The 144179-nt window shown below is 40.4% G+C and overlaps 10 protein-coding genes across 17 annotated transcripts in view; 7 read left to right on the forward strand and 3 right to left on the reverse strand.

Annotated features, from left to right (window-relative positions):
* The first annotated feature begins 4053 nt into the window (after positions 1-4053).
* LOC135101203 (cytochrome P450 2L1-like) lies at positions 4054-11017 on the forward strand. 2 transcript variants are annotated; one of them, XM_064004810.1, is made up of 11 exons: positions 4054-4190; positions 5560-5650; positions 5879-5969; positions 6483-6616; positions 6915-7133; positions 7244-7440; positions 8832-8943; positions 9140-9320; positions 9601-9718; positions 10229-10373; positions 10731-11017. In XM_064004810.1, the coding sequence occupies exons 2-11, from the start codon at positions 5569-5571 to the stop codon at positions 10922-10924; spliced, it is 1473 nt and encodes a 490-aa protein (XP_063860880.1). In that variant the 5' UTR covers positions 4054-4190; positions 5560-5568; the 3' UTR covers positions 10925-11017. The 2 variants fall into 2 exon arrangements, with proteins under 2 accessions (XP_063860880.1, XP_063860881.1); XM_064004811.1 differs by lacking the exons at positions 4054-4190; positions 6483-6616.
* Positions 11018-16291: 5274 nt separating this feature from the next.
* On the forward strand, positions 16292-25514 carry LOC135101202 (cytochrome P450 2L1-like). Its single transcript, XM_064004809.1, has 11 exons — positions 16292-16435; positions 17793-17883; positions 18112-18202; positions 18639-18772; positions 19068-19286; positions 19397-19593; positions 21033-21144; positions 22370-22550; positions 22843-22960; positions 23394-23538; positions 23896-25514. The coding sequence occupies exons 2-11, from the start codon at positions 17802-17804 to the stop codon at positions 24087-24089; spliced, it is 1473 nt and encodes a 490-aa protein (XP_063860879.1). The 5' UTR covers positions 16292-16435; positions 17793-17801; the 3' UTR covers positions 24090-25514.
* Positions 25515-27031: 1517 nt separating this feature from the next.
* Positions 27032-36324, forward strand: LOC135101204 (cytochrome P450 2L1-like). The gene is made up of 11 exons (XM_064004813.1): positions 27032-27157; positions 28582-28672; positions 28911-29001; positions 29555-29688; positions 31491-31709; positions 31820-32016; positions 33254-33365; positions 34163-34343; positions 34624-34741; positions 35017-35161; positions 35519-36324. Exons 2-11 carry the CDS (start codon positions 28591-28593, stop codon positions 35710-35712), a joined length of 1473 nt encoding a protein of 490 aa, XP_063860883.1. The 5' UTR covers positions 27032-27157; positions 28582-28590; the 3' UTR covers positions 35713-36324.
* A 3895-nt stretch (positions 36325-40219) lies between these two features.
* On the forward strand, positions 40220-49175 carry LOC135101205 (cytochrome P450 2L1-like). 2 transcript variants are annotated; one of them, XM_064004814.1, is made up of 11 exons: positions 40220-40355; positions 41652-41742; positions 41981-42071; positions 42619-42752; positions 43907-44125; positions 44236-44432; positions 45287-45398; positions 46702-46882; positions 47152-47269; positions 48154-48298; positions 48656-49175. In XM_064004814.1, the coding sequence occupies exons 2-11, from the start codon at positions 41661-41663 to the stop codon at positions 48847-48849; spliced, it is 1473 nt and encodes a 490-aa protein (XP_063860884.1). In that variant the 5' UTR covers positions 40220-40355; positions 41652-41660; the 3' UTR covers positions 48850-49175. The 2 variants fall into 2 exon arrangements, with proteins under 2 accessions (XP_063860884.1, XP_063860885.1); XM_064004815.1 differs by lacking the exons at positions 40220-40355; positions 42619-42752.
* A 4068-nt stretch (positions 49176-53243) lies between these two features.
* LOC135101207 (uncharacterized) lies at positions 53244-75690 on the reverse strand. 2 transcript variants are annotated; one of them, XM_064004818.1, is made up of 5 exons: positions 75553-75690; positions 55484-55598; positions 54251-54376; positions 53862-54018; positions 53244-53474 (listed from the first exon to the last, which is right to left on the reverse strand). In XM_064004818.1, exons 2-5 carry the CDS (start codon positions 55595-55597, stop codon positions 53422-53424), a joined length of 450 nt encoding a protein of 149 aa, XP_063860888.1. In that variant the 5' UTR covers position 55598; positions 75553-75690; the 3' UTR covers positions 53244-53421. The 2 variants fall into 2 exon arrangements, with proteins under 2 accessions (XP_063860888.1, XP_063860887.1); XM_064004817.1 differs by lacking the exon at positions 75553-75690 and adding an exon at positions 57072-57124.
* Positions 75691-78431: 2741 nt separating this feature from the next.
* Positions 78432-81781, forward strand: LOC135101206 (uncharacterized). The gene is made up of 5 exons (XM_064004816.1): positions 78432-78573; positions 79405-79537; positions 79868-80272; positions 81248-81368; positions 81592-81781. Exons 1-5 carry the CDS (start codon positions 78566-78568, stop codon positions 81630-81632), a joined length of 708 nt encoding a protein of 235 aa, XP_063860886.1. The 5' UTR covers positions 78432-78565; the 3' UTR covers positions 81633-81781.
* A 3983-nt stretch (positions 81782-85764) lies between these two features.
* Positions 85765-104824, forward strand: LOC135101209 (serine beta-lactamase-like protein LACTB, mitochondrial). The gene is made up of 10 exons (XM_064004822.1): positions 85765-85868; positions 86149-86272; positions 86343-86423; positions 86704-87236; positions 88023-88213; positions 89535-90036; positions 91856-92021; positions 96470-96630; positions 98436-98794; positions 102896-104824. The coding sequence occupies exons 2-9, from the start codon at positions 86190-86192 to the stop codon at positions 98774-98776; spliced, it is 2058 nt and encodes a 685-aa protein (XP_063860892.1). The 5' UTR covers positions 85765-85868; positions 86149-86189; the 3' UTR covers positions 98777-98794; positions 102896-104824.
* On the reverse strand, positions 100747-121087 carry LOC135101208 (solute carrier family 28 member 3-like). 2 transcript variants are annotated; one of them, XM_064004820.1, is made up of 15 exons: positions 120745-121087; positions 118609-118770; positions 114839-114943; positions 113470-113574; positions 113004-113084; positions 111705-111790; positions 110958-111111; positions 109481-109675; positions 107987-108148; positions 106736-106989; positions 105989-106163; positions 104502-104660; positions 103650-103830; positions 101584-101617; positions 100747-101391 (listed from the first exon to the last, which is right to left on the reverse strand). In XM_064004820.1, the coding sequence occupies exons 2-15, from the start codon at positions 118741-118743 to the stop codon at positions 101388-101390; spliced, it is 1830 nt and encodes a 609-aa protein (XP_063860890.1). In that variant the 5' UTR covers positions 118744-118770; positions 120745-121087; the 3' UTR covers positions 100747-101387. The 2 variants fall into 2 exon arrangements, with proteins under 2 accessions (XP_063860890.1, XP_063860889.1); XM_064004819.1 differs by having other exon boundaries at positions 101385-101617; positions 105989-106159; positions 106732-106989.
* A 5761-nt stretch (positions 121088-126848) lies between these two features.
* The window catches only part of LOC135101211 (uncharacterized), a 158859-nt gene continuing 141528 nt past the window's right edge, over positions 126849-144179 (forward strand). For 3 of the 4 annotated variants that reach the window (XR_010269151.1, XR_010269156.1, XM_064004824.1), the window contains exons 1-2: positions 126849-127123; positions 128352-128412. Coding sequence is in view for 1 of the 4 variants with exons in the window: in XM_064004824.1 (XP_063860894.1) it covers positions 127121-127123; positions 128352-128412 (64 nt within the window). In the remaining 3 variants the exon portion in view is untranslated. The remainder of the gene's footprint in view (positions 127124-128351; positions 128413-144179) is intronic. The other variant, XR_010269150.1, reaches the window with a different exon arrangement.
* On the reverse strand, positions 130649-133382 carry LOC135101210 (uncharacterized). Its single transcript, XM_064004823.1, has 2 exons — positions 132031-133382; positions 130649-131871 (listed from the first exon to the last, which is right to left on the reverse strand). Exons 1-2 carry the CDS (start codon positions 133207-133209, stop codon positions 130972-130974), a joined length of 2079 nt encoding a protein of 692 aa, XP_063860893.1. The 5' UTR covers positions 133210-133382; the 3' UTR covers positions 130649-130971.

Below are 144179 nucleotides of genomic sequence, written 5' to 3' on the forward strand. Positions count from 1 at the left end.
AGCGACCCAGTGTTCATGGACGGGCTGGTGGTGGAGCGTTGTACTCGCTATATTTACCTGTGGTTTACTGCCGACGGATCAGTTTCGTCATCGGTCAGGACTCACGCCGATGGCAGGGTGGCTCACGTGTTGAAATTTATGTCTTTCTTAAGAAAGGATAATGATATTCATTTTCGAATTAAAAAAAAAAAAAAGTGTCTTTGATGTTTACCTTATGTCAGCTATTTTGTTATTTTGTATGGGTGTGAGTTCTGGCTGAATGCGGACTTGACCGATTATAAAATTATACAGCTGGTCATTAAAGTGTCTCCTATTGACGTATAGATGTAACATTAACTACCTATAATGATGTACGCTATATAGAGACTGGATACCCATCTTTGTACTCTTTAGTTAAGCGCGGGCAGAGACGCTTTTTCTCTAAGATGTGGAGAATAATTATCAAACCGTGACTATATAGATGATTTGTTGCACATTTAAAGTGATAATTTATCTGAAGATTTAAATGAGTTAAAGGCTAACATTTATACATCAGAGTCTTCAAAACGCAAAACGTATAAAGAGATAAACTCAGATGTTTCTGTTCATTCTGTGTACGAGGCCAAGACTCATGTGAAGAAATACAGAGTTGCGTTCCCGAGATTCCGAGTGTCTGCACCCCCCCCCCCAGCAGTGAAGGCGGGGAGATGGAACAGAAGACGACGGGGGAGACTGTTTATAGAAGAAAGACTGTGCCAGTGGCCAAATACAGACAGATTCTCACGTAACCCAACACAGTACTTTCACTCAACATTTAAGAGAGACATACAACTTTTATGAAATTCCAAACCTAGTCTCCGATATGTACAATGGTGCTAAAGGATGTTCTTTAATATATATAAGAAATTGTAATCGTATGAAATTTAGATTGAGTATTTAGTTTGATCAGTGTAGTAACAACAATAAATAATGTAAATTGTTTAATCACACTTGTTGAAAGTGTCAGCTGATGATGTCCAACAACAGGGCACATGAAGGTCCAAGGTCATCATTGCTGCAGAGCTGCATTTCCCATTGGCTGAATAACACTGTAATTATTACCTTAATTACTAGCATCAGTGTCAGCGTCAGTCGGACTTGTCCTGAATTTAAGACCTAGACTAAGCACAACTTGGGAAGTTAAGCACAACTCTAAGCATAAGAGCTGGGCTGAATCAAACCTCTATAGTTAAGAATCATTCTTAATAAAGTTAATAAAATAAGAAACATTAAGTGACGAATATAGCAACGAGGATTTTCCTTGTCGATGTAGACTACATACGTAATTCAATCAGCAGGGAGATAAGATTACATTCCATGAGTGAATGTCAGTGGGACTCGAAATCCTCATTTACTTTCTCTCTCTCTCTCTCTCTCTCTCTCTCTCTCTCTCTCTCTCTCTCTCTCTCTCTCTCTCTCTCTCTCTCTCTCTCTCTCTCTCTCTCTCTCTCCTTGTGTTGCTTCCCTCAAGGGTCCCCACAGCTTAATTTTCCCCAACACGCTCATTCTCCTGGGACTTCCGCATCTACAGAAAACCATGTCTTCTTTCTTCCGATAGGTGATCCTCTCCTACTCTTGCTACAGAACATGGAAAAAGTTGAAATAAAGATATAAATAAGAAAAATCAACTTTCCAATTCAGTGAAATACATTTCTGAAGAATCATATACATCAGAAAAGAAATAATAAGGATGTCCACAGTTTGCAGGAAACTATCAAGAAACATTACTGAAAGATCCAATTCTTTAAAATTAGTTCAGTAAAAACATACACACAATCATATATATATATATATATATATATATATATATATATATATATATATATATATATATATATATATATATATATATATATATATATATATATATATATATATATATATATATATATATATATATATATATATATATATATATATATATATATATATGTTACGGCCATTTTGGAAAATTGGTCGTTTTACAAAATTGCCGGTCATTATGCAAAAAGACCAAATTCGTGGTCACATTGCAAAATGACCTAAATTTCTCAACATTTTGCAAAACGACCAAGATTTTGGTCAGTTTACAAAATTATCGTTGGTCAGTTTGCAAAACGATCAAGATTTTGGTCAGTTTACAAAATTATCGTTGGTCAGTTTACAAAATGTCCATACAGCAAGCAGGCAGATGAAAAAAAAAGCGAGGGAATGATAAAACGTAGTGAACATAACTAATTTTATTGTGTGTCGACCTTGTTGGAGCAAGAGGCACTGCATTTGCATCTGCTGTTGCATAATACAGAGTTTTTTAAACACTTGCAGCGTCTGGTCATACATGACTTAGTGCAAGAGCATTTAGCGAATCCCTGACCTTGTCCCATTGATTCTGCAATTGCTACTTCCCGCAGACTTACTTCCCGCTCCTGTACAACATCATCAAGAGAAAGGAATTTTTCTAGACATGGAGTAAATTGGTTGCGAGTGTACACTTGTTTAAGCAGGCCGTGTTTTGTACCAAGCTTATATGTTCCATTGTCCAATGCCTGAAAAACAACTGCCTTCACATTAGGAAACTCTGCACGTCCGCGGTCAACTAATGGAACAGGAACCATCACAGTTTCCCCTACCTTGGCTGGTTGAAATCTCTTCACAGAATTATCGATCATTTTTTGGGCTTGTTTCTGTTGTTCTATGTTGGACTTCATTTGTTCAGTATGAATACTCTGACTCCGACTGCAGATGGAACAAAGCACAGACTCATCAGCATCGTTATTCCTCATAGAACACGGAGTATTAGAGTGACATGGGTTCTCACACACATTGCACACATTTAAACCAAAATATCTTTTGCCACAGGAGATGCAGTTAATAACAAACAAAAATATTGTTTATTTTGTAAACTGACCAAAATCTTGGTCGTTTTGCAAAATGTTGAGAAATTTAGGTCATTTTGCAATGTGACCACGAATTTGGTCTTTTTGCATAATGACCGGCAATTTTGTAAAACGACCAATTTTCCAAAATGGCCGTAACATATATATATATAATAGATAGATAGACACATGATGCTTTTACTAACAACATATATGAAAGTTCCATAAAATGCCTCCACGAACAATTCCTTACTTCATTACATTCTACGCCATTAATTAAATTTATTACCCAAAAACAATATACTACACATCACTATATATATGACACCAGACACACATTGCTCAAACAAAACTCCCGAGAAACTTGTAATTATGTGTAATCTTTTGGGGTACTCGATTTTGGGATTGGCATCTCTCAGTTGATCTTATTCTCTCTCTCTCTCTCTCTCTCTCTCTCTCTCTCTCTCTCTCTCTCTCTCTCTCTCTCTCTCTCTCTCTCTCTCTCCATCGTTTTATTATTACCATTGTAAAATAAACAGGTTACACAAAACAGAAAATAAAAATAAAAAATAGTTGGTATGGAAGTAAATTTTATAAGTAAAACTACACACACACACACACACACACACACACACACACACACACACACACACACACACACACACACACACACACACACACACACACACACACACACACACACACACACACACACACACACAATGCCACGTCACTATGATTCAGCAATTACCGAGCGAGTGACAGTGCCGACGCTCAAAGGTCAGTAACTGGGTCCTCACTCCTCGCAAAGCTACATTCGAGGAAAGAAACGGACAGTTGAGTACGAAGAGTGTATGTATTTTCACCTCAGACAGATTCAGCAGCACACGTCACGCATACTTATTTTTTTCCCATTCGAGACGACAGTTTTCACACACGGCAAGATCTCATCTCGTGATTTTAGGAATGCTAAGGAAGTGTAACATTTAAACTCCTTGGTTGTCGTAGCGTTGTCAGTCAATGTTGACATTTTATTCACTATAGGCGCCCATCATTAGAAATACGAGCATAGTAGCAGTAATTTCTGCCTTCCATAACCTGCATCAAACAAATTGACGTGGTGGTGGGATGCGGCATCTGCCCCGAGGAGTGTCTCATCATCAAAACACTAGCGGCAGTCACTGCGTCGCAGTGTCAGTGATGGAATAACACGTCAGTCAGGAATAACACGACAGTCAGGAATAACACGAACGCTCCTGTGGTTCTTGAGTCCCTGGCAGCACTCCCCCACCTTCCCTGATCGACTGTCATATTAGCGTAGGTGGTGTGCATTCCCTAATCCCCATTTTGTGAGATTGCCTATGAGAGTGGCATCTGTTTTTCATCCTTGCTGTGAAATGTATAGGGGTAGGAGAGTGGGAATGTGTTGTGGGTGGAGTCAAGGTTATCTTAATTGGAAGTAGCAATGATTATCCTTCCTTCCGTGGGAGTCGCATGTGATCTCTTATCAAAACATGATTTATAATTTTGTTTGTTTATATCACACCGCTTCTGTGTCTGACACGATGTGGTTCACAGCATTACTACAACCTGGTTCCTTAACACAAGGAACTTATATTGCCTTTGAAAAGGATCACATAAAACGGTCATCAGTTGGTCACGAGACACAGCCAGACACTTCCCTATACAAAAAGAAAAAAAAAATTGAGCTTATAGTGACTGATCTTTGAGAACTGAGACCACTCACACGCCACACACCGGTGCTGTGTTCGTAGCGGACCCATTGTTCGTAGCCGTCCAGTCTTTGTTTACAAACAAAAGGTTCATTGCTGCGCTGTTAGTTTCATCATTATATTTTTTCTTGTCTTTTAACCAAATCTTCAGCCATGCTAATAACAGAATGTTGTGTTCCTTGCCGCCCCTTGTATGCAACTGACCTGTTTACAAAAACGTGTTGATAAACATACGGGTATCTGTCCGCTACTGTCCACAACATGCCTGAAGAATTGATTTAAAGATTATGTATATAAAGGGATGAAATACATCCTGTAATGTATTCACAACAGCCAGGTTTTTGTTTGGAAAACAAAGAACAGACAACTACGAACAAAGAGACCGCTACGACCACGACACCAGGGTAGCGAAGTCAAAACTGGGGCTGCACATTTGGGCCTTCCCATCTTCTTGTTGTCTCTCGAGACTCGAACTCAGACCTTCTCGGTTATAAGCGAAGCCTGCAAACCAATGTACTAAGCGATGTGTGTTTGTGTGTGTGTGTGTGTGTGTGTGTGTGTGTGTGTGTGTGTGTGTGTGTGTGTGTGTGATGGAAATGGGTACGTATGAATAGAATATCCAAAATTAAGGGAAGAGTCTTAAGACCTTCCTCTTCAAACCACTTGATTTGCTATTAGTTAGGTGCAAAGTTGCGAACAACGAGGGCCACTGAAAACATATCCTGCAACACTCTTGCGCCGCACCCCAGTCCATTCAAAAGGCTCTAGTTGAAGTTACACTGGTTTTCAAGGGTGTTTTTTACAGTTATAGTAATATATTAGCACGATTTTTACATTACTGACAGAAGAAACAATCTTGGGAACTTGTCTAAACATCTCTGTACCTTTGGAAAATAGTCGTGGTGAGATAGTAAAGCGTTCCAGAATACGGGACTGAGACTTCTTCCTTACAGATAGTCGCCATGTGGCTGGAGCTGTTCATTTTCGCCCTTCTGGTGCTGCTTCTGCGGTACTACTTCACCAGGCCCTCGGGCATGCCTCCAGGTGAGGGAGTGCAGTGCTTTAATTGACTATTAATTCAGACAAGGATACATTTTTACCATTTTTCTCTTTGGAACAATATCATGTGCTATTTATATGTAAAACCCTGAATGAGTAAATATGAGGAGATACAACATCAGATAGTCACGAGTGTATTCACTAGTATCAAGTTAAGATGCACGTGCATAGTGTCTACCCACCAAGGTAGGTGATCGTTACCATCCTTTGCAGGTCCGATGGTGATCCCTTACATCGGGAACTTTTTACGCATGGATATTCCCATAGTCAAGAAGTATAGGAAGAAATATGGCGACATATTCATGTAAGTAGTGTACGCACTCACTGGAGGACTATAGACGTGAACGACCTGTGCGAAGGAAGTCTGCTGTCAGAAAAACTTAAACTCATGAATGTTTATCTTTATTGGTTTGTGGGTAAAATACAACACTTCATTCATGGCAGTGGGCCTCTGCTATCTCCATCCACGATTAAAGTATACTTCAATAGATAGAGAAACTGATCCAGCGACCACTCTATTCTGGGAGAGAGATGCAAAAACCGGGCTTAACTTGCTGTGCTCTAACTGTCTGACTCTAGTGGCTTCTCCTTAATATTAGTGAAATGCTGTGGTGCAAGTTCAGAAAAAAAAAGATTAATCAGGAAATCCAAACTAGGGATGTCTGTGAGTGTTTTATTTTTTTGCACAAGTGTCGCACGACCATTTCCAGTCAGTGTTGGAAATGTTAAGTTCAGGGTTCTGTTCCTCTTTGCTGTGACTCGCGCGTTAAGTCGCTACTCATACCTTACTTGTCTTAATGACGGTTTTCCTCCTCAGGGTTGAATTGGGGCCCAACAAATTCATCTTCCTGTGCAACTATAAGCTCATTAAGGAAAGCATGTCAAGGCTTGAGCTATCGGATCGTCCCCAATTTGATTTGAATTTTATATTATCAGAAGGAGTTCCAGCAGGTCGGTGTCACACTACAGTTTTATGGTTAATTTATTAACATCTGAACGAATTTTTTTTTTTTTTCCGGAGTAAGCCTTTCTTTATATGCTCTGCTAAGCAGTTGAAGGCTCTTGGTATTTCAGTGCAGGTAAAAGAGGATAACATGTTGAATCATAACTATATTTACAAAAAGAATTCAAATTACGGCCCCTATATTACATCTGCAGACAATGACATCTTGCCTTTCTCCTGTATACCACGGATGCCAGTGACCCTCTCTGCTCCATTATAGTTACATGCTCGTGTTCCTCCCCACAGGTGTCATCATGACTAATGGCAAACACTGGCAAAATGCTCGAAGGTTTCTGCTGCGTAACCTGCGTGATCTCGGGATGGGCAAGACCTACCTAGAGGACGCCATTCAGCGAGAGGCACAGTTGCTGGTGGAGGATTTCAAGAAACACTCCGGGTCTCCCACGCTCTTTCCCAAATCCCTCAATGTCGCTGTCCTTAATGTTGTGTGGCAGATGGTTGCAAGTGAGTACTGGTGATGACTGTGGTAGTCTTTATCATTCTTAGGTCTGGTTGTTCTGTCAGGCTTGAGAACACTGCTCCTCACTGGAGACCCTTCATCTTCTCATCCTCAGGCACGAGATATGACATGGACGACGAAAGGGTTTTGTCAATCATCAAGATAATAAGGTCTTTCGAAACTACGACGGCAATGATGATTCTGGAGTTCATTCCATTCATCAAGAAGATCATTCCAGACTTCATCAAGAACAGAATATCGGTCTACGCGCAAATGGCGAACTTGAGAAAAGAAGCGAAGGCACTCATACAGGTATGATGCTGACTGCACTTGCATTGCGTATAATAGAGAGAGAGAGAGAGAGAGAGAGAGAGAGAGAGAGAGAGAGAGAGAGAGAGAGAGAGAGAGAGAGAGAGAGAGAGAGAGAGAGAGAGAGAGAGAGAGAGAGATTGAGTGTGTGTGTGTGTGTGTGTGTGTGTGTGTGTGTGTGTGTGTGTGTGTGTGTGTATAGAGATATGTACACACACACACACATACACACACACACACACACACACACACACCCACGCTATTGATAAATGGGTGCGCATCAGAGGTCTGGAAGGACGGCCAGCTTCATCCCCTACCTGCATTGCACCTGCAGTATTAATGCTCGCACAAGGATCGCATCCATAAGAATAACTTCAAGTGGCCCACAGACGTACCCAAGCCACAGCACGTGTGCGCAACGCTAGTTTTTTTTTTTTTTTGCACAAAACTCATTCTCGCCGCAAGTACAGTCTGTCCTCATCTAAAATACACGATACGCTTTTAATAAATTGTTCAGTGTCATTAACAATCATCTAGTGATAAGCTTTTAAGTTTTATACGTAAGCCAATCACATGGTGACCTCTCCACGAAAGACAGAAACCGCCACTCGTGAGGCTGTCACTCGACACAGACCATGTTGCGAGCCGATTATTCGCCTTCTTTCTTGCACGCACTGGACACTCATGAAGATTTCGGAGAAATATTTACCTTGTTTACATTTTTTACAATAGGTACCACCTTCATATGGCTTTCAAACTCCTGTAGCGACTACATAACTCTCTGGCTCTGTCTGTTTAGTGAATTATTTTACTTTCAATATGTGAGCCAAGCTTAAGACCAAAACTTCCTTTTCCATCCAGTACAAAGCACTCCTTGGTCAATCGAGCCTTTACTCATAATTCACATCTTAATCTTCCTAACTGCGTGCCGTGCCTCTCGAGATCAGGAAGGCTGCTATGACTTATCCAGCTCTAACCACACCGTTCACAAATAACTCTCAAACGTTTAATCTGGATTCCTTAAGCCAAAATCCTCTCAAAGTTCGCCTTACACACGTGCCTCCACCCCACCTCTCTTATTTTATCTAAACCGACCTTCCAGTCTCTCGCCACCTTAGGACTGGGGCTGTCTTGTCTTTCCCGCCCTCACTAGTGTGATCAACCACGACCACTCTCCACCTTCTGCAAGTACGTACACCTCCATACGCCCCACACCCACAAGTGCATTTAAAATGTTCATCCACTCTTCACCCACAATATTTTTACACAGTACACTTGACCCCATCGCGCATCTCAGGCACCAGAGGGACCTACACCAGCCAACCACATCCGGCAGACCTCTGGTGCACATCTTCCCTTCCACTTTTCACCTTAATTATACATAACGTGCACAGGAATTGAAGGCAGCACACCGCGCCCAGCTGGACCCTGACAACCCAAGAGACGTGATCGACGAGTACCTCATCGCCATGGACAATAAGAGTGACATTGCTGAATACTTTAGTGGTGAGTTGCTTCATGTATTCTTACAGTCTTATTCTAACTCGTCGTCGTGACAGTGCGAGTCCACGTGTAGCAAAGTTCCTATACTATTCTGAATTCCTACACCAAGTACTACATATCCCCATCACCCGCCACGCCACTACTAAAGAAGAATCACTTTGATGTGAAAATTCTAACATAATTATTTCGTGTTTGACAGAATTGGACTTAGTATGTGTGACTTTCGACCTGTTTAATGCCGGGTTCGACACCACCTCCAATATGCTACGTTGGATCATCCTCTACATGATCAAATACCCCGAGGTGCAGCGGCGCGTCCAGGAGCAGATTGACGCGGTGGTGCCCCGAGACACCTTGCCCTCCTATCAACACAAACCCAAGTACGTACATCGCCGGTCATAAAGAATTATTGCAGTTTATCCTCGTTCATTCTACTTGGTGTTTCCTGCATCTCTGTGCATCACATCAATCATCCCTCATGATAGAACATCAATAATCTGTATATTTATTTTCTACGTAGCTGTTAGTTTGGTTTTGATGTCACACCAGCTTGTATGGTATCTGTTGCTAAGGTGTAGCTTAACTATGCGTATAGTTGATGTGCTTACTGGTCATTCGAGTGCACCTGAATGAGTAAAGATGTGTCGTGTGTTGATCCAGCCTGCCCCTGGTGGAGGCCATGATACAGGAAGCTCTGCGCTTCTCCTCCTTGATATCCTTTGGCGTGCAGCGCTCCCCAGACAGAGACATTCAAGTAGGGGGCTACCTCATCCCCAAGGTGAGACCCTCGCTCTCCTTGTCCCTAACATGTTGTTCGTGTCATGCACTGAAAATATTACTTTCTGCATCACCTTTGGTCAGGTCGCAATGGATACTGTTTTTTAAAGAGAAATGTAACCTTGGTATAAGTATAAATAAAACTCAGATATAAGAAAAGAGAAATCATGGAAATATTATTTTATTTATTTATTTATTTTATTTATTTATTCATTTTATTTTATTTTATTTTATTTTTTATTTATTATTTATTTATTATTTACTATTTTATTGAATTTTAATTTATTTAATTTTATTTAATTTAATTTATTGTTATGTATTTATTTATTTATTTATTTATTGATTGATTGATTTCATTCTTTGTTTATTTATTTATTTCATTTTTGTTTATTCATTTATTTTTTATTAGTTTTTTTATTTATTTATTTTTTATGTTTTTATTTATTTATTTATTTTATTTGTTTATTTTTATTTTTTGTCTCACATATATGCTTTGGAAAAACCAACGCAGGGAAGCTTTGTGTTCCCCGCTACCGTCTGTTGTCACTACGACCCTCAGTACTGGGAACACCCCGACCAGTTCAGGCTGGAGCACTTCCTGGACGACCAGGGCAACTTTGCGTCCCAAAAGGAAGGTTTTCTTCCCTTCGGCACAGGTGTGTATATACTTCCAGGTGTGTGCTGCAATACGTGTAGCTCTGGGTAAGTGTTGCCGGTCACGTCATGACGGACAAGTGTACCTTTAGCCAGGCTGCATGGCACTGGATGCAGGATGGGAAGGTGACTGTCTTCCTCACTCTCCTTACAATCTTCCTCATCCATCACATACATGTGTGTGACTGGGCAGACAAACAACAACGTTAATTTATATCAAACTAAGACAGGGACATACAGCCAGACTTTACCACAATCGCCCTGGATCATTGTATATGTACGACAAAAAATCAATATTATAAAAGCGACCATAAGTCCAATACCAAAAGCTGTGTGTGACACCACGCCTCTTTCCTCAGGACGCAGGAGCTGCTTGGGCGAATCTCTGGCCAGGATGGAGCTGTTCCTCTTCTCCTCCGCCCTGCTCCAGAACTTCACCTTTTCTGCCTCCGAGGGTTGCGAGGTGAACCTCGAAGGAGATCCCAGATTGCCATCAGTACGAATGGCCCTCGACCAAAACATTGTCATCACTCCAAGGACGAAAGAGGACTAACTGAGGTCACTCCTGTGGACTCCCTTAGAGGCTCGAGGAGCAGGCGCCTCCGTCCTCTGTTCCCATCACTGATTTCGTAATGGTAGCTTTATCGCTTGATGGTCTAACTTTACTTTACCTCATGATTCTGGCACTATTAGAGTAACTCTACTGAGAAAGCATTCCATGAACTGTATTACAGTACATTACGTGACGTCAGAGAGTCCCCAGGGGTAAATATTTTTTTTCTTAGTAAGGAACAGGTACATGCTGAAAATGATAGACAATAGGCAAGATGAGCAGTATTATGTGGGATGTGGTCACAGTTTTGCTTCTGACCAGCCTTATTCACCATGTATCTATTCTTCCCATACAGACGCCAGATTATTTATCTCCAATGAACAATAGAGAGTTTTCATTTAAGAGTAGCTACATGATGAAAACAAATGAGAGGGAGGAAAGGAAACTGAATAACTGAATGGGAAGGTCATTTAGACGAACTATTCAGCGCGTTCCCAGTGGCATGGCTGTGAGTAGACGTCAGTTCTCAGCGTTACGACGCAGAGGGAGGAGTACATAGACGGGCAGTTACTTCAGGATACTATTACAGTGTCTTGTGTCTTGAGATGCAGCGCGGCGAGGAAGGCAGGGAGGCATAAAGACTCGCTGTACCATTTGAGAGTGATTTCTCCATGACAATCGCTACGTAATGTAATGTTTTTCTGAGTGATTTTAACTAGAGAAAACTTATTCACGTTACCCAGGCCGTGAACAGTACTTTCAGAAAGCTGACGTGTTCGGCAGTGTCAGTTCCCGAATTCAGGTAGCGTCAATTTTTTTTTTTTTTTTTTTTTTTTTTTTAACGTCTAGTTTTCCCTAGTCTGTTAGGGCTGAGACGGTGCCTCCTGATGAAGGACTTTTGGATTTGGCATTTGGGAACCGTTACCCCGAGTGGATGCCCTTCCTACCCTCGGACCGTAGCCAGGATTCGAACCCGTGCGCCTGATGACCACTTGGCCCCCAAAGCGCACGCGGGACCACTGTACCACTGTACCACGGCGGCGTCAGATTAAGTTGATGAAAAAGCGCCTATTTGAATCGGCATCTCTCCACCACTGCCAAAACTCACTATCTTTCTTGGGCACCACTGCTATGAGCTTCCCTGAGCCACCACCATCACCACCACCGTTATCACCATCATCACCACCGCCACCTTCGTATTGTAAACAACCTCTACTGAGTCAGAACGAGGTAGGGCAGCTAAGTCTAACCAGTTGCCTTTGCTTTCTCTTCGTCTCTTACATTCTACCTCCCGATAGGAAATACATTCACAGTTATTACATACAAGACATTAATGTAGGTAATAGAAACTGGCCCTGTGTAATTCATTTCGTATATTTGGCTGGGAGAAGTTATAAAAGTCTTGATCTAGTGGTGGTTGTGGGATTTGGCTCTGTATCAGCTCCCATTTGCTGTTTTTTTTTTTTTTTTCATGTAGTTTTTTTGTTGATGTTCCTTGTGTGCAGTCAGTGTAAGCTATCCATCGCTACTTTATTTTTCTGCTTTATATTAACTGTATTTATTCTCTCTGCTTTTCCATTCTCTCACCTGTTCATAGAAAACGGATACGTTTTATGGATGCAAAATTGAATTAATAAAACACTTTTCTCTACCTTATTTTATCCATTTTATCCATAAGCATAGACATAAGAGAGAGAGAGAGAGAACATAAGGAGAGCTGCAAGAAGCCATCAGGCCTACACGTGGCACTTCCTGTATAAAATATACCTACCTATTTCCACTAACATCCCCATCCATAAATCAGTCTAATACTCCCTTAAAGCTTCCCAATGACTTAGCACTAACAGCTTGATTACTGAGTCTGTTTCATTCATCCACCACTCTATTTCAGAACCAACTCCTGTCTATCTCTTTTTTAAACTTAAATTTTTCAAGCTTGAACCCGTTATTTCTTATTCTGTTCTGGTTAGTGATCCTAAGAATTTTGTTTACGTCTACTTTAAGTTGTATGACCCTTATACCACTCAAAGACTTTTATCAGGTTCCCTTTTACCCTACGTATCTCTAAAGAACGTAAATTTAACAGCTTCAGTCTCCGTTCGTAAGGAATACTCTTCATCTCCTGTATCCTTTTAGTCATTTTCCTTTGTACTGATTCTAATAGACCTATATCTTTCCTGTAATATGGGGACCAGAACTGCACAGCGTAGTCTAGATGAGGTCTGACCAGCGCCAAATATAACTTTAATATTACCTCGGGCCTTCTATTTTTAACACTCCTAAAAATAAATCCTAATACCCTATTTGTCCTGTTTCTGGCGTCTGTGCATTGCTTTCTTAGACAGAGATCAGAGCTAACTATAACTCATAGATCTTTTTCGTATCCTGAACCTACAAGGTTTGCTTGTTTATTATGTACATACTGTGTTGGTTTCTTCTACCTACGCTAAGTACTTTGCATTTGTTGATATTAAGCTACATTTGCCATCTGTCTGTCCATTCGTTCATCCTATCCAAATCTGCCTGCAAGGCGATGGTATCCAATTCTGGCCTGATTAATCTACCTATCTTCGTGTCATCCGCAAATTTACTAACATCACTACTAATTCCATTATCCAAGTCATTGATATATATTGAAAACAACAATGGCCCTAATACTGACCCTTGAGTCACCCCACTAATTACATGATCCCACTCCGATTCAGAGCCGTTTATTACAACTTTCTGTCGCCCGTCGCTTAGCCATGACCTTATCCAGCCTAACACCTTCCCATCTATCCCGTGCGCTCTGACCATTTTCAGGAGCCTCTGACCTTGGCAAACGCTTTACTGAAGTCCAGATATTGGATGTTATAACTATCACCATTATCTGCCACCTCATAAACTTTACTGTAAAAACTTATCAAGTTCGTCAGGCAAGACTTCTCCCTCGTGAAGCCATGCTGCGACTGATTTTTCAAGTTATGTTTGTTTAAATACTCCCTGATATTCTTCGCTATTACTGACTCCATTATTTTACATACAACAGAAGTTAAGCTGACAGGTTTATAATTAGACGTTAAAATCTTATCTCCTTCCTTAAACATAGGTACTACATTCGCCTGTCTCCACATTACAGGTACCTTACATGACTCAAGTGATTTTCTAAAAACAGATATTACAGAGTTTAGTCTCCTTATTTAGAGTTACATTTTAAGACGTGAACTTTAGATCATGCTCATTCAGGACTACAGTATCTCTTTTACAAAAACTAGACAATCCTACAGCGACGCCATACAGTTATCCAAACTGCCACACACAAATGACGCACAAGTGAGGAAAGATGTAGCCTAAGGGCCTTCACTCATTCAGCAGCACAAAAAAAGCTGCATGGGGCTCTTTCACTAAGAAGGTAAATGAGACACGCCAACAACAGGACACATGAAGGTCTAAGGTCATCATTGCTGCAGAGCTGCATTTCCCATTGGCTAAATAACACTGTAATTATTACATTAATTACTAGCGTCAGTGCATCACTCCTTCATGCGGGGCTCTCCAAGGCATCTCGGCTAAATATGCCACATATAACACTCCTGCAGGTCTATATATATCCAACACTTCAGAGTCACTCAGGTCATCGGGAACATCTTTAAAGGGCTGATAATTCTTGAGGTAGCGGGCTCAGGCTCGACGGGCGGCCATCTTTATTTGGTTAACTTAGTCTTAGCGTAACTCTTACAGTTAAGCAGACTCCGGACTTGTCCTAAATCTAAGATCAAGACTAAGCACAACTTGGGAAGTTAAGCACAACTCTAAGCATAAGAGCTGCGCTGAATCAAACCTCTATAGTTAAGAATCATTCTTAACAAAGTTAATATAATAAGAAACATTAAGTGAAGAACATAGCAACGAGGATTTTCCTTGTTGATGTAGACTACATATGTAATTCAATCAGCAGGGAGATAAGATTACATTCCATGAGTGAATGTCAGTGGGACTCTCGAAATCCTCATTTATTTATTTATTTATTTATTTACTTTTTTTTATCTCTCTCCTTGTGTTGCTTCCCTCAAGGGTCGCCACAGCTCAATTTTCTCCAACACGCTCATTCTCCTGGGACTTCCGCATCTACAGGAAACCATGTCTTCTTTCTTCCGATAGGTGATCCTCTCTTACTCTTCCTACAGATCACATGGAAAAAGTTGAAATAAAGATATAAATAAGAAAAATAAACTTTCCAATTCAGTGAAATACATTTCTGAAGAATCATATACATCAGAAAAAAAATAATAAGGATGTCCACAGTTTGCAGGAAACTATCAAGAAACATTACTGAAAGATCCAATCCTTTGAAATTAGTTCAGTAAAAACATACACACAATCATATATATATATATATATATATATATATATATATATATATATATATATATATATATATATATATATATATATATATATATATATATATATATATATATATATATATATATAGATAGATAGATACATGATGCTTTTACTAACAACATATATGAAAGTTCCATAAAATGCCTCCACGAACAATTCCTTACTTCATTACATTCTACGCCATTAATTAAATCTATGACCCAAAAACAATATACTACACATCACTATATATATGACACCAGACACACATTGCTCAAACAAAACTCCCGAGAAACTTGTAATTATGTGTAATCTTTTTTGGCAACTCGATTTTGGGATTGGCATCTCTCAGTTGATCTTATTCTCTCTCTCTCTCTCTCTCTCTCTCTCTCTCTCTCTCTCTCTCTCTCTCTCTCTCTCTCTCTCTCTCTCTCTCCATCGTTTTATTATTACCATTGTAAATTAAACAGGTTACACAAAACAGAAAATAAAAAAATAAAATAGATGGTATGGAAGTAAATTTCATAAGTAAAACTACACACACACACACAATGCCACGTCACAATGATTCAGCAATAACCGAGCGAGTGACAGTGCCGACGCTCAAAGGTCAGTAACTGGGTCCTCACTCCTCGCAAAGCTACATTCGAGGAAAGAAACGGACAGTTGAGTACGAAGAGTGTATGTATTTTCACCTCAGACAGATTCAGCAGCACACGTCACGCATACTTATTTTTTTCCCATTCGAGACGACAGTTTTCACACACGGCAAGATCTCATCTCGTGATTTTAGGAATGCTAAGGAAGTGTAACATTTAAACTCCTTGGTTGTTGTAGCGTTGTCAGTCCAGGTCCATACATGTTGACATTTTATTCACTATAGGTGCCCATCATTAGAAATACGAGCATAGTAGCAGTAATTTCTGCCTTCCATAACCTGCATCAAACAAATTGACGTGGTGGTGGGATGCGGCATCTGGCCCCGAGGGGTGTCTCATCATCAAAACACTAGCGGCAGTCACTGCGTCGCAGTGTCAGTGATGGAACACTATCTTGAGTAGCCGTTCAGGAATAACACGAGCGCTGCTGTGGTTCTTGAGTCCGTGGCAGCACTTCCCACCTTCCCTGATCGACTGTCATATTAACGTAGGTGGTGTGCATTCCCTATTCCCCATTTTGTGAGGTGGCCTATCAGAGTGGCAAATGTTTTTCATCCTTGCTGTGAAATGTGTATGGGTAGGAGAGTGGGAATGTGTTGTGGGTGGAGTCAAGGTTATCTTAATTGGAAGCAGCAATGATTATCCTTCCTTCCGTGGGAGTCGCATGTCAGCTCTCATCAAAACATGATTTATAATTTTATTTGTTTATATCACACCGCTTCTGTGTGTCTGATACGAAGTGGTTCACAGCATTACTACAACCTGGTTCCTTAACACAATGAACTTATATTGCCTTTGAAAAGAATCACATAAAACGGTCATCAATTGGTCACGAGACACAGCCAGACACTTCCCTATGCAGAAAGAAAAAAAAAAGAAGAAAAAATAGAGCTTATAGTGACTGATCTTTGAGAACTGAGACCACTCACACGCCACACACCGGTGTTGTGTTCGTAGCGGACCCCTTGTTCGTAGCCGTCCAGTCTTTGTTTACAAACAAAAGGTTTATTGCTGCGCTGTTAGTTTCATCATTATATTCTTTCTTATCTTTTAACCAAATCTTCAGCCATGCTAATAACAGAATGTTGTGTTCCTAGCCGCCCTTTGTATGCAACTGACCTGTTTACAAAAACGTGTTGATAAACATACGGGTATCTGTCCGCTACTGTCCACAATATGCCTGAAGAATTGATTTAAAGATTATGTATATAAAGGGATGAAATACATCCTGTAATGTATTCACAACAGCCAGGTTTTTGTTTGGAAAACAAAGAACAGACAACTACGAACAAAGAGACAGCTACGAGCACGACACCAGGGTAGCGAAGTCAAAACTGGGGCTGCACATTTGCGCCTGCCCATCTTCCTCGTCGTCTCTCGGGACTCAAACGCAGACCTCGGTTATAAGCGAAGCCTGCAAACCAATGTACTAAGCGATGTGTGTGTGTGTGTGTGTGTGTGTGTGTGTGTGTGTGTGTGTGTGTGTGTGTGATGGAAATGAATAGAAATATCCAAAATCAAGAGAAGAGTCTTAAGACCTTCCTCTTCAAATCACTCGATTTGCTATTAGTTAGGTGCAAAGTTACGAACAACGAGGGCCACTGAAAACATATCCTGCAACACTCTTGCGCCGCACCCCAGTCCATTCAAAAGGCTCTAGTTGAAGTTACACTAGTTTTCAAGGGTGTTTTTACAGTTATAGTAATATATTAGCACGATTTTTACATTACTGACAGAAGAAACAATCTTAGGAACTTGTCTAAACATCTCTGTACCTTTGGAAAATAGTCGTGGTGAGATAGTAAAGCGTTCCAGAATACGGGACTGAGACTTCTTCCTTACAGATAGTCGCCATGTGGCTGGAGCTGTTCATTTTCGCCCTTCTGGTGCTGCTTCTGCGGTACTACTTCACCAGGCCCTCGGGCATGCCTCCAGGTGAGGGAGTGCAGTGCTTTAATTGACTATTAATTCAGACAAGGATACATTTTTACCATTTTTCTCTTTGGAACAATATCATGTGCTATTTATATGTAAAACCCTGAATGAGTAAATATGAGGAGATACAACATCAGATAGTCACGAGTGTACTCACTAGTATCAAGTTAAGAGGCACGTGCATAGTGTCTCCCCACCAAGGTAGGTGATCGTTACCATCCTTTGCAGGTCCGATGGTGATCCCTTACATCGGGAACTTTTTACGCCTGGATATTCCCATGGTCAAGAAGTATAGGAAGAAATATGGCGACATATTCATGTAAGTAGTGTACGCACTCACTGGAGGACTATAGACGTGAACGACCTGTGCGAAGGAAGTCTGCTGTCAGAAAAACTTAAACTCATGAATATTTATCTTTATTGGTTTGTGGGTAAAATACAACACTTCATTCATGGCAAAGATGCAAAAACCGGGCTTAACTTGCTGTGCTCTATCTCTCTGACTCTAGTGGCTTCTCCTTAAGATTAGTGAAATACTGTGGTGCAAGTTCAGAAAAAAAAAAAAAAAAAAGATTAATCAGGAAATCCAAACTAGGGATGTCTGTGAGTGTTTTATTTTTTGCACAAGTGTCGCACGACCATTTCCAGTCAGTGTTGGAAATGTTAAGTTCAGTGTTCTGTTCCTCTTTGCTGTGACTCGCGCGTTAAGTCGCTACTCATACCTTACTTGTCTTAATGACGGTTTTCCTCCTCAGGGTTGAATTGGGGCCCAACAAATTCATCTTCCTGTGCAACTATAAGCTCATTAAGGAAAGCATGTCAAGGCTTGAGCTATCGGATCGTCCCCAATTTGATTTGGGTTTTATATTATCTGAAGGAGTTCCAGCAGGTCGGTGTCACACTACAGTTTTACGGTTAATTTATTAACATCTGAACGAATTTTTTTTTTTTTCGGAGTAAGCTTTTCTTTATATGCTCTGCTAAGCAGTTGAAGGCTCTTGGTATTTCAGTGCAGGTAAAAGAGGATAACATGTTGAATCATAACTATATTTACAAAAACAATTCAAATTACGGCCCCTATATTACATCTGCAGACAATGACATCTTGCCTTTCTCCTGTATACCACGGATGCCAGTGACCCTCTCTGCTCCATTATAGTTACATGCTCGTGTTCCTCCCACAGGTGTCATCATGACTAATGGCAAACACTGGCAAAATGCTCGAAGGTTTCTGCTGCGTAACCTGCGTGATCTCGGAATGGGCAAGACCTACCTAGAGGACGCCATTCAGCGAGAGGCACAGTTGCTGGTGGAGGATTTCAAGAAACACTCAGGGTCTCCCACGCTCTTTCCCAAATCCCTCAATGTTGCTGTCCTTAATGTTGTGTGGCAGATGGTTGCAAGTGAGTACTGGTGATGACTGTGGTAGTCTTTATCATTCTTAGGTCTGGTTGTTCTGTCAGGCTTGAGAACACTGCTCCTCACTGGAGACCCTTCATCTTCTCATCCTCAGGCACGAGATATGACATGGACGACGAAAGGGTTTTGTCAATCATCAAGATAATAAGGTCTTTCGAAACTACGTCAGTAATGTTAATTCTGGAGTTCATTCCATTCATCAAAAAGATCATTCCAGACTTCATCAAGAACAGAATATCGCTCTACACGCAAATGGCGAACTTGAGAAAAGAAGCGAAGACACTCATACAGGTATGATGCTGACTGCACTTGCATTGCGTATAAGAGAGAGAGAGAGAGAGAGAGAGAGAGAGAGAGAGAGAGAGAGAGAGAGAGAGAGAGAGAGAGAGAGAGAGAGAGAGATTGAGTGCGTGTGTGTGTGTGTGTGTGTGTGTGTATAGAGATACACACACACACACACACACACACACACACACACACACACACACACACACACACACACACACACACACACACACACACACACACACACACACACACACACACACACACACACACACACACACACATACACACACACACACACACTATTGATATATGGGTGCGCATCAGAGGTGTGGAAGGACGACCAGCTTCATCCCCTACCTGCATTTCACCTGCAGTATTAATGCTCGCACAAGGATCGCATCCATAAGAGTAACTTCAAGTGGCCCACAGACGTACCCGAGCCACAGCACGTGTGCCGCAACGCTAGTTTTTTTTTTTTTTTTTTTTGCACAAAACCCTCATTCTCGCCACAAGTACAGTCTGTTCTCATCTAAAATACACGATACGCTTTTAATAAATTGTTCAGTGTCATTAACAATCATCTAGTGATATGCTTTTAAGTTTTATACGTAAGCCAATCACATGGTGACCTCTCCACGAAAGACAGAAACCGCCACTCGTGAGGCTGTCACTCGACACAGACCATGTTGCGAGCCGATTATTCGCCTTCTTTCTTGCACGCACTGGACACTCATGAAGATTTCGGAGAAATATTTACCTTGTTTACATTTTTTACAATAGGTACCACCTTCATATGGCTTTCAAACTCCTGTAGCGACTACATAACTCTCTGGCTCTGTCTGTTTAGTGAATTTTTTTACTTTCAATATGCGAGCCAAGCTTAAGACCAAAACTTCCTTTTCCATCCAGTACAAAGCACTCCTTGGTCAATCGAGCCTTTACTCATAATTCACATCTTAATCTTCCTAATTGCGTGCCGTGCCTCTTAAGATCAGGAAGGCCGCTATGACTTATCCAGCTCTAACCACACCGTTCACAAATAACTCTCAAACGTTTAATCTGGATTCCTTAAGCCAGAATCCTCTCAAAGTTCGTCTTACACACGTGCCTCCACCCCACCTCTCTTATTTTATCTAAACCGACCTTCCAGTCTCTCGCCACCTTAGGACTGGGGCTGTCTTGTCTTTCCCGCCCTCACTAGTGTGATCAACCACAACCACCCTCCACCTTCTGCAAGTACGTACACCTCCATACGCCCCACACACGCAACTGCATTTAAAATGCTCATCCACTCTTCACCCACAATATTTTTACACAGTACACTTGACCCCATCGCGCATCTCAGGCACCAGAGGGACCTACACCAGCCAACCACATCTGGCAGACCTCTGGTGCACATCTTCCCTTCCACTTTTCACCTTAATTATACATAACGTGCACAGGAATTGAAGGCAACACACCGCGCCCAGCTGGACCCTGACAACCCAAGAGACGTGATCGACGAGTACCTCATCGCCATGGACAATAAGAGTGACATTGCTGAATACTTTAGTGGTGAGTTGCTTCATGTATTCTTACAGTCTTATTCTAACTCGTCGTCGTGACAGTGCGAGTCCACGTGTAGCGAAGTTCCTATACTATTCTGAATTCCTACACCAAGTACTACATATCCCCATCACCCGCCACGCCACGCGCATCTTCACATCTCAGGCTGGGATGTAAGGATTGACAGCGCAATGCATGTGTGTGCACCACATGTTGTTCATGGAATCGCCAAGGCTGCACCTGGACTTTTGACTTTTGGCTTCCTTGGACATCCTCAGAGAGCGAGGCACTATACCTCAGACAGGAGATGCGCCGCTCCCAAAGCCACAGATAGGGCAGACGCCTCCCTAACCAGAGAAGATCTTTACCACGTCCTTTTTACTCTTCAAGTCCATCTGCCTGCTATGTTTTCTTCTTTTCCCATTCCCCAAGCGTCAGTGGTTGGCGCCATATGCGACCTTTTGCCAGTTATTCTTATATATATATATATATATATATATATATATATATATATATATATATATATATATATATATATATATATATATATATATATATATATATATATATATATATATATATATATATATATATATATATATATATATATAATAAAAATAATAATAATAATAATAATAATAATATCAGGTTTATTTATCAAGAGGCAGCAGATAATACAGTGATAGTCGCTGAAGGGGTCTTGATTTACATGGTATACATATTTACATATATATATGGTATATATATTTACATGGCAGCAGCTTCACTTCTTTTACAGTGTGGACATGATTGAACTGCATACGATATACTTTTTTTGGCAGAAGCTGCACCATTTACATAGCTTCACCACTTTCATAGTGTGGACAAGATTGAACTGCATACGATATACATCTATGGCAGGAGCTTCGCCACAGAATAATAAACACCTACTGGTGTTATTGGCTTTTCTGTTGTTGCTTCCATTTTTTGAAGCTCCATTGCAAGTCCATGTCATCATCTCATTTTCTGTCTACCCGTCGATCTTCCTTCAACAAGTGTTGTTCAGACTCTTGATAGGTTCCTCATCTCCCTTCTTCCCGCATGGCCAACACGCCTCATCTTCATGCGGCTTCCACTCATTCTGTAGTCTGAGAGCAGGCTATATTATGTCTGCAAGTCACACAGATGGAGTGTGCAACTAAAGAAGAATCACTTTGATGTGAAAATTCTAACATAACTATTTCGTGTTTGACAGAATTGGACTTAGTATGTGTGACTTTCGACCTGTTTAATGCCGGGTTCGACACCACCTCCAATATGCTGCGCTGGATCATCCTCTACATGATCAAATACCCCGAGGTGCAGCGGCGCGTCCAGGAGCAGATTGACGCGGTAGTGCCACGAGACACCTTGCCCTCCTATCAACACAAACCCAAGTACGTACATCGCCGGTCATGAAGAACTATTACAGTTTATCCTCGTTCATTCTACTTGGTGTTTCCTGCACTGTGTATCACATCTCTGTGCATCACATCAATCATCCCTCATGATAGAACATCAATAATCTGTATATTTATTTTCTACGTAGCTGTTAGTTTGGTTTTGATGTCACACCAGCTTGTATGGTATCTGTTCCTAAGGTGTAGCTTAAGTATGCGTATAGTTGATGTGTTTACTGGTCATTCGAGTGCACCTGAATGAGTAAAGATGTGTCGTGTGTTGATCCAGCCTGCCCCTGGTGGAGGCCATGATACAGGAAGCTCTACGCTTCTCCTCCTTGATATCCTTTGGCGTGCAGCGCTCCCCAGACAGAGACATTCAAGTAGGGGGCTACCTCATCCCCAAGGTGAGACCCTCGCTCTCCTTGTCCCTAACATGTTATTCGTGTCATGCACTGAAAATATTACTTTCTGCATCACCTTTGGTCAGGTCGCAATGGATACTATTTTTTTTAAAGAGAAATGTAACCTTGGTATAAGTATAAATAAAACTCAGATATAAGAAAAGAGAAATCATGGAAATATTATTTTATTTATTTATTTATTTTATTTATTTATTCATTTTATTTATTTATTCATTTTATTTTATTTATCAATTTATTGTTATGTATTTATTTATTGATTGATTCATTGATTGATTGATTTCATTCTTTGTTTAGCTATTTATTTCATTCTTGTTTATTCATTTATTTTTTTATTATTTTTTTTTTTTATTTATATATTTATTTTATTTTATTTATTTTTTTGTCTCACATATATGCTTTGGAAAAACCAACGCAGGGAAGCTTTGTGTTCCCCGCGACCGTCTGTTGTCACTACGACCCTCAGTACTGGGAACACCCCGACCAGTTCAGGCTGGAGCACTTCCTGGACGACCAAGGCAACTTTGCGTCCCAAAAGGAAGGTTTTCTTCCCTTCGGCACAGGTGTGTATATACTTCCAGGTGTGTGCTGCAATACGTGTAGCTCTGGGTAAGTGTTGCCGGTCACGTCATGACGGACAAGTGTACCTTTAGCCTGGCTGCATGGCACTGGATGCAGGATGGGAAGGTGACTGTCTTCCTCACTCTCCTTACAATCTTCCTCATCCATCACATACATGTGTGTGACTGGGCAGACGAACAACAACGTTAATTTATATCAAACTAAGACAGGGACATACAGCCAGACTTTACCACAATCGCCCTGGATCACTGTATATGTACGACAAAAAATCAATATTATAAAAGCGACCATAAGACCAATACCAAAAGCTGTGTGTGACACCACGCCTCTTTCCTCAGGACGCAGGAGCTGCTTGGGCGAATCTCTGGCCAGGATGGAGCTGTTCCTCTTCTCCTCCGCCCTGCTCCAGAACTTCACTTTTTCTGCCCCCGAGGGTTGCGAGGTGAACCTCGAAGGAGATCCCAGATTGCCATCAGTACGAATGGCCCCCGACCAAAACATTGTCATCACTCCAAGGACGAAAGAGGACTAACTGAGGTCACTCCTGTGGACTCCCTTAGAGGCTCGAGGAGAAGGCGCCTCCGTCCTCTGTTCCCATCACTGATTTCGTAATGGTAGCTTTATCGCTTGATGACTAACTTTACTTTACCTTATGATTCTGGCACAATTAGAATAACTCTACTGAGAAAGCATTCCATGAACTGTATTACAGTACATTACGTGAGGTCAGAGAGTCCTCAAGGGTAAATTTTTTTTTTTTTTTTTCTTAGTAAGGAACAGGTACATGCTGAAAATGATAGACAATAGGCAAGATGAGCAGTATTATGTGGGATGTGGTCACAGTTTTGCTTCTGACCAGCCTTATTCACCATGTATCTATTCTTCCCATACAGACGCCAGATTATTTATCTCCAATGAACAATAGAGAGTTTTCATTTAAGAGTAGCTACATGATAAAAACAAATGAGAGGGAGGAAAGGAAACTGAATAACTGAATGGGAAGGTCATTTAGACGAACTATTCAGCGCGTTCCCAGTGGCATGGCTGTGAGTAGACGTCAGTTCTCACCGTTACGACGCAGAGGGAGGAGTACATAGACGAGCAGTTACTTCAGGATACTATTACAGTGTCTTGTGTCTTGAGATGCAGCGCGGCGAGGAAGGCAGGGAGGCATAAAGACTCGCTGTACCATTTGAGAGTGATTTCTCCATGACAATCGCTACGTAATGTTTTTCTGAGTGATTTTAACTAGAGAAAACTTATTCACGTTACCCAGGCCGTGAACAGTACTTTCCGTGAACAGTACTTTCAGAAAGCTAACGTGTTCGGCAGTGTCAGTTCCCGAATTCAGGTAGCGTCAAATTAAGCTGATGAAAAAGCGCCAATTTGAATCGGCATCTCTCCACCACTGCCAAAACTCATTATCTTTCTTGGCCACCACTGCTATGAGTTTCCCTCAGCCACCACCATCACCATTACCGTCATCACCATCATCACCACCGCCACCTTCGTATTGTAAACAACCACTACTGAGTCGGAACGAGGTAAGGTAACTAAGTCTAACCAGTTGCCTTTGCTTTCTGCTCGTCTCTTACATTCTACCTCCCGATAGGAAATACATTCACAGTTATTACATACAAGACATTAATGTAGGTAATAGAAACTTGCCCTGTGTAATTCATTTCGTATATTTGGCTGGGAGAAGTTATAAAAGTCTTGATGTAGTGATGGTTGTGGGATTTGGCTCTGTATCAGCTCCCATTTACTTTTTTTTTCATGTTTTTTTTTTTTTTTATGTTCCTTGTGTGCAGTCAGTGTAAGTTTTCCATCGCTACTTTAATTTTTTGCTTTATATTAACTGTATTTATTCTCTCTGTTTTTCCATTCCCTCACCTGTTCATAGAAAACGGATACGTTTTATGGATGCAAAACTAAATAAATAAAACACTTTTCTCTACCTTACTTTATCCATTTTATCCATAATCATAGACATGAGAGAGAGAGAGAGAGAGAGAGAGAGAGAGAGAGAGAACACCTGACCTTAGTCAGGAACTCGTACTCCCTAATATTCTTCACTATTACTGACTCCATCATTTTACATACAACAGAAGTTGAGCTGACAGGTTTATAATTAGACGTTAAAATTTTATCTCCCTCCTTAAACATAAATTCGCCTGCCTCCACATCACCGGTACCTCACCTGACTCAAGTGATTTCCTAAAGACAGATATTAGAGAGTTCAGTCTGTTTATTTAGAGTTAGATTTTAATACGTGAACTTCATATCATGCTCATTCAGAAGGACTATAGTATCTCTTTTTACAAAAACTAGACCATCCTACGGCGGCACCATACAGCTATCCAACCATGCACACACAAATGACAAGGAAAGGAAGAACAATGTAGTGGTGTTATCATGATGTCAAGTCTATTAATGTAGTCGTTACGATACAGTATTGATTATGTCACCAATAAAGGGACGAGTGATAAGTGTTGACCTTGAAGATAAAGTAGGAGCTTTGCAATGCGCACGTGATGTCTGAAGAAGAATCCAGAATCATATGTGACCTAGAGCCGTATTCTGTAACCACGACTTTTTTCAAAGGTCACCGAGATGATTAGCCGGGTTCTCAAGAGTGTTTCTCCTGTTAATAATGTAGAAATGTCATTGGAATCATAAAAAATAGTCTAATAGAAAATAGTCGGATAAAAATCCGTGTAACTTCAATTAGAAGGTCTTGAATGTAGTGAAGATGTTGGCAGATGTGTTTCAGAATACAGTCCTAGCTAAACCGCCAGTCGATGTCTTTTCGGCGTCTTTTTGTTGCCTTTTGGCCAGAATACCTTGGGTAAAGAAAAATAGATAAATCAAATTAACAGCAAGTTCCATGAGAGAGAACGACCATAAAAAATAACTAGTAGGTATGGAAATAAACAATATGTAAAAATGCAACACACACACACACACACACACACACACACACACACACACACACACACAAGCACAGACACACTGCCGCGTCACTATGACTGAACAATTACCGATCGAGTGACAGTGCCGGCATTCAAAGGTCAGTAACTGGGTCCTCACTTCTCGCAAATCTACACTCCAGGAAAGAAACGCACAGTCGAGTACAAAAGGAAGGAGGTGTGTCCACTTCTGACAGATTCAGCAACACACGCCATACATACTTATTTTTTTTTCACATTCGTGACAACACTTTTCACACACGGCAAGATCTCATCTCTTGATTTTACGAATGCTAAGGACGTGTAACATTTAAACTTCTTGGTTGTTGTAGCGTTGTCAGTCCAAGTCCATACATGGTGTCATTTTATCCACTACAGGCGCCGATCATTAGAAATAAGAGTATAGTAATAGTAATTTCTGTCTACCATAACCTGCATCAAACATATTGACATTGTGGTGGGATGTGGCATCTGGCCCAAAGGGGTGTCATATCATAAAAACACTAGCGGCAGTCACAGCGTCGCAGTTTCATTGAGGCGCACCACTTTATTTAAGTAGCTTCACGAATAACACGTGCGCTCCTTTGTTTCTTGAGTCCGTGGCAGCACTCACCACCTTCAGTGATCGACCGTGAGTGGTGTGCATGTTTTCCCTCTTTTCCTTATTGTGAAGTGTCTTGTAAGTATGTCAAAGTAACCCTGTTTTTCATCCTTGCTGTGAAATACGTGCTGGTAGAAGAGCAGACGTGTGTTGTGGGTGATGGTAAGGTCATCTTGATTGGAAGCAGCAATGATTATCCTTCCTTCCGTGGGAGTCGCATGTCAGCTCTCATCGAAACATGATTTATATATTCCTTTGCTTGTTTGTTTGTTTGTTTGTATCACACCGCTTCTGTGTGAAAAAAAAAAAAAAAAAAAAAAAATATATATATATATATATATATATATATATATATATATATATATATATATATATATATATATATATATATATATATATATATATATATATATATATATATATATATATATATATATATATATATATATATATATATATATATATATATATATATATATATATATATATATATATATATATATATATATATATATATATATTCAATGAAAAGTGTCTCCTACGAAGTGGCAGACATTACTACAACCAGTCTCAAAATAATCAACTTATATTAACTTTGATAAGGATCACATAAAATGGTCATCAATTGGTCGCGAGACACACCCAGACGCTCCCCTATACAGAAAAAAAAAAAAAAAGAAGAAAAAGAAAAACAGCTCTAAGCTTAAAGTGACTGATCTTTGAGGAGGACTGAGACCACTCCCACGCCACACACCGGTGTTGTGTTCGTAGCTGCCCCCTTCTTCGTAGCTGTCCACTCTTTCTTTACAAACAAAAGATTGATTTCTGTGCTGTCAATTTCATCAGTATATTTTTTTAAGCTTTTAACCAAGTCTTCAGCCATGCTAATGACAGAATGTTGTGTTCCTAGCTGTCCTTTGTACGCAGCTGACTTGTTTACAAATCGTTTTGATAAACATACGAGAACCTGTCAGCTGCTGTCCACAGCAACATGTCTGAGGAATAGGTTAAAAGATTTGTCAAATACAGGGATGAAATAGATCCTGTAAAGTATTCACAACCGTCCGGTTTTTGTTTGTAAACAAAGAACAGACAACTACGAACAAAGAGACAGTTGCGAACACGACACCAGGGCAACGAAGTCAAGACCGGGGATGCAAATCTGGGTCTACCCAACTTCGTCGTCGTCTCCTGGGACTTGAACTCAGGTCTAGCTCATAACCTTCTCGGTTATGAGCAAGGCCTGCAAACCATTATACTAAGCGATGTGTGTGTGTGTCTGTGTGTGTGTGTGTGTGTGTGTGTGTGTGTGTGATGGAAATAGGTATGTATTAAAAGAATATCCAAAATTATGAGAAGTGTCTTAAGACCTCCCTTTTGAAAGCACTTGATTTGCTATTAGTTAGATGACAAGGTTACGAACAACGAGCGCCACTGAGGTTCTTTCATTACAGATCGTCGCCATGTGGCTGGAGCTGTTCCTTTTCGTCCTCCTGGTGCTGCTTCTGCGGTACTACTTCACCAGGCCCTCGGGCATGCCTCCAGGTGAGGGAGTGCAGTGTTTTCCTTCGCTGTTAATTCAGACAAGGATACATTTTTACCATTTTTCTCTTTGGATCCATTTCTTGAACTATTTATGTGTGAAACCCTGGCTGGGTAAATATGAAGAGATGCAACATCATATAGTGACGAGTGTCCTCCCGGGTATCAAGGTTCCCCCATTTAGGAGGCAAGAGTATAGTATCTATCCACCAAGGCAGGTGATCCTTGCCATTCTTTGCAGGTCCGATGGTGATTCCTTACGTCGGGAACTCGTTATTCCCAACCATTTCCGTCGTCAAGAAATTAAGGAAGAAATATGGTGACATATTCAAGTAAGTATTGAAGGCATTTACAGGAGGACTGTAGACGTGAACGACCTGTGCTAAGGAAGTCTGCTGTCAGAAAAACTTAACTCTTGAATGTTTAACTTTATTGGTGTGTGGGTAAAATACAACACTTAATTCATGGCAATGGGTCTCTGCTATCTCTGTCCACGATTCAAGTATACTTAACAAAGCCCCAGGATAAATACACAGAGAAACTGACCCAGCCACCTGATCACAGGAGGTAGGAGGTGGTGTAAAGCTGGGCGCCACTTGCTGTGCTGTAATCCTTTGGCTCCAGTGGCTTCTTATGCTTAGTGAAATGCTGTAGTGCAAGTTCAAGGCAAAATATTGAAAAATAACACCGTCAACTAATCTAATTGATCAGGAAATCCAAATTATGAATGACTGTAAGAGTTTCATTTTTGCTCAAGCGTCTCATGACCATTTATACTCAAAGGATTGTAAAAGTGGGTTGATTATTCTGCCCATGTTTGCTGTGACTCGCGCGTTAATTTGCCTCTCGTACCGTTCTTGCCTCATTGACGCTTTTTCTCCTCAGGACTGAATTGGGACAAAACAAATTTATCTTCTTGTGCAACTACAAGCTCATCAAGGAAGCTATGTCAAGGACTGAGCTGTCGGATCGTCCCCATCTTGATTTGGGTTTTATATTATCTGAAGGAGTTCCAGCAGGTCGGTGTCACATTACAATTTTATGGTTAATTAAATCATTAATGAGTGAACGAATCGTTCTCGAAATGGGCTTTTCTTTATATGCTCAACTAAATAGTTAAAGCCTTTTAATACTTCAGTGCAGCTAAAATAAGAAAACAAGTTGAATTATAACAATTAACATAAAGCAGTTAATTGACTTTAATGAGATTTAATGTAGAGTTGAAAGTGAATTATTGTGATGTAAGGGTCTATCTGTAATGCTGGTACTGCATTCTCAAACTTCGGCGTCTCATCTTAACTAGTCCGGCTTGTAGTGGAACTTTTCAATGGTATTTATTTTAATGGTAGGTGAAAAGTATTGTATATCTTTCGTAGACGCCAATAATAGATGGTTAGGTTAATTAAGGCCACCAGCTCGTACCCACTTTCTTTATTATGTAAGAGGTCGAGAACCCATCAATGGTACAGTAATGCAGGTCAAGTATGTGTCAACATATTGGCTTCTTGTATTCTTACAGATACTACTATAGTCACTTACATAATGCTCATCATCTGAGTACGTAATTACTTGCACTATTACATATATATAATTAACTATACGGGCATGTGATAACATGTAATGCCACTTATCTCCAATCATTCTTTTTAGATGTTACCTACGAATGTGGCCTTGTAGGTGTACTCTCCCGAGTGTGTTATACTGTGTAACGGTGCTTCCACTGCTACCTCTGCGCTGGGCTCTTTGATGTTCCTGTCTCGCTGGTGAATACCTGCATATTGAGAGGGATTGCCTGTAGGGGACTGTCCTGTGTATGGAGGCATCGTTGTTTTTGTCTTATGCCCTTGTTGACCTAATCCGGGCATATTTATGTCGTGGACCCCAGGTGACAAAGCGGATCCCAATCGAGATCCCAAGCAGCTTACCGCTATCGCTAATGGTCTCATATGGATGAGGATGAGTTAGGGTGACCACCTGTTCCTTAAAAATGCGGAATCGTTCCGTATTGAAAAGTGAAATGTTGTGTTCCTTTTTTGAAGTAATACAGAACGCTATTTCTTCCGTATTTGGCTGTATGAATAGTTAAGCAAATTAAATAATTAATTCAAAGTCATCTTGACCAAATAATGAATCAAATATATAACCAAATCATAGAAATATGAGTTTATCATGGGTCGTCGTGTCATACGTTTCAGTACGCGTCGTACCGTCTTTTCTTCTCCCTCCACCACCAATGGTTCTCTTCTGTCAGTCTGAGTCTAGACAAGTTAGGGGTGGAAAACACCGCAGTTGTGCAGACCCTCAGCTTTGCTAGGAAAAGTTTAGCAATGGCTACCTCTTCAGGTTCTCTTCCCCGCAGAAGCAGAAGCTACTGCGTTCCGTATTTTTTGGAAATGGAGGTGACATCCCAAGAATGAATCACTATAACTTACTTGTGATGACGCGAGTATATCTTCAATGGGAAAAACACACATCAAAATAAGACAATGTCCTTTGAAAACCGTTCTTTGAAGAAAGCATTTCAAGGTACGGTCCCTGCATCACATAAGAACATAAGAACATAAGAAATAAAAGAAGCTGCAAGAAGCGTCCAAGCTTACACGTGGCAGTCCCTGTATGAAATATACCTACCTATTTCCATCTGTTATCCCCATCCATAAACTTGTCTAATCTTCTCTTAAAACTTGTCTAATCTTCTCTTAAAACTCATCTTCTCTTAAATCTCCTGCAAACAATGATGTCTTGCCTTCCTCCTCCACACCACCGATGCCAGTGACCCTCTCTGCTCCATTATAGATACATGCTCGTGTTCCTCCCACAGGTGTCATCATGACTAATGGCAAACACTGGCAAAATGCTCGAAGGTTTCTGCTGCGTAACCTGCGTGATCTCGGGATGGGCAAGACCTACCTAGAGGACGCCATTCAGCGAGAGGCACAGTTGCTGGTGGAGGATTTCAAGAAACACTCAGGGTCTCCCACGCTCTTTCCCAAATCCCTCAATGTCGCTGTCCTTAATGTTGTGTGGCAGATGGTTGCAAGTGAGTACTGGTGATGACTGTGGTAGTCTTTATCATTCTTAGGTCTGGTTGTTCTGTCAGGCTTGAGAACACTGCTCCTCACTGGAGACCCTTCATCTTCTCATCCTCAGGCACGAGATATGACATGGACGACGAAAGGGTTTTGTCAATCATCAAGATAATAAGGTCTTTCGAAACTACGTCAGTATTGTTAATTCTGGAGTTCATTCCATTCATCAAGAAGATCATTCCAGACTTCATAAAGAACAGATTATCGCTCTACACAAAAATGGCGAACTTGAGAAAAGAAGCGAAGACACTCATACAGGTATGATGCTGACTGCAACTTGAATTATGTGCATGTGTGTGTGTGTGTGTGTGTGTGTGTGTGAGTGTGTGTGTGTGTGTGTGTGTGTGTGTGTGTGTGTGTGTGTGTGTGTGTGTGTGTGTGTGTGTGTGTGTGTGTGTGTGTGTGTGTGTGTGTGTGTGTGTGTGTGTGTGTATCACTTACCTACGGTCTTCTACTGGTCATCCAACCAGCCGATCACCTACCTACGGAAAGAGCTCAGAGCTCATGGTGTGTGTGTGTGTGTGTGTGTGTGTGTGTGTGTGTGTGTGTGTGTGTGTGTGTGTGTGTGTGTGTGTGTGTGTGTGTGTGTGTGTGTGTGTGTGTGTCTGTGTGTGTGTGTGTATGTGTGTGTGTGTGTGTGTGTGTGTGTGTGTGTGTGTGTGTCTTTAAGTGGTATAAGGGGGACGTAAGCAAAATTCTTAGGATCAGCAACCAGGACAGAACAAGAAATAACGGGTTCAAGCTTTGAAAATTTTAGGTTTAAGAAAGAGATGGGAAGAAACTGGTTCTCAAATAGAATGGTAGATGAATGGAACGGACTTAGTAATCATATTGTTAGAGCCAAGACGTTAGGAAGCTTTAAGAGAAAATTAGACGGGTTGATGGATGGGGATGATAGGTGGAAATCGGTAGGTATATTTCATACAAGTGTAAGCCTGATGGCTTCTTACAGCTTCCCTTATTTCTTATGTTCTTATGTTCTTATAATTCACATCTTAATATTCCTATCTACATGCTGTGCCTCTCATGACCGGAAGGACTGCTTCCTCATATGACTTATCCTGCTCTTACCCCGCCGTTCACATATAACCCTCAAACGTTTAATCTACATTGCTTAAAGTTTAAGCCAATATCCTCTCAGAGTTCTCTGTACACACCCTACCTCTCTTATTTTATCTTCTCCGACCTTCCAGTCTATCTCGCTACCTTAGAAAGGTGGCTGTTTTGTCTAGGCCGCGCTGACAATAGTGATGAACCACGCCCACCCTTCATCTTCTGTAAGTGCGTACACCTCCACCCACCCCACACCCGCATCTACATTCACAGTCAAATCTGCACACATTCTTCACCCACAAAAGATTATTTGTATTGTACGCCCGCACCCACCGCACATCTCAGGCACCCGAGGGACCTACACCAGCCAACCACATCTGGCAGACCTCTGGTGCACATCTTTTCTTCCACTTTTCACCTTAATTATATATAACCTGCACAGGACATAAAGACAGCACACCGCGCCCAGCTGGACCCTGACAACCCAAGAGACGTGATCGACGAGTACCTCATCGCCATGGACAATAAGAGTGACATTGCTGAATACTTTAGTGGTGAGTTGCTTCATGTATTCTTACAGTCTTATTCTAACTCGTCGTCGTGACAGTGCGAGTCCACGTGTAGCAAAGTTCCTATACTATTCTGAATTCCTACACCAAGTACTACATATCCCCATCACCCGCCACGCCACGCGCATCTTCACATCTCAGGCTGGGATGTAAGGATTGACAGCGGAATGCATGTGTGTGCACCGAATGTTGTTCATGAAATCGCCAAGGCTGCACCTGGACTTTTGACTTTTGGCTTCCTTGGACATCCTCAGAGAGCGAGGCACTATACCTCAGAGAGGAGCTGCGCCGCTCCCAAAGCCATAGATAGGGCAGACGCCTCCCTAACCAGAGATTTTTACTACATCCTTTTTTACTCTTCAAGTCCATCTGCCTGGACTTTATTGCTCCATGTTTTCTTCTTTCCCCATTTCCCAAGCGTCAGTGGTTGGCGCCATACGCGACCTTTTGCCTGTCATTCCTGTCTATTGCATTTTTTTTCTGTTATTGGCGTTTCTGTTGTTGCTTCCATTCTTTGAAGCTCCACTGTAAGTCCATGTCATCATCTCACTTTCTGTCTACCCGTCGATCTTCCTTCAACAAGTGTTGTTCAGACTCTTGATAGGTTCCTCATCTCCCTTCTTCCCGCATGGCCAACACGCCTCATCTTCATGCGGCTTCCACTCATTCTGTAGTCTGAGAGCAGGCTATATTATGTCTGCAAGTCACACAGATGGAGTGTGCAACTAAAGAAGAATCACTTTGATGTGATAATTCTAACATAATTATTTCGTGTTTGACAGAATTGGACTTAGTATGTGTGACTTTCGACCTGTTTAATGCCGGGTTCGACACCACCTCCAATATGCTGCGCTGGATCATCCTCTACATGATCAAATACCCCGAGGTGCAGCGGCGCGTCCAGGAGCAGATTGACGCGGTGGTGCCCCGAGACACCTTGCCCTCCTATCAACACAAACCCAAGTACGTACATCGCCGGTCATGAAGAACTATTACAGTTTATCCTAGTTCATTCTACTTGGTGTTTCCTGCATCTCTGTGCATCACATCAGTCATCCCTCATGATAGAACATCAATAATCTGTATATTTATTTTCTACGTAGCTGTTAGTTTGGTTTTGATGTCACACCAGCTTGTATGCTATCTGTTCCTAAGGTGTAGCTTAAGTATGCGTATAGTTGATGTGTTTACTGGTCATTCGAGTGCACCTGAATGAGTAAAGATGTGTCGTGTGTTGATCCAGCCTGCCCCTGGTGGAGGCCATGATACAGGAAGCTCTGCGCTTCTCCTCCATGGTATCCCTTGGCGTGCAGCGCTCCCCAGACAGAGACATTCAAGTAGGGGGCTACCTCATCCCCAAGGTGAGACCCTCGCTCTCCTTGTCCCTAACATGTTATTCGTGTCATGCACTGAAAATATTACTTTCTGCATCACCTTTGGTCAGGTCGAAATGTAACTAAATGTCAGAGAAATGTAACCTTGGTATAAGTACAAATAAAACTCAGATAAAAGAAAAGAGAAATTAAGGAAACGTTATTTTATTTTTTTTTTTTTTTTTTGTTTATTTATTATTCTTATTATTATTGTTTTGTTTTGTTTTTTTCTCACACATATTACTTTGGAAAAACCAACGCAGGGAAGCTTTGTGTTCCCCGCGACCGTCTGTTGTCACTACGACCCTCAGTACTGGGAACACCCCGACCAGTTCAGGCTGGAGCACTTCCTGGACGACCAGGGCAACTTTGCGTCCCAAAAGGAAGGTTTTCTCCCCTTCGGCACAGGTGTGTATATACTTCCAGGTGTGTGCTGCAATACATGTAGCTCTGGGTAAGTGTTGCCGGTCACGTCATGACGGGCAAGTGTACCTTTAGCCAGGCTGCATGGCACTGGATGCAGGATGGGAAGGTGACTGTCTTCCTCACTCTCCTTACAATCTTCCTCATCCATCACATACATGTGTGTGACTGGGCAGACGAACAACAACGTTAATTTATATCAAACTAAGACAGGGACATACAGCCAAACTTTACCACAATCGCCTTGGATCACTGTAAGTGTACGACATAAAATCAATATTATAAAAGCAACCATAAGACCAATACCAAAAGCTGTGTGTGACACCACGCCTCTTTCCTCAGGACGCAGGAGCTGCTTGGGCGAATCTCTGGCCAGGATGGAGCTGTTCCTCTTCTCCTCCGCCCTGCTCCAGAACTTCACTTTTTCTGCCCCCGAGGGTTGCGAGGTGAACCTCGAAGGAGATCCCAGATTGCCATCAGTACGATTGGCCCACGACCAAAACATTGTCATCACTCCAAGGACGAAAGAGGACTAACTGAGGTCACTCCTGTGGACTCCCTTAGAGGCTCGAGGAGCAGGCGCCTCCGTCCTCTGTTCCCATCACTGATTTCGTAATGGTAGCTTTATTGCTTGATGACTAACTTTACGTCATGATTCTGGCACTATTAAAGTAACTCTACAAAGAAAGCATTCCATGAACTGTATTACAGTGCAATGCGTGATGTCAGTAGGTCTTCAAGGGTATTTTTTTTTTTCTTAGTAAGGAATATGTACATGTTGAAAATGATAGACAATGGGCAAGATGAGCAGTATTATGTGGGATGTGGTCACAATTTTGCTTCTCACCAGCCGTATTCAGCATGTATCTATTCTTTCTTCCCATACAGACGCCAGATTATTTATCTACAATGATCAATAGAGAGTTTTCATTTAACCTCTTCGGTACGGCAAGTCAAAACGCGGGCCACACATCATATCTGGGATTTCCGCGCGCGCGGCAAACTTTAAAACTCCACAAAACTAACATTCACAAAACTAACAAAACTAACCATAATTATAATATACTATGTATCAGAATATCCGGAATGATTTCATTGTGCCTTACACACCAATATTCTGTCTAAAATAAAGTGCATTTTATATTTTACTCACTAATGTTCATCAGAGGGTGGTGGCGATGGAAGGTTGTAGTCTTCCTCCTCTGATTGATAAAGTATGAATGTTGAATGACTTGGGTCAAACGTGTTTTCGGCAGCTGATGGCGGTGAGGGTGATGATGACGGATGAGGGGGCGCGGGAGATGGAGGAGGGGGTGAATGTGAAGAGGAAGGTGGTAGTGGTGGTGAGGGTGAGTGGTGAGGGGAAGGAATGATGGATGATGGTGGGAGAGGGAGGCTAAGAAAAAAAAATAAATGAATAATAAATAAATAAAATAGCAGGGAGAGGTGAAGATGAGCAGGGGGAGGAGAGGCAGGAAAGTGAGGAAGGTTGATGATGTGGAGAGGAAGGTGGTGAGGAAGGTTAGTGGGGTGAAGACGGTGCAGAGGGTCTATGGGGTGAATGATCACACATTTCACCACACCAACTGTAAGCACGTGACTGACATTCTGACACAAACACACAAATAGAAAAATTATCACGTGGAAGTCATCGTTTTCTATAAATAAAGTTGCCAGTTGTTTTATCATTGTATGATTTATTTATCATTCTTTTCGGAATTCTCATTTTACCATAACTACGATTATTATTATCTATATGTCCATTTTTCATCTTTTTCATCTTCGTATCAGAGAATTATTCGAATGTTTCTTGTGCGAGAAATTACTGTACCAGCTGAGAGAGAGAGAGAGAGAGAGAGAGAGAGAGAGAGAGAGATGACGGCCACCTCGCATGTGTGTAGATGTCATCCGCTAAATCATACTATAATATTTTGGCAATAAGTGAAATAATAACAAATAGAAATACGTACCAGCACCATAATAACAGAACAAAAGCAAAACACGACTGCTGCCAAACATTTTGCTTTGTCACGCTCCCACCACTTTTCTTGCGAATGCTTGTGAGAAGGAAGGGAGAGAAAAGAGCAAGATATTAGACAACGGAGGGTGAAGGGGAGATAACAGAGATATAGGGAGGGACTGGTTGAGAAAGAGGTATATAAATAATGTTCATCATAGCAGAACAATTTCGCACAATGAAACAGAGATGTTTCAATATCTCCACAGATGAGAGTTTCACATGAAACACACACACACACACACACACACACTCTCTCTCTCTCTCTCTCTCTCTCTCTCTCTCTCTCTCTCTCTCTCTCTCTCTCTCTCTCTCTCTCTCTCATTTCAAGATAACAGAAAAAAGGAAAAAATAAAAGCAGAAACAGATGAGAGGAGCGGGGAAGGGAGGGGTGGGACATGATACATGACCAAAGGTGCGAGTAAGTATGTACTGGCAACTCGATGGGCGAGAGGTTTCTACACTCACAAGTATCATATTTTCCCTCACTTTATTTGTACTATTTCATGGTAGAAACCAAGGATATTTGACTACCAGTGGTAGAAGCCGTTTGCTAAAACCTACTATGAGTGCGTGAAATTCCCTCATATTCTGACATTAGAAAAATATTCGGAGGAACGTAAAACACCGTATCATATCCGGCCAACATTCTGAAAGACCTCGTACTATCCGAGAAGAAATGAAACACACTGGCTCAAATGACTATGACGCAGTATGCCCGTCACTCGGATATGCTATGAGAGGTGAAATGACGCGTATACTCCGTCATCGTGCCGAAGGGGTGAATAGTAGCCACAGACTGACAAGAAATGAGAGGGAGGGAAGAAAAGAGAATAACTGAAGGGAAACATCATTTAGGCGAATTATTAAGCGTTCCCAGTGGCATGGGTATTAGTAAACGTCAATTCTCGCTGTTACGATGCAAAGGGAGGAGTACATAATCGGGCAGTTGCTTCAGAATACTATTACAGTGTCTTGTGTCTTGAGAAATAGCGCGACGAGGAAGGCAGGGAGGCATAAAGGCTCGCTGTACCAATTCACAGTGACTTAACCATGACAACTGCTACTTAATGTTTTTCTGGGTGATTTTAGCGAGAGAAACACTCATTCATGTTAACCAGCCTGTGAATACTTCCAGAAACCTGACGTGTTCGGCCGTGTCAGTTCCCGAATTCAGGTAGCATCAAATTAAGCTGTTTAAAAGTGCCAATTTGAATCGGCATCTCTCCACCACTGCTAAAACTCACTATCTTTCTTGGGCACCACTGCTAATGACACTCCCTGAGCCACCACTATCACCATTATCACTACCATCGCAACCACTATTATCACCACCATCACAACTGCCGCCTTCGTGTTATAAACAACCACTACTGAGTCGGAACGAGGTAGGGCAGCTAAGTCTAACCATTTAGTTGCCTTTGCTTTCAGTTCGTCTCTCACATTCTAAAAACCGATAGGAAATACACTCACAGTTATTACATACAAGAGATTAATGTAGGTAATAGAAACTCACCCTGTGTAATTAATTTCGTATATTTGGCTGGAAGTTATAAAAGTCTTGATCTAGTGGTGGTTGTGGGATTTGCCTCTGTATCAACTCCCATTTGCTGTTTTTCTTTTTTTTCATGTTTTGTTGATGATCCTTGTGTGCAGTCAGTGTAAGTTATCCATCGCTACTTTAATTTTCTGCTTTATATTAACTGTATTTATTCTCTCTGTTTTTCCATTCTCTCATCTGTTCATAGAAAACGTATACGTTTTATGGATACCAAATTAAATTAATAAGACACTTTTCTCTACCTTACTTTATCCATTTTATCCATAAGCATAGACATGAGAGAGAGAGAGAGAGAGAGAGAGAGAGAGAGAGAGAGAGAGAGAGAGAGAGAGAGAGAGAGAGAGAGAGAGAGAGAGAGAGAGAGAGTGTTGTCTGTTTAGTTCGTTACATTTTAAGACGTGAACTTCAGATACGCACATCATGCTCATTCATAAGGACTATAGTATCTCTTTCACAAACACAGACAATCCTAGAGCGACGCCATACAATTATCCAACCAGCCACACACAAATGACAGGGAAAGGAAGAACAATGTAGTGGTGTTATCATGATGTGTTCATTAATGTAGTCGTTATGGTACAGCACTGATTAAGTCACCGATAAAGGAACGAGTGATAAGTGTTGACCTTGAAGATAAACTAGAAGTTTTGCATTGCGCACGTGATGTTTGAAGAAGAATCCAGCATCATATGTGACCTAGAGCCGTATTCTGAAACCACGACTATTTTCAAAGGTCACAGAATTCTCAAGAGTGTTTATCCTGTTAATAATGTAGAAATGTCATTAGAATCATAGAAAATAAGACTGATAAAAATCGTGTAACTTCAATTAGAGGGTCTTGAATGTAGTGAAGATGCTGGCAGATGTGTTTTAGAATACAGTCCTAGTTAAACCGCCCGTCGATGTCTTTTCGCCGTCTTTTTGTTGCCTTTTGGCCAGAATACCTTGGGTAAAGAAAAATAAATAAATCAAATTAACAGCAAGTTCCATGAGAGGGAACGACCATAAAAAATAACAAGTGGGTATGGAAATAAACAATATGTAAAAATGCAACACACACACACACACACACACACACACACACACACACACAGACACACTGCCGCGTCACTATGACTGAACAATTACCGATCGAGTGACAGCGCCGGCATTCAAAGGTCAGTAAGTGGTCCTCACTCCTCGCAAATCTACACTCCAGGAAAGAAACGCACAGTCGAGTACAAAAGGAAGGAAGTGTGTCCATTTCTGACAGATTCAGCAACACACGCCATACATACTTATTTTTTCACATTCGTGACAACACTTTCCACACACGACAAGATCTCATCTCTTGATTTTACTAATGCAGTCCATACATGTTGTCATTTTATTCACTACAGGCGCCGATCATTAGAAATAAGAGTATAGTAATAGTAATTTCTGCTTACCATAACCTGCATCAAACATATTGACATTGTGGTGGGATGTGGCATCTGGCCCAAAGGGGTTGTCACATCATCAAAGCACTAGCTACACACTGCGTCGCAGTGTCAGTGAGGGGCACTAATAACACGTGCGTTCTTGTGCTTCTTGGCAGCACTCACCACCCTCAGTGACTGACCGTGAGTGGTGTGCATGTTTTCCCTCTTTCCTTTATTGTGAGGTGGATTGTAAGGATGTCGAAGTAACCCTGTTTTTCATCCTTGCTGTGAAATGTGTAGGGGTAGGAGAGTGGGAGTGTTTTGTGGGTGGAGTCAAGGTCATCTTGATTGGAAGCAGCAATTATTATCCTTCCTTCCGTGGGAGTCGCATGTCAGTTCTCATTGAAACATGATTTATATTTTCCTTTGTTTGTTTGTTTGTTTGTTTGTATCACATCGTTTCTGTGTGAAAAAAATAATTATATATATATATATATATATATATATATATATATATATATATATATATATATATATATATATATATATATATATATATATATATATATATATATATATATATATATAGTCAATGAAAAGTGTCTCCCACGAAGTGGCAGACATTACTACAACCAGTCTCCTTAACATAATCAACTTATATTGACTTTGATAAGGATCACATAAAATGGTCATCAATTGGTCGCGAAACACAGCCAGACGCTACCTTATACGGAGAAAAAAAAAAATCTAAGCTTATAGTGATTGATCTTTGAGGAGGACTGAGACCACTCACACGCCACACACCGGTGTTGTGTTCGTAGCTGCCCCCTTGTTCGTACCGTCCACTCTTTCTTTACAAACAAAAGATTGATTTCTGTGCCGTCAATTTCATCAGTATATTTTCCTAAGCTTTTAACCAAGTCTTCAGCCATACTGATGACAGAATGTTGTGATCTTAGCTGTCCTTTGTACGCAGCTGACTTGTTTACAAAGGCGTCTTGATAAACATACGAGAATATGTCCACAACAATATGTCTGCTGTCCACAACAATATGTCTGAAGAATTGGTTAAAAGGGATGAAATAGATCCTGTAAAGTGTTCACAACAGTCCGACTTTTGTTTGTAAACAAAGAACAGACAACTACGAATAAAGACAGCTACGAACACGACACCAGTGCAACGAAGTCAAAACCGAGCTGCAAATCTGGGTCTGCCCATCATCATCGCCTCCTGGGACTCGAACTCAGACCTTCTCGGTTATGAGCTAAGCCTGCAAACCATTATATTAAGCGATGGGTGTGTGTGTGTGTGTGTGTGTGTGTGTGTGTGTGTGTGTGTGTGTGTGTGTGTGTGTGATGGAAATAGGTATGTATTAAATAGAATATCCAAAATTATGAGAAGTGTCTGAAGACCTCCCTTTTGAAAGCACTTGATTCGCTATTACTTAGATGACAAGGTTACGAACAACGAGCGCCACTGAGGTTCCTTCATTACAGATCGTCGCCATGTGGCTGGAGCTGTTCCTTTTCGCCCTCTTGGTGCTGCTTCTGCGGTACTACTTCACCAGGCCCTCGGGCATGCCTCCAGGTGAGGGCGTGCAGTGTTTTCCTTCGCTATTAATTCAGACAAGGATACATTTTTACCATTTTTCTCTTTGGGTCCTTTTCTTGAACTATTTATGTGTGAAACCCTAGCTGGGTAAATATGAGGAGATGCAATATCATATAGTGACGAGTGTCCTCCCGGGTATCAAGGTTCCTCCAGTTAGGAGGCACGAGTATAGTATCTATCCACCAAGGCAGGTGATCCTTGCCATTCTTTGCAGGTCCGATGGTGATCCCTTACGTCGGGAACTTGTTATTCCCTAGCATTCCTATGGTCGAGAAATTCCAGAAGAAATATGGCGACATGTTCAAGTAAGTATTGAACGCATTCACTGGAGAAATATAGACGTGAACGACCTGTGCTAAGGAAGTCTGCTGTTAGAAAAACTTACCTCTTAGATATTTATCTTTATTGGTGTGTGGGTAAAATACAACACTTAATTCATGGCAATGGGCCTCTGCTATTTCTGTCCACGATTCAAGCATACTTAAGAAAGCCCCAGGATAAATAGACAGAGAAACTGACCCAGCCACCTGTTCACAGGAGGTAGGAGGTGGTGCAGAGCTGGGCGCCACTTGCTGTGCTGTAACCCTTTGGCTCCAGTGGCTTCTCAAGATTTGTGAAATGCTGTAGTGCAAGTTTAGGGCAAAATATTGAAACAACACCGTCAACTAAACTGATTGATCAGGAAATTCAAATTATGAATTCCTGTAAGAATTATTTGTGCAAAAGTCGTATGTCCACGTATAGTCAAAGGGTTGGAAATGTAGATCGAGTGTTCTATTCCTCTTCGTTGTTACATGCATGTCAAATTGCTATTAATACCGTTCCTTCCTCATTGAGGATTTTTCTCCTCAGGACTGAATTGGGACCCAACAAATTTATCTTCATATGCAACTACAAGCTCATCAAGGAAGCTATGTCAAGGGTTGAACTATCGGATCGTCCCCATTTTGATTTGGGTTTAATAATATCTGAAGGAGTTCCAGCAGGTCGGTGTCTCACTACAATTTTATGGTTATTTAAATTATTAATGTATGAACGAGTTATTTTCGAAGTGGGTTTTTCTTTATATTTCTTTATAATACTTCAGTGTAGTTAAAACAGGATAGCAAACTGAATTATAACAATTTACGTAAAGTTGTTAATGGATTTCATTCAGATTTCATGTAGAGTTGAAAGTGAAATATTGTGATGTAAGGGTCTATCTGTAATGCTGGTACTGCATTCTCAAACTTCGGTGTCTCATCTTGTCTTGCCGGCTTGTAGTGGAAGTTTTCAGTGGTATTTATTCTAATGATAGGTGAAAAGTATTGTATATCTTTCGTAGACGCCAGTAATAGATGGTTAAGTTAATTAAGGCCACCAGCTCGTACCCACTTTCTTTATTATGTAAGAGGTCGAGAACCCACCAATGGTACAGTAATGCAGGTCAAGTATGTGTCAACATATTGGCTTCTTGTATTCTTACAGATACTACTATAGTCACTTACATAATGCTCATCATCTGAGTATGTAATTACTTACAATATTACATATGTATAATTAACTATACGGGCATGTGATAACATGTAATGCCACTTATCTCCAATCATTCTTTTTAGATGTTACCTACGAATGTGGCCTTGTAAGTGTACTCTCCCGAGTGTGTTATACTGTGTAACGGTGCTTCCACTGCTACCTCTGCGCTGCGCTCTTTGATGTTCCTGTCTCGCTGGTGAATGCCTGCATACTGAGGACGTCGCCCTACAGGCGTCACAGGACGTCGTTCTTTTTGTCTCATGCCCCTGTTGACCTAGCCAGGGCATATTTACGTAGTGCACCCCAGGTGACGAAGCTGACCACAACCGCGTCTGCGGGATGATCCCAACAGCGATCCCAGGCAGCTTATCGCTAGCGTTAATGGACTCAAATGGGTGATCATGAGTCACCATAACTTACTTGCGCTGACGCGAGTACATCTTCAATGGAAGAAACACTCATGAGAATCAGACTATGTCATTTGAAGATAGTTCTTTAGAGAAAGCATTTCAAGGTACGAGCTCTGCATCACGTGATACATCTCAGACACTTTCCTCCTCCACACCACCGATGCCTGTGACCCTCTCTGCTCCATTATAGATACATGCTCGTGCTCCTCCCACAGGTGTCATCATGACTAATGGCAAACACTGGCAAAATGCTCGAAGGTTTCTGCTGCGTAACCTGCGTGATCTCGGGATGGGCAAGACCTACCTAGAGGACGCCATTCAGCGAGAGGCACAGTTGCTGGTGGAGGATTTCAAGAAACACTCCGGGTCTCCCACGCTCTTTCCCAAATCCCTCAATGTCGCTGTCCTTAATGTTGTGTGGCAGATGGTTGCAAGTGAGTACTGGTGATGACTGTGGTAGTCTTTATCATTCTTAAGTCTTATTGTTCTGTCAGGCTTGAGAACACTGCTCCTCACTGGAGACCCTTCATCTTCTCATCCTCAGGCACGAGATATGACATGGACGACGAGAGGGTTTTGTCAGTCATCAAGATAATAAGGTCATTCGAAGCTACGACTGCACTAATAATTTTGGAGTTCATTCCATTCATCAAGAAGATCATTCCAGACTTTATAAAGAACAGAATCTCGGCATACAAGACAATGGCGAACATGAGAAAAGAAGCGAAGACACTCATACAGGTATGATGCTGACTGCAACTTGAATTGTGCGCATGAGTGTGTGTGTGTGTGTGTGTGTGTGTGTGTGTGTGTGTGTGTGTGTGTGTGTGTGTGTGTGTGTGTGTGTGTGTGTGTGTGTGTGTGTGTGTGTGTGTGTGTGTGTGTGTGTGTGGCAAGCTCACAAACTAGGAGTGCTCTCGTTTTTTATTTATTTATTTATTTTTCTTTACTGTATTATAACACGGCCATCTATTAGCAGCTTTTCAAACTGTTGTAGCGACTGCATTGGTCTCTGGTTCTGTCTGTTTAGTAAACTATTTTACATTCAGTACGGGGTGAATCTTACAGAACACTCCTTGGTCAACCGAGTCTTTACCCATAATTCACACCTTAATCGTCCTAACATCATACCGTGCCTCTCATGACCGGGAGGGCTGCTTCCTCGTATAATCTCTCCAGCACTGACCCCCACGTTCACATAATTTTAACCTTTAAACAATTAACCTACATTCCTTCAGGCTGAGACCAATATCCTCTCAGAGTTCTCTGTACACACCCTACCTCTCTTAACTTATCTCTACCGACCTTCCAGTCTCTCTCCACCTTAGGAAGGCGCCTGTCTTGTCTAGGCCACCCTGACTAGCATGATGAACCACACCCACCCTCCATCTTTTGTAAGTATGTACACCTGCATCCCACCCCACACCCGCACGTGCATTCACAGTCAAATCTGCACTCACTCTTCACCCACAATATATTTATATTGTACGTCCGCACCCACAGCACATCTCAGGCACCAGCGAACCACATCCGGCAGACCTCTGATGCATATCTTACCCTCCACTTTTCATCTTAGTTGTATATAACGTGCACAGGAATTGAAGGCAGCACACCGCGCCCAGCTGGACCCTGACAACCCAAGAGACGTGATCGACGAGTACCTCATCGCCATGGACAATAAGAGTGACATTGCTGAATACTTTAGTGGTGAGTTGCTTCATGTATTCTTACAGTCTTATTTCAACTCGTCGTCGTGACAGTGTGTGTCCACGTGTAGCAAAGTTCCTATACTATTCTGAATTCCTACACCAAGTACTATATATTCCCCATCACCTGTTAGACAGCGCGGATCCTTACATCCTAGGCTGGGTGAACACTACAGCGCAATGCAAGGGTGTGAACCAAATGTTGTTCATGCAGTCGCTAAGGTGCATCTGGAGCTGTTCCTTTTGACTTCCTCACACATCTTCAAGCCTTATACTACAAGATGGAGCTGCGTCCCTCCCAAAGCCACATGATAGATGCCTCCCTAACGAGAGAAGATGGTTTCCACGTCCTTTTTGCACAAATCCATCTGCCTGGACTTTTTTTCTCCATGTTTTCTTCTTTCACTGTTCCCCAAGCGTCAGTGGTTGGATCTGTGTGCGAGCTTTTGCCAGTTATTCATGTCTATTGCACTTTTTCTTTTCTTTTTCTGTTAGTGGTGTTTCTGTTGTTGCTTCCATTCTTTGAAGCTCCGCTGTATGTCCATATCATCATCTCACTTTCTGTCTACCCGTCGATCTTCCTTCAACAAATCTTCACTGCGGTGCGGATGCCTTTGATTGAAAGGAAGTTGCAGTTAGCAGTTGATAGGATTTCTGAGTAGGCTACAACACGGGGATTTCGTTTCTCGGCTTGGAAGACTGTGTTCATACATTTTTGCCGCCTTTGTGATGTTCACTCTGACCCAGATTTGTATCTGTATGATAGAAGAATCTCTTGTGTAGAGGAAACTCGTTTCCTGGGATATATATTTGACAGACGCCTGACTTGGGTACCTCACCTTCGTTACATTAAGGCAGCATGTATGAAGGCGCTGTCACTCCTTAGAGTCTTGGCTCATAATTCTTGGCATGCTGACAGACAAACCCTTCTCCTCTTGCACCGAACTCTTATTCTTTCTAAGTTGGAGTATGGTCGTGAGGTTTATTCATGTGCTACTGAGGTTTGACTTCGTTTGTTGGACTCAGTGCACCATGCCGGTGTTCGCTTGGCAGCTGGTGCTTTCCGCTCGTCCCCAATTCCTAGATTATTGGTGGATACTGGAATCCTCCCGCTGGACTTGCGTCACCAGTCTTTATTGGTGAGGTGTTGGTATCGAGTCCAGTGTCTTCCCGGGAAACCCAAGCATTTTGTGATGATAGCAAGCTATATCATGTCTGCGATTCACACAGATGGAGTGTGCAACTAAAGAAGAATCATTATCTTTGATGTGAAAATTCTAACATAAATATTTCGTGTTTGACAGAATTGGACTTAGTATGTGTGACTTTCGACCTGTTTAATGCCGGGTTCGACACCACCTCCAATATGCTGCGCTGGCTTATCCTCTACATGATCAAATACCCCGAGGTGCAGCGGCGCGTCCAGGAGCAGATTGACGCGGTGGTGCCCCGAGACACCTTGCCCTCCTATCAACACAAACCCAAGTACGTACATCGCCGGTCATGAAGAATTATTGCAGTTTATCCTCGTTCATTCTACTTGGTGTTTCCTGCATCTCTGTGCATCACATCAGTCATCCCTCACGATAGAACATCACTAATCTGTATATTTATTTTCTACGTAGCTGTTAGTGTGGTTTTGATGCCACACTAGCTTGTATGCTAGGTATAGCTTAAGTATGTGTATAGTTGATGTGTTTACTGTTCATTCGAGTACACCTGAATGAGTAAAGATGTGTCGTGTGTTGATCCAGCCTGCCCCTGGTGGAGGCCATGATACACGAGGCTCTGCGCTTCTCCTCCATGGCAGCCCTAGGCATTGAGCGCTCCCCAAACAGAGACATTCAAGTAGGGGGCTACCTAATCCCCAAGGTGAGACCATCGCTCTTCCTTGCCTCTAACATGTTGTTTGTGTCATGTATTGAAAAGATTACCTTCTGCATCACTTTTCTCAGGTGTTCATCTGGTCGGTTGTTATATTGTACCAGCGGCATGAACATTGTATTTAGAGGTAGCATTATATTAATAGTACTGAGGGAAAGTTTCAGTCAATGCACTTTTTACAAGTTTATTTTGTATTTACAACAGAAGAATTCATCCGCTATGGGAAATACTGTAAGATGAGGGTTCTGAATATTTTTGTGAGGCAGTTTGCGTCTCTGGTTGTTAGAAAGACGTTAAGAATATGTCGCTGTGCCTTTTTATCAATAAAGCAGGGACGCTACACACTTAGCTCTAGAAAATGCTTAGGGTTCATGAACACACACTCACAGCCACAGCACTGAGTCCAGTGAGAGACACGCCATCGCTATGATGTGGCCCTCCGCCACACATTGCCAGCCTCGGAAAATGCCGCCGGCTAACATAAAGTAGATGTAGACATAACAGCCGTATCTGCATCAGCACCTCGTGATCAGGATGGTGCCTGCTGTTGAGCTAGCTGGCGATATTTCATCAGATAGAAACAGGGAAGTCTCCTAGACTAAATGAACAAAGAACAATTTCCGGAATGTATAAGAAAGGGTCTGTTCCTACCAATCCCCAACTGCCTGTGGTTACACAGGTCGCAATGGATATTATTTTTTACGAGAAATGTAACCTTGGTGAAAGCACAAATGAAATTCAGATAAACGAAGAAGAAATTTAGGAAACGTTTCTTTTTACTTATTTATTTTATTATCATTATTATTATCTTTATTTATTTATTTATTTTTTTTTATCTCTCATATTTATATTCCTTTGGAAAACCAACGCAGGGAAGCTTTGTGTTCCCCGTCAGCATCTGCTGCCACTACGACCCTCAGTACTGGGAACACCCCGACCAGTTCAGGCTGGAGCACTTTCTGGACGAGCAGGGCAACTTTGCATCCAAGAAAGAAGGTTTTCTGCCCTTCGGCACAGGTGTGTATACACTTCCAGGTGTACGCTGCAATACGTGTGGCTTGAAGGAAGTGTTGACGGTCACGTCATGACGGGCAAGTGTACCTTTAGCCAGGTTGCATGGCACTGGATGCAGGATAGGAAGGTGACTGTCTTCCTCACTCTCTTTACAATCTTCCTCATCCATCACATACATGTGTGTGACTGGGCAGACGAACAACAACATAAATTTATATCAAACTAAGACAGGGACATACAGCCAAACTTTACCACAATCGCCCTGGATCATTGTATGTGTACGACATAAAATCAATATTACAAAAGCGACCATAAGCCCAATACCAAAAGCTGTGTGTGACACCACGCCTCTTTCCTCAGGACGCAGGAGCTGCTTGGGCGAATCTCTGGCCAGGATGGAAGTGTTCCTCTTCGCCTCAGCTCTGCTCCAGAACTTCACCTTTTCTGCCCCTGAGGGTTGCGAGGTGAACCTCAAAGTAAACTCCAGATTGCCAACAATACGCATGCCTACCGACCAAAACATTGTCATCACTCCAAGAACAAAAGAAGAATGATTGAGGTCACTCCTGTGGACTCTCTTAGAGGCTCGAGTAGGAGGCGCCTCCGGCCTGCTGCTCCCATCACCGATTTCGTAATCGTAGCTTTATCGCTTGATGACCAGCTTTACTTTACCTCATGATCCTGGCAAGGTTAGAGTAACTCTACTGAGAAAGCATTCCGTGAACTGTATTGCAATGCATTACGCGATGTCAGAAGGTCCTCAAGAGAATAATAAAATACCAAAAAACAAAAAAAAAGGTACTGTACATGCTGAAAAATATAGAAAATAGGCAAGATGAGGCATGTGGTCACAGTTTTGCTTCTGACCTGCCGTATTCAACATGTATTTATTCTTTCTTTCCTTATAGGCATCAGATGGTTTCCAATGATCAATAGAGAATGTTGTTTACATTTAAGAGTAGCTATATGTGCTGAAAGCGAAGGTTCTAGCATTTCACTTAACCTGGGTGAAGCACGAACCAGTTAAGTCGTTGAAAAGTGGCCATGTGAATCGGCATCTCTCTCTCTTTCTCTCTCTCTCTCTCTCTCTCTCTCTCTCTCTCTCTCTCTCTCTCTCTCTCTCTCTCTCTCTCTCTCTCTCTCTCTCTCTTATGGTATTATACAATAATGTCGAGATTCTAATCCAACTGTCTCGTCGACCTTGGTTTTCTTTCCACCAACCGTGATGTTCCATGAGAGAGAGAGAGAGAGAGAGAGAGAGAGAGAGAGAGAGGTTAAGCGACAGTATACATGAAAAATCAACCTTCAGGCCATCTTTCACCTGATACACAGTTAATTTCTTCACCTGTATATGTACAATATATACACTAATCCAAGCGCACATTCAGTGCATACATACATACATATATACATACATACATACATACATTCTTATATACATACACAGAAACGACTGAAGTAATGCGCGCACTCACACACACACACACACACACACACACACACACACACACACACGAAATGGCAGTTTAAGGGTTAAACACCAATTACTCAGCTTTGGGATCGGTGTCATACACATGCACACACACACACACACACACACACAGGGCAGTTAAGCTTGTGGGAGTGTAGTTTTAACACCACACTACCACACCTTACCACATCACACCACACCACCACCACCACCACCACCACCATACACCATACCATATCATACAACACCACACCACACCACACCACACCACAGTATCTTTGACCTGCCCAGCCCCGCCGAGCCCCGCCCAGTCCCGCCACTATTAAGGTAACAATTTTCCGTCACATATTTAGCGCAGTTTTGAGCGTTTTGCAGCTGGTTCCAGGTGATTTAAACGCTCGCTGTGTAGGAGTAGGTGAAGGAGGTGGAGATGGGGGAGAAAGAAAGAGTGTGAGGGGTAGGGGAGAAGAGGAGTTATTGAGGAGAGATGCAAAAAAACTACTTCGGCTCAATCATCGTTTTATTTATTTATTTTTTTTATTAGTGGAGTTTGCATTGTTTTGATATTTAATTTAGTAACAGAAAAGTATAACAAGTTATACTACATCATATTTTTTTTTCCGGTTAAAGTAACACTCGTCATCTTATACATTTTATTTATTTATTTATTTATTTATTATCATTATTTTTTATTAGCACGCCTAGGATTGTTTTGGTGTTTGATTTAAGACTTAAAAAACATAAGGAATGTGTCCCAAGTAATAATATCCTATAAAAACTAGAATAACAATTCATATTTTAAAATTTGACATAAGTCCGTTGCTAGATTTGAAAAAAATATTTACTCTTTATGACTGGAAATTTGTGTTTTCTTTATTTATCTAGAAAGTAAAGATTTTCTTTTTTTTTCATTCAGAACATGTTATATAATCTAGTCTGGCTGTGTTTTTCTTCTTGATATTTTAAGTTTTTTTGAGGCCCCGTTCGTAAAAATTACAGATTATGTTTTGGATTTTCCATTATTATTAGTCAGGCTGGAAATGTTTTTATATTCCAGGTATTGTTTAAAGTATATGTCAAGTCAGAATATATAAAGCATTCCAGTCTATTTCCGTTTTTCGAGAGGTCAATTTCAAAATGGATTAACATACGTATATAAAAGTGTGACAACAGTGACGTCATCAGGGTACCGAGACCTGGCACATCCCTTCATTCCAGTCTCACTCCGTCAGTGCTCAATGTGTCAGTTGAAGTATATGGCAGATCAGAATAATGTAATGCAGTTTAGTCTGGGCGTCTTTCTTCTCGCGAGTTTCAAAATGATTTTTTTCTGCCTCCCTCCCTGCCTGTACATCAATATTTAATTAAACCTTCGCGTGTCTCCAGACTCAGACGTGAAAGAAAGCCGAAATTAACCACGAAAATAGATAAATAACCACCAAAATGCCCAAATAAGGGCGCCCACCGTAAAAACATCAGGACCCAGACCAAGACCTTCCCCCATCCCTGTCCGCGTCTGTTCGTCAATATTTCCCTCAATTTCCAACGTTTTTCAGGTATTTCTAAGTGCTGTAGAACAGGATGCGTAGTAGTAGTAGTAGGAGGAGGAGGAGGAGGAAGAAATGAGGAATGGAGAGAGAGGAGAAGGAGGAAGGAGGAATAGATGTGGAAGATGGGTGGAGAGTGGTGGTAATAGTAGTAGTAGTAGGAAGGGGAGGAGAAGGCGGAGGAGGAGGAGGAAAAAATGAGGAATGGAAGAGGATAAGGAGGAGGAGAAAACGAGGAATGGAGGAGGAAGAGAAGGAGGCTGGAAGGAGGAATGGATGAGCAAGGGGTTCTCTCTCTCTCTCTCTCTCTCTCTCTCTCTCTCTCTCTCTCTCTCTCTCTCTCTCTCTCTCTCTCTCTGGATGATTTAAGTGTGGGCGTGTGTACAGTACATACATATACATGTATATGTGAACATGATCTCGTCCACCCATATGTCCGTCCCAAGGACAGCTTCCCACCTCTCACCCCAAGTCCACCCAAATTGAAAACACTGCATGATCTGATTTGTATGTATGGGATTTGAAATCCCGTTGGCACGGCACAACACCGCTATTGCAGTCACAGATATGGTGGGCGGCCTGGAAGCAACAGCAAAAAAATAGGAAATGAGGAACAGCACACCGGCGTTTCCATATGTAAGCAAAATTCTTAGGATCAGCAACCAGGGTAGAACAAGAAATAACGGGTTCAAGCTTGAAAAATTTAGGTTTAGGAAGGAGATAGGAAAAAATTGGTTCTCAAATAGAGTGGTAGATGAGTGGAACGGACTCAGTAATCATGTAGTTAGTGCTAGGACACTAGAGAGCTTTAAGAGAAGATTAGACAAGTTTATGGATGGGGATAACAGATGGAAATAGGTAGGAGTGTTTCATACAGGGACTGCCACGTGTAAGCCTGGTCGCTTCTTGCAGCTTCCCTTATTTCTTATGTTCTTATGTTCTTATGTACTTCCAATGCTCAACTGGTAATGTTTGGAGTCTAAGGGGGATAGGGGCGACAGCGGACCAATAGCGCGTTGGCTTCACATTCGTGACGTCACACCGACTCCTCTTATTATCCATGACATATGTGTGGAACTTGGACTAGAAGGCCTGGAAAGTCTCACGAAATGACCTCCAGTAATACACTGTTGTGCTGCCCCTCCCACGTGTAGCTGGTGCTGAACACACCCCGTCACTCTCCGCCACCAGTACTTAGGTGTTAGCTCGCCTCGACAGTCGCCTTAGTTTTGACAGGCTCTTAGTCTGCTACTCGCTCGTTTCTACATCGGATTAAATGAATGTCATAAGAAATACATACTAGTACGCGGCACTATACAGTATAGTATTTCGGCGAAGCAACTGACCTAACCCTGGAGAATAGTCTCCCCTTTCTTTCTCTCTTTCGTATGATATTGAGAGAAAACGCGTTGAGGACTTGAACCTAGACTCAATCATAATACGTATAGCGTGCCACATCTCCAGGCAATAATATTATTGTCGGTGCTACTAATATTAGATCAGAGTAGCAGTTGTTATGGATACTGTACACAATACAAAGCAGGAAACATAAACTGACTCGCGAAGTAATCTCCTTCACTTATCTGTAAACATCTAAGTTGTATGGCATATCAAGTAATATTTCATAAGAAAGTAAACACGAATGTCCTTTTTCCTAAGGGAACGTGGTGTCTTCATAATTTCCATTTTGTTAATATTCTGACGTGTTGTCTTCTAAGCCATGGGGGGCGGGAAATTATATAGTCATAAACACTTGTCAGTATAGAGAGGTGAGCTGTCAATTGCACCATTAAAGTTTGTACCGAAGCCGGTGGCTGCCAAAATTATTGTTATTATTATTATTATTATTATTATTATTATTATTATTATTACCTCTCCCTTCTGAGTGAATCTCTTTCAGTCGAGGACAAAAGGATAGTAAATCTCGTGATATGATAGAACTGATTTAATGCTACGTTCACATTTTAAAGAACAACTCATAAATAGAATCTTAACTTGAATTCATATAAATATAACTACAATTTGAAATGGTGCACCTTGACGATACGAATCATAATGTTAGGCATGGAATGTAATCAAGCTGTGAGGTCTGCGTGGTCGCTCTCTCCTCAGGACCAGGCCCAGCCCTTGTACTTGGACGATGAGTCTCTGTTGCGCACGTCTGTCCGGCAGAAGAGAGAAAAGGTTACACGGGCAAACATTGTCGGTACGGTCACGGGGACTGAATTAAGGCTGTATTATCGTACTCTGGCAGTCTACCCGCCAGCATTGACCCACGCATGCAATAGGTTTTAGAAATACTTATCACTAGTAAGAACATGCACAGGCAGCAATGGCAAATACCAGTAAATATAATCAATATAGTCAAATAAAATAATAAATGCTACCTGTAAATATTAAGAAAGGGAAGGAGGGAAAGGAGAAGTGGGGACATCAGAATGGAGGAAGGAATTGTGTTAGTGGTTCAGAGGGCAAGGGAGGCAAAGCTGAACATAGCAGGGTTAAGTGGCCAGAATGGAGGAGGCTACTCTTGTGAAGGTGGACGTACCGATGGTGCACGGGGATAGCACGGTGACGGTGGTGGTGCCGGTACTGGTGGTGGTGGTAGTGGTGGTAGAGGTAGAGGTGGAGGTGGCGGTGGAGGTGGTGGTGGAGGTGGTGGTGGAGACGGAGGTGGTTGTGGTGGTGGATGTTGCTGTACTCAGCTGAAAATGGTATTAAAGAATAATCAATGTAAGGCGCTCTCTCTCTCTCTCTCTCTCTCTCTCTCTCTCTCTCTCTCTCTCTCTCTCTCTCTCTCTCTCTCTCTCTCAAAAAAAAAAAAAAAAACATTGAATATCATCCTATCATAAACGTTCAGTCTGGATCTTATCAAGGACTTTGATAATTTACTGGTACTGATGATAGAATTTCCGTCTGCTCCACTACTTCCCTTACCAGCGTCACAGTCTTGGTGGAGGTGGAGGTGGCGGTGGCGCTAGTGACGGTGGAGGTGGAGGTGGAGGTCTTCGTCACGGTGCTGGCCAAGATCTTGGTGAAGTGGTGCACCTTGGTACCGCACCCCTGAAAAAGAGGAGAGCCGTGAGCAAGGCTGAATCACCACCAGAGACTGTGAGCAGCAAAACCTGTTGCCAGGAAATGCTTGGTAATGAGAAGAAAGGGATTTTACTCTGAAACATTTACAAGGCTAGAGTGAACATAAATGGAGAATGTAAAAGGCTTGGATGGAAGAGCTTCATGGGGGAGCAGGACGACTCTTGCTGGTGTGGGTAGACAGGAAAGTTGGTCCAGGTGGTGCTTGGTGGTGAATGATCATCTGGCTTTTGGTTAATGAGACGAGCGTTAAGCTGATATCCAGTTTGTGTGTGTGTGTGTGTGTGTGTGTGTGTGTGTGTGTGTGTATGTGTGTGTGTTAACTCATTATAAGTGATTTATTTGAGTAAATGCCAAGGAGAGCTACGCCCATGCCATACCATTCACCTTTCACGCCCGCGGCGGGCGACCAAGGTGACAAGGTGATGGTGCAGATCATTGTTTCACTTCCTGCACACTTCATTGTTACATGTCGAAACGAATCAACTGGCTGGCGGTTCTTCGGTGACTTCCACACTTTAATTGTGTTTTGTATTAACTGGGAAAATAGCTAGCAATTAAGACAGCCAGTGAGATAGCTTAATTGACAGCCAGTCAGTAGTTCACCAGACGTCCAGACAGTCAGACAGCATAACTAGCTTGAATATCGTAGGTGAAGATAGGCAGACATATTATATACAGGGACTGCCACGTTTAGGCCTTATGGTTTCTTGCAGCTTCCCTTATTTTTCTCGTGTTCATCCTTCCTAATTTCTTCTCCAGCTATAGCTCCAGCTGTACTTATTCATTTTCTATCAGTTGGCATCCAAATATATTTATCTACTTATCCAGTTGCTCGTATAGATATTAATTCATCTGTATATTCATTTATTTCGTAATCTCACGTTTTCATTTTAATTTTCCTTTCAGTTAATCATGTAGAGTTTTTTTTTTTGTTTTTTGGTGGTTTTGATTTAAAGCTTATAAACTCCTGACATCATCCTTCCTCCCCCTCCTCTTCCTCCTCCTTCTCCTCCTCCTCCTCCTCCTCCTCCTCCTCCTCCTCCTCCTCCTCCTCCTCCTCTGTTAGGTACTTGCCGTGTTGCTGGAGTAGCTGGGCTGAGATTTCCATCCCCCATAGGGCGTGGACACACTCAGCGCTACCAGACACGCCCACACCAGGCCGGTCATGCACACCGCGGATACCTTCATTCTGGAAAACATCGTGATCAAGTACATGTTTAATGCCTTGAGCCGTATTCTAAACATAGAGAAGGTTATTTAGAGATTTCAAGGGTAATTTTATGATTCGAGGAAAAGTTTAACAAGAATTATAAATCACCAGTGAAAAAAAAAAAGAAAAGAAAAAAGAAAGTGAGAATCCGATTGTCATCCCCGTGGTCTCTGAAAACAGTCCTTATGAGGGCACAAAGCGTTTCAGAATCTCTTGGCCCTGCTCATGTTTACAAGGGAGCAGATGAAAGTTCAACAGTTAACTATTAAGCCATTTCAAATATCAGTATCTATCACCTCTGAACAACAACTCTATATATTCATTTATTTGTCAGTTTACTGATCTGTGATAGAGCGCCGTGTCTTATGATATCGTATGTTATAGAAAGTAGGTTAAGATAATTCTGGCAGCGTTTGAGTCTTGTAATATGTGAAAACCATGAAGTCAAAATAAAATAGCAAGCATAAATTAGGTTTTCGTGTTAATAATACTGTAAGGAATACGAAGGTAAAAACTTAGTTACTTATTATATAAAACCAGGAGAGAGAGAGAGAGAGAGAGAGAGAGAGAGAGAGAGAGAGAGAGAGAGAGAGAGAGAGAGAGAGAGAGAGAGAGAGAGAGAGAGAGAGAGAGAGAGAGAGAGAGAGAGATGAAGGTACTAAATCAGGCTTCGTTCTGTAGGAAATTGTGAAAGCGGGAGAAGGAAATCAAGAAAAGTGAAAGGAAGACGAGGAATTTCACAATAGGGCACCGTGTTGTTAATTTCGGAAGAGAAGGAAGTATGTGACATAATTAGGTCCCGTGGTGTTCAGAGATGAAAGACAAGACGAGGAAATCTACAAAACTTTGCATTTGTGTTGTCGAAAAAACTCAGGAAGATAAAGAAATAGGCAGACATTACGCATCATGTTGTTGGGAAACCGAAAGCGGTACTAGGAACAACAATTGTTAGATTCCGTGGTGTTGGAAACTGAAAGGAAGACGAGAAAATGGCGAAACTCAAGTTGTCATATAGTCGGAATAGGGAAAGAGAGACTAGCTGATAACAGCATCAAATTTTAGGTTGTCTAGTTGTTGAAAACTTTAACGAAGAAGAGACTCTTGGGGATAAGAACGTAATAGAGTAATAAACTGTGGTTAATAGACTCACTTTAAACCTATGTGATTTGTTAATCGGCTTGTTTGTTCCATGTCAATAGCTTTAGAAGATTAGACAAATTTATGGACGAGGATGACAGATGAAAATACACAGGCAGGTATGTTGTACGCAGGAAGTACCACATGTATGACTGATAGCTTCTTACAACTTCCCTTGTTTTCTTATGCTCTCAATTTCATAGATCAATGTTACTGTGGTTATCAAGACTAACTACGTGACTCTAGAATTGGCTCTTCACTCGCTAAAGTTCTACGTTACTGAAAAATTCTCTTTACCGAGAAGTCAAGACTTACCTGTTACGAGGTGTGTTCTCACTTGCAGGAGAATGCATGATAGCTCTCAGGCACCCTCGGTATATATATAAGGACTAAACCATGGAAAACTTACCTCCCCCTCCTTTTCTCCTCTTCCTTCTCCCCCCATCCCACACTCTCGTAGATCACGTACAAAACTTTCCTTTTCGTCTCTTTCACAGCTTCGGTTCGCCTCGTTACGCACATTTCCGCGTTACTCTTGTTCCGCTGTCGAATTCTGAATTGTCACGTCCTTGTCACTCTTGTTGGTGCTTGGGTCCACACACACACACAAACACACACACACACACATACTTCATTCTTATCACTGTCTGCGAGTGATATGCATTACAAAATTAATGAATGAAAGAAAGAATAAATATTCTAAATAAAGCAAAATGAAGAATCATTGACGATTTATTATCTATTCTTGTGTAGAGGAAAACATTGACAGATAGACAGACAGACCGGTAGACAAAAGGTAGTGAATAGATTATAAAAACAGGCAAATAAACAGAAAGAAAAGAAAGAAAGGCAGAAAAAGAAATAGTAAAAGACATGAAAATAGAAAAAAAAAACGGTGAATAGACAGAAGGGTATTGACAGATAGACAGACAGACCGGTAGACAAATGGTAGTAAATAGATTATAAAAACAGGTAAATAGACAGAAAGAAAAGAAAGAAAGGCAGAAAAAGAAATAGTAAAAAGATATGAAGATAGATAAAAAAAAAGTGAATACACAGAAAGGAGGAAAGAAAGAGAGCCAAATGATAAAAAAAAAAAAAAAACAGATGAACGGATGGACAGACAGACAAGGCGATTGACAAAAGTAGGAAAAAATATAAGAAAATATAGACAAGGACACAAAGAAAGAAAAAAAAACTGTTAAAAAGTTACGACTCCATAAATAAAAGAGCACATTTTATTCACACTCTGAGCCAAACGCGGAAACTTAAGAGCAAAGAGGGAAGGCGGGAAGGAAAAAAATCATCTGTATCAGTGTGTCGTTTTTTCCTTGCCAGTGGGTGTCGCTTCGCTTCACCAGTCAACCTTTGTGTACAAGGCGCGAAGTGGGTCAAGGAGGCTGTGGATGGGGGACTTCAATAAACCATTAGTGACATTACCACGCCCAGTCTATATATGTCCTTTACGTGCATTTCGATTCTTGCACCCTGGCTGAGACCACAAAAATGAGACGAAAAAAAAGAAAAAAGAGACGCCTGTTCTTATTTCTAGTCTGTCCTCTCCTTGCTTTTCGATTCTAACACTCATGTCCCTTTTTTTCACGTGGGAATTCGCTGAGAGCATAAAAATAAGACGAAAAAAGTAAAAAGTGAAAAGAAAATGCCCCTTTTTTACTCCTAGACTACTTTCTTCCCTTGTTTTTCGACTTCTACTCATATGCTATTTTATTTCTACATGTGCAAGAGACTGGTCGAGAGCACAAAATATGTAACAGAGAAAAAAAAAAAAAGCCCCCCCTTTGTACTCCAGTAATCCCTTTTATTTATAGTTGTTACACCCACATGTCCCTTTTTTCCCTTTTACCTTTTTGTACATGTAGGGAAGTGGCCAAGAACACGCGAGGAAAAAGGAGGAAAAGTATGAAACCTGTTCCTTTATACTTTTTTTCCTACGTCTCCTCTTGTTTGTTTGTTTTTTATTCATATACTCGCATATTCTGTTTTCTCTTTTCTTTTTATTTTTTTCAACACGTGAAGAAAGCTAAACAAAACTAAAATAGGGGAATGGAAGAAAAAAATTAATAAACGCTTAATTTTCCGCTTCCAAACAGTTATTTATAAATAGAATTTCCAAAATGTTGGTCAGTTTAGTTCTAGAGATATTATAGGTTTTCTTCTTTCGTAGGGAGAAGGAAATATAAATTGGTAGAGTTCCAGAGTTTGTCATTCATAATGCTTTTTTTTTTTATAAATATTTATCTCTCCCCTGCCCCCTTTTCTTTTTTTATGTATGTTATTTTTCCTTTTTTTTTTTTTTTTTGCATCTATCCCTTACGCTCTGCTAGGCCAATATGTTCCTTAGATGTCTTGATTTTCCTCTCTTGAAATGGTTCAAGTCTTAAGAAGGCGAAGGAGACTCAGGCAGGGCGTTCTGAATCTTACCAGTGAAAGGGGTGAAAGAGTGAAGGTCCTGTTCAGTTTTCTGCGTTGGACAGAATAGGAATAAGTGTACGTTGGAAGTTCTATGCATTAGGGTATTCTTTTTTTCTTTTTTTTTTTCAATCCCTCCTTTTTTTCCACTTTGTTTTCAGTCTTTCTTTCTAGTTTTGCAATTTTCTATAACTTTTCTTTATTTACATTTTGCCTCCTTTCTAGTTCCCATTCTCTTACTCGTGTCTTCTGTTCAATGTTGTTGATTTTTTTTTTCTTTATTGTTTTTATGTCTCTCACTTTTATTTATTTATTAACTTATTTTATTTATTTGTTTCCCTCTCCAATCAAAAGTCGTGTCACCTTCAGTAATGACTTCAGCATTTTGTGTTTTTTCTCAGTAGTAAGTCCCCTGATGTCCTTCAAAATCCGTCAGTTCTCAAGTTTTATAAGGAGACTGTCGACAAATCAGAAGATTGGAGGAAAGCACAACACCTAATGGAAAAGATTGTGGGACATTATCTCACTTTTGACCATGGCTGTACCTCCACTCATTCTTTTTCACTATCTTTCAATGTCATCTATCAGTCCATTATTTTTATGTTCTTTCCATGTGTTTCTGGTGTCGTGTTGTTACTCCTTCCTTCTGATGACTCTTAACCTTCCTTGTTCTTGTCCTGACTTAGTTTACACAGTAATCTTCCTATATGTTTCTATATTTTTGTCGCTCACTTTAGATAGCATATTGCAAATAGCCTCATATTTTCTCTATTATCCCACTAGTTGTTACTGTTTCCTCTGATGACTCTCATCTTTCCTTGCTCCAACCATGACTCCCTCTATACAATAATCATACATGTTTATTTCCGTCGCGCTTCAGATTAGATAGTTCATTATCAACACTTTTTCAAGTAGTCCTTGTTACTAGTCATATTTCATGATGTATTTCAACTTTCCTTGTCCTATTCATGACTTCCAAACCTTAATCTTCCTGTATCCTTGTGTCTCATTTCACAGTGAATAGTTTAGTTAATCACAAGCAACCTCGTACTGGCGGCCAGCTCTACGGCTTTTTTGTTCTTCGCTTGTGTTCCCTTGTGTTTCATGTGGTTTAAGATATAACGCGTACGAATAGATGTGAGCTGAACCAGATCGTATCTTTGAGGGGCAAAAAGTGGCTCACAAATCGGGTGGTAAATCAGTGTTACAAACGCAGGCCCGTGTTCACAAACCCTCTGACTCTCACACGAACTATTTTCAAAGGCTACAGAGATGATTCGATCGGGTTTTGATGCATGTTTTCCAATCAACGACGCAGAAACTTTTGCTCAATTATCGCTATATTCATACAAAACACTCCTGAGAATCCCAGTAATTTCCACAATAGTCAGATAAAAGTACTCGAGTTAATAGCGATGACATATTCATACAAGTAACTTCCACAATAGCCAGCTAAAAGTACTCGAGTAAATAGCGTTGAAGCGTTAAGAATATAAACCCCAGAAGAACGTAGTAAGTGCGCAGGCGTTAGCTTCAAGAGGAGGGTGGAAGGAAATTTCAAGTTCTCAGGAGCTGCCTTGAGTAGGTCACCCGGCCTTGTGCAGTCTTTATTTTATTTTATCTATATATTTATTTATCTTTACCTTCTTATGCTCTTATGTTCCTGAGTCCTAATGTCTCCTATCCATTTTATCCTACCTTATGATACCTACTATCCACCCCTTCCCCCCCCCTCTCTCTCTCTCTCTCTCTCTCTCTCTCTCTCTCTCTCTCTCTCTCTCTCTCTCTCTCTCTCTCTCTCTCTCTCTCAACCATTAATATCTCACTAATGTTTTTTTTTTTCTTTCAACCCAAGGACATACATTTTTATTAAACACTTTGTTCTCTCATCGGGACTGCTTTTCGAAGTCCACAAGTCGTATTCTCGTCATCCGACAAGGAAGTTTTGTTTAACTATCACTAGACTCCTGAACACGCTCTTCAGATACCTTAACACCTTCCACTAAAGCTAGTTAAAAAAAATCTGACGAAATATGGCAATGAAAATTTTAAGAATACTGTGCAAGTTCTCCTGTACTTATCCCCGAGCCTTCCATCACGACACCGTATTTTGTTTCCTGCAATTTCACTGGAGGGCAATACGTTTAAAAAGACAACTTGCAAGACCGGACAGGGAGGAGGGATGGAAGGGAGATAATAAGATCCTCTCAGATGCTGACCATTGCTTCTTTATATTCAATGAAGTAATAGATCATAAGAAATAAGGGAAGCTGCAAGAAGCGACCAGGCTTACACGTGGCAGTCCCTGTATGAAATATTCCTACCTACTTCCACCCATCATCCCCACCCATAAACTCGTCTAATCCTCTCTTAAAGTTCCTTAATGTCTTAGCACTAACAACATGATTACTGAGTCCGTTCCACTCATCTACCACTCTATTTGAGAACCAGTTTCTTCCTATCTCTTTCTTAAACCTAAATTTTTCAAGCTTGAACCCGTTATTTCTTGTTCTATCCTGGATGCTGTTTGGGAATAATGAAGGAATGTCTCTCTGTATTATACGTGATAGTCAATTACGGGATTATCTAGCTGTAAAATTAATATATCTCTTGTGAGTTGAATCTATAGGGAACTGTAATGTGTTTGAAGTGCACTAGTTCTTATTGCCTGCTTGGGTTTGGCGTCTGAAGTAAGTTGCAAACAGATGAAAATTATATTCTGTTGTTGTCAAGGTGAGAGTAAGATACTGGCAGGCAGGCAGGCAGGTAGGCAGGCAGGTAGTCAGACAGATAGACTAGTAGACTGACAGACAAGTAAACAGGCAAACGTACAAATAGACAAACGAGCAGAAACACACACACACACACACACACACACACACACACACACACACACACACACACACACACACACACACACACACACACACAGGAAGCATAATAGATAATGCTCCTAAGTCTACAAATAAACAGTCAACAGTATGGGAAATGTATCTCTTATTACACATACACTTAGGTCACCATCTTCCCTTCCACCTTCGTCACCTGAAAACAGTGTATTACAACTCGATGAACTCTGACCTTCGAACGTACAGTAGCATATGGAGAAGAAAATGTGAAAAGTAAGGCTGAGGAGCATATGCCAAGCTGTACTTCACCTCCTAACTCATCTTTGACCGTCTGTTACCACTTAGCCTTATCAAATCAACTCTGGCCATAAAACTTTGCTCATATTCTTAAACTCAGTATTGCTTACTGTCAAGTTGCACTTTATCTTTCCTCGTCTCTGGCTGTTTATAACCTCTTAGACTAATTCAGTTAATTCTAGTCGTGAAACTTTGATCGTATTCTTTAACTTCCACAAGAGCCTGCTAAAAGTTTTCAAGATATGCCGAAACGTTTAAGTATTTGTACATTAGTGATATAAGGAGTGAGATGGTTAGAACACACACACACACACACACACGCACACACACACACACACACACACACACACACACACACACACACACACACACACACACACACACACACGCACACTGTTCGAAAAAGAAATATATTTACATTCGCTAGTTCAAACAATATATTGTACAAATCTTACACTGTGACTGAGGTAAAAATAAAACAGAAAAATATAAAACGTTCCTAAGTTAATAGTTTGCATATAATTTTCTTTCGTTTAAACAATGAAAGCAGCTTATTAGAATTAAATAAAGAAGACTACATAAAACAACCAGTTATTACGATACGACACATTCAAGCTAAAAGGAATCTGTAAAAGAAAATGCATACTTTTCATAATCGTATATACTGAATCAAAACCGGTGAAAAAGAATGATAAACAGCAAGAAGCACAAGAACCTGACAGTCGACTTTTTCAACATAAAACGGGTAATCTAACTGAATTAATGCCTTTTTTTTTTTCGGTATTACTGACAAGCTCTCTCTCTCTCTCTCTCTCTCTCTCTCTCTCTCTCTCTCTCTCTCTCTCTCTCTCTCTCTCTCTCTCTCTCCCTCTCATTGTACCATTTACACGTTCAGCCATCTATTCATATTTTGCATGTGTAGCGGCGCATTCCCTTTTTAAATCAATCAGTCAATCAATCAATCGTATTTTGCATAAGAACATAAGACAATAAGGGAAGCTGCAAGAAACCATCAGCCCTACACGTGGCAATTGCTGTATAAAAAATATATATACCTTCTTCTTTCCACCCATCATTCCCCGTATTTTAATCTTTTAAAGCTCACTCGGCACAAACAAATTAATTACTGAGTTTATTCACTATTCTACCATTGTCTTATATGTTGGAGGCGTGTCAGAGGTGAATTATCTTATTGTTATCAACAGATTCATGAAAGAAATAGGAAGGAGAACAATCAGGGAATTCCCTTGAAATAACAGCTTACTCTCAGTCTTGCGCAATGGGACTCGTGGGTACGTTTAGGAATAGAAGGGGCTATTGTAGTGAGCCTTTCTTAGTGTTTATGGCTCATTTATTCATCAGTAAAGTTGCTTAAAGATGATTCGCAAACCAGAAAGTGTTACCATATATTTAGTGAAGCTTCCGTGGTGTTTGTAGTTAGATTTTTCATTGGTTAAGTTGCCTGGGATTAGTAAAATAAAAGATAAAACTACCATGGCTTCTTTTTAGTTTAATATAATGATCTTCTGTAAATTAAAATTATAGTTGTAAAGGATCACATGAAGGCGGTATCGTATATTTAGTAAAGCTCTCATAGTGTTCGTGGTTTGGAGAGTTTTAAAAAGCCGAGAGAGACAGCAATTTAGTTCTTCGAGGTGTCTTAATAGCACCTCATAAGTTGAAGATAAGTCCTCATATATTGAAACACGCTTCTATGTTCGGATGTTCTTGATAAAAACCGCAAGGAGTAAATTGTTTCACTAAGACCTTCACATTGCCCAACACAATCTCTCATATTGGAAGACAGGACTTATTTTTAAGGTTCCTAATAAAAAACTTGAATTAAAAAGTTGATTTTTCTTTCAGTAAAATCAATAAGTTATGTGAGGGAAGTCCCTATGTTATGGCGTAATACTTCATTATATTATTCCTAATAGAAAAAAAAAATCATAATAAAGAAAATACGATACATGAAATGAAGATATAAGATGTTCCTATGTGAAAATCTTGACTAGTACAGTAAAACCGTCACGATCTCCCTCCCCACACCCCGACCAAGAAAATAAAAAAAAAAGAAAATACTAAAGAAGGATGTTTATGAAAGAATATATTTGATAATAGTTCAGAAATCCCCGTCAGGTGTTCAGCCAGGTTCCTCCAGCTACTCACTGTATGCTCCTGCTAGTGTTCTTAGGTAATAGTAGTAGTAGCAGTGGTAGTAGTAATAATAATAATATCATTGCTACTACTACTACTACTACTTCTACTACTACTACTACTACTACTACTACTACTACTACTACTGTTATTACAACTACAACTACAATTACAACAACAACAACTACTACTACTACTACTACTACTACTACTACTACTACTACTACTACTACTACTACTACTACTACTACTACTACTATTATTACTACTACTATTATTGCTACTACTATTACTACTGCTGCTGCTACTCCTACTACTGCTACTGCTACAACTATTACTACTACTACTACTATAACAACAACAACTACTACTACTACTACTACTACTACTACTACTACTACTACTACTACTACTACTACTACTACTACTATTACTACTACTACTAATGTACAACTCCAAATAATAATAATAATAATAATAATAATAATAATAATAATAATAATATAATAAAAATAATAATGATAATACTACTACTGCTATTCTTATTATCATTTCCATCAAATTTTTATATTATCAATACTGTTATTATTATTATTATTATTATTATTATTATTATTATTATTATTATTATTATTATTATTATTATCATATCATCACCACCACCACCACCACTACTACCACCACCACTACCACCACCACCACCACTACCACCACTACCACCACCAGCACCACCGCCACCACCACCACCGTCATTTGTCGTGATGGGCATTGTCATGACTCCACACCTCAAGGCCGCCTAGCCAGTCTTGGAGAGCAGTCAGTAAGGCCGCCCCGTCACACCGCAAGCGTTTCCGTCCCGGGTTGTCTTATATGCCTGCACACCCCACACAGGCCAGCGGTCACCCGGTACATGCAGGTGTTCATGTAATAAGAGCACCGCCAATAATACAAGGCGGATCTGTGGCATGAGAGTAAATATTTTCTTGAACTAGTTTTTTGCCTCTCGAACATGCACTTTTTTTTCTCTTTCTCTCTCTCTCTCTCTCCATTTACATTTATTGCATGCATTACATAAGGCACAGCACTGGATCTTTAATATATTGTCTCGTCCTGCCCCAAGGTACCACCCGTGTTGCGTTATAGACATGATCTTAAATAGAGGCGCGGGATGGAAGGAGATCTGTAAATATAAATCTGTATGATGAGGAAAAAAATGGGGGGGGGGGAATTATTCGTGCTTACTGTTGTTTGATTATAAAAATTGAATAAGTTAGTGAGCTAATACGCTAAATTGGCTGCGATTTTTCCGTAATCAAACTGGCTAATTTTATTCATTCTCCTCCTGCTCTTTATTTTATTTGTCTATTTATTTTTCTTTTTTTTTTCTTTTTTATGAGTGGGATGCTAAGTAGGCATTTTATCTCTCATATTTATGTACTTGGCCAGAGTTCTTAACACGCAGATCAAAAGCAATTGTGTGATGGAACAATATAAGAACATAAGAAAACAAGAGAAGCTGTAAGAACCATCAGGCCTACACGTGGCAGTCCTTTTATAAAACGTGCCCATTAATTTTCACGTATCATCCCCATCCATTTGTTTGTTTAATCTTTTTAGTTCTGTATCAACTCGACACCAACTACCTGACTACTAGAGACTATTCCATTCTTCTACTGTCTACAAAATGTGTCTCTGTAACGAAAAAAGCGAAGAGAATTGTTCGTGCAGGCGGTTTTCTGATGATAAAAACCGATTAAGCCACTGAGCAGTCATTATATAAGGCTGTAAATTACTTCGCGTCTCGCTCGGCTGGACACGCTGGTGGGGGCGTGGCTCGTCACGGAGCAAACTACGTCTCGGTGTGAACAGGGAGGTGGGTCAAGGTCACTGAGACACTGCATTCGGTCATTAGTCACCGCGGATCAATTTCATGCTAGCGGGAAAGGCTGTTTTCGAGAAAGTGCTTCCTTTAAAGCCACTAGAGGAAGGACGTCGGCGAGCACGGCGTGTGTCCGGGATTTCCAAACTCCTTTCTCCCTCTCGGTAGGAAGTGTTACATAAATAAACACTGCTTTACTGACGCGCTGCGCAATGGCTTACAAAAGAAAAAAATATATATATAGCACAAACTGAAGTGAAGCAGCTCTAAAGGTTTGAATGTTGCACACTTTGCCTTCATGGTCACTCGATAATCATATTTCAAGACGTGTTTGGCGCAACACGCTACTGCCGTAAGGGAAACTGCCAAAAATAGGGCAGTTGGTGTTTGGTTGCTGAGCTGTGCTTGGCGTATAGGATGACTAAGAAAAAATATGAGAAAATATACTGATTTGCTTCAAAGAAAGATTTTGCCTTGAAGAGATACTACATCAAATAATGTAATATTGTAGTTTGAAATTAACTGAGTGCACACAAACAACCACAAAAAGCTTGTCTTTTAACTATTGAACATGAAATAAAGAACAAACTGGTTTATTGATGAGTATTGAGTGTCTTGCAACATTAGGCCTTGTTGCTTCCTTCCGGCGACCTCTATGTGTGTGTGTGTGTGTGTGTGTGTATGTGTTGAAGGGAGGGCATGTGTGTATTTGTTCTCGGCAAAGAAAGATTAAAACACTCCCAGTGTATAGTGTGTGTGTGTGTGTGTGTGTGTGTGTGTGTGTGTGTGTGTGTGTGTGTGTGTGTGTGTGTGTGTGTGTGTGTGTGTGTGTGTGTGTGTTCTCTTGTTGAAGAAAAAATAAAAGCCCTCATAATGGCCGCCCCTCAGAAGGCAGCACAGCACACCTGAGCCCTTGAGCACCTGCCCGAGTGCTCGCCCTCGCCGAGTCCTAACAAAGGCGACACGGAAGCCTGGCCGAGGTGATGACTGAGGTATTTCCTGTCTCCAGTGAAGACGACTGGAGGTTACCTCTTAATAATGCCGCTCATCACCCTCGTTTCCCAAAGCAGTCAGTGTCAACCACAAACGTTTGCATTTCCTTTAAATAACAGGTATTTTTCCTCTTAATATTTACATCTTGGTTTACTTTTTCTTCTCTCTTTATTTGTTTTTTTTATCATTAAATCTTGAAATGTAAAGAAGATTATTGAAACAGTCACCAAGATCCAGAACTCCACATTAATTAAAACCTATTAATGAGACTGTTCTAAGTAATTTATTGTTACACATTTTAGTTGATTTTTTTCTTGTAATTGACTATATGCTTCATTGTTCCCTCATTCACTCACCACTCCCCTTCCGACGCCTTCTTGTTATTCAAGCCTGGTTAGCTCACAAGTTGCCTCGTGTTCTGCCTTGACCAGGTACGCAAACAACTTTCACTCTCTGATTTCATGATCGATATGAAAACCCACCATTCAGTTAGTTACTCCTGCTAAAATACATACAATCAATGAGTGAGGGAGCAGATCTACACTGGTGCTCTAGATAGAAGACGAGCAGAGGGGAGAAGTATGCAGCAGCCCGGCGGGACTCGCTTCACCGGCTCTGCCGCTCATGGTCAAGGTTTCTGACGGTCGCACCTCCTCCGCGGGGTCACCGGCCGCTCCATGTCCGCCACTTTTGCAGGTCTAGAAATCCTGCTGCAGTACCTATACTTCATCTTCGATATGAAGGCACGGCTATCTTCAGGACGTTACCCAGTAGTGATACATTGTGAATATGTATGGAAAGAAACTGCGTGTGACTGTAAACGTGTGCTGTGAGTGTAAACAAGAGACAGACGGAGACATACAAACGGACAAAAACAGACATACAGACATAGACGAAGGCATAAAGATATAGACAAAGATAAGGATATAAAGACATACTAGGCAAAAACTGAAGCATAACTGACATATATATGGACAAACAGATATAAACGTATACAAAAGACAAAAAAAAAAAAAAAAACAGAAAAGAGGAAAGACAGAAGCAGAAACAAAGGTAAAAACAAACAAAAAAAAACAGACATAAACACAGACACGGAACTATAACTCTGTACATAAAACTAAAAAGGTAAAAAGTTTCATAAAGGCAATGGTGAGTCTGGAATTACAAGACGGTGTTGATGGAAAATCATGAATATTTAGTTTGTATAGGCATTTCCGAAGCACTTCTTTGTCACCTGCAATGTCTAGGCACTTCTTTAATCACAGCAGTCAATCAATATATTCAGAAAGAAGACCTTGTAACACTATTGGAGAACAGCAGTTGCAACTTCGACGTTCCTTGCATTTAACGACTTCTGCAACATGCACAATAATAATGACAATAGTTTAGAGAAGGTGAAGATGCTTACTAAACCAGCCAGAGTCGCTAGCAAGTACATATCACAAAAGTAACCCCTGCTTAGTGTAAATCCGCCTTGCAGTGGAGATGTGAAGATACTAAAGCAGTCAGAGTTGTTAAGGAGAACATATCACAACAGTAACTCCTGGTTAGTGTAATTCCCCCTCACAGTGAGTGCTAACACTTTGTTTATCGTCTGTAAACGGTACGGTGATTCATCGTTAGTGAAAGCCTCAGTTGCCTCCATCCCCGAAGGACGAACACTCTCCCAACCCTTTGCAACACACTTTCGATTGCATTCTCAAACATTTCATGGTCTTATCTCAGCTACTTTTAACACGCATCAGAGGAGATCACTGAGGTTTTCAAGGGTACTTATCATGATTCTAGTGGTGATTTTTACAAGGGTTCTGTATCATCACGAAAAAAAATCACGGAAATCCGACTAATCATCTCTGTGGCCTTTGAAAATAGTCCTTTTGAGAGTCCTAAGCGCTTCAAAGTACTTTTAAAGAGTTTCAGTGGAAGTTATTGGGATTTTTGGACATTTTCATGATTTTAGTGTTAGTTCAACAAGGATTCTGCGTCACCAAGGGAAAAACACTCATGAGAACTCAACTAATCATCTCTTTGACCTTGTATAAAACATATTTCCATCCACTACACTCATCCATAAATATGCCTCATCTTTTAATAGCTCTTTATTGACCCGGCAATAGGAACCTGATTACTGAATACATTCCATTCATCTATCACTGTTTGAGGACCAGTTTCCTCCTACTTATTTTGTTATTTTTCTTAATCTAATACGATCTTAAGAGATAACCAGAAAAAAAAAAAACATAATCGAACATGCCTTGTACCTTGCACGTGATTCACACTTAGTTGAATTCACTTAATTTTTCCGTAAGACATCAAAATAAAACCAAAGGGGGAAAAAAAATTATTCCTACATTTGTACTTATATTAGTCCTTTGTAACGCATGATCATATTCTTGGTGGTGGAGGTGGATGTGGTGGTGGTGACGCATGCAGCAGAGGACTGGGTCTGCCTGAGAGACGTCGCGGTGTTAACATTTAATCCTTTGTTAACTGGTGTGTGGACAAGTCTCCATGTGGCTCCTCAAGGCCACTGACAAGCGAAACGTGGGAGGCGGGGCGGCTGACGCGTGATGTAGCATATTGTATTGTATGGCAAGATGGGGAACTCAACTATTTATTTACGAAACGAGAGAGAGAGAACGAGAGAGAGAGAGAGAGAGAGAGAGAGAGAGAGAGAGAGAGAGAGAGAGAGAGAGAGAGAGAGAGAGAGAGAGAGAGAAGGCAGACAAACCGAAAAAACAGACAGACAGAGAAGACAGACAGAGAGAAAGATAAACCGAGAAACGGAGAGACAGACAGACACAGAAATGAGACACGAGCAGAACCAAACAGCCTGACAGCCAAACCAGACAAGACAGACAACCAGACAAATAGAGATAACACCTGTCTTTCCCCAGTGTCTCTAGGGAACAACACCTGTCGTATCAAACAAAACAGGACATATTATCATCACTCTCTTCTAAAAATACATAGCCGGTGTTCCTTACTCCAAGCGGCGCCAGAAGCTTCACGCGTAACCTGCTGTCCCGAGACTTCCCCGAGGCTTCCGCTGGTCACTGCCCTGCCGAGGATGACTTTGTACAGCAGGTGCTGACGTGACCTTCAGGAGGACGAAAGATGGGGGAGATGAAGCAACCTGCACTCATGTATATAAGTAAAGCAACGCCTCGGCAGTAGAGTTGAGGGCAATGCAGGATGGGACCTTGTGGGATATGTATTCTGAGGTTTGGGAGATGGCGGAACTATGAGTGTTAGAGAAGTAGTTTCCCTGTGTGTGTGTGTGAGGGGGGGGGGTGTTGGTGGGTGTTGGTGGGTGAGCGGTGGGTAAGGTAATGGGTAGCTTGGTGTGTATAACCTCTTCAGTCAAACCTATGCTCGTAGTGATGATAGGTGGAAACAAGTGGATATATTTAATACAGGGACTGACGTGTGTGTGTGTGTGTGTGTGTCTGTGTGTGTGTGTGTGTGTGTGTGTGTGTGTGTGTAACCTTCGCTCCACTCAAACTTTTCCTTTTAAGTAGATATAGGAATGGTAGGTGGATGTAAGTGGATATATTTGACTTATGGACTTCCTGCAGCTTCCCATATGTTGTTATGTTTTGTGTTCTCAAACGCGAGAGACTTGTAGACCGAGTAATGAAAATATACGTGAATCAGTGTAATTTTAAGATTTCTATTCCATTTTTCTTCCGTTTTCTTTTTCATTCCTTCTCCTCATCATGTGTGATTTCAAGAACTTTATTCAATTTCTTCTATTCATCATTTGCAACTTCAATAGTTTTTTTTCTTTTTTTATTCTATTTTTTCCTATTCATAATGAGTTTTCTGTGTCTAAGGTTATGAAAACATCTGCCTCATAAAACTAATGTCCTTTACTTCCGTGCCATGACGAGACTTCCCGCCACTCCAAGGAAAACAAGACTGTGTAAGAGCTCCTTCATGACTGGGGAAAGGAGGCTGGCAGGTGAAATAGGAAGTTTCTCCTCAGTGGCCTGGAATATTTATTGACAGACAACCAACAAAGATGAGAGGATGAAGAGAAGGAGGAGGAAAAGGAGGAGGAGGCGGAGGCGGAGGGAGTCCTTTGTCCTGCAGTGGAATCCTAGAGGTGATGATAATGATGTACATTGTGTTCGATCCTCACCTTTTTTATATGTAAGAGGAATTTTGGCCAAGGTACGAGTACAAAACGAGTACAATAGGAAAGAAACGGTCCGTTGAAAATCCCAGTCCCTAAAGCGGACATTCCGAAAGAAGATACGAAATTACATGGAGAATTGTCTTGAAACCTCCATCTTGAAGGTACTTAAGTCAAGGCAAGAGGAAATACAGAAGCTGGCAGGAAGAGTTCACCGGTACAAGAGATGAAATATTGAGAATACTGGTTAATTCTCGCATTAGGGAGCTGAACAGAATAGAGCTGGGAGAAAATAGGAAGGGAAATATTTGCTCTGTGAGAATAAGATTCAATAATCTAAGTATGCTTCAACCGATGAAGACCCAAGACCATTTAAGACTGACCGTCCATCCCTGGGTAATGTTGCCTCTCTGCTTGCCACCTCTTTGCAATAACTGTGGACCGGCAATGAGCTTTACTGGAACCTTAGACATTAATTAAACAGTGCGCTATCTTCCATCATTTGCATGACTCTCCCCCCACCAGCCGTTTGTCAACTTTCTGGATATTCTGTTTCTTTTCTGTGTGCCGATGGAGGTGTACAATGAAGATTACGCAAACTAAGAAATGTAACATAAAATTTATTGGAAAATACCCGTGCATTTGTGCATGTGTGTGGATATAGGGGTTTTGCTGCGGATGTAGATGGGTGTCGGTGGTATGAGTGGATGGTGTATACATGTGGTTGGGTGAATAGGTAGGTGTGTATAACAGAGGCCTGTGTGATCGCCGAACTTTATCCAATTACAAGGCTTACCCACGTCCTACCAGCACCGAAGGAAAACTATAGTAAGTAGATTATTGTGATTTTTGCTATATTCTCCCACATCCGCCTTGCATAGCGGACACCGCGAGCCAGACCACGCCATTTGAAGGAGAATCGCCTAGTAGTTCAGAAACCAAAAGTGGACGTGGAGAGACGAGACACGAGATGAACCCGCTGCACCGAATATCAAGTAATTTAACAACAAATTCCTGTGAAATTGAGGCATGACTGTTGTTTAGGTCGAGTGAGTATTGTGGCGGGTGATGAGGAGATAATGACGGGGTTTCACGGCCAGGTGACGTGAGCGGCGGAGTTTCCGCGTCACTTACCCACGAGGCGGTAATTGCTGCATGATGCTGCTGCAACTACCGCAAAAATTCCTCGGTGAGTGTCATCGGGATTGCCAGCGCTAAACCTGTCCCGCCACGCAGGGGCTTCCCCGCCCACTGGCGTTCCAGGAGAGCCGTGAGCTTAAGCCTCGGGCACCGCTACATCGCACGAGCTACATCGCTCATTAAGAAAGTGTGCTGGCCATTCTCAGAAATCCGTATCGCCCCCTCATCGACCAAAAAAGTCAACCTGGGTTCCAGTTACCTTGCCTCACGGGATCCCACGCCCCGCCAGTGATGGGCGTCAGGCTTGGCCTGCACACAGGTAAAAAACAAAACACAAGCTGACGTGTCGGTGACGCAAAGCCGCCCGCCGGGAAGTCCGCTTCCCTCAGTAGTAACCTTTGACCTTTACTGCTGCACAAACATTACACTGTGTAAGTCTTACCACACCACGCCACAAGGCTGGAGCGGCGGCTGAGGGACAGGCTGTTGAGGGGGTGGGTGGTGAGGGTGGTGGGTCCGGGTGTGCCAGGCCTGCAGGGTGTGAGGAACAAGTGCGTGTTGCAGCCACGCCAGGGGAGGGAGGGCAGGCGGGCAGACTGGCAGGCAGGCAAACAGGCATGCAGGCATGCAGGCATGCAGGCATGCAGGCAGGCAGTCACTGGTCACGTGTCTGCCAGGCCAGGGAATATAATGATATCTTTTGCTGCTCTTCATCTTCATCGACTCTTATCTTTTAGTTCCTCCACCTCTTCCTCCTCCTCTGCTCTTCTTGCTCCTCCTCCTTATCGTCGCCATCACCTTTCTGCTTCTTCTTCTTCTTCTTATTATTATTATTATTATTATTATTATTATTATTATTATTATTATTATTATTATTATTGTTATTATTATTATTATTATTATTATTATTATTATTATTATTATTATTATTATTATTATTATTATTATTATTATTATCATTATTATTATTATTATCATTATTATTGTTATTATTATTACCATCATTCCAGTCCTTTTACATCTTCCTTTCCTCTTCCTCCTCCTCTCCTCCTGCTCCTTCTCCTACCCTCACTCTAACTCCTCCCACTATTTTTTTTTTCTTCTCTTCCATATTCCAACTTCCCCCCACCTCTTCCTCTTCTTCTTTCCTTCCTTCCATCCTTCCTTGTTCTTTTCCCCTTTCTCTTCTTCCTGTATGGCCATGGTCACTCTTCTCATTACATTCAAACTCATTACTTTAATTATTCGTCGTTTTTTTTTTTTTTTTTTGTATATTAGTTCTTGAATTGTAAGCAGACTCATGGTCTTCGGCGGTTCTTTCAAACTAGTAATTTAATGTTATGTCTGCCTTATGATAGGTGTCAGTGGTGGTGCTGTCCTTGCTGTTATTATTATCATTATTATTATTATTATTATTTTTGCTACTGTTATTATCATTATCATCATTACTGTTTTTTTTTATTGTTATCATGTTAAAATATCTTACAATTCTCGTATGTTTTCTTTCCTTCTCTTATCTCCGTCATCAACATCCTCCTCCGTCTCCTCCTCCTCCTCCTCCTCCTCCTCGTCCTCCTCTTCCTCTTTGTTGTTGTTGTTGTTGTTGGTGGTGGTGGTTATTTGTTGTTGTTGTTGTTGTTTTTGTTTCTTCATCTTCATCTTCATCTCCGTTGTTTCTTCATCTTCATCTCTATTTCCATCTTAATCTTCATCATCTTGTTCTTCATCTTCGTGTTCTTTTTTCCTCTTCTTCTTCTTCTTCTTCTTCTTCTTCTTCTTCTTCTTCTGATTGAATTAAGGATAAGCAAAGAAAAAGTAATATATGTATTTTTTTTTATTTTCTCTGTACCTTCCTCTTTCTCTTGTTCATCTTAAGTTTTTTTTGTTATAGGTTCAAATATCTCTCATAATTCGAGTCGGAACTGGGATGGAATGTTCGAAAAGGAGCAGACAAGAAATACTTCGTCCCTTGTAGTGTTTATTTGGTGCTTTCCTTAGACATTCTTCTTCGTTTTATTTCTTATGGGAGTGAAAAGGACGAGGGTGAAAGGTGTTCAAATTGGACCACAAAGAACTGGTATGGAAAGGTCAGGAAGAGAAGAAATACCGTCTTGATTAGAATGTCTTTTCCTTTGTCTTTTTTCTTTCTTTCTGTACTTTAATATCTTCACGTCTCTCTCATCTATACGCCATTACCACCACCACCCCCACCACCGCAGCCTTGCCTTGCATCTCCTCTCATCAAGGATCATTCCCGTTTTCTTCTGTCTGAATGAGTTGTATATATCAGTTTGTTTTCGTTACTTCATACATATACACTTTCATATTTTAGGTGATCTATTTATTCATTTATTTATCTATTTTAATTATTTTTCATTTATTTATTTATTTATTTATTTATTTATTTATTTATTTTGTAAAGCTCAGGAACTCACCATATCGCTTTATATACCGTAGATAATAAATGTTTTTGTTTTGTTTTTTTCCTAAAGCGTGATTTGCTGTAATTCATCATTCAGTATTGTAGACATCTGTCGTGCGTCGTTATTTTTTTCCTTATGTGCAACTGCCTACATCATCATACATTCGAGACACTTCATGGCTCCCTTCCTAATACACAACACTCAATCATCTCATATTCAAGGTCCGTATTCTGAAACGCTTTAGGCTCCGTAAGAACTCTTTTTTCTTGTAGGCCAGAGATGATAAATCCGGTTACCAAGGCTGTACTTGCCAATAAGGATACAGAATACTTGTTAAACTGTCACTAGAATTAGGAAAACAGATTTTAAAACCTCAAAGAATTCCAGTAGAGCCTGTTGGAAGCAAGCGAACGAAGGCACCAAAACATTTAAGAATATACGGTCCTTGAAAACACGCAAGGTCAAAAGTAAAGTAACATGCAGTACTTACCTACTTCTGCGTCCACCGTTTTCCTTCAATCTTTAAGCCGTGTTTGTTTTGGGTCTGGTCGGGTTGGTCTGAGTTGGATCTGGCTGAGGGCTTATCGAGACAGGCTGGTCAGGTCTTGTCGAGTCTGTTGTGATATCGAAGTATATTGGTCACTGCAATTCTCTCATTAATTTCCATTCACAGATCACTGACTCACACTCCTGAGCGAGTACGAGGAAAACATGGAGGAAACGCAATGGCAGATACAAAAAAAAATTCTTCTTCCTTACCATTCTGTTTCGCTTCTGTTATTCATAATATGAACACCCTTCCTGTCAAAAGGCGGTTTAGGAAAATTTAATGGAGATGCTGAAGAAAGCGAGGCAGCCACCCAACAGAAAACGCAACACTTTTTTTCTTTATGGATCAGTTCATCAAATACACTTTTTGTTTTCCTTTCGACCAGTTCATCAAACACACTATTTCTTTTTCCTTTCGACCACTTCATCAAACACAACATTTTTTTTCCTGTTCCTTTTCACCAATTCATGTTCCATCCAATCCATGTGCCATCATGTTCCATGTTCCATTAGGTTCCATGCTACAGCAAATGCCCCATGTTTTGCATCATCTGAAAAAAAAAAAAAGAATTCTAAGAAGACTATAAAAGAAAAAGAAGTAAAGTTTGAAGAAGACTATGTAAAAAAAGCAAAAGCAAAAACAAAACAAGTGACGCCACGGTAAATACAACACGTTTTCCTCTTTTTTTCTTTTTTTTTTTTACAGTTTTATTCCAGTTCTGTTTTTGCATGATTCGAACATTCCTTACCATTTCAACATCCAACGAAAAAAAAAAATGATAAGAAAATGCTGCAATAGGCACTCAGGAAAGGAAGGATGATACTTTTTTCTTCTTCTTGCTCTTGTTCTTATAATAGTTCTTCTTTATTCTTTCTATTCTTCTTATTTTTTTCTTTTCCTTTTCGTTTTCTTTCTCTCCTTCTTGTTCTTTTTTCTCTCATTTTTCCTTTTTCCTTTCTTCCTCTTCTTTTCTCTACCATTCTATCTCATCTCTGTTTTTCATAATTTGAACACATCCCTAAAGAGAGAGAGAGAGAGAGAGAGAGAGAGAGAGAGAGAGAGAGAGAGAGACTATGCATACAATTATTGCAAATTACATCACGTGCAGATAATCCATTCGAGTAATTAACAACAACAATAATAATGATAATAATAATAATAATAATAATAATAATAATAATAATAATAATAATAATAATAATAATAATAATAATAATAATAATAAAAACAATAACAACAATAATAATAATAACAATAATAATAATAATGATAATGATAATAATAATGATAATAACAATAATAATAATAATAATAATAATAATAATAATAATAATAATAATAATAATATTATTATTATTATTATTATTATTATTATTATTATTATTATTATTATTATTATTATTATTATGAATATTAATAATAATTTTCCCGGAGGCACAGACGACTTGAGGAAAGGTATTGGTGATATATTAAAAAATGATAAATGTGGCTGAATTAAGGAAATAAATAAAAATTAGAATCGAAAACAGCAGCGGTAGTAGTAGTTGTAGTAATAGTAGTTGTTGTTGTTGTAGTTGTTGTTGTTGGTGTTGTTGTTGTTGTTGTTGTTGTTGTTGTTGTTGTTGTTGAGGTAATAATAATAATAACAATAATAATAATAATAATAATTATTATTATTATTATTATTATTATTATTATTATTATTATTATTATTATTATTATTATTATTATTATTATTATTATTGTTATTGTTATTATTATTATTATTATTATTATTATTATTATTATTATCATTATAATAACAATGATAATAATAATTATTAACACACACACATGTAAACAACAACTATACAATTAAAGCAAAAAATGGCAAATAAATCATATATATATATATATATATATATATATATATATATATATATATATATATATATATATATATATATATATATATATATATATATATATATATATATATATATATATAAGATGGATGAGTGAGATGTATAGAAATACTGTACATAGCTACTTCCGCACCACACTCTTGCTCTCTTCCTCTCTGCCTCTCCCAGCCAGACCAAGCCAGTCGCCACCATTAGAGGCAACACCCGCCTTTCCTACAACTCAATGCCCACACTCTCAAACAGCTTATCAAGTAAACTTTTCCCTCCCGCTCACGATTTGCAAACCCCTGTTCCTGCTACGTATTTCTGAATAAGTATAACAGTTTTCTCTTCGATAAGATGCCTCAGAGAGTGACTTGTTTAATAATGTGTCTCAGGTGTCTTAACTACATTCATATCTCGAACGGAAGTTATGAGGGTTTTCACTTTTCAGTGGTGTTTTCGTTGTTCCAAGGATAGTTTTATGGTATCACACATTACCAGACGAAAAGCATGCACGAGAATGTAATCTAACCACCCTTCGAAAAGTATCCTTACCAGAGTCCAAAGCATATACTCGTATAAACACGAGGCAAGGAACAGTTGATTCTCGGTAGTGAGTTGCCCGGGCTGGATTCCCGTGCGGGTTGCCAAACGTCGCTAGTGCTAGAGCTCTCCTGGGAGATGGATATACTGTAACCGGAAACTACGGCTTGCCTAATAACAAGTATACTCCATTGCTTTAGATTTCCTGTTCAGGTATGATGTTATTAGAGTTTAATCAATCATAATGAGTACTATTGAGGTGCCGATCTTGTGTATGACATTATGTGCCTAAGGATGACAAGTGCCTAGGTTGCGACGCACTGAGGTGAGCGCGAGCATCTTCAGCCTAGCTCATGGATTCCCGAGTTTCTTCATGGCCATCCAGCGGGACAAGGCGCGGGGCGGGGCGAGGAGGGGCAGCAGGTGCGAGTATATAATGAAGGCGTGGATGATGGTGGTCACTCATTCTCTTGGTACAGATCCAGGTGGCAGCAGTCCTCCCACAGCACAACTTGAACGCAACCATGTTCAGGTTAGTAGTCCGAGCATACCGGTACAGAGCAAAGGAGTGACCACATCCTCAAGCGTTTCGGCGTCCTATCTCGACTACTTTTGATGGGCTCCAGTGAAAGACAATATGGTTTTCCAAGAATGTTTTCATGATTCTAATGACAGTTTAACGTGGATTCTTCATTATCATGGGGAAGGACACCCATAAGAACCTGACTAATCATCTTGGTGGTCTTTGACAATAGTGTTCTATATTTCAAACAGTTCCTCATTATTTTTCTGCTGCCCCGTGATAAGCTACAAAGAATGACAAGAAAGCAACATGGCAGCCCAGGAATTGTCTGTCTGTCACATTAGCAGGCTCTGCCCAAAAGTGTTAAACAGAAATCGTAATGGCTAAACTGTGTTGGTTTTCCATATAATACTACATACTGCTAACGACATTTTCTGCGAGAAGGCATTTGGGAGAGTAGCTATGGTAGTACAGTCCTAGTTAAAGGTCGAGTAACATACCATTCTTATTTCAACCGTATGTTGGGTTTTCCCTCACTCTCCCATAGCTACTTTGGTCAGCTGACAGTTTTACTAAACTTGACAACTGATAGATTTTAAGGAGATCAGTTCAACATTGAGGGATAACGCTAACCACAATAGAAAATAAGTGTGGTTGGTTACTGAACTTCCGACGACTGTATAAATATCAACTCTTCACTGGAATCAAATTGCTTTAAGATAGTTATGACATATGAAGCTCTTATGCCGTGACGAAGAAAACCATTTCGTCCTTCTATTTTTGTGTATCTCTTATAACTTTAATGTAACAAATTCACAAAGCATTTTTTCCTGTGTGCAGATACGGCCTCCTGTTTTTGCTGGCGGCGAGCAGCGCTGTGCTGGCCCTGCCAGGGAACCCCATTCAATTCTACGCTCCCCCGCAGGAGACCCAACAGGTCGACCAGTTCTATGCCCCTCCCATCAAGGAGAAGGTAAGGATTCTTCCTTGTCCTTTTTTCTGTGGTGCTTCCTCACGTGAACAACAATTAGATAAGAAAAGTTAGTGAATAATGAATATACAGATAGATTAATGGATAGATAGATGGATAGATACATAGGTCAATAGATAGATAGATAGATAAAACAAGAAAGTAAACATGTATTGCATAAATAATATGTATTTAGCTACATGTATAGTTGGTATGAAAATGCTTACTATATACGTGCACTCCACGAACTGAATGGAGTGATAAATAATTACATTAGCCTCTTCAAGCCATTAGTTTTACCTCACCCAAGCCAACACTCGTCTCCTCTTGCAGCTTTGCGAGCCGCAGTACGTGGATAAGTTGGTGACTGTGACCGAGACTGTTCCCTCCTACGTCACCACCACTGTCGATAACTACGTCACGGTCACCGAAACCCAGCAGGTCACCGACTACAAGACCGTCGTGTCCACCGTGGTGGAGCCCTCCTACATCACAGAAACCGTGGTCTCCACCGTGGTCGACGTTGTCTACAGCACTGATTACGTGACCACGACCCAGGTGGTGACCGACACTGTCTACTCCACTCAGATTCAATACGAGACCGTGGTCAGCACCGTCGTGGAACCTTCCTACATCACTGAGACCGCTTACTCCACGATCCACAGCACTCAGTACTCCACTGTGTCCGTCACCGAGACCAGTTACCTGACCGATACCGTCACCTCCACCCAGGTCCAGGTAAGGCAGCCACTTCAATTATTCCGCGACTTTAACTGCCATAAGAACATGAGAACATAAAGGGAGCTGCAAGAAGACATCAAACCTATAAAACATACTATTTTCAGTTATAATCCCTATTTATAGTATATTTGACTAATCTTCTTTTAAAACTTCCTAATGATTTGGTACTAAGAACGTGATTATTGAATCTATTCAACTCGTCTACCACTTTATTTGAGAATCAGTTATTTCCTACCTCTTTTTTTTTTTTTTTTTACCAAATTTTAACTCATTATTTCTTGACATCTTGACTATGTTGCTTATCCCCTATACCATTTAAAGACCACTATCGAATCCCTTCTTAACCTACGTCAGTCTCAAAAGAGAAGCATGAAGGCATCTCCTAAACTAAATTGACTGGTTTTTTAGACTCCTCGTTATTCAATTTTTTTTGGTAGCGAAAAATTGAGCAGTCCTTTTCCTTCCATTTTTATGACCTTAGCCAGTCCACTTGACACATTAAAACTATCATGTTTAAACAATCTAAATTCTTGACCCGAAAAATTTTTCTTCAAGCACTCACAAAGTTGTCTATCCATGTTCGTACTTCAGTAAGACCTTCAGTCCATTAGCGGGCTATCAGTGCAATTCTGATAATGGATCACTGCAGTTGCATCATTGAAGTCGCCGCGCCTTAGAGAGCAGGAACATCTCTCTTTCTTGTAACAAGTCTTAAACATGCACCTAAGACTTCATTATAGTTCCTGTTTTGTTTATTTATCCATTTATCTATTTATTTTATTTTTTTTATTGAGCCATCACCAAGCAAATGTAGATGAATCTGAACACTAATTCCCTGCAACAGTTCAACATAACAGACTCATGTACCTCTATGTGTTAATCTAAGGTGACTCACTAACTATTAGCATAATTTTTACTTGCTCATTTACTATTACTACAACTCGCATTTACTGACTCCTTGTCCCTCTACAGGTGGAGACAACCTCCCTGTACGTCACCGAGGTGGAGACCGTGTACTCCACTCAGTTTTCCACCGTCACCTCCTACGTCACCACCACCCTGAAGATCGAGACCCCGCAAACCACCAAGGGCGGTAAGTATCCTCCACACTTGCGCTGAATTAAAACTAACTCTTTGAACTCACTTTTCTACTTTCGGCTGCTCCCTTCATGGCTCATCGCAGCGGCCAACGCGCTTTCCACAGTCACACCCATTTCAAGCATGTCTCCTTTCCCTGCATCCGAAAACCTTAATATATTTTCTTTCCCCCCATCGCGTGCCTGAGACTGACATTTCTTTCATCGTGTCTCCTGCAGGTTACGACTACGTGCCACCCGTCAAGGGCATAAAATTGTAAGTCATCACCGGGATCTCGTACTTGAGGATGAGCCGGGACGAGCAGACATAGCCATCCAGGCACTGCTTTTACCACCTCCTGCTGTCTAAGGATATTTACACTTCATAACTATATTATTGCTCATAATTTAAATAAAGTTTTTAGGTAAATGATGTGGTCATATTGTTTTTTTTATTGGTAATTTTCCTTTATATGCAAAAAAGGTTTACATACATAGTGTATACAGTTATACTCTCTCTCTCTCTCTCTCTCTCTCTCTCTCTCTCTCTCTCTCTCTCTCTCTCTCTCTCTCTCTCTCTCTCTCTCTCTCTCTCTCCCTCCATTTATTTATTTATTTATTTATTTATTTATCCATGCATTCATTAACTCATTCATGTGTTCATTACACATACATACATACGTACATATATGCATAAATACGTACATACATACATACTGCATGCATACATACAGAGTTACATACATACATACATACAGACAGACATGCAGTACAAAGAGTCCTTAACAAAGCACTGCCCCCCTGCCACACTCGCAGTATGCTCGCCTCACGTAAAGGCTCCATCACTGGTGCTCTTCTCCCTGACGTCACTTTGATATCATATATTGATATCATAAAAAATGCACTTTGAAGGACGTTTTCAAGAATTCAGAAAAGAAAAGGCCACATTGTCATTTGTGATCAACCCCCTGGATGCAGATACAGACTCACTCAATTTTTCAGCTTTTACTGGAGTGAATCAAGCAGAGCTGGAACTGGAATTAGCTGATTTGCAAGGAAAAGACTTATGGACTTTAAAATTCAGAGGCATGGTCTCCGACATTGAAAACCTGGAGAAACAACATGCTACACTGGCATTTCAACACAAATGGACTGAATTGTCTGGGCTACAAAACCGAGATCAGATTGTGTATGAAGTGTGGAATTCCTTAGCAGACACTTACACACACATGAAAAGATATGCCTTTGGCATTCTTTCTATATTTGAATCTACTTACCTGTGTGAACAAGTGTTTTCTATTATGAACTTTATAAAAACAAACTAAGCAGCCCATTGAATGATGCAAGCCTGCAGTCCTACCTGAAACTCAAAACGAAAACATATTTGCCAAACATTGAAACACAGGACCAGAAATCACATTAATTAAAACTTAATTCTCTCTCTCTCTCTCTCTCTCTCTCTCTCTCTCTCTCTCTCTCTCTCTCTCTCTCTCTCTCTCTCTCTCTCTCTCTCTCTCTCTCTCTCTCTCCCGGTTTAAACTCATCATGATGACCAGATACTGATATAGTAAGTACACTTAACGTGTTTGAAAAATAATATACCATATTTGTCCACTTGCTGCCATCACAGAAATATAAAGTTAAACGAGTGTCTTCGTACTTAATTATTATAATGTTTCATTTTATGACAGCTGCTATTACTATTGATATAAGCATCATTAATAATAATAATAATAATAATAATAATAATAATAATAATAATAATAATAATAATAATAATAATAATAGTAATAACAATAATAATGATAACAATCATAATGATAATAATAATAATAATAATAATAATAATAATAATAATAATAATAATAATAATAATAATAATAATAATAATAGTAATAATAATAATAATGATAACAATCATAATGATAATAATGATAATAATAATAATAATAATAATAATAATAATAATAATAATAATAATAATAATAATAATAATAATAATAATAATAATAATAATAATAATAATAATAATAATAATAATAATAATAATAATAATAATAATAATAATAATAATAATAATAATAATAATAATAATAATAATAATAATATTATTATTATTATTATTATTATTATTATTATTATTATTATTATTATTATTATTATTATTATAACTACCACTACTACTACTACTACTACTGTTACTAGTACTACGGTACAATTTGTATGATTATTTTGTCTATGATTATGTTACTTAACTTTCGTATGGAGTAAATCTATTAGGTTTCGTAATCTACATTTGTAATAGATTTTACGCTGTGGCTCCAGCAGCACTGTGTATATGTCAAGTCTGAAGAAAGTGGCTCTTCTCTAATTCTGGGTTGCCGACCTCTGGCCTAACCCGTGTCGTGATATACACACACACACACACACACACACACACACACACACACACACACACACACACACACACACACACACACACTATTGTTGTTGTTGTTGTTTTTGTTGTTGTTGTTGTTGTTGTTCTTGTTCTTGTTGTTGTCCACGTTTATTATTTACTTTTATCTATCTATATTCTTCAAGCTGTTGTTGTTGTTCTTGTTTTTATTGTTGATGCTGCTGCCATTATTAGTATTGTCAAATATGTTTCTTAGTCTTCTCTTATTCTTATTTCTTGTTGCTGTTGTTATTTTTATTATGATTTATTATTATTGTTATTATTATTATTATTATTATTATTATTATTATTATTATTATTATTATTATTATTATTATTATTATCATTATTATCATCATCATCATCATAATCATCATCATCTCTGCTTCTTCTATTGTTATTATTAGCATTATATTGTTATTATTATTATTATTATTATTATTATTATTATTATTATTATTATTATTATTATTATTATTATTATTATTATTGTTATTATTATTATTATTAAATTATTATTGTTATTATTATTATTAATTATTTGTGTTAGTGTTAGTACTAGTAGTAGTAAGTAGTAGTAGTAGCAGTAGTAGTAGTTGTTGTAATAGTAGTATCTATGATTCTTCATTTACTTCTTTCTTCTTTTCATTATTATTACTTGGTTGTATTATTATCGCTGACTCTTCGTCTAATATTTTTTTTTCTTATCATTATTATTATTTATTTGCATTATTATCGCTGTTATTATTATTAGTTATTACTATCATTATCATGTCTACATCTTGTTTTTTTTATAACAATAAAGCCCGACCTGGTCCTGGACTACACTAAAAATATTAGATTGGTGGACAAAACAGATATGATGATGAGCTTCAGACATTGAATGAGAAAAACATTCATCTGGCACCACAAACTCTTCTTCCATCTGATTGACATCACTCTGCTGAATGCAAACAATTTCATGCTCATAAAAAGTGGAAAGAAACCAACATCGTTGAGAGAGTTCAGCTACGCAGTTTGCTACAAACTACTGGAAAAGTATGGCCAGCCAGTCTCTATACAAAGGGGCCGCCGCAACTCCAACCAAGACGCCTGAACGCTTGGAATGTGCTGGCTGGATTCAGCGCCACAATATACAGCCTCTTCCACCTTTGCCACCTACTGCTGCTAACAAAATGACAAAAGGACTGTCATGTGTGCAGGCACACGACTCGACGACAAAAAACAAGAAAAGTGACACTATATCAATGCAAGGAGTGTCAAGTACCATTGTATCCTGGGGAATGTTTTATGCACTATAACACTCAATACACATACTAAATTGCTGGTTCTTCACTTTACTATGAGAACTTACTTAAATTGCCCATTTAAATACTTATGATGTCCTCGTGCATCATCTCTTCTCCAGTCACTGAATCATCTTCGTCATCCCTCTTTGCATTGCTTCTAAGGAATCTACGTCTTTCCACTATTATGATATCCAAAACTGCTCAGCATAATATATCTTTTAACTTTAAACTAAAGCTAAATATAACTTCAGGGTGACCTCAGCACTTCTGTTTGTTACACTCCTGCTGATGAATCCTAATATTCGGTTGTCTTTTCCTGACTTCGACTGACACACCCCAGCTATTCCCTTTGTCTAAGATCTGAGGTTACCTGAATAAACCTGGTGGTAATACTGAAATAACATTAGCGTTTTCATCTTAGGGCTAGATTTGGTTTAGATAAATTCATTTCATTGATTTCCCTGCTGATCCCTTTATTGTGGAGATCACAACTTAGAAGAAAAAATGCCACGTTTTGCCAAAGAATGAAGAGTCAGTGTCTGGAAATTAGTAAGTTAAGGTTATTTCAATAATTCCCAGACCAGTGAGTAGCAACCGTGAATGACTGAAGAGAACATGCGTCAAGTTCAAGATCAAGAGAGTGAGCAGCTGTGGCGGGGAGTGGAGTAGGTGAGATTAAATATTACATTATCTTGCAAATATTATTACGTCGTGCTGTTGTGATCTTGATTTCTCCACACCTCCATCTCGAAGTAGACTTGCATACAACTCAAGGAAACACTCTGTTAAAGGTGATCAGGAAATATGTAGAACTTTCTGCACTGTAATGTTTATGTCCAGCGTTGTCTTTAGTTATTTGTCTTTCCTCTCCTAGCTTTCCTTCATGTCAGGCCTCTTATCCTGTCTATACCCCTTGTTCTCTCCCTTTATCTCATCTTACGTCTCTATTCACTTTTTACTTCGGGGATTATGGCAGTGACCTTTGCTAATGTCGAGACTATTTCTAGGCAAGATATGACGCCCTTTCAAATCGTGATCTCATTGTAAAGATCTGTGTCCTCATACCCCAAGGCTGCCACCATGCCCTGCCTGTGTGCCCTCACACCCCAGGGATGCCACTGTGCTCTGTTTGTATGCCCTTACACACTAGGGCTGCCACCATGCCCTGCCTGTGTGCCTTCACAGTGACTTGCTGGTACGTAGAATTTTTATCTATGTTAATATTAAAAATAGGATGCACTTTGATACTAAATCCTTCATTGCAGGAAACACAAGATGCTTCACATTATTTTCCAACAAGGCCTCTCAAGATGTGCACCACATCCACACTACTCACGTCTCCTCAGGTATTATGCTTGCTTTTTTTGTAGTCATAGGATTGAATATGTCTGCCTCATTTCATGTAAGTGTTCAGGTGTCTTAGCACTGCCAGCTGCATGGTGTCTGGCCAGATTTGTGCAATAGTTGAGTGGTAAAACTCTATGACCGTGTTCTTGACAAATTAATAAGTGTTTCAAATGTGCATTGCAGCACATATTGACAACCTTCCTTGATGAATGTGTGTGTATAAATATAACAATGGTAAACTTTTAATGCTTGAATTGGATGAAATTCCCTATTTTCCAGGTTGTCAAATATTGCTATAAGGAAGGACAAGTACTGCCTCACGTCTTCCTCTTGTACATCTCTAGAAAAAGGTTTTGGTCAGAAGAGGCACAGCCACTATAGTACTGGTAATGGCAGTAACAATAGGTGGGAATACACCAACAGTCAGTGGTACAGTAAACCATTAGGCAAACTGATGGGTGCCCTGGGAACCGTGGCAGTTCTGGGACTTGGCACAGTTCTTAGCAAGTCTCAAGAAGAAAAGAGATCCTGTGATAGTGAGGCAGCTCACCCAGTAGTTGAAACCCGTGTGAAGAATGAAGAAGCTGAGGTGGGGAGAGATGTTGTTGGTACAGAAAGAAGACACAGGTGTGGAGAAGCAATAGTCATCCCACAAACAGGACCTCATGTAGAACCATGTGATGAGAAGCTAAGCAGACATGAGCAGACTGTGAAAAAGGCACGTCAGATCCTGAGACGGTTTGCAGAGGAAGTTGGGGCGCCGGGCCTGGTGGTTGGTGTCACTGTGAATGGCAGGCAGGTTTGGACAGACGGTAAGGATGTGTCTCTTTACTTAAACATCAGGCAACTATCTTAAAGATCATACAAGGAAAGGAAAGGGAGATCTGTCACTCTACCCATATATTCTAAGATTTTTCTTGAACTAAGGGCATGGCTACAGCAGAAGTCTTCATTTCATCCTTACATATTTGTGTCCCTAGTCTTAGGGAATAACTGTGAGTATGTGTGCACATTTAGGCATTTTGTCTCAGTTGTCATCCCTTTATGTGCATGTCAGACTGTTATGCAGCAAAATATTATACTTCATTCTCATACACCATGAAAGCAAAAAGTGATATGAAAAGTAATGTTAAAAGGAATGTTAAAAATAAGCATCTTAAAACCTGCCCTCTTGAAAGATTTCAAGTCAGGAATGAGGAAATACAGAAGCAGGCAGGGAGTTCCAGAGTTTACCACTTTTACTGTTTACTGTGCTGTATAGATAGTATTGTTTTCAATTATATTTTTAAATATTGTCAATTACTTTCACTATTTTTCATACATAAGTTACATGTTTTCATTAAAAAAAAAAAAAAAAAAATTTTTGATCAGACATTACCAATTCTGAAAATGTAAATAACCATCACAGGATTAAAAATGCTGTTATGGCATTAGTCAGGCACATGGTCATTGATTTTACCATATTTTTTACTACCTCTCCTGGACACAGTACAAGAAGGAAGCAAAGCAATTCACTTATGGCAGAAAGAAAAGAAAATATTTACAGAAACTAGAATTTCATTTTTTGAATACATATGTTGAGTGATTTTGTTTTACAGGGTTTGGTTTTGCTGATCTGGAGAATGGTGTGCGTTGTTCACCAGCCACAGTGATGAGGATTGCCAGCATCAGCAAGTCTCTCACCATGACTGCTGTGGCCAAGCTGTGGGAGGATGGGAAGCTGGATCTGGATGCCCCAATACAAAAGTACATTCCAAACTTTCCAAAGAAAACTTACAATGGTGAAGAAGTAAGTGTTTAACAAAAGATGGGTTTTGTGCATCTTGAGAGCCAGTAGACATTTTATTGATGCGGCTGAACCTGAACACTTGGCCTCTCAAGCTTATCAACCACACTTCACAAGAGAATGATATTTTGCCTCTTGTCAGCATGCTGTTGCTAATACAAATACAGTATATAATATAAGCTTCCTATTCTTTTTTAGAGACATACCACTTGCCGGCATTGCATTGTTTTGAAGGGAGAAGAGTGTCAACAAACTCAGTGTCATGTTTCTTGCAGAGAGATTTGAAGTTATTATTTAGACTGAAGGCATTGCTGTAAATATTAGTCTGTTAGAATCTTAGGGGGAACATCTAAAAACAGAATATTACTGGATTTGTTTAAGTTAGATAAGCCTAGACCAAGGTTCTTCAAAGTACAGGTCAGAACCAAATACTGGATTGTAAGCTCTTGTTCAGTGGATCGCAACATTATACATGTATATACAAACAACAATTCAAATGTAGTAATGTGTGTGTGTGGGTGTCTGTGTGTGTGCACCATATCAGAGGTAAAAAGATACGATAGAATGGATATATTGGATCATAAAGGAATTATATAAGATCAAAACTGGGTTGTAATGAAAGAAGTTTGAAGAACACTGCTCTAGACGCCAATAACATTGTCTTTAAGGAATTCCTTTAATGATTCAACAGACTGTGTTAGTTCAGCACACTTGCTATTAACAACAGTAAACTTTGTGCCCCTTCAATTTTCTCTCACCATAATCTTATGACACAAACCCTATTAATCTGACAACTTGGAAAACATTAGAGGAAAAAGAAACTAATAAATTTTTAAATTGTGTTGACAAGAAATGGTGTTAAGATTTTAAAATGAATTAGTTGTCAATCAGTCATATGACAATACAGATCATGACAGAGGCAAATATTTCATGTAATCTGTCTCTGTTTGTCTGTCTTTATATCTTTTTATTTACACTGTAAACCGAGCTTATCTTTCCAGGAAGAGAGGTTGCCAAGACAAAGCATCCAAATGGGTGTGTGCGCACGTGTGCACACACACACACACACACACACACACACACACACACACACACACACACACAAAGAAAAAAAGAAAGAAAGAAAGACTATTGCATAATATTATGGTCTTGAAAGTATTGTAAATAGTTGGAAGTAAATGCAACAATTCTTCATAAATTGCCTTTATACAAGTATTTTATTGTCTGAAATTTAAATGAAGTATTTGAGAGAAATGAAAGAAGGAAGTGATTTTATTTTAAGATAAAGTGAGAAGATCCATAAATATCCTTTGTAACCCCCCAGGTCACCATCACCACTCGCCACCTCGTAAGCCACAAGTCTGGCATCAGACACTACAAGCTGAATGATCCCCAAAAGAACAGCAAAAAGAAAGGCTGTGCTCAGAGTAATGATGATAGCAAGGCTGAGTCTCAGACAACAAGTGACAAAGGAAAAGAAGCAACCACTATTTCAGCTGAAAATGACAAGGCTTCCAAAAAAGAGGAGTCACTGAAAGAGAAGGAAGATGTTAGTACTGAAAGTCAAACAAAAAAGGAGAAAGCAGTTGTAACAATAAGCAGTGAAAATGAGACTGCATCCAGTAGCAAAGATGTCAAAGAAGAAAGCAAAAATGAAACTACTAGATGTTCATGTGGTAATCGTGTTCCTAGAAGAAAACACAAGAAAAAAAAGGAAGAAGAAGAAGATGAATTTGATTTGAAGGAATATCACATCAAAGAGGAATTTGAAACAGTTAAAGATGCTTTAAAACTTTTCCAGGATGATGAATTATTTTTCAAACCTGGTGAGTAATATTTAGTGGCTGTCCTGTAATGTTAAGCTATGTAAGATAGTGTATAGTGGTGGCTGGTGTCTTTCAGAAGCTACATAGGATTGGTGACCTCAGCCATAATATATGCTATCTTAGATTTTTTCTCAATCCTCCACATTCCATCCAAGGGTGGTGCTGAGCTGGGGACCTCCTCAGCTTTGTCCATTTTTGTTATTCTCTGTGGTGGTGGGGATTCACAGGTGCAGTGACATCGTGCTTATGAGAGGCAGCTGGGTTTCTGTGGATGAGTGATGAGTGTTGACTGGCACTGAGCTGGTGACTCAGTTCATAAATATTTCTGGATGAATTGAAACAGCTCTCTAATTTGTATAATTCCTAAAACTTTCAACAGACAGGTTGGATGGAATGCAGGGGGAGGTTCTGCTAATGCCCTATATTAGACATGATTCATATTAACTTTAATGAAAGTAATGACTGAAAATTACTAAGTTTCTGATGTGGCCTCCAATAATTGAATGAGTAAAAGCTGACACAGGACAGTAACTATCTCTGAAAAAAAAAAACAATATTTACATACACAGCTGATGAACACTCATAGTTGATGTCACCTTGTATCATTTATGTATATTTTATATGCTTGACCAAATCACTTCCTTGTTCACTTCAGATAATATTAACATTGGAATATTGGTAAAGTACAAAAACAATTATTAAAAAAACACTCCAAACCATTGTTTACAGATACAGGTGATGAATGTTCACAGTTTATATCACAATATTTCAGTCCAACCGATCTTCATTTCTTCACCTGACTGGTGAAGAAATGAAGATATGTGTTCACATATTCCTTATGTTACTTGGATGCAAAGCTGTGACCTTCGTCACAAAATGCAAATGATAAACAAGTTTCTTAATGGTATTAGCAGGAGTGACCTCACTCATACAGGTTGCAAGAGAGATTTGCATATTTGCCAAGTCAACAAGCATAGGTCAGTAACTAAATTGGCATTACTGTGGGTAGTGGGAGCATTTGCAACCCACTTCCCACTCATGTGCTACTAGTTACCTTGCTGTGGCTGATCACTATGTTAGGGTTTTGATCCTCTGTGTTGGATATGATTCATCTCAGCATATTGTGCTTTCGAGGTGACTGGTTGTACTACTGCAGTTGTATTTTACTCAATGCAAATTTGCAACCAGTTCTCTCACTGTAATGTATTCAACCAAAGACTTCTTGTTTCATGGTAACATAGTGGAAATTGATTGTGCTTTTGACTGTTGATCTCTTAAGAGACTGGCTGACTTAGTATGCTGTGCTCACCTTTATGTATTTAATGCTGCCTGTTGCTGTTTGTGCACTTTTCTTCATAATCTCTTGTAACAAAAATGGGCATTTCAGATGGTACCATTTTTGTAAGCATGTTTTGTCTGTTTGATGATTTAATAAGATTAGTGTGCCTCTGGATCAAATTATTCTAAAACAGAGTTTAATTCTAATGTTCATTGTTACTTTACTTTTGTAGTTTTGTATCTCAGTTTTCTACACATTCTCAGTCTCTCGATAGTAAAAGGGCACTATACACATTAAGAGTCCTCAAAATCTTTAGAGCACAATGCATTCTGAGATGTACAAGCAGAGAATTTTGAAACCGCTCTTCCTGTGTTGAGTGGATGGTAGGCCTGTGAAGGTAGTGAGGTGTCAGTATCCAAAGTTCATTTTATGGCCACTGTAGCAAGTTATTTGAGAATTTTTTGGTGAAAGTGTACACTGAGTAGAGCAGCTGATGAGTCGTCTGTTGGCAGCATCACCTGTTACTGTCTCGGCCAACAGGTGAAGGGTACCTGTACACCACCCATGGCTGGACTGTGGTGAGTGCTGTGGTGGAGGCAGCAGCTCAGCAGCCCTTCACAGAGGTTGTGGAACGTTTGTTCTATGAGCTGGGCCTTAGCAACACTTACCTTGACATGCCATCACCAATAATCCACAACAGAGCCAGGTTGGTCATCAGTCTGTGTTCTTAATTTATTCCTTGGATTCTGTTTTAATGTAGCATTTATTTTAAACAGGTAGACAGATTTTTACTTAATTTAAACCTTTATGTTGGTCATTAAGTTTTACAAAAGATGTAGAACATGTGTTCATTATATGAATCAGCGTGAAAGGAAAGTTTAGAATGAAGCAAATGGTATGGGGAAGAACAACTAATGTTTTGTTGCATGCTGCTTGGAATGTTTGCAAAGAGAAGGTTGTATGAGGTTGTAGTGGTACCAGCTGCATTATATGAGGCTCAAGCATGGAACACTGATGCTGGAGAAAATAGGACACTGAATGTAATGGAGATTAGTTGTTTGAGGAACATACGAGGCGTTCAGTTACATAGTGATGTAAGCACCACACCTGGTGAAAATGAGATATTTATAATATGGTCTTCCCCAATCCTTCCTCTATCTGGGGCGCTAAGGCAGACGTTAAAATTCAGCTCCCAATATGGTCGAAATCCCCCTCATTTGGAAGGTACTGTCACCCGTATTGACGCTACCACTTATATACTCTGAAGTTCACCTCACCAGCAATGTATGTGACACTGCCAGAAGATGCAGGGCTGAGCAGCCAGTGGGAGGTGGGGAAGCTGTCTTGTCACTGTGCTGTGCCTATCCACCAGCCAATGAGTGGCGCGTCCTTCCCCTAATGTTACCTCCTCCCTCCTCCCTCATTACTTGCCAGTCAGTCTCTCTCGCTCCTATACTGTGCAGCAACTATTATTGTATTACTTTTTTTTTTTTTTTTTTTTTTTTTGTGCTTGGCATTGGGTTACAAGAGTGGTCGGCAGTACTAGTGATTCAGACAGAAGCTCCGATGACCCTGGGGTGCCCAAGGCTAGAAAAAGAGCCAGGGACTGTAGTGAGTAACATTGTAAAGTCGCCAAATGCCAACATAATAGTGGTGAAGTGTATGTGAGTCGGGCATCGGGCCATCATGTTCCACCATGCTTGGTCTGCCATGCTGTGATGGTTGTTATGACAAGATTACTATGCCAATTATCCGGGAACTACATCGCCAGTTCTGGTAGATTGGGGACTTTGCCTTACAGAATTCCTTCATTTAGAAGAATTCTGCTCTTTCACCTGTGAAGAGGCGGCAGCCTGTACAGAACCCCAGGGCTGACCGGCAGTGTACATTTTCCCGCACCTACAACCTAATCTATGAGACTGTTACCTACAAGCTCTGCCAGAAGGGCTTTCTTGGCGTGATCGGTATATCAGAGACACGTCTTAGGACAGCCATGAAGTCTGTATCTCCCACAGGGTGTCCAAGCAAGAGTTACGTGGTCATCACTCCTGTCCCCACTGCATTCCATTTGAGGTTGTTGATCATGCTGTTGAGCACATTCTGTTTCCCCACAGTGTCAAGTCACTACACCCAGGGCAAGTCTCCCCTTATGCGCTATCTGGACGGAAATCTTAATGTTAAGATGTTCTGGGTGTACTTAATGTGGATGGAGGAAAATTTCCTAGATGAATGAAGGGTTAAACTTAGTTATTATTGCACTAATGGAGAAAAATGTAGTTAATGTTGCAACATTCAGAATGCATTGTGTAATGTGTAATGTTTTCATGCTGAATAGAAAGCAAAGTCATTGAGCTTCAATTTAAAATTAGCTAGAGCTTCCTAGCTCACTCCAATGAAAAATTATCACATTTTGCGTATTGCCAAACTTTAACTGTGTTTTTCTCCTCTTTTAGATTTTGGTGCTTATGTCACTACGTAACTGAGCACCTCACACATGGAACAACACAAATGGATCATGAGAAATGAAGAATTGAGAATTTTGGTAAAACCTAGATATAAAGAACCCTGATATACACATAAACATCAGATTTGATCATTTCCTTAAATTTAAATAAGCCTTGCATTTAACAAACTCTAGATCATTAAGTAGAACTTCACTAAATGCAGTAGCAAGTCACTAATACATGTTGTTAACTAGATTAAAAGCAATGGTCACCACAGTTGTACAACAGACCACCCTACTACTAAAGTAGCTTGAGTTTAATGAATTGCTGCAGTACATACAAGCAGAGGGAGTTCATTGAGACAGGCTACTGATTTGACTGTGGAGGAGAGTGACAATGGTGGTGGTGGTGGTGCAGACATACATTCACAACTTCCTTATTGAGTTAACATATTAATCCAATCCATTGTTCTTTAATATTCTGATCCCTTGCAAGTGGCTGTAAGATGTCTTGTTTTTCTTCTTTCTTTGTCAGTGTTGGAACATTTAGGCTTGACTCCAAGGCTGGTGTAGGAGTCGCCATGATGATTTTAAAATTTTTGAGGGAAGGGTGTGTGTGTTACGAGGTGCTTGTAGTTTTGGGTGGAGGAAGAGAGTTGTCTTTAGAGAGCAGGCTGTGACTGCACCCTTGTGTTGTGAGACACAAAGGGAAACGTTCAGTGAGGTCACAGCTGGGTTTAATGATAAGTTCACAGCACCCCTTGAACAGTGCTTTAGACCTCACTGGGAGTAATTATCGTTTTGGCAGGTATCTACTGCCTCCTCTATATATATATATATATATATATATATATATATATATATATATATATATATATATATATATATATATATATATATATATATATATATATATATATATATATATATGTAGACAAACTTAAATGTAATATGTTTTCTGGGAATGGTTTCAAAGTGTGGCCTAGTTAAGCCTCCACATTCACTTGTTCTTGTCCATGCATTCCAGTCAAGTGAACTCCAGTCTTTTCACTCCACTGATGCCTCCCCCCCCCCCCCCCCCTCTCTCTCTCTCTCTCTCTCTCTCTCTCTCTCTCTCTCTCTCTCTCTCTCTCTCTCTCTCTCTCTCTCTCTCTCTCTCTCTCTCTCTCTCTCTCTCTCTCTCTCTCTCTCTCTCTCTCTCTCTCTCTCACTCTCTCTCTCTCTCTCTCTCTCTCTCTCTCTCTCTCTCTCTCTCTCTCTCTCTCTCTCTCTCTCTCTCTCTCTCTCTCTCTCTCTCTCTCTCTCTATCTCTCTCTCTCTCTCTCTCTCTCTCTCTCTCTCTCTCTCTCTCTCTCTCTCTCTCTCTCTCTCTCTCTCTCTCTCTCTCTCTCTCTCTCTCTCTCTCTCTCTCTCTCTCTCTCTCGTCTCTCTCTCTCTCTCTCTCTCTCCCTCTCTCTCTCTCTCTCTCTCTCTCTCTCTCTCTCTCTCTCTCTCTCTCTCTCTCTCTCTCTCTCTCTCTCTCTCTCTCTCTCTCTCTCTCTCTCTCTCTCTCTCTCTCTCTCTCTCTCTCTCTCTCTCTCTCTCTCTCTCTCTCTCTCTCTCTCTCTCTCTCTCTCTCTCTCTCTCTCTCTCTCTCTCTCTCTCTCTCTCTCTCTCTCTCTCTCTCTCTCTCTCTGCATTACTACGAACAAAGACTGTCTTTCTCCCAGCCCTTTGCTTTTCTTGGCATGATAACAGCACAGGTGAAGGGTGGAATATAAATTTACATGGCATTTGAGGTCTAGCATGCCTAACTCACCCCCCAGCTACTAACTCTGTACAAGGGCCTTATCCGTCCATGTATGGAGTCCGCTTCACATGTCTGGGGAGGAGTTACATTCATACTGCTCTTGTAGACAGGGTGGTATCAAAAGCCTTTCATCTCATCAACTCCTCTCCTCTAACTGATTGTCTTCAACCTGTCTCTCACCGCTGGAATGTTGCATCTCTAGCTATCTTCTGCTATTTTCATGCTAATTGTTCTTCTGATCTTGCTAACTGCATGCCTCCTGCTCCCACAGCCTTGCTGCACAAGACTTTCATATTTTTCTCATCACTGTTCTGTCCACCTCTCTAATGCAAAAGTTAACCAGTATTCTCAGTCATTCATCCTTTTCTCTGGTAAACTCTGGAACTCCCTGCCTGCTTTTGTATTTCCAACTTCTTATGACTTGAATTCCTTCAAGAGGGAGGTTTCAAGACACTTATCCTTCAATTTTTGAATAGTGCTTTGGACCCTTTTCTGGGACTGGCATCTGTGGGGTTTTTTTTTAATTGGATTTTTGTTGCCCTTGGCCAATGCCCCTCCTACATAAAAAAAAGTATATGATTACACCTTTAGCAGTCAGATGTCTCTTGGTTGACTCCAAAAATTTTAAATGAGGTCATTACTTATTCATGTATCTCACCATTAGTTATTTTTTCTTATTCCATATGAGATGGCTTTTACAGCACACAATTTAGTAATGCAGAATTCACCTTTTTGAAGCGATCATGTCATTTCAGCACATTGATCTGTCATCTATGTATTAACTTTCAGATTTTCCATAGAATTACTGAACTTCATTAACATTTCTCTCATACCAACATGCAATGATTACTATTTCATTAGATGAATGAGGACATATGCAGTCTCTGCTTTTTGTGTACAAATTATTTTTTTATAATTACAGTTACTACATTAGGGATAAGCATGGCAAACTGAAGAATGCTCCTTATGTGGACAATTCATACAAGTGGGCAGGAGGTGGCTTCCTCTCTACAGTAGGTGACCTGTGCAAATTTGGCAATGCCATGCTGTACTCTAGCCAGCAGGAGAGTAAAGGTGAAGGAAGTAAGTGTTCAGGATTGTGTGATGCTCTATGCTCTGAAATATTCCACATGGTTTTGCTTTGTTTTTCAGTCACTATTTTCTGTAGCTGTCTTGTATCTCTGCTGGAGCTCTGCATTATGCTTTTGAGTAACAATTTTTTGGTGTACATTTATATATGAAATTGAAATGTGCAGTGATACTGGCTGGCTAGTACTCAGTTTGAGTGCTATCCTTAATTGGTCCAGAGTTAGCTGAACAAAAAGGGAATAAGTTAAAATCTGGTGTGATGTACAAGGCCAAATTAAGGCCATTCATGTTGACCAGTTATGTGGATCCTCAGCATCCTCTGGCAGTCTCTTCTGAGTCTGGTGATAGTGACAGTCAGTGACTAATTATGCCATTGACTTTTTAGAATATCCTGGTGTGTTTTTGCACCAAAGTTACATTTCAGTTAATTTCAGTTAAAGTATGGTGTGCTGAGGACCAGCAAGTAAAGCTCTTCTACTTAATATTTTCCATCATGAAGCAAGAGTGATGTATAAAGCATGGGAACAAGAATTAGTGAAAATAGTGAATGTACAGGGAAGTCACACTGCACAAGTTATCATAGAAATTAATAACTTCCACAACTTTTTTTTTGCTTTTGGACTTTCTCCCATAGTCATGTCACTTATTTATGAGTGTAGAGCTCAATCACCATTTGTGTTTGAACCGTTGCAGTGTGCTTCCTAAACATGCACACAACTCTTGGCTCCTAATTTGATGACCATTCACAAGCACAAGTAACAAATTGTTAGTGCATAATTATTCAGCTCTAGCATGTCACATGTGTGATAGAGCTTGAGAGATTTAGAAGATGAAGAGAACAGTATGGTTATGAGTTTAAGTTTAAGCCAAATCTGTGATCCTTCCTTTTAAGGATCCAATAAAAGATAAGTGCAATGAACAATATAATTAAAGTTTTGCAGCAAGTGAGAAAGAAGGAAATGAAGAGACTGAAAAATAGTGATCCTTGTATTTCCACTATTTTCTCTCGTGCCTGAGAGAGAACATTCTGTTTGTTGTGGGCACCAATTAAGCTAAGATGGCACAGCAGGTGGAACAGGCCTGCATTCTAGTGATATATATTTTTAAAAAATTTGATACATTTACCTAATTATAGAGTGGAAGGGCACTTTCATTGTACAGTACAGCGGAGGCTTGTTTTTTTCCAGATTTCAGGAACACGGTGAAATTCTTAATAATTGGAAATTGAATAAAATATCCATTTCATTTACATGGTAGTGAGGGGACAGTCAAGGCCAGCCAGAATTCACTTGGGCCTTGGTTTCTCTTCAGGTTTGTTTGTCTTGGGAGGTTTAATCCTTGATGGAAGTCTCTCATGATGAATTTATCTATCTTTCAGAATCTTTAAAATTACAGAATGTGGTAATATCAGAAATAGAAAGCAGTACATAGAAATAACTGTACAAATGCATGTAACACCCTGAAATTAATCAAATACATGAATTATATAAAGCAAGTTTAAATCTGATTTTTTAAGAGTATTTTAGTAGAATTTGATTTGTTAATTGAAAATGTTTCAGATGCATTTCAGTTACATTGAATACTTGTACAGCTTGACTTGCCTCTGACTTTAGTCACTAGAGGCCACACTGACTTCAAGATGAACTTAGCCTGCAGTGTCTATAATTACCCTTGTGGTGGTAAACAGCTGTTTCATTGATTTCTTCTCATTTCACACCGTTTAATATCAGGGGAGTGGCAACCCTCGCTCAATAATAAGTACAGTTTGAAGAGTATTAAAACAGCACTTGATGTTTCAGACACAGCACGACTGCCTGGGTACTTGAAGGCATCCACTATTTGGCAGCTCTGGACTCCAGTGAAGGGTACAAAGAGGAAGGACTGGGTGGACACTGCTTATGGCATGGGCTGGCAGACCGTAACAAATAGACACTCACACCCATTTTGTCGTAATTCCCGCCACCATGCCCTACATTCTGGGGCTGCTGTGGGTGCCAGCAGCGTCCTGTTGGTGCTACCCCAGGAGCCAAATGGTGGTGTGCCTCAGGGGGTGGTTGTGGCACTAATGGCCAACATGCAAGGTGTTTCAATGAGCAAGGTGGCCCTAGAGATTGCTGAACTCTTTGAAAAGGATCAGTGAAGTATTCTTTATGATCAGGTAAGGAGACTACATCATCAGGCATTTTGTGCCTTTGTTTCTCATTATTATTGTGAATGTGCTTAAATTTGTATTTGAATAATCACAGATCACTTTTCATCATCACCACTAAAACTAGAACTGGGCACTTCTAGTCACTTCAACAGGCCACTAATGCCACAGTTGCAGAAGCATGATTTAATTTGTGGGCTTGCATTGGTGACATTTTATACAAAATTACAGTTTTACATTTGTTTAAGTACTATTGTGAACACGAATCAGTTTGCAAACCTATCCTTTATTTTATAATTACAAGCTTCACACCACACCTTCCTTCAGCCAGTTGTTCCCTGTAAAGGCCCGTCCACACAGCGGGCAAATGCACGGCGGGCAGACACTGTTACCAATTTTGTGTGTGGATGGAGCAATGAGTAGCTGGCTCCAGTGCTGAGAAATAAGAGGGTTGCCTCCAGTTGAACTAATGCAGATATGGAATCCCTCATATTGGTGTCTTGTTTCTCAATCCGATGTTGCACTTTTGCTAGAAGTCTGTAAAAAGTATCTGGGTCCATTCTCATATAGTGGTGAAAGTCCCTGTGATGATCACTTTGTAATTCACGTAAAAGGGTCACGTGACTTCCCAGTGTTGCTCTATTTTCCAACCATTTCTTACACCATTGTTTCTTCTCTCTCCTGTCCTTTTTCTTCTTGCACATAGCAATAATTATTGTACACAAAGCTATGCGTTTAGCTTCAACTGTCCAGCTACGATTTTTACGTCCCATGTTGTTGTACCGAACACCCCACTGGCCGATGTTGCCTGGTACAGCTCTGACTGCCCTCTGCCCGCCATCTGACCCAAGTCATACGTTTGCCTGCCTGTGCCTGCTGGCCGCCTTAATTGGACAGTTTGATCTGGTAACACTGTTTCAATGCGAGAGAATTACGGACAAATCAGAGTGCCCACCATACAGTTGCCTGTCGTGTGGACGGGCCTATACACTGCGTTACTTTCTGTATTTACCTTGCAACATTTTGATACCCCAGCTGTACTAATAAGGATTTTTTTTGGCAACTGCATTACTTTCTGTATTTAAGAAAGTCTTCCTTGCAACACTTTGATACCCTAGCTGTACTAATAAGGATTTTTTTTTTGGCAACTGCATTACTTTCTATATTTAAGAAAGTCTTCCTTGCAACATTTTGATACCCCAGCTGTACTAGTAAGGATTTTTTTTTGGCAGTCTTCTTCATCCATATTATGTCATAGGATACTTATCCATTCTTCACCCATACATCTATTTCAAGAGCTCTTATTTTTTTCCATCATCTGGTAGTGTTAATTTGCCCTTCTTGTCTAGTCACAAGCTTGACATATAACTATGCTTGACAGCTGGTTATAAAACCCTGTCCACATTACATAGCCACATTGATACAGGTAGTAAGATCCTGTCCCATACATTTCTATACCATACATTTCTGTACACAGTAAATTTATATACCGATTTATTTATAGTTAATCTTAACATCTTGTCACTGGCTGATTTTCCAAAGACAATATACAAGTATACAGCAGGTTTATATGTCTCTCCATATTCTCATGTCTCTTTCTACATGTGTTTGCCTGGCATTCATGCTTGTTGTTGATTAGGTGTCCAAACACACTTAGGGTTGCTTAATTGAGGTACAAAGTCTATGAACAAAGTATTTTATTGTAGGCTAAGGAAAAAAATTCACTTTGTGGAGTCACAATGAGGCACACTGTGAAGGGCAATTAGAACCCATAAAGTGACAATTAGAAACCGTAAAGTGTTCACCTTGACTCCACACTCAGCCCACTGACCCTTTCATTCTTTCCATCGATCCTTTTATTCTTTTCATTGACTTGCTGCAGTGGTGCTCTGAACTAATCTGTCTTTGCACTATAAATTTGGGGATTATAGGTTTAAAGGCGAGTAGCAAAATGCATGTCATTGTGTTTTCATCTTTTAATGAATAACTTTATAATTTAAGTTATTACATAAGCAGTATTTTTCAATCTCTCTTTTTTGTTACATATGCAATGTTTTAAATCTCTTCTTTCACTAGTATGGATATAATGAAGCAAAATCAGTCATTGAAAATCATAAAACCGTTCTCTTAACATTTTAAATTGTAAAAACTGATTGAGCAATTACCATGTACATATAAAATGAATTTAGTTAAAAGATAGTAAAAACTCTGAAATATAGTTATGATATTCAACGAAGTAAAAACTCTTTAAAATATAGTTATGATATTCAACTATAAGATTAAAGTACTTTTTAAGTAAAAACTGTTAAATGTAATATTCAACTATAAGATACTTTTAAATAACATTGTTATATGTTAAAGGCAGTAAAAATGTCTAAAAGATCATGTTGATGTTGCAGGTAAAATGTCTATCGTAGAATTATAACACTACACCCACTGTGCATAAAACACTACAGCAACTATACATGAAACTACATCCAAGGTACATAAATGTGTGTGTGTGTAGTAAATATTACAACCAGTGGTTTGTGTTGTGGTCATGTATTATACTTTGATCATAACCACCTCTTGCAGCAGGTGACTGAGGGTGAAGGTGATGAAGCTACCTGCTCACACTGCCCACAACTACCTCTTGCAGCAGGTGACTGAGGGTGAAGGTGATGAAGCTACCTGCTCACACTGCCCACAACCACCTCTTGCAGCAGGTGACTGAGGGTGAAGGTGATGAAGCTACCTGCTCACACTGCCCACAACCACCTCTTGCAGCAGGTGACTGAGGGTGAAGGTGATGAGGCTACCTGCTCACACTGCCCACATCATCTAGCAAGGTCCCTGTTGGAAGAATTTTAGATTATAGTCACAAAAAATATGGTCTTTAAGGTTTGCAATGATTAGTTTGCATACCTGTTATGTGCCACTCATATACTTAAATATACAGGGTATATTTAAGATGTTAATACTGCTAGAGGTGCTATTCTGAGCTGAGTGTTATATATGCACATGCCATTTTGAGGCTTCCTACAGCCATGAGTTGAAGTGAAAATTGCAGCAGGCAAATTGTCATGGAGTGATAGGAAGGACATGGTTTGTTGGATGATCCTGGATGAAAATAATTTTTTTGCTTCTTTACTAGTTATGTTGTGTTGAGAGAGGTGGAGGTGAGAGTTGAAGGCTGACGGCCAGTGGGAAGGCCAAAGAAAAACTGGAGGAAGTGTGTGACGGAGGATATGAATTTGTTAGCAATAGAACATATGGCACAAGATTGCCAGTGGTGGAAAGCCGTCATTGCCCATCCAACCCCACGCTAATAGGAAAATGCATATGTTAAAGGGACTAGGTGGAATCTGGTCTTCAAAGGGACTAGGGAGAGTCTTGTCTAGTATGTTTTCATGTATCTTGCATCCTATCTTACCATGTTGACATACACTTGACCATCTGCCTGATCTATACATATTGACTAGAACGGTTTGTGTACATGAAAGATGCGAGTCATATGTCGCCAACCTGCATGCCTATATTTTGCCATCATAGGAAAGCTGTGTGGGAAAAGATCACTACAATATAGCAACACCAGAGTTCTCATTGATTGCTTTGAATTATGCTTGCATGGAGAAGGTGTACATATTTTCATATCAAGTACCTTTGCCCTTACCTCTCTGCAGCTCTGAGTCATGCACACATTTTCACGAGCAAAAATTCTTGTGATGTCTAAAGCATGTACAAATGAGGTTCATATAATGAGAGTGAGAGCTACAAATTAAGACCCAGTACTAAGGAAATATGGCAGCACACTTGTGTAAATCAAATTGCAATACACTGCCTGGTCTCCAGGTTTAAGGCTTCAGGAGAACATGAGATATCTTACTACAAACATGGTGGGGGATGGCATCTCAAGGTAAGTGATAGGACTTGGGTTTGCATAAGGTGGCAGTTGAAGGAAAATACTACTACTGTAACAAGACAGCTAAGGATGGCTGGATGGTTAGGTTAGGTTCAAGGGATGTTAGGGATGTTCAAGTGACTGCAGAAATGCCTCTTCTACACCAATAAAGCAGTTACACTGAAATTTGTTATTTAATGATAATACATTATTTTCTCTTGCTGTTGCAGATTGTTCCTATTACTTGGTGAAGCCTACATCAAGCCTGCCAAGACTTGTGCTCAATGAAACCACAGCAAGATGTGTAATGTATAATAAGTTTTCTCTTCATGTATTATTAATTAAGTCTTTTTAATTCAAGTATTTTTATGCATTTGAATCAGGTCATTTTAACCCAAAGAATAGTTTTTGAACACACTCCTTATTTTACAATCAATCCCGGTTTGGTTATTTGTAATTATTTAGGTATCAATGAAGAATATTGACACAGTATTCCTTGAGTGTTAAAAAAAACCCTGATTGAAATGAACAGTGAGAGAACTGGAAAGCCTTTCCCAAGTATTTTTTTTTATTTATCAGACAGTTTTATGTAGATCTCTTGCCTTATCATTTCTTTAAAGGGAATATCAGCTAAATATATTAACATACTTAAATAATGTATATACCACCAGGCTAAGACTCCCTATAAAAGGAGATTAGCCAAGAGAATATCACATTACAGGGACAAAGATATAGAGAATGGGATCTCAGTCCCCACAAAGTGTCCCTTTTTAGGCATCTTTGAATGCACACAGGGAATAATACTGAGACAGTTTTCTTCCAACTTTGCCATAGAGTGTATGGCTAGGCTGTTCTAGTTACAGGAAAAAGCTAAACAATATATTGAAAAGTAAAGACTTGTAGGAAATATAGCTAACACACAGGAATCCATATAAGTAAAGGTCAAATAGAAATAAATTGAGCTCTGAATATAATTGCCCATACCTGCTATACATGCTGTGAGGAAACAAGCACAGCTGCCAGCAATCATGGCCCTCAGCACCACCTTGGCCAGGTCCGCCTTGCGATTGGGAGCCATGGCACCAAACCCTCCCAGGTTGATGCCAATGGAGCTGATGTTGCTGAATCCACACAGTGCATATGTTGCAATGACCTCTGCTCTAACCTGTACCAGTAAGGTAAAGCAGGACACAATGTATTAAAGTAACAAGTCCAGTGTGTCTTAAACCCCATTTACTTTTGAAACACCTGGACAGACAATGCACTTGAGACTCAGTTAGGAGCTTTATCTGACAATAATTTTAGTCCTGTGCTATTTGTGACTCGTTATTCTTATTGCAGTATAGTGAATTACATTTCCCAGTAGTTTATTACACAGGAAAATGTCATCACTACACATTCACCACTCTTGGCAGCAGGTCATGAGTGCACTTGAATTTTAGATTTACTGAACTTCTATGAAAGCTTCTCTTGGCAAAATTTAAGTCTGATTCATTGGGGTTTATAATTTTCTTATCCTCTCATTCCTTGAGAAAAAAAAAATCTAGAATGGGATTTTTGCTTGCTTAAACCAAAACCTTATGGATTCAACCATAATATTTTTAACCATTTGGCTAATAATGACAGCCAACAGCCAGGTAAATATTGGATTTATGTAATAGCCAATTTAATTGTTTACAGCAGAATATAATGCAAGTCTGATCTATACTGAATGGGCAAATATGAGATTATATACTTTTGCTACACATTGTAGTATTTTTATATTCTGGGCAGAACAAGTTTATATATAACCATTTGTGATATTTAGGTTGTAGTTATTAGTTCTGTATAACTTACAGAGAGCTGTCCAGCTTTCAACATTTCTGAAAGCTTCTCATATGCCACAAACTCGTTCAGTATTGTCTTGAGTCCAATGAGCTGCCCCACCTCGTCACACTCGTCCCAGTCCACTCCCATCACCCAGGCTAGTGGCATGAAGATCCACCCAAACAAACTCTGCAAGACAAAGTTTTTTTTTTTTAAGTACATATATTTTCACAATTTTAACAAACTTCTTAATGGCTATTTATGACAAGTATAATACACTATATATTTATATTATGGTGCTTGTATGCAAATATGTATTTTGGAAAATTTAGAAAATATACTTTATATGGTAACTTTTGTCCTTATTTCACAAACATTTTCATATATATATATATATATATATATATATATATATATATATATATATATATATATATATATATATATATATATATATATATATATATATATATCCTTAATTTACAACTATTAACTATAATGCACTTCATTTCTGTTCTTTTGAGCAGGTGCTGTACACGTCTCTTCATTTCACTCTCTATTACAGCTTGATTTTGGGCCTGACAACTGTTGTAAATCTCCAGATATCAATGGAATTCCAGCTTATGCAGGAATTTACCATAATTATACAGACTTGGGTGTACTGGTGAATAACCTAACAGTATATACATAGGCCTGAGTGCACCACATGGTTACCTAGCTGATTCAATCTGCATGATGGAATGGAGTGGTGGAGAGATGGTTATGTTGTTTACTGGTTGAGTTGAGTGTAGATTTGATGATCTGTGGTGTAGCAAGTAAATTTATACCTGACTGTTTCAATGCTTTTTCCAACACAAGTCATAGCTAGTTAATCTATATTCTTCAATTCTTCTTTAATTGTAATTGCAATGATAAAAAAAATCTTATAGAAAATTTACTCACCACCAAAAGAAACCAGTTTTATATTGCCTTTGTCACTTAAGTTCCGACATCTTAATCCATCCACCTTATTCCCTCTCCCACCCTATCCAAATTTACCTCTCCTGTAAAAGTTTAATTAAGAAAATACTCCTACTCATATCCAATCCATTATTCACTTGCTGAACACCATTTGATACACTCCGCTTAGCACCTGTAAGGCATTCCTATCACTTATTTGCTTCATCCCTCCACCACTGTAGGAAACAGCCAGCAGTAAACCAGATGCAGGATGAATCCTTAACTGTCATCACAAGACCCTCATCAGTACAAAATACAGTCCTTTTCAGGCTGACATGCTGCAAGGCATTTACATTCACAAGACTTGTTCTTTCACATCTCGATCAAAACACAAATGTCAAATAAGCCAATGAGTGCATACAGGCAAGAGAGAGAGAGAGAGAGAGAGAGAGAGAGAGAGAGAGAGAGAGAGAGAGAGAGAGAGAGAGAGAGAGAGAGAGAGAGAGAGAGAGAGAGCACTGGCTGCTTCCAGTAAATCTTTAACAAAAACATTTAGGGTCTACTCATAAGAAACTTGCCTCTATGGAGCAGGTGCCTTCTTCAGCACCAGCCAAGGTACAGGTCCAGTCAAAGACATAGCTGGCAAATGCAATGAAGGAGTAGAAAGCCACAAGGTTGGCAGCAATATTAGCAACAAGAGGGATGGCGTTAGTCACCCCCACCATGGCAGCATGAAGCAGATTGGCCTCCTCCCTGTCAAGAAATAAAGAGATACAGGAAATTCATTATTACTCTCAGATTTGTCATTTAAAATCAAACAAGTTAAGTACTGACATATATTGTATTAATGTATTCTGACATGTTTTCCTGTTCACTTTATATCAAAATTCTCTCTGGTAGATGTACACCAGATTGGCACTGAGTCTACATTTATACCAGCATTCAAAGCCACACTACCCTCTGTGGCTCAAGGGACAAGAAGACTGGTTTTTGCATAGCTCAGTAGCTGACAGAGATCCATGACTATTTCAAGAGATGCAGTTGAGATTATAAAAAAACATAACCTACCAAGGATTTCTCATAGGAACTTTGCTTTTGAACTTCATATTTTAAGCTAGAAAGTCATCAAAGGATAATTTTTAGACTTCATTTCTTTTGGATGAATATACATATATGAGTCTGCAAGGATTCTATAAAGAAAACTGTGAAAATAACTTTGTAAAGAAAATAGTGAAAATAATGTTCAGGCACAACAGATCCCTCTTATGATTTTCAAGTGAGATATTAAAATAAATCATGTAAAAGGAAAATGCAAGTTTACCAAGCCTTTCACTATTTGGATGTTATTGACATTTGTCTTAGACTTCCTAGTCTCTGGATAGAAGAGTTTGGAGAAGGCAAGTGCAGCAGGGGCACTCATCACTGAAGCAGACAGGAGATGGGCAGGGTTTACCCCAAATGAAATGTAAGCAGCCATGACAGAGCCAGCCACTGTTGCAAAACCCCCGGTGAGCACTGCGTGGAGCTCTGACTTGGTCATAAGGGGAATGAATGGCTTGATGAGCAGCGGTGCCTCTGTCTGTAATGACAACAGCTGTTAGTTTTTCTTCAGAACTACCGAAGTAACTCAATACTTTTCTTCAGAACTACCGAAGTAACTCAATACAAGTCTACTCATATGTTCATGGATACTAAGTAGTACTCTGATTTTATAACTAACACAAATAAAAGTAGATTTGGGAAGGTACCTAACTGTTCAAACTGTGGGACTGATCCCCGTAAAGTGAGGACAAGAGTACTTTCTTTTCTACATCAGGTGCCAGGTGTTAAGAGAGTGGTGTGAATGAGTGAAAATTGTGTGCATTGTCTTGGAAAGCCCCATTTTTGGAGATAGCCCTGGTGTGTGTATGTACGTATGTATGTAAGTATGAATGTATAAACTTTGAAATTAAAGATAAAAAGAATGTAATTTGGTAAAATAGTGTATATGAGAGAGAGAGAGAGAGAGAGAGAGAGAGAATGCAAGATTTCTAACATAGCAAACAGCGAAACTTTGGAAATGCAGATATACTAAAGATGGGAAAATTGTGAATTTAGAAAAGGACAGAAGTACACACACTAAAAAAAAAATATCGTTGCTGTGGGGTCTGATGGTTTCACATTGAAGACACCCAATAGTTTTGACTCTTGACAGAGTTGGCAAGTGTGTTTGATTAAGGTGTCGCCTGCGTTTTATGAAGCATTACTGTGGCAGCACAAATCCTACTGCTTCATTTACAAGTGCTACTCACTTGATTCAAGCAGGTGCAGCTGTACTAAACACACGCAGGAATATCAATATGGCTTCCATAGTTTCTCTCCAGTGGTGGATTCTACATATTAGTAATTTACGAGATATAAATGTGATATCCCTCTCTCTAATTCAAATATAGTGTAAATCTACTCTAAATTAAACTTAACCTAACGTGTTTATAAAGATATTCCCTGGATCACTTGCCTTGTTTGGCCAGATGTTAAGACAAAACACTGAGAATGAAGAAATTCCTATAATAACAACATGCAAGGTGAACACACACCTGTCCCAGGAAAATATTGGCAGCAGCATTAACACTCTCGCAGGCTGTGGTGCCAATGGTGACCTGCAGGAACCACCCTATTTTCATTACCACCCACTGCATCACACCATAGTAGTACAGAATCTGGACACAGAAGCTGAAGAACAAGATCACTGGCAGGACCTGAAAGGAAAGGAAAACAAGTCATGTCTGCTGGTACTCAATTTTTAGTACAATGACACTCTACATTTCAAGGAGTGATGGTGTAGTGGGTGAGAAAGGGTAGTCCTACTATTATCATGGATTCCTGCCAAAGTAGTTCTGTATTGTAATATCAGGTGGCTTTGGATACTGAGGAACTGATCTGAGAAGTGATAAAGGAATACACACCTGACAGAACATTAAAAATACCTAACACTTTTAACCTTTGTATTAGAGACGAGATGATCATCCAAACCAGAGCAAGGTTCTGTCACAAAAGACTGACTGGAAAAGGCAGAGAAAGAGAGATAGGTATCAACAACTATACTGATACCATCATGAAACACCGGTTAATAGTTATTATTGAGAGGTGGAAGGAACTGCTTGAAAGTTAGCTGTGGCCACAGTCAAACCAGTCAGGCACATCGCAAGTTGAAGTACTGTTCACACATCTCTATTAATGTTTTAACTACATCACCTGCACTTATGTAACAGCACCCTCAAAGTGTAGGAAATTTATTTATTTATTGTGTGTGTGTGTGTGTGTGTGTGTGTGTTTCAATTCTAGGTCACTTACAACATAATTGTTTTGAGCAAATAGTTTCAGTACTTCGTCCCAAGAGAATGATTCTTGCCAGTGTGTTCATTGCCTTGGACTCAAAAGTGCCCTTTTCCCTTAGTTTAATGTAGCTCTTGGCCAACCTCTTACACACACACACACACACACACACACACACACCGCGGACGGACCGGTACAGACTCAGCGCGATTCCCACCACGGTGCGAGCCATCAATCAATAGTATCTCCCTTCTAGATTAGACTTAGCTTTAGAATTAATGTTAAGCATTTCTCCATCCCCTCTGTAAATTTTCAGTTTGCTAACTGCCTGAATAATAAATGTTTATTATTATTATTATTATTATTATTATTATTATTATTATTATTATTATTATTATTATTATTAAAGTGCTGCATGAACGAAGCACCTTCAACTATCAGAGCTGTTGCGTACTGTACATAAATCGGTAAGTAAGGATTAAAAAAACTCAATCCTAAATTGATTTAACAAGGACTGTTACAGAACGTTTACAGTCGAGATTCTTAGAGAACAAGATCACAAATATGTTAAAATGTTGGTGGCAGTTATTGGTTAAATATTATTTGTACAGGAGAAAACTTAAGTAAACCATTCACTGATCTCCGTTTGAAAATGGTTCTGAAAATGTTGCTCATTTCATGGAAATATAGTATATGTACAGAGAATTATTCACCTGAAGAAAATGGATTTCTATAACTATATCTGAAAAACTCACCGAGAATGCGAAAATCCTGTCAACAGTGGCTAAGTCTCCGAAGACAAAACCTGCTCCATCATCTGTGAAGGCGAGGAAGGTGGCCACTTTGCCTGCCAGACACTCAAACACTGAGCGGCCAAAAGACCACCGCAGGATTATCAGGCCCAAGATGAACTGCAGAGCCATGCCCCACGCCACGTGGCGCCACCTCACCTGTAAATACGCATATCATGATGCGTCATGTTAAGGACCATATTCAGAAACACTTCTGCGCCGCACCTCCTCTACATTCAAGGGTTCTAATTAAAATTACGTTTTTTTTTTTTATGGTTCAAGTGACAATTAACAAGATTTCCGCATTATTAACATGAAATATTCTTGAGAATCCGACTAATCACCTCTGTGACTTGAAAATAGTCGTGGTGAGAGAGCAGAGCGTTTCTGAATACGTGTATCAATCACATCCACAAATTAAAATGTAATACTAAAAACTTAAACAATGTTAAGCTTCCTGTGTGAGTGACCATGATAATATCAACATTATCAAAATACAGGTTTCTGTTGTTAGGAGACTAATACAGGTTCCTGTTGTTAGGAAACTGCTACAAGAATCAGTGGTTAATATTCTGTTTAGAGGAAAACAAAAAGATGAAGCAAAAAACAGTCTGATGTGAAAAGATGTAAGGAACTGTTGGGTGCATAAGATAATTCTATAGCGAAGTAACTCAGGTAATTGACAAATACTGTTTAATGATCAGCTAGAAACTTGTATCTTGTGTAACGCTTTTGATGCAACTGATCTAGGAGAGATTGAAATTAGTTGTACCGATAAAGCAAGCATTGGAAGTGTAGCTACAATTTCAGAAGCACTGCATCACGTGGAAAGCTAATAAACAACTAGGAACCACTGGCAGAAGAATCTTGGCGGCATTGGTGAGAATGAAAATAAATGAATCAGAAAACATGCATGCAGGCCTCATATATAGATACCTGGAATAGACAGAATGGAGAAGAAGACCATGTGGTACGAGGCAAGGATCAAGTCCAGTGCATCAACCAGAGAGAGAGAGAGAGAGAGAGAGAGAGAGAGAGAGAGAGAGAGAGAGAAAAGGACAAATATAAATATGAAGACAGGACCAAGTACCGGTAAGTGTAGCTCTGGTCCTGTATGTTATAATTAAGCAGATACTCATATATACACATAATGAACTGGATATTGTAAAAAAAATAAAAAATAAATTAATTAATTAAAAAAAATAAAGATTTGTGCTATGATCTCAATTATTTCCGAAAGAAAAAAAAACTAAAACGGAGTTTGAGATTCATAGTAGATAGATACTCATCCATACACATAATTAACTAGAAATTACGACTAGGAAAAAAAAAAATATATACGCTTACCTTCTTGGGATTCACTGAGATGGTCAAAAAAGTTTCTCATATGCACGCAATCAACTAGACACTGTTGCTTAAAAAAAAAAAAAAAAATGCTAACCTTTTTGGGAGCCACTGAGAAGACGAAGCCAAACAGCAGCAGCACCACCACACCAAGGAGGGACTGGAGACGCTGAACATTGTGTCTGGAGTCCACCACGATGAACACGAGGGCACCGACAACCAGGACCAGGAAGAACACCCACGGAACCCACCTGCCAGTTCATCAGGTGTCATCAGGAAAGCTCTCTCACCAAATCACATTTCAATTAACATGTTTTGCTTCCTCATTTTTTTTTTTTCTTGTCCTCTCAAACATATATTTATTCAGCCTCTGTTTCTTCGACAATTTTTTGTTCTATTTTATTTCCTGCAGTATATTTTTTCTCTTTTTTTTCGTGTACCCTCTCAAATACTCAGCCTCTTTCCGTTTCTTCGACAATAAATTTTTTTTTTGTCTATTTCTTGCAGTTCATTTCTACTTTTACTTTTGTTCGCCTGCTGACTCATCGTGTCATCTAGTAAATTCTCTCATTAAAACATCATCACAATTTAATTAATTTTCGTGTTTAAATGTATATCAAGTTACTTCATTGCTAATCTGAAGGCAATGACTAGACTTACTGCCAATCCCAATAAATCATTATGCTGTTCCGGAAACACTTGCTGAAATTGCTACCAGTTTAATGGAATTTTTTTTAATATCTTGTGAGGGACTAACTAATCCATACATGTTACATAAAGATTATGTACAAGGGCAAATAAACTGGCGAGATTTTACCATTGTCAAATGTAAATTACCACTTACTTGTATGCGAGGATTCTGTCTGTGAGGATGTTCAACGGCTTGATTACATTGTGATACAGCGTCTTCCCCCAAAAACGCTTGACGATCTGCAAAAGTCATTATTCCATACAGCAGCTTCACCCCTTTTTCATTAGGCGAGAAAGCACATTAGATAAATACCCAGATACAAATATATATAACATATCTTGTTGTTTTCACTATTCCATCACTCCACAATAATTGCAATTACACAGGTTTCCATTTCATACTTGTATAAACTTTTATTAACTCTCCTTATCTCACTAAGTATGCGCTCCCTCAAACAACTCATTTCCGTGTAAACCATCTGCAAACACTCGCTCCTCCATCTCTTTCCTGTTCATCCCTACGTTCCTCTGCAGAAGGCAGGGGAAAGAAACTTCTAAATGAAGGAATTATTAAATGGGAGAGAAAGCGCTATCTATCCTCTAACACGGTGCAAGATTAGCTTGATACAGCTCCCTGCACCACCAGGCTGTCTCGAACTAAACATTTCTGAAGACCAATAAAGAATCCTTTAATGTAACCAGTGACGACTATTATGTTAATACAAACTTTGTTCCCTTCAAAGGTAACTCTTAAGCTATTCAAATTTGAAATCAATTAGTACAGAGGGGCCCAGGGATCAAGGAAGTGATGCAGTGTCGGACAGGTGTGAACTCTTCACTCGAGCCGCCTGAGAAGGCTAGATATGTACATATTATATTCTTAGTTTTTTATTAAGGAGGTTCCAGTCTTGGCTGGAGCAGACTGGTGCATAATGCCTTATTCTGTTGTTTTGTATGTTTTTTTTTTTTTTTTTTTTATTTATTTATTTATTTTTTGTTTTTGTTTTGAGATTTATCAGTTTTATCTTAATTATCTATTTACATGTTTTGGGTAGGATTTTGATTAAAGATGTGCTAGGGATATGATGTGTGTGTTAAGTGAAACCTACAGGAAACCTGCCTTGTATGAGTACGTGACCGAGTGGTGTGTGGGGTGGCACAGTTGTGGGAGTATTCCAGTCTGGTGCGGGTGTACCTGTGTGGCGTGTTTGAGGTGTGGCTGTGGTTGTGTGTTGTGGCTTTATATGACATTTTTCTAACCACTTCCCGATATTAAGTGTTTTATTATAAGAATCAGTGTTGTATTTGTTATTTTGCCGTCCTGGTTCTTCCTCACCAGTGGTCTTGACCTCAAAGGTATGCTACAAAGAACATCTTGCTACCCCAGTCAGCCAGAATTATCTCTTAAAGACCAATACATTAACCTGTATTTTGTGTTCGCTTCAACACTTACCAAAAAGTAAAACAATCCCAGGAACAATGTTCCGGTGATGATTATGACAAGGCCATCTGCGTCACACCAGTAGTTACTTTCCTGCAATAAAAAGACACATAATACATGATCACGTCAAACTTGTTGTTGGTTGATGTTAGGGGGCTGGCACAATGGATCTGCACACCTTGACCTTTGCAGTGGCACATATGAGCTCTAGGTAACACTCCACTCGCCTATTGATACTCTAGCAAATTTGCTGATGGATGCTTATCTGATGAGGGAAGATAGCTATCATAACCTGTCCCATCATAACCTGTCCCAGAGTGAAAAAAAATTACCCAATAGCAAGCTCAAATACCAATTCTTGAATCAATGCACAGCTTACTTAATCTAATATAAGGAACAGTGCCACTGGTGTTCATGAGGAGAAAGATCGAAGGATAGTAATGAACTCAGTCTATTTTACTCGTAACAAACAACTAACCTCTGCTTTGGTCTGGATGATGAGAATTGCAATGACGTAGGCTACATAGGCTGCAGCCACTGTTACGGAGATGACACAGGCCTTCCATTTTTTAAATTCTGTCATCTGAAACAAAAAGAACATTGAACACTGACTTCTGGTGTACATCAAGATCAAATCATTTCTGGGTAAGAACTGGTCAGTAATCAGGAATGAGGAAATTAACATTTTCCAGTCTAAAGCATTCTGGGCGAAAAGTAGAAACACATTGAGAAAGTAACATACTCTGTTTTTTTTTGGAATGGATTGACTTTAGAGACATAATGTGTGAGTGAATATGTTAATTTCTGAAGGCAGCATATATTTTACAGTACCTACCAGATTTTCGCGCTGAATCCTAAATTCTCGCTATCCTGACTTTCCCGTGTTATCTCCGAGTTTCGTGCTTTCTTCACCTTTGGATCACTTCTCACCACTGGCATCACAGAGCGTAAAAATAAATACGTAGTGCTAGGCATGTATTATACATTTATTTCCATTTACAACTCACATCCCTAAACATCATATTATTTATATGGATAAACCACTTGTTTGACACAAGTCACGCTGACTTGCATGCGAGAGATGGAGGCGAGAAAGGCCGGTGTGACACTATGGCGACGGGCCGCCGCATTGCAAAAACAAATGCTAGTGCGGCGCCTCAGTATCCGCTGGATCATGTCGGGTGAGAGGACAAAACACGCCCACGCACTCGATTCTAGATGCAGAGCCGTACCGCCACACCACTACGTCACGCCGGATGCGAGAACAAAACACACACATTCACACAGTTCTAGATGAGGTAATGCCGCAGTAGCGCACGGCTGCGTCACGCTGGATGAGAACAATACACACACACACAGTTTTAGAAGCGGCGGCGCCGCACTGCTGCATCACGCCAGATGCAAAGACACAACGCACACACACACAGTAGGCCATATTGCTGGAATAGATAAACGATTTTCAGTATTTTCAATATGCCGAGACGTAGTTTTGCACTACGTCTTGGAAAGAAAACAAGCGCAAAACCCGAGAGAGCACTGTAGTGGCTGTACTGTGTTAACTGGTGATTATAGTAAAATATTCATGTTTTGATAAAAACCTCCATTAATATGAGAAAAGTTCTATCAGTCAGTCTGCCTGAAATCACTCAAAGTTTGACAAGGTGACATCTACTTCCTTGTACGTCAGATGATGGAACTGAAAATGCCACTGATGCAAGAAGAATGACGCTGCAAAAGATACAAGACAATAAAACGTGCAGAAACCATAATATGGGGAGGAATGTTGGGGCACCACAGCCAACAATTGCCAGGTCATAGAAGCAGTGACCGTGTGATGAAACCTGTACCTGTTGCTTGTAGTTGTTAGCAAAAGGCAGCATCGTTAAGAAGTTCTCGTGCTTCTCTTCCTCCTCATCATCAGAAAATTCATGATTGATGTTCACAGCAGAACTCTGAAACAATGCAAGTGACATTAAAATTACTGATGGTAGCGGAAAAGATTAACCACTTATTATAACAAATTTTTACACTAGACACAGCTATACAAGAAAAAAACTAAAGACCGCCTCCACACACACACACACACACACACAACACACACACACACACACACACGGTATGCCCAGGACTCAAATATGCAGTAATAGTCACTTGATGAGAAAAATGTAAAAAAATAATATGATAAGAAAGCAGAGCACATCACCAAGTGGTATCTAATTCAAGAGATCTATCATATGACGAGAGACAGTCTAGGCTCCAATTCCCACTTTAAAAAAATAGGAAGGGAGAGAGGAACTGACCTGAGAACCATTAATATACCAAGTCCAACCTAGTCGATTATGGATTGGAAGTGTTTTGATACTTCACACGACACGCCGCGTATCATATCTTGCTTCCGTGTTTTTATTTCATCATATATTAAACGTTCTCCCTCAGTAAGTTAGTATAATTTTGTAACTGTAATTATACTGCCTGTGCATTCACTACAGAAAGCAGAATCATTTGGTAATATACGAAGGAATGAATAATAGGAGGAAGGGAGCGCGGGAGACCGTCGCCGCCCCTATCATTGCCCTTCCACTCCATCAGGTCAAGTATTTTGGCTGTATGCAACTCCCCTTCACATCTTAATCTCAGTCATGACAGGGCTACTAACTTAATAGGGAAAGGAAGCCACCCCTTCTTTAAACGTAGACCTGGCTCGACAGTGCATGTCAGCGGTTTGCAAGCTAAAGCTTCTTAAGCTACCGTTCAAATACTGGTTTAAAGCTTCATACCTGCTGCTGATGAGATAATGACTAAAGAAAATCTAGGGGATTTTAAGATTTACTACGCCGAGGTTTCATATCCAATGTGGAATGTGTATGTAGTTTACTCAGTCCAGCTGTGATTTAGGCACCGCTAGTGCTGTGTATCGTGAGAAAGTCTTACAATTCAGGAAATATAATAAACATCATGACATGCTTCAGATATTGCTTCAAAAACATGAGTGGTTGGAAAAGACACAGAATGTATCAGACAACACAACATCCGCTAGGATATCACGTGTGAGGTGTGGTGAGAATCGAAGCCCCTATGGCAGTGCTACCAACCGTTCCTGTGATGTATGGCAGACAGCACCGTAAGATGGTTTGACTAAAATTCAAGACATGACTTTTGTCTTTGACTGTACGGACGTTAGTCTATCTAGAAGATTAGCAAAAAAATAAATAAATAAAAAAAATAAATAAAAATAAATAAATAAAATAAAAATAAATAAATAAATAGAAATAAAAAAACTTTCACTAAAACAGTTCAATACAATATGAGTTTTACGAAAAATCAATTAAAATATACAACATACTGACGAAAAGAAAAAAAAAACAAGACAAAACAAAACCTCGTGCTCAATTGAAAGGTATATCCAGGTTTAGAATGTGTGCTATCTAAAATTATCTTCCCACACCTGGAACACTGATGCAACTGACGTTTCCTCCCTTGGGCGCCATTTAGATAAGATAACGACAAAAGGATATAATTTTGCGATTACTTAATAGTAAATGGCGAAAATACTTAAACCTTATGACATTTCCTTACTTGAGCGTCATTTGCATGTGATAACGACAATGGGAAATAATTTTGCGATAACTTGGTAGGTAAATCACTGAAAATAACCGAGCTTTGTGTTGGCTGTCAAAAACGGAATTTCTGGCATTTCTGGGTGCATACCTCTTAACTCTCTTATGAAGCGTCTTAAAGCTGGAGTTACTACACACACACACACACACACACACACACACAGAGGGAGCTTAACTCTCTTATGAAGCGTTTTAAAGCTGGAGTTACCATACACACACACACACACACACACACACACACACACACACAGAGGGAGCTTAACTCTCTTATGAAGCGTTTTAAAGCCGGAGTTACTACACACACACACACACATACACACACACACACACACACATACACACACAGAGAGAGAGAGAGAGAGAGAGAGAGAGAGAGAGAGAGAGAGAGAGAGAGAGAGAGAGAAAGAGAGTCCCACTAATGTGCATTTATCACTAATTTTTATCATGCTGACTAAATCTAAACAGAAGGTTAACCTGCTTCACACTAAGGAGACCATGCTACCTCCCTGTTAGCACTCACTCAGAGCACAACTCCATCACGCCTTCACTCACAAGCACGCACACTAAAAAAAATTACCTCTCAAACTTTCTCTAGTGAGTTTGGTGAAGAGGTAGTGAGGCAAAGCACGGCTGGTGTGGCTGTTACTCGTGGCTGCCTCAAATACTCGTACAAAATAAAGCCCGGAATCCATGATCAAGTTCCCTCTTCGTCTGCCAAGATATGTTTTCCACTACGTCACGTAATCTTTCTTCTTCCAATAGTCTGTTTCGAGGCTGCATTTGTTTATATGAATTCCGAAAACAGCGTACAAGCGTTTATGGTAAAATGAATTAGATCAGATGGTTTGTTTTAACTGAAAACTAACGAGTTATTGACGCCTGTTACAAACCAGGAGAAAATAAGCAGAAGACTAAGAGAACTAGATATCATTCATATCTTGTGCAGTGTGCCCATTCACAACTATGTATTTGCAATGTAGGTTGTACGTGTGTTCTGCCATCGAGGTGGTGCTGTGTGGTATGAACAAGTTGGTTTTGTACATTGAAGCTGGAGGCGGCAACGTTATGTTTAGTGAAACGCTGTTGTTTGCACGACCCCCGATGGAAAACTCGGATATGGTGCATAAAGAGAAAAGAGTTTTTGATATGAAGTCTAAACACCGCAGACCAAAGACCCGCGACACATCGCCTTGCAGGCAGGCGTGGTAGGGCTCCGTCAATGGGAGAGAATATAATATATATATATATATATATATATATATATATATATATATATATATATATATATATATATATATATATATATATATATATATATATATATATATATATATATATATATATATATATATATATATATATATATATATATATATATATATAAAGAGCAAAATAAGCTTAAGAAAATGGATAAATTGATTGTACTGGACAGGTGTGCCGCTTCCAAAATACTTCTTATAAGTAAAGAGGCAATGCTATGATTTCACTCCCTTCCAGACAACACGGCCTGGCTGCTGCTGCCTCCTGCAGTTATAGGACGAAACAATTTATTTGCTATTAATATATTACCTACCTCACTGTCATGCTGTCCAGCTATTGTCTGATACTATGCGTAAGTGACCAGCGATAGACAGCTTTATGCCAGTTGTGGGTGGCCACGAGTTAAATGGATGAAAACTGCTGGATACCTGCAGCAGGTGTTCGAGCATGCATGTCTGTCACTCACATGTTAAGTAATAACACTCCTTGGTCTGGGTCTTTATCTGAACCTTAATCTCGCCGATAATAATTACAACAAACAAGATGAATTAAAAACTTTAATCTATGCTTTCTTATCGAAGCTTTTCATGGCACAGACAAAACAAATTATTTCCATCACTTCTACTTTTAAAAAGATTATTATTGAATACCAGAGAGGTCAGACATCAGACATAACTTTTCCTCGCTATCTCCCTCTGTCTGTTCTTTACTAAAGGGCAAGAATCAGATTAGCAACTCACCCTCCTCGCCGCACCGCCACTCTCGCCCGCGTCATTGGCATGGGCCACGAAGCTTGGGTTTTCTTTCCCCTCCATCTTCCCCACCTCCCCATTTTGTTGAGGCGGACGGGTGGCCCCATCTGGCGTGGACTCCATGGCTCACACTGATGTCCAGAGCCAGATCTGATGATTGTGAACAAAAAAAAAAAGTTATGAAAAATATAAAATTTTAGAACTCCATATGCACAGTAATTATTTCAACATCTTCACTACGGTAGTGTTTCAAAGCTGATGTAGTGCACAAGTTGGTTAAAGATGTTTATAAGGACTGGGAACAAATCTCTTGGTACATTAATCACGCCTTTCCATGACCAATCTAGCCACAAGATCTTCAGTTGCATTCAGAGGATTGCACTGGGTCGCGGTGCAAACTCTCGTACCATTTGTGACATCATCGCGACAGTCTCTCAAAAGATTCATATAACTATAACATGAGGTATACATCTAGTAGTCTTACTTTCTTCCTTCATTTCTCCCTTATTCCATTCTTGTCGCATTATTCTACCTTCTTATGAGCTTCACCTCTTCTTGGTTACGACAAATTTTGGGCGTATGCCGTCTGTACAGTATACTAAGGCAGTGCCGTACCTACAACTGTTATTTATTTATTATTATTATTATTTTTTTTTATTTATTTTTTTTAAATTAAGCGCTATGTCACTCACGTCTCCATTGACCCAGTTTCATTACAAAGGAACGCTATCTACGTTTATCATTGTCAGACAGGGAAAACTGTCGCTTATCAGTTTGCTTCATAAGTCTTGACAATCTGTTTTCATTGCAAGCACTCGTGAGCCGCACGCCGATACCCGCTGATGGCCTCGTAAAGTACCCCTGTCCCAGGTCTCAATCTCTCTCTCTCTCTCTCTTTTTTTTTTTTTATACTGGTGTACTCCAGTCACAAGCCACAGTAACTGAAATTATTATTTATGCTGATGTGTGAAATCGTTTAGTTGAAATTTTTTGGTGCAGAGTTTCCCGTTACACGAACCACTACTTCACACCCTCCACCTATACCGCTCCCCTTCCCGCTGCTCCGTCACGTCCTCTGAGTCAGCCTAGCGGGGACCGATATGGTGACGATAACCAGGACGACTAGATTTCTTTGAAGGCAGGATTCACCATGTCCGGAGTGCATGAGAAACACGCATTTTTTCCTTTATTCTAAGAATTCAAGTAAAATTTTTATCGTAATGATTGCGCACGATTTGAGAGTAATAGACGGTATTAACATGTAGATGGAAGAAATGATTTCCCGAAAGCAATATCAAGACTGGGAAATAGAAAACTCTTGTATGGGTACATCTGCTCGGAGTCAGTTCGTGCAGAGACTGAGGCACCACCAGTTAGCCTCACTGGGGAGGGCGAGGCACAAAGGCTGGGTGGCTGGACGTTCGGTGGAATTTCAAGATTCTTTCACTGCCACGTGGCTGAATAGATACATGGGAAATAAAACTAACTATAGGTAATTGGCATGGCTATCGGTTAAATGGGGATTACGTATTTATTTCCCCAACCCTAAAACGTCACTTTCCCAAGTCACCCTCACTTGGTAGGTAGACATACACACACACAATTTATTATCTGGATTTTTATGTCTTGAACGGAGCTCTGTATACGTTAATTAAAAGTAACTGGTACCTTCACCCAGCAATGGAGCCCGTCCTCAAAATGAAAATTTTCCCATGTATTTTGAAATGCTGAGATTGTCACATAAAATACCATCTGGAATGCCTCGTTCTGTCCTCCTGGTACCCCTTTGAGCCATTAACTGCTGTGTAGATCGAATTAATTGTTATGTTTGATTTTTAGCTGCAGAAGAGCGAAAGTCTGTTCAGAACTAAATCGGACCAAACCTTATAACCCATCAGGTGGGAGAAGCTCAACTGTAGACCCAGCAAAGTCGCTCTCCGGTCCAGCAGTCCCAAGCTCGGCGAGGAGGAATTGAAGTGAGATAACACGAGGCATTTCCAACAGTTTTTGATGTAACCGTCATGCTTCACACATAATACTGAGACTGAGGAGTGTATTTACCAGTCTCAATTAGTAATTCAAAGTACCACAAGGTAACTAAATAGCATACTAGGCACACCTTACCTCGGTCCTTTTGTTAATGCACGCAGGAGCCTTCTGTAAACGTAATCACCAACCAGATACGTCGGCAGTCTCTCCTTGCTAACAGGTCGCAGTAAGCTTCATTTAGGATTCATCAACAGAATACTTCTCATTAGTTGAAAGACCTGATTAAAACAGTACAATCCTACACAATCTCACTATGGCAGTCTGGGCCGCACTAACACACACAGACACGAGGAGCACTAGAGCTTGGTGCTCCGTGAGAAGCTTCAACTCAGTGAGCAACCCGCTCGGAGCACAAACAAGGGTTAAATGAGGCCGCAGTCCTTATACCATGGCGTGCTAGGGCGCCGCACACAGTGTTTTCCCGCTTCTCTAGGAAATGACGCATTGCTCTGATATGATATGCATCTCTCAGATAAGGACACATGCGAAGCGATAACTTAGCGGTTCAGTGAATGAAGCCTGGGTGCTTGTTCCACCCTGCTCTTTTGAACTTAACAAGTCTCGCGGAACACTTTGTACTAAAGTTCCCGTAGGCAGATTTATCTAAAACATGAGAGTATTGAAATATTACCGCACATCAGTATGTTGGGGTCACGTGCTTGATATTTTATGTACAGGTCCACCATAAACAGGTGTATATTATACATCACTATGCATCCCCTTATGATTACAGAGAAGCAGCAGCATGATAATGGTTACCACGCAGGCATTCACTGATATTCAAAGATCGATAATATATTAGTTTCAAGGTTGCATTCAGACACATTTTTGCATGAGTGATAATTGCATCATCATCTTCAACAACTCCACAGTGCAGGACAGAGCAGCAGAGTAGCCTTCTATATTCTCCACTGATTCACTGAAGGAAAAGAGTGGCCGGGATTCGAATACCTGGGATAACACTCAACGTACACTACTAGTCACCGGTTGATCCTGAGAAGGCTGAGCAGTGCTTTATCTTAGTTGACTTGATTCGTGGAGATTACTGGGTGACAGGGAAATGCATGCTAAACCAAGAGTATTATATTTCAGCTTGGTTTACACCAAAAGGAAATAAAATAGAAAAAAAAAATAATATAAGAGCACGTCTAGTTAATAAATACACTGAAGGTAGTAAAACTTACATCCTTATATAACATTTTTTTTTATATAAGAAAGACAGTGGCCAAGGGCAACAAAAAATATGAAAAAAAGGCCAACTTATTGCCAGTTCCCATACAAATGTTATATATAATGGTAAAAAAACAGAGGATAAGTGTCTTGAAACCTCCCTCTTGAAAGAGTCCAAGTCATAGGAAGGAGGAAATACAGAAGCAGGTAGGAAGTTCCTGAGTTTACCAGAGAAAGGGATGAATGATTGAGAATACTGGTTAACTCTTGCATTAGAGAGTTGGGCAGAACAGGGATGAGAGAAGGAAGAAAGTCTTGTGCAGTGAGGTCGCGGGAGGAGGGGAGACATGCAGTTAGCAAGATCGGAAGAACAGTTAGCGTGAAAATTAGCGGTAGAAGATAGCAAGAGATGCAACATTGCGGAGGCGAGTGGCGTGGACAGTTGAGAGGCAAATTCCTTTAGGCGTTGTATAGGGATGTCAACAGTGGTGGTGGATCGCTTGGTTTTGTATTGGAGTAGCTTTTGGCACACCTGTTGTATTCTTGAACGAGCGGTGCTATAGTTTGCGCGGGAACAGGGGTGGTGTCGAGGGGAGGCAAGTGTTGGCAGATGCTCGCGAAGTGCTTGTTCACCTCGCTGGCATCGTCGTAGCTGGGATGTGGCTGAAGCAGGGTGGAGTGCACGCCGTGTTCTTTAGCCCGCAGAACTCCTTGATTTTGTTGTACCATATGTGTGTGTGTGTGTGTGTGTGTGTGTGTGTGTGTGTGTAAATGGATGAGTGAAAGAATGAACCGATGAACTTAAGAACTGTACCAGATGTAAGAACGAAATATATTATGCCAGTAAGAAGAGCATCAAGTAATGCTGTGAGAGTCCCAGCCACGCCCGCAGCCAATCGTGCATCCCACCACTCATTCAGGCTTACTGTAGTTTGCATTTCAGACAGGAAGTGCCCACAACGACTCGATAGAGCTTAATCAAATCAGTAATAGAGTTAAACAATATAAGATTGCAACGGTAAATGAGTGTGCTAGGATTTGCAGCATTTTTGACCGGAAGTGCGCGCGGCAACTTGGCCGAGCTTAAATAAAAAATAAAAAAAAAAAAAAAAAAATAAAAGATTATAATTAATTGATAAAAAAAGAAAAAAAAAAAAAAACAGGACACGATTACAATAGGAAATAAGTGCATTAAAATCTCTTGTACTATAAAGATTTGTAGCATTTCTGATAGGAAGTGAGCGCGGGGACTTGGCCTCCGCCCGCACTTCCTGAGTAAAAGAGTTTAAAATTACAATCGTAAATGTGTACTAAGATATACAGCAATGGTTTCATATTCAAAGGGACAGCCAGACACCGGCCCACAATTGAAGTACTAGCAGAGGATGAGGTAGACATGATTAGCAATGAGGGAGGAAGAGTGAATATGGAACAGAAGGTTAGATCGGAGAGGACTAGGCGGAGGGATTTACTTGGCGCGTTTTACAGGAAGTAAGCAACAGTGCTCTTCGAAACCTTAACTAAGATATGCATTATTCATTATAATGATAATTCTTTGCATTGATAAAGTTATAAATATTATAGTTTGGAGTCGTAATCCTTAAGGTTTTTCCAAAACACAGCCACGTACTGTTCGTGTTGATAACAATAATGGCAAACCCTCTGGGAGAAGAGCATCGTAATGATGAAATCTGAAACACAACAGAAGGTTGACCCGAGTGGCGACGGGAGGGAAAAGTCACGGATGTTTGAACCTTGTTATTAAGTTTTGCTACGATTACAATATCTTGTAATGATAATGACTGCAATGATATGCCCATGTTCAGGGTTTACTGATACCACACGTTATCATCATTTATCAGGTTGTAACAAGCATTTCAGATACACAAGCAATCAGTCACGTCAAGGGCACTCCATCAGGTGACCCACACTTACAGGTGTTGGGGTGCCGAGGAGAGGGGGCGAGGTGATCACGACTGTCCTTGTCGTGATGCGGACACGGCAATCATAAGCTCTGTCGTAATGTTTAACGCACAGATTATGCACACAAGCTGCACGACACATGGGAGTCAACCAGTCCTTGTTTACTCATTGTCAAAGACGTTTTCACTGCACAAATAACAAGCATACGCCTCGCAGCGTGACATATCACAGGGTGAGAAGCAGCAGGAGGCAATGGACGGTGAGAGGAGCTAAATCCTGTTGGCTGAATAGATCACGTGACTGAACACTGAAAAGTGCTTGGCCTTAAAAGTCGGCAGTAATGAGACAGGACGGGATGTTCCGAGAGCTGTTCCAAGCGTTACTGAGTACTGTTGGCCTGCGGTAGTGAACCACAGGGGGCTGGACACAAGGTATAATGATGCATCGTCGTATATACTGGCGAGAAAGAAACCTGCATATCTTGCTGATACCAGCTACAGTTTTCGTCATCTCACTCTTCAGTAAATCTAGACTGGCGAGACTGATGGCTCTCATGAAATATATTGTACGCTTTATTGTACGACTTTAAAATTAGTATTCTTGCATGGTCAGGTTTACACGGAGGGAGGAAAATTTCTTGCAACAACACGTCAGTAGATTTCCGTCACTCTTCAGCACTCATTACTACATAATGCTATTTACAGCTATCTGCCAGACCGATCAGTGTTTCTGTTATCACCAACACAATCTTTTCATTCACGTAGCTCCCGACAACCCCTGTAGTAATGTTTCAAGAAGCAAACATTGAGAAGGGTGGCCAGTTCCTACCCCGCCCTCCACACACACACACACACACACACACACATATATATATATATATATATATATATATATATATATATATATATATATATATATATATATATATATATATATATATATATATATATATATATATATATATATATATATATATATATATATATATATATATATATATATATATATATATATATATATATATATATATATATATATATATATATATATATATATATATATATATATATATATATATATATATATATATATATATATATATATATATATATATATATATATATATATATATATATATGTGTGTGTGTGTGTGTGTGTGTGTGTGTGTGTGTATAGTCAGCGGTGTCAGCCAACCAGCCAACCAGCTCCGAAACACACAGTTATATATGATCAAAGCTTAAGCTTCCTTGATCAAAGCTCAGGAGGAAGCCGGCCAGACAACCAGCAAGCCAGCAAGAGGGCCACACAACCAGCCAGTCAAACAGCCAGTGCCAGAGGCAGCCAGCCAGTCGGCCAGAAGAGCCATCCAGTGAATGAATGAACGACCATTATTAACTTGTACAAAATATAAAACTTCAAAATCACCAGTCCCAGCCTGCCAGTCAGCCAATAAAGAAAGACAATTTCAATAGAATTATGTAATGTCTATTATTTGTAAACAATGTGCAGAATTCTTAACCTCCGATATCAAAGAGCCAGTCGCCTCCCAACAAGTGAGGAGAGTAATGACGAGAAGAGGAAGGTGGAGGAGAGCTGGATTGCCTTATGTCGCCTGAAAGTGGCGTGAGATACCGCGCGTCACCCGCCTCAGCTCTATAGGAAATAAATCTCTCATCATTGCATTATTTCAGCGTTGCATCAATGTGTTGACAGTCATGTGTCAAGTTTGTGAATATGATCTACAGGAAGGATATAGAATATAAGTATTTTCTATCCTCTGGCAACTTGTGTTTCTGTTTCGACCAACTGTGTTCTGTGTTGCCTTTATCTTCTCGTCCCTTAAGCACGGTTTACACGCTACGATAAATTGTAGCGATTTATTGAACACTGAGATAGTAACGATTTATTGGATGATTGAAAGAGCGTTTACATGCAACGATTTTTAATCCAATATTTTTAGTCTTTACTTGACCGTCATGGAAGAAACATTATGGTGGTCTGCATTTGGGATGTGTTTAGTGGGAGAAAGATCAAGAAAAAAACGAAAATCAAAAAGGAAATGGAGCCGTGATTGGTTAATGAAAAAACAAGTGTTTTCTCATATAACTCTGTTGGATACATTGAGAGATGAGCCGAATGACTGGCGAAATTATTTGAGAATGGGAGAAGACACTTATATGGAATTGTTAAATTTAGTTTCTCCATTAATAAGGAAACAAGACACAGTTATGAGAAAATCAATATCTCCACATGAAATTTGTCGTTACGTGTAAACAGGAGATCGTAGCGATTTATTGGAGTTGGAATTGGATTGAGTGGTTGGTGCCAGCAGGCTCAAATCTATATGCATCGTAACGACAAGTTTGAACGTGTACACAAGGTTCCAAGATATCGTTACAATCAAGCTCATTTTCAGATTGACTGCTGAAGTGTGAAGTCCTGGTGCGCAAGAGCTAATTCGAAATATAAACTTAATACACAGTGATGGCGAAGCAAACTGTGTCTTGTTTCCTTATTAATGGAGAAACTAAATTTAACAATTCCATATAAGTGTCTTCTCCCATTCTCAAATAATTTCGCCAGTCATTCGGCTCATCTCTCAATGTATCCAACAGAGTTATATGAGAAAACACTTGTTTTTTCATTAACCAATCACGGCTCCATTTCCTTTTTGATTTTCGTTTTTTTCTTGATCTTTCTCCCACTAAACACATCCCAAATGCAGACCACCATAATGTTTCTTCCATGACGGTCAAATAAAGACTAAAAATATTGGATTAAAAATCGTTGCATGTAAACGCTCTTTCAATCATCCAATAAATCGTTACTATCTCAGTGTTCAATAAATCGCTACAATTTATCGTAGCGTGTAAACCGTGCTTTAGCCTCATACACTAACCAAACGTCAAAATGACGGAATGAAGCTGCAAAATGAAGGAACTAAACATGCTTATCACACCTCCAATACTTTATGGTAAACTGTTGCACGGAAGTCGCAGCCACAAAGTGCTAAGCCTCTGCTTCGCGCATGTTATACCACTGCCCGAACCAGCACAACTGAAGCTTCAACCCACGTCTCTTCCTCCGCCACGCTCCATCCAGCCACTAGTCCGCGTGTGCTTGTGTTCGCCTTTCCGTGGATGTCTTGTACCGTCCCGCCGAAACGAAAGGTCATCATCAGTCCTGTGCGTGGCGTGAGAAACAGTAGTGTCATGTAATGCATGTTGTGGCAGTTTGTAGGTTGAGTGGGTTAAGCAAAAGCATTGTGAAGGTGAAATATATTTGGCCGAGAGGGAGTGACCGGTTACAGCTTGTGGACGGTGACTCCTTCATTGACATGGACACGAGACGATGACCAATGGTAAGTTAAGGAAAGCAATGCTGGACATGTTTGTTTGTTAGTTATATGAATCGTGACTGATTATAGCCAGAATGTAAAGGCGAATGGACCAGAATTATTTTCAAGTCCTTTAAGGTTATTTATCTTATAATTATGTGGCTATATTATCTTATTTCCAGTCAGAGTATTAAATAATGAATTGTGAAAAATGGATGATGACTTCAAATAAGTAACATAGTTGAAAGATGATGATGAGAACGAAGAGGAGGAGGAAATGAAAAGGTTGTATTTTTGGGCTTTATAAGATTCTCATCGTGTGTGTGTGTGTCTTATTGTGTAGCATAGTATTATGTCATAGAATTCTCAGCATCTGAATGGCGGGTTGCTGTCAAGATGTCATACAGCATTCCTCGCGATGACAGATGCGCGTCGCTGCCAGCCGGTGAGGGCTGTGAAAGGAAGGCACACTTAAGTTCCTTGTGGCTTGTGGCTGTGAATACTAGTGTGTCCCTGGAGGAGAAGGAGAGATTTGTAATTAAGTCAAACTTTGGATTATCTCTCTCATCTCTCTCTCTCTCTCTCTCTCTCTCTCTCTCTCTCTCTCTCTCTCTCTCTCTCTCTCTCTCTCTGTGTCTGCGGTATGTTTTTTTTTTAACTCCTCTGGCTACTCATATTACTACTACTACTACTACTTTCGTCAGCCTTTCACTTTTCTTATCGTCACCACCATCAGCACGTACAACATTACTATTAATTAAGTCTCGAACCCCGCCTCGTAGTTACCACAGCTTCATATCACTGCTCTGCAAACAAGACGCGAGAACCTTATAGCCATGTTGCACACCCCGTCACTTATTGGACTTTGCGGTTAACGGTAGTTTAAAGAATATTGAAATTAAACTAATCCGAAATAAGACAGGGTTTAAAAATGGAAGGACCTTCTTTACATTTTTTCTCATCTTTTCTTCGTTTCTTGTTCTTTCTTAGTCTTGGCTTTCATGATTGTTGTCGTAGTTGTTGTTGTGCTTCCTTTCTTTATTTTCTTGTTCGTTTTTTGTTCTTTTGTTCTTTACCTTCTTGTTCTTTTTCTCCTTGTTCAGTTCTGGTTCTTGTCTTTCTTCAGGCTCAATGATTTGCAGCACATGGAGAAAGCTTCACTCGCTGAGGAGGCGCTGACATAACCAGGTGAACACACGTTTTTTCTTTCTTCCACACGTGTATGAAATCAAGACCACGTTTCTTCCCACAGGTGTGGACACGAGTTGAGAGGCGCCACGCGGAACGCACAGAGGGGTGGGGCGTGGATGTGGGTAAGTGTTAATTGAACTTAAGAAATGTATTAATTTTCTTCTGTGGTAACAAGTATCATGTTTTTGTTCTTTTCTTTGCAATGATTTTTTTCTGATGCTTTTGCCTGATGTTTTCAATGTAATTTGAAGTTTCGCAAGTCTGAGGTTCCATTTTGTCTTTTAGCTTCTCTCAAGCTGTCGATGTTCTTGGCAAGATTATCTTCCATTTATTGTGTTTTGTACTTAACACTCGTTTTGTATAACATTACAAACACACACACACACACCCACCCACACGCTGGTATAGAAAGCAACTGCTAACTGCTCTTCTGATCTTGATAACTGCATGCCTCCCCTCTTCCTGCGGACTCGCTGCACAAGACTTTCTTCTTTCTCTCATCCCTATTCTGTCCACTTCTCTAATGCAAGAGTTAATCAGTATTCTCAATCATTCATCCCTTTGTGTGGTAAACTCTGGAACTTCCTGCCTGCTTCTGTATTTCCACCTTCCTATGACTTGAATTACTTCAAAAGGGAGGTTTCAAGACACTTATCCTTCAATTTTTTGACTATCGCTGTGGAACCTTTTCTGGTACTGGCATATCGGTGGGCTTTGTTTTTTTTTTTTATTGGATTTTTGTTGCCTTGGCCAGTGTCCCTCGTACATAATACACACACACACACACACACACACAGGCCTGGAGAGAGCTACAGCACATCTACATTTTGGTGGCGAGTGTTTGTCCCCGCTGTGTATGAGGCGGCCCGCTCATAAAGGCCTCGTGGCACAAGCTTGGGAAGAAACACACACGCCCGTGGGGCGGACGGAAATTATTTGGGTGTCTCCTTTCACGTGTAGACCCTTTTCCCCTGGCAGTGATTAGGTACGGGATGTAAATCGAGGAGGTGTGACCTCGTTGCCCCGGTGTGTTGTATGTGAATGGTCTCGGTCTAACCCAAAGATTGGTCAGTATGAACCCTGAGCTCTTTCCATAGAGGGACGGCCGGCTGTCTCAAGAGTGTCCAGCAGCAAACTGTATATTGAATACACACACACACACACACACACACACACACACACACACACCACCGCTAAAGTGAACTACATATTTTATATTATTTTCTCCGTGTAGCCTTCTCTTTCAACTCAACCCCATCACGCCCGTCAGTACAAACACCAACACCACGAGAGAACCATGTACAGACTGCCCCAATGTACAGACTGCTACCAATGTACAGACTGCCCCAGACTTTCACATTATGCGGTTTCTCGCTGAGTCTTGGTGCGGCTGCCGAATCGGAAATGCTTGTGATTGCTACTGCACAATCATGCCGCATACATTGAAACTCCAACTCTCTTCCCTCTCTCTCTTCTACATATGTTTGTCAAACAATATCTGTGCGGCTACTAACCACACAGTGTGAAGACTTGTATTTAAATTTAAAGCGCAGTGCCACGGCGCACGGGCACGGGACAAGACAAGACCAGTGGGATGCCACGAGAAACCACATAATGTGAAGGGCTCCGAAGGCCCGAGAGTGTCCTGGCTCCAGCAGTATCACCACACTCTTATTGTCATCCCTGCCTCTGATCTAAACACACTCGGCTTGTCAGGATCCACATACTGCCTACGGGTGTTCTAAAAGACCTACTCTACCACCCTGTCAAGTCATACCTTTCCTGTAGGGTATGTTGAACCAAGTCCATTATTTGGCCTCGTACGGGAATTAGCTGCTGGATTATAAGACACGGAGAGAAACATTTAAAGACTTAGGTTCATTTTAATATACCTTTATTTGTAATGCTAAAAACTTAACTCAGGGACTTTAATTACCCTAAAAATAATTGTTACAATGACTGAAAAATCCATTGTCAAATAATGCATACACAGAATATTCGGCTAAAATTATCGCACAATAAATGTTTTTTTTTATCCATTTATTATTTTTTAAAATTGTTTTTAATTTTAAAATTATTTTCTTTAATTGAATATTTATTATCCTTGTCGACAAGATCATTCCAGGAAAACCTCCTCCACAGTTATTCTTTTTTTTTTTTTTTCGAATTAAAATGTTTATTTTCCTGAATTTTGTAATTCTTTTTAATTTTGAAATTGTTTTTTAATTGAATATTTATTTTTCTTGTGTTGACTAGATAATTTCAGGAGAACGCTCTCCAAATTCGTTATTCTTTTTTAATTTTCGAGCTAAATTTTTCATTTTCCTTTCGTCAATTTTCCTTGCGTCGATAAGATAATTTCAAGAGAATTTTCTCCAAATTCGTTATTCTTTTCAATTTTCGAACTAAATTTTTTTTATTTTTCTTTCGTCAATTTTCCTTGCGTCGGTAAGATAATTTCAAGAGAATTTTCTCCAAATTCGTTATTCTTTTTTAATTTTCGAACAAATTTTATATTCTTCCGTCAATTTTCCTCGTCAATTATCCTTGCGTCGATAAGAAAATTTATTTTTTTCCACATTCGTTTTTCTTTTTCATTTTTTTTTTTTTTTGGAACATTATTTATTTTCCTTGTGTCGATATATATCTCCCCTGTTCAGGGCAGGCATTCTCTTCTTCTATCAATGGGTCCTCCCGCCACTGTGTAGGTCAGGAAGTCCCCTCCCCTCTTCCTCTTCTATCAATGGGTCCTCCCGCCACTGTGTAGGGCATGGAGACCCTCCTCCTTTTCTATCATATGTTTCTTCCTGCCACTGTGTAGGGGAGGAAGACCCTCTTCCTCTTCTATCATTTGGTCCTCCCGCCACTCTGTAGGGCGGAAAGTCCCCCTCTTCCTCTTCTATCAATGGGTCTTCCCGCCACTGTGTAGGGGAGGACGTCCCCTCTTCCTCTTCAATCAGTGGATCCTCCCTCCACTGTTTTGGGCAGACCTCTTCTAAAAGCCCGATAGCATTATGCTCGAGGCTTTTCGCAGTATATCCTTGCACTTCGTCATATTTTTCTTCTAATTCTTTTGTCTTCAAGTAAATATCAATGCCATGTGCAGTTTTCGTTGCTGTTTGCTCTTCTACTTCCGCGTCATTTTCTCTCTTCAGTACGACTTCTGTGACCTGCGGAACCCAAACTTCAATTTCCCTCACAGTCTCTTTTTCGTCCTTTACTTCATTCACCACGAGTTCCCAAGATGCTTGATACTTTTCCCCTGCCAGCCTCTGGTTAGGGCTGCTTTCCTGGCAATGGGTTTCCTTGTTTTCGTTGTGTATCAGCGGTTGTTCTTTCCATACAGCGTTGTTTTGTATGATGTATTCTGCCGCCACCACCTGTGGTTGCTTTGGTATTAGGTTGTCTTCATTCAACTCCAGACCTTTCAGCCCATGCACTTCATCTACTGACAAATACATCTCTTCATGTTTCATGCAAATTCGGTTCATTTCATCAGTTAAAGCGAGCTCCCGAGACACTTCCTCGTCCTCTTCTCCTATAAGTGGGTCCTCCTGCCACTGCTTAGGGTGAGAAGTTCCCTCTCCGAGCTCCCGAGACACTTCTTCGTCCTCTTCACCTATAAGTGGGTCCACCTGCCACTGCTTAGGGTGAGAAGTTCCCTCTCTGAGCTCCCGAGACACTTCTTCCTCTTCTCCTGTAAGTGGGTCCTCCTGCCACTGCTTAGGGTGAGAAGTTACCTCTCCTTGTCTCAAGAGGCCTTCTCTCCACTGCGTAGGACAGGAAGTCAACTCTTCCTCTTCCATCAGTGGGTCTTCCCGCAACTTTGCAGGGCAGGAAGTCCCTTCTGTTTCTTCAATCAATGGATCCTCACGCCACTGTTTTGGGCAGGTGTTTTCTAAAAGCCCAATAGCATTCTGCTCGAGGCTTTTCGCAGTATATTCTTGCTTTGGCATTAAGTTGTCTTCATTCAGCTCATTGTATAACAATATCGGAATCTGCTTGTGAACTATTTCCTTTTGATCAAGAAGTTCATGACATTTACCGTCTAATTTTTTGTCTTTCGTCAAATATTTATCAGTGTCCTGTAAAGTTTTCGTCTTTTTTTCACCTCGGACTTGTTCGTCATTTTCTGTTTGCAATAAGGATTCCGTGTAATGAGGTCTCAAACTCGTCACCTGGCTGAGAGCCTGTTTCATGTGTTCTGCTTCGTGATGCTGTCTCACTTGGCGCAGAATCTCAATATATTTTGAATTTAATGCCTTGAGTTTCCTAAATGCCGTGTCTCTTTCATATGTTAATTTCATGACAGTTTCTTCTGTCTCTTTCTTGTTCGTGTGTAACTGTCGTGCAAAATCCACTACTATTTCCTTAATCTGCTCATTTTCCTCCTGTATTTGGTGGTAGTCGCGTGTCATTACATTAAGGTCCTGCAACGCTCTATCTCTCTGGCTTGTAAGCTCCTTGCGTTGTTTCACGAGAAGCTCCTTAAAATGCTGTTGCACTAGACGATAGTCGTGTAATTTTCGTTGGCATAACGTAGCGGTTTTGTTATGTTGTGCGACGAACTGCTCCTTCTCGACGGAGGCTTGCTCAACCAGTGAGACCATCCGTTCCCTGCAGTGGAGCAAGGCATCCCTGTACATGTTGTTTTCCTTTAAAGCGTCCAGCAGGACAAGGTTGTCGTGCAGGAGGCTTGCCTGTTCCGTGCTTAGTGCCAATAAGTCCTGGTTCGCCTGAGACAGCTGTGCCTGCAGGCCATGGTTCTGTTCATCGAGGCGCCGCACTTCAAGCAGAGCGTTCCGCGACACCTCGAGGAGGCGGACCCTCTGCAGGGCACACTGCATGCCGTCGATCACCGCGGATCCAGTGACGCTGCACAGCAGGCTGCTAACTGCTACGATCAAAACAACATTCATTTTTGTTTTGGGATCCTTTGTGTTTGTTTATTCAAGCGTTTGGCTTTTGTGTTCATTCAAGCATTTGGAAGGTACGCAACAGTAATATTAAGGATGAAATAGAGGCGCCGCTCGAAGCACGACGCTGGAGTTAGTGAGGCACTGTTGAAAGAACCAGTGATTCTTCTTCTTCTTCCTCTTCTTTTCTTCATTATTTTCTTTTCTATCTACTTTCGTCTTCTTCTTCTTCTTCTTTCTTCTTCTTCTTTCCTCTTCTTCTTGACGCCGTCTCGTAGACATAATTTCAAGGCAAGGGGAAGGTGGCTGCAGAGTAATGACTATTAGTGCATGGTCTGACAGTAAAGACTTGTCTCTAATAACATCAAAACACTCAATAAATTCAACAAAACTCTTGGACTCAATACAGAAAGTTTTCTTAATCTGGAAATGCGCTTCTTTAGTTTGCAAGTTAGTAACAACCAGTAACTGTTGTGCCATACTTGTGCCAAGCACGAACTTTGGAACTCCCTGCCTTCTAAGAGAGAGGTTCCAAGAATTATTCTCCAATATTAGATGATTTTTTTTATATTTTTTTATGCTTTGGTTTTCTTCGGGCTTCGGGCCTCAAACTACCGTCCTATTGCTTTAATTTCTTGCCTATTGAAAGTTTTTTAATCTAATCTCAATAGGAAGATTCTTAAACATCTGTCACTTCACAACCTTCTATCTGATCACCAGTATGGGTTCCGTCAAGGCCGCTCTACTGGTGATCTTCTGGCATTCCTTACTGAGTCTTGGTCATCCTCTTTTAGAGATTTTGTTGAAACATTTGCTCTTGACTTTGATATATCATAAGCTTTTGATGGAGTCTGGCACAAAGCTTTGATTTCACAACTGTCCTCCTACGGTTTCTATCCTTTTTTTCTGTAACTTCATCTCAAGTTTCCTTTCTGACCGTTCTATTGTTGCTGTGGTAGACGGTCACTGTTCTTCTCCTTAATCTATTAACAGTGGTGTTCCTCAGGGTTCTGTCCTGTCACCCACTCTCTTCTTATTATTCATCAATGACATTCTACCAAACTTGTCTTATCCACTCCTACGCTGATGATACAACCCTGCACTTTTCCACGTCTTTTTATAGACGTCCAACCCTTTAGGAAGTAAACATTTCACGCAGGGAAACCACAGAACGCCTGACTTCTGCTCTTTCTAAAATTTCTGAATGAGGCAGAGGAAACTTAGTATTGTTCAATGCCTCAAAAACTCAATTCCTCCATCTATCAACTCGACACAACCTTCCAGACAACTATCCCCTCTTCTGCAATGACATTCAACTGTCCCCCTCTTCTACACTGAACATCCTCGGTCTGTCCTTTCTATAGCTAAAACACCTTTCATTAAGTTAGGCGTTGTGAGACGTCTCCGCCAGTTTTTCTTTCCCCCTCCCCTGCTACACACACACACACACACACACACACACACACACACACACACACACACACACACACACACACACACACACACACACACACACACACACACACACACACACACACACACACACACACACACAGAGAGAGAGAGAGAGAGAGAGAGAGAGAGAGAGAGAGAGAGAGAGAGAGAGAGAGAGAGAGAGAGAGAGAGAGAGAGAGAGAGAGAGAGAGAGAGAGAGAGAGAGAGAGAGAGAGAGAGAGAGAGAGAGAGAGAGAGAGAGAGAGAGAGAGAGAGAGAGAGAGAGAGAGAGAGAGAGAGAGAGAGAGAGTTATTAAAAATTAAGATATGCCAGAAGGTTTCGTAATCCGGAGGAAGATAAATGAAGAGACAGGGAACGAGGAGGAGGAGGAGGAGGAGGAGGAGGAGGAGGAGGAGGAGGAGGAGGAGGAGGAGGAGGAGGAGGAGGAGGAGGAGGAGGAGGAGGAGGAGGAGGAGGAGGAGGAGGAGGAGGAGGAGGAGGAGGAGGAGGAGGAGGAGGAGGAAACACAAAGGAAGGATAAACGGATGCAAACTTAATGGGTGTTACTAGACTGTCAGTGATTACTTGCACCACCTAGTGATGAAGTGAGAGACGCTGGCTGGTGAAGACCTCCGCCTTTCTTAATGCAATAGTGAAACAGCACCTTCCCTCCTTCCTCTCTCTCACCGGCAACCTCTGGGCGTCTGTCTCACTTTCTTCTCCCTTTATTGCTTTCCCACGACGTGAATTCCTGAGACTGGAGCCTTAAGAAGCTTTAGGATCCTTCTTGTAGGATGTCTTCTTGAGGACCACCAATTATCCAGGTTCTTTAATTTCCTTTGACTTCGTTTATGTCACTATAATGACGAGATGCATCGACGAAGAAAATGCCTAAGAAGGGAACATTAAGCTTCAGAGTGTATCGTAATGAAGTTGTGCTATAAAAATTATGATTTAGAGATGTGCGAAGTGAAGAAACGTAACACATTGAAAGCATATATTTATAAAGAAACACTTACAGAAGAAAAGGAAATATGACAATAGAAATCTAAACACCCCCACACAGAGAAGTAACAAGTAAAGCAGTGAAACAGAGAGGAGGAGGAGGAGGAGGAGGAGGAGGAGGGAAGCAAGGCAACAGAGGTGTGGCTTCATGGACTCCATGGGCTGCTGTTTTGGCTATTTTGGTGAGAGAGGGAGGCAGGGAGCGGGAGGAGGGAGAGACGAGGGGGGGACTTAAGAGGAGTAGCCAAAACAGGGCCGTGTTATGGTTATGGGAGGAAAGGGAGGGATGAATATCTGATGAGGCCTTGGCGCGGAAGAGTGGCGGTGGTGTTGTGAATGTGAATACACTGATACTGGTAGACGACGCGTGTGTGTGTGTGTGTGTGTGTGTGTGTGTGTGTGTGTGTGTGAGTGATAAGAATATGTAAACTGTTGAATTGAAGTAAAATAAAATCACGCAAGAAAAAAGAAATTACATAAAAATCACGTTATCCAATATATATATATATATATATATATATATATATATATATATATATATATATATATATATATATATATATATATATATATATATATATATATATATATATATATATGAAGGAAGGAAACTTAAACGTATGAGAAAATAAGAAAAAAGATAAAAAATAAAAATAAACAAAGCTAGAATTTGTAGAAACTCTTGTATGACTGATTCAAATAAGCGAACGAACGTGTGAACTTTGTCACACATTGAGTCGCCTCACAGATGGAAATGTGTTGGGAGGAAAAGGTGCGAGTGTGTTGTGACGTGAGGCCAATGTTGCTTTGCTGTCACACATGAAGCCTCGCCTCACAGACCAGAGTGTGTTGGAAGAGAAAGGCGTGAGTGTAAAGTTTAATATACGAGTATGTGGGCTGACTCCTGCAGGGATCGCCTCCACACACTGCCACCTCTGATGACTCACACCTGCCTCAATACATTCACGCACGCAAAGAGGCACACATGTGCAGATTGGTGAACAAGTTAAAGCGAGAGTAGCTGCAGAGGAATTAGCTGATACATTTTATAATATTCAATGTATTATTGATGAAATTCAATCGCACATTTTTCTTTGCAAAGGAAAGTTAAGATGCTAAACAAAATTACTGATGATCTTCCTGCGTTTTCTTTTCACTCCTCCAAACCCTTCCATATTTTTTTTATTTATATTTTTTCGTGTCCAACATTCGGCGTTATTCTTGCCTTCTCTCTTTCCTTGGCTTCGTCCTCACAAGTTTTACGACCCTGTTTCTATTTTGCTTTATCTTCCTTCTCCTTTTCCTTTCAATATCAGTGTCTGTGCTTGTGCTTTTGTGTTTGGCTTCCACTTCCAGGTGTGCTTGTTGCAATCCATTTTCTTCGCCTGGCTTCTCTTCCTCCCTGTCGTATTTTTCTCACTTTCTTGACTTTATCTTTTCTTTCCCGTTCTCCGTAGAGCGAACTTTTATCTTCTTTCTTCAGCTTTCTGCGACATCTCATAATCATCTTTTTTTTCTTTTAATACTCTGTTCGTTCCTCTCTGCCTTCGGTTAATTTTCTTTTCTTGATTCCCTTGCTTCCCTTACCTCCTCCCTCTCCTCCTCAGTCTTACATTCTTCCACTCCTACTGCACCTTATTGCATGCAGGTCTCATTCTTCTCGCCTTCATCATCTCCACCTCCTCCTCCTCCTCCTTCCTCCTCCTCCTCTTGCTCCTTCTCTGCCATGATTCTTTTTTTTTTTTTTTATGTAGACATGCATATTTTTTTGTTCTTTTTTGTTCGTTTTCTTTCTTCTCCATATAATTTGTTACATTTGTTTTATTTAATAGTCAGATATTGTAGCCAGATTTTTCTCTTTTTCTTTTTTTTTTTTTTTTTTACTGAACTGAATTGTTTCGTTTTCTTTTTGTTACTTCTTGTCGGCTTTACTTCCTGAGCTTGCCTTCCGCAGGCTTTGTGTGTGTGTGTGTGTGTGTGTGTGTGTGTGTGTGTCGTATTAGTAACATGGACAGAATGCTCGTAGGAGGAAGGAGAAAACCTTGTACAAGCTCAAGACAGTCGAAGTGTTATTAACTGAAGAATGAATGCTGCCTGGCTACTTACAGCAGCTGCATCATTTGAGAGAGAGAGAGAGAGAGAGAGAGAGAGAGAGAGAGAGAGAGAGAGAGAGAGAGAGAGAGAGAGAGAGAGAGAGAGAGAGAGAGAGAGAGAGAGAGAGAGAGAGAGAGAGAGAGAGAGAGAGAGAGAGAGAGAGAGAGAGAGAGAGAGAGAGAGAGAGAGAGAGAGAGAGAGAGAGAGAGAGAGAGAGAGAGAGAGAGAGAGAGAGAGAGAGAGAGAGAGAGAGAGAGAGAGAGAGAGAGAGAGAGAGAGAGAGTGTGTGTGTGTGTGGTGCAGTGTCATGGTCCTTTGTCATTCATGCACACGTCTCTCCTCTTTCTGTTTACCTCATATTTGCAGTCCTTCCTCATCATTAGGTGTCTGTCACATACACTGTCTGCTTTTCCCTTGTCTCTTCCCCATTATAATATTTTCTCTCTCATACACAGTTATATCCATAGTTTCCTTGCGTTTCTGTCCGCCTGCATACCCTTTTCTTAGATTTGATATTGGAGTTCGTGCTCTTGTCGTGTTCACGTCGCCTCCTACACATTTTCTTCCTTTCTGTTGTTCAGGAGTGTGCATCCTCATCTTTTCTGAGTCTCCAAACCGAATTTACTTTTCTCGTGTTGGTTATTTCTTTGTCGTGTTTGTTCTTGACGTCAAGTTTTCACCTCGTGTCTAATTTTTACCTGCCACCGTAGCACGTCCTCTTCCTCCTCCTTCTCCTCGCCCTCCTCCTCGTCCTCTTCCTCTTCTTGTTTTTCTCATCCGCATTGTTGATACTCTTGCTCCTTTCCTTTGTCTTTCTTGTCTTCGTTCCCTTTCCTCTTTTTCCTCCTCTTCATCTTCCTCTTCCTCCTCTTCCTACCCCTCCTCCTCCTCCTCCTCCTTCTCCTCCTTCACCAGCTGGGGGCAACGACCCGCCTCTTCACAAATAAGGATCTTTACAGGTTGCCTCGCCTTATCCAGCGACGCAAAGTGCCTCTTTTTACAGCAGTGTGAGTGAGGCGAGGCTTATTGTCTCCAGTTTCTTTCTCTCCTCTGTCTGTGAGTGAGGGTGAGAGGTTGAGGAGAGGTCAGAAGGGGAGAGACGGCAGTGGGGGTAAGGAAGGGTTGTGCTGGTCGCGACACTACTGGCCCGGGTCACTAGTGTTCGTAATGTGGGTCAAGCGCGGCGGTAAGGGTTCGTGTTCCTAAGTAGGAGGTGTGGCGCCGCTGGTACTGGCCGTGTTGCGTTCCTGCGTGTGTGTGTGTGGTGCTTTGATGTGGTGGTGTCTGTTGTCTGTGTTGTGTCTGTGTTGTGGTGCTTTGATGTGGTGGTGTCTGTTGTCTGTGTTGTGTCTGTGTTGTGAAGAGTTGATGTTAGTAATTGATGTTCGTCCTAGGCGTTGTTCTTACTCTTTACACACACACACACTCTCTCTCTCTCTCTCTCTCTCTCTCTCTCTCTCTCTCTCTCTCTCTCTCTCTGATTTGGCGTCATAACACCACACTACCCTCCAGCAAACTAAACACACACACACACACACACACACACACACACACACACACACACACACACACACACACACACACACAGAGAGAGAGAGAGAGAGAGAGAGAGAGAGAGAGAGAGAGAGAGAGAGAGAGAGAGAGAGAGAGAGAGAGAGAGAGAGAGAGAGAGAGAGAGAGAGAGAGAGAGAGAGAGAGAGAGAGAGAGAGAGAGAGAGAGAGAGAGAGAGAGAGAGAGAGAGAGAGAGAGAGAATTTGTGACCTCGCTTTTCTTTAACACACACATAGAGCACAAGACACAGTGAAGGTTGACAGGCGTGCATTGTCCTGTTCAATGCGCTCCCTTTCCTGACTCCCTTTCCGTCATGTGAGGCTGCAGGGGCGCGTGGCGGCAGGTGTGGCGCCCCAGGGTCTGCCACCACACCTGACTAACGTCCAATAATACAACACACGTGACTACCTTGATAACATGACACTGGGGCCAACATAGGGCGCGGTGGGGGGGTGGGGGAGGGAGATGTCACCTGCCACTGCCACCTAATTAATCTCCTGCGCTTCACCTCACGCCTTCCACCCCAGCAGTGCCTCCAGGCCTAAACTCTGCGTGGCCATTGACTGTGTCCGTCCCAGGTGTTTGCTCCCAGTGATGAGGTTATGGAAGAGAGAGAGAGAGAGAGAGAGAGAGAGAGAGAGAGAGAGAGAGAAAGAGAAAGAGAGAGAGAAAGAGAGAGAGAAAGAGAGAGAGAAAGAGAGAGAGAAAGAGAGAGAGAAAGAGAAAGAGAGAGAGAGAGAGAGAGAGAGAGAGAGAGAGAGGGGGGGATGATTAGCCAACGTTAACGGAAACGAAATAGAAAAAAAGAATAAGAATAAGAGGATGGAAGAAAGCTAGGGTGGTTGACCAGAGGGCGGGAAAGGAAGGTCAAGGTGTGAGATGTATTGTAGTCTCTCTCTCTCTCTCTCTCTCTCTCTCTCTTGACAAGAGGGCGGGAAAGGAAGGTCAAGGTGTGAGATGTATCTCTCTCTCTCTCTCTCTCTCTCTCTCTCTCTCTCTTGACAAGAGGGCGGGAAAGGAAGGTCAAGGTGTGAGATGTAGTCTCTCTCTCTCTCTCTCTCTCTCTCTCTCTCTCTCTCTCTCTCTCTCTCTCTCTCTCTCTCTCTCTCTCTGCCGTGCTCAGGAGAGCTTTAACATCAACAGCTGAGGGTTCAAGAGCAGTTATGCGTGGGTGTCTGAGAATATCCTTGTTGTTAGTGGTGGTGGTGGTGCTGTTGTATCTGGACTGAAAGGTCACGAGTGTGGGAACTTTTTTTGCAAGCTTATGTTATTCTTGAGTGACTTTTAGTGCCTGAGTGAACGTAACGAAGAGGCTTTGTTTGCTTTGTTTGTTTGCTTTGTTTATTTTAGGTGTTAACCATGAGAGTGTGGAAGACTTCACACACACATAGACACTCAGATAGATAGATTTTATTGACCACAAAATATAGACCATGTAGAATACAAAGAAAATAAATTATGTTATGGTTCATATAAATTCATCAGTGAACATTGATAATAATGGATTACTTCATAAAACAGAACGTAAATATCAAAACTAGCAAAAATATCAACAGTAAAATAAGAACATGATTTCATCTGAATATTCTACAAGTAAAAACAAAAAACTAAAAAAAACTAAAAGCTTTATATAAAACTGTGGCTCGGGCGAAACACACAACAAAAATAAAAATATGGACTGAATATTCTACAAGTAAAAACAAAAACAAAAAAACTAAAAGCTTTATATAAAACTGTGGCTCGGGCAAAACACACAACAAAAATAAAAATATGGACTATGTAAAAGAAAAAAAAAAAAAGAGAACTAAGAAATCTTTAAAGGACGAATATCCAGCGAAACTAAAATCAACGAGAAAAAAAGCACAACAAAACACACACACACACACACACACACACACACACACACACACAGTATTTTCCACATTACAGAAAACTTCTCCCTGCATCACCTCACTTTTGCTTCGCTTTTCGCCTCCCAGACAAGTGCGAGCAGTGAGCGCCGCACACCACGCTGAGGAGAGCATTACACTGGGCAGCAGAACAGTACGTGTGTGTGAGAGACGCTTGTGGGAAATGGTGAAGTGGCCTCGGGAATTTAGAAAGAGAAGATGTGGCTTTTGAGAAGTAAGGAAATATTACCGCCGACACGAGCACGGGAAGGAAAAGAAAGGGAAGAAATTAAGAGTGAAAATAAATATATGATAACAGAATCAGTAAAGAAGGAAGGCAGGAAGTGAAGAGAAAACAGAGGATTGGAAGAGGAGGAGGAGGAGGAGGAGGATGAGGTGGTGGTGGTGGTAATGTGGTGAAGGTAATGTGGTGGAGTGGAAAGAAAAAAATAGAAGAGGAGGAGGAAAAGGACGAAGTAGAGTAGGAGAAGAAGAAGGTGCAAGAGAAGGAGGGAGAGGCGGAAGAAGGCTTAGTATTTGCTGAATAAGCGAGCGGAGAAAGGTTTCCGCAAGTCCCTGTCTATTTATACTGCTTTCCTTGAGAGAGAGAGAGAGAGAGAGAGAGAGAGAGAGAGAGAGAGAGAGAGAGAGAGAGAGAGAGAGAGAGAGAGAGTGCTCCTACATACATTTTCTCGGTCAAAGGCCAGGCCATTATTGCCATTTGCTCCCCTCTGTTCCCATCACGTCAGGATGTAAAGGAGAAAATACTGTGTTGAGCTTGGCACTGGTGGTGGTGGTGGTGGTGGTGGTGGTGGTGGTGCTGGTAAAGCTCTGAGTGATAGGGAAATAGGAAAGAGGAGGAGTAGAGTTAGAAAGAGGAGCAGAAGAAAATGTAAGAAGAAAAGAGATGGGAAAATACGGATGGAACGGAGTAGGAGGTGGAGGAGGAGGAAGGTAGCGCCAGTAAAGGCACAAAACAGTATTGGGATGATGATGATGATGATGATGAGGAGGAGTAGGAGGAGGAGGAGGAGGAGGAAAGTAACGCCGATAGAGGCACAAGACAATGAAGGGAGATAAGAAAATTTCGGGAGGAGGAGGGGAGGTAAAGAAATATTAGGAGGAGAAGAAGGAATACAAAGGAAGTTCATACAGCTGGGGGACCCTGAGGTCCTTACTAGGCTGTTTGGGTAACTATTCTACTCTTAACTATTAGTTGGAGGGACAGGATAGCACAGAAGAAGGCTCCTCCCCACCCCCTCATCCCTCCAGCCGAAGCTAGCCGGAAAAAGGAAATAGTACCCTGTTGAAAAGAAAAAAAAAAAAAACATGGAATTTGAGAAGAAAGTAAGAAAGAGATGAGGTCTGATTCTACTACATACAATATGCATAAATCTTATCATTTGTGTTATCTGATGAAGTGCTTTCTCTACCTTAAATCTTTATTCACTGAGATACATTTTAGCTAGATGACTATAGTGATGGGCGAGTTGCTCTGCAAGAACTTGATTCCTGGTCCAGCAGTAAGTCGCCTTGGAACATAGCCATCACTAAGGTCTCTTTAATCTGATTCATTATGTTTTGCTACATAATAATTGCTTCTCTTCCTTACTGAAATATACCCCCTATCAGATGACAGATAGTACGTAGTGAAAGTGTTCGTTATTCAGACATGAGCAACAATAACCCAGGATTAGTTTCTATATACCTGTCAAGACGGGTTTTAAATTAATACACAGTACCTGAGTTATCGACGCTTGATGGAAGACAGTTCCAAATATGTATGACACGACTGAAGAAAAAATGTCTGGCTTCATTTGTTTAAAATTGCTTACCTATTATTTTGAAACCATTGTTTCTTGTAACATTAGACTGGTCGAGTGTTAGGAAGAGTTCGGGTCTTAAAAATGCAACCACTTCTCCTCCTCCTTCTCTTCCTCAATGAAGACCTTAAAAATTTTGCAAAACAATATCAGATCCCCTCTTAGTCTACGTTCGGATAGGGAGAATATATTTAGTTCTTTAAGGCATTTCCCGTAGGGTTTATTGCGAAGCCTTGGGATAATTTTTGTTACTCTTCATAGAGGAGGAGGAGGAGGAGGAGGAGGAGAAGTGGTTGCATTACACTACAAGCTGTATCTTTGTCCTCTTATGTAGTATACGAGTGTGTCCCGAGCCTCGCCTTCCCGGTGTGCTGCTACAGGATTCAGAGCGCCGCGTGTCCAGGCATCCACGTGGTGGTCTGTGTGAGTGCTGACTGCCGCGCAAGGTGTGCCGTCAGCGCGTCACTGCACGCTGGGCATGGCTCACTCTGTCCCGCCGCCTGTCCTCATTACAAGTCCCTGCACTGTGGGGAGAAAATCTTTGCTCTTCTGTTTTCAATGTGTCATTTCCTCTTTTAGTGTGTGTGTGTGTGTGTGTGTGTGTGTGTGTGTGTGTTATCCTCTTCTTAAATCCTCTTCTTAAAAAAAAACAAAACATAGCAAATACCAAGCAAGAAGCAAACAGACTCACACAGCCTGCAAGAGGGCGCGGCTTTGAACCCCTTGATTAAATCCTTACTTCAGTCTTTTCTTTCATTCTTTTTGTTCAGACTTCGTTTTATTTTCAAGAGAAATCGAAGCTCTAATTGTTTCGTTCATTGTATTCGCATGATTTGCTTCACCTGCAGTGAGTTTGTTTGTTTGTCTGTTGTCTGCCAGTCACGCGGGAGTGGAAGCGATCGCCTCCACCTCGGGCTGTGGGAGGTAAGTGACGACGAACCCGGGCAGTGCCAGTGACGCAGCTTTCAACGAACGCTAAAAGAATTTCACGCACACAAAAGCTGATGACTTGATCCCTCGGTATTTTTCCTAACTGACAAATATTCGGCTGGAGGATTTTCAGGGCGGAGCTATTCCAGGACTGCTTGCTGCCTGGAGGGAGCATTCCAGCCAGCGTGGAAGCGTGCAGAGAGAGAGAGAGAGAGAGAGAGAGAGAGAGAGAGAGAGAGAGAGAG

Source organism: Scylla paramamosain, chromosome 6 (assembly GCF_035594125.1).
Source record: "Scylla paramamosain isolate STU-SP2022 chromosome 6, ASM3559412v1, whole genome shotgun sequence".
Classification (NCBI taxonomy): domain Eukaryota; kingdom Metazoa; phylum Arthropoda; class Malacostraca; order Decapoda; family Portunidae; genus Scylla; species Scylla paramamosain.

Coding starts and splice junctions, on each gene's coding strand:
- LOC135101203 (XM_064004810.1), top strand. CDS start 5,569: ATGTGGCTGGAGCTGTTCATTTTCGCCCTTCTGGTGCTGCTTCTGCGG. Junction 7,441..8,831: donor AAGCGAAGGCACTCATACAG/GTATGATGCTGA, acceptor TAACGTGCACAG/GAATTGAAGGCAGCACACCG. Junction 9,719..10,228: donor GGGGCTACCTCATCCCCAAG/GTGAGACCCTCG, acceptor AAACCAACGCAG/GGAAGCTTTGTGTTCCCCGC.
- LOC135101202 (XM_064004809.1), top strand. CDS start 17,802: ATGTGGCTGGAGCTGTTCATTTTCGCCCTTCTGGTGCTGCTTCTGCGG. Junction 21,145..22,369: donor CATTGCTGAATACTTTAGTG/GTGAGTTGCTTC, acceptor CGTGTTTGACAG/AATTGGACTTAGTATGTGTG. Junction 22,961..23,393: donor GGGGCTACCTCATCCCCAAG/GTGAGACCCTCG, acceptor AAACCAACGCAG/GGAAGCTTTGTGTTCCCCGC.
- LOC135101204 (XM_064004813.1), top strand. CDS start 28,591: ATGTGGCTGGAGCTGTTCCTTTTCGTCCTCCTGGTGCTGCTTCTGCGG. Junction 33,366..34,162: donor CATTGCTGAATACTTTAGTG/GTGAGTTGCTTC, acceptor CGTGTTTGACAG/AATTGGACTTAGTATGTGTG. Junction 34,742..35,016: donor GGGGCTACCTCATCCCCAAG/GTGAGACCCTCG, acceptor AAACCAACGCAG/GGAAGCTTTGTGTTCCCCGC.
- LOC135101205 (XM_064004814.1), top strand. CDS start 41,661: ATGTGGCTGGAGCTGTTCCTTTTCGCCCTCTTGGTGCTGCTTCTGCGG. Junction 41,743..41,980: donor GCCCTCGGGCATGCCTCCAG/GTGAGGGCGTGC, acceptor CATTCTTTGCAG/GTCCGATGGTGATCCCTTAC. Junction 44,433..45,286: donor AAGCGAAGACACTCATACAG/GTATGATGCTGA, acceptor TAACGTGCACAG/GAATTGAAGGCAGCACACCG.
- LOC135101207 (XM_064004817.1), bottom strand. CDS start 57,109: ATGCATTCTCCTGCAAGTGAGAACACACCTCGTAACAG. Junction 55,599..57,071: donor GAGAACACACCTCGTAACAG/GTAAGTCTTGAC, acceptor GATGTTTTCCAG/AATGAAGGTATCCGCGGTGT. Junction 54,377..55,483: donor CCAGCTACTCCAGCAACACG/GCAAGTACCTAA, acceptor CCTCTTTTTCAG/GGGTGCGGTACCAAGGTGCA.
- LOC135101206 (XM_064004816.1), top strand. Junction 80,273..81,247: donor TCACCTCCACCCAGGTCCAG/GTAAGGCAGCCA, acceptor GTCCCTCTACAG/GTGGAGACAACCTCCCTGTA. Junction 81,369..81,591: donor CCCGCAAACCACCAAGGGCG/GTAAGTATCCTC, acceptor TGTCTCCTGCAG/GTTACGACTACGTGCCACCC.
- LOC135101209 (XM_064004822.1), top strand. CDS start 86,190: ATGCCACTGTGCTCTGTTTGTATGCCCTTACACACTAGGGCTGCCACC. Junction 90,037..91,855: donor TGAATTATTTTTCAAACCTG/GTGAGTAATATT, acceptor CTCGGCCAACAG/GTGAAGGGTACCTGTACACC. Junction 96,631..98,435: donor GGAGAGTAAAGGTGAAGGAA/GTAAGTGTTCAG, acceptor TTGATGTTTCAG/ACACAGCACGACTGCCTGGG.
- LOC135101208 (XM_064004820.1), bottom strand. CDS start 118,743: ATGGAGTCCACGCCAGATGGGGCCACCCGTCCGCCTCAACAAAATGGG. Junction 113,575..114,838: donor CTAACAACTACAAGCAACAG/GTACAGGTTTCA, acceptor TTTTTGTTTCAG/ATGACAGAATTTAAAAAATG. Junction 111,791..113,003: donor TGGGATTGTTTTACTTTTTG/GTAAGTGTTGAA, acceptor TGACTTTTGCAG/ATCGTCAAGCGTTTTTGGGG.
- LOC135101210 (XM_064004823.1), bottom strand. CDS start 133,209: ATGAATGTTGTTTTGATCGTAGCAGTTAGCAGCCTGCTGTGCAGCGTC. Junction 131,872..132,030: donor GCCTCTTGAGACAAGGAGAG/GTAACTTCTCAC, acceptor GAGCTCGGAGAG/GGAACTTCTCACCCTAAGCA.